This window comes from Suncus etruscus, chromosome 3, assembly GCF_024139225.1.
Source record: "Suncus etruscus isolate mSunEtr1 chromosome 3, mSunEtr1.pri.cur, whole genome shotgun sequence".
NCBI lineage: Eukaryota > Metazoa > Chordata > Mammalia > Eulipotyphla > Soricidae > Suncus > Suncus etruscus.
Genome location: NC_064850.1, coordinates 35,650,504 through 35,794,682, shown reverse-complemented (window position 1 = coordinate 35,794,682; position 144,179 = coordinate 35,650,504). Strand labels below are relative to the sequence as shown.

The following is a 144,179-nucleotide window of genomic DNA, read 5'->3' as shown; positions in this document are numbered from 1 at the left end:
AACCAAATTCAAAATCTAAACATGAAAATTATTATGTCTGTGATAGAAAATGAGGTGGATGTGGTTAACAGATTACATGTTGCAAAAGAAGATATTAATCAACTTAAAGAACAATGGAGGAAATTATCCAAATTGAAACACAAAGGGAAATAAATACAGACAAATTAAGAGCATCAGTAACCTAGGACACAATTTTACAATTTTCAGTAGTCAATACATATGCAACTGAAGTGCAAGAAATGGACAGGAAAATATAGAAGAAATAATATCACAATTTTCCAAATTTTCCAATTTTAAAAATCACAAGCACACACAAGAAATATGAAAAAAATTATACCAAGCCACTTGGCCCAAAATTAGTGAAGAAAAAATGTAAAAAGCAGCCAGCAGTAAAGAATATTGAGATAATAAAGGAAAAGTATGACTATAGCTAGAGCTAGAGTCCACCAGGTAGGACACCTGCCTTGCATGTGAATGATGCAGGTTCAATACCTTATGGTCTCCTGAGCACTGCCAAGAGTAATTCCTGAGTGTCGAGCCAGGAGTAACCCCTGATCATTGTCAGATGTGGCCCAAGAAATAAAAACAGAAAGTATGAAGTGGAGCAAAGAAAACCCCTTCAACAAATTGTGCTGGGAAAACAAGTTGCTCACAAGGGGAAATAAAAACACCTCATACCACTTTCAAACATCATACACAAAAGTTATCAAAATGACCTTGATATCAGACTGGAAATTTTCAATTATGTTGAGGAAAACATAGGTAAAACACTATGTGATATAGAATTGAGCTATATCTTTAATGATTGTATGTCATTGACCAAGCAAACAGACGTAAAGATAAACAAATAGGACTATATAAAACAAAGAAGCTTCTCTACTGCATAAGAAACAATGAACAGAATAAAGACCCTATAGACTGGGAGAAAATATTTGCCTACCACTCATCTGATAAAGGGTTAAAATTCAAGATATATACAGGTATGATAGATATTATATATATGTATATACATATATATTTCACTGCTGATAGAAATGTTGACTGGCTCAGTCTTTTGGAAAACAATATGAACAGTTCTTAATAGGAAAAAAATGCCCAGCCCCACCAAAATATGGGAAAAGAGATGAATAAAAATCTTGTTCAAAGAAGTTGGCCATAGTATATATGAAAAAATGTTCTGTATCACTTATCATCAAGGAAATACAAATCAAAACAGTATGAAATATCTCATACCAATAGACTGGCACACATCACAAAGAACAAAAACTATCAATGCTAAAGTGATTGTGAGGGAAAAAAAGCAACTGTGTTCACTGCTGTTGGGAATGTGAGTGGCCCAGCTATTTGGAAAACAATATAGATACTTCTCAATAAACAACAAAAACAACTAAAAAATTAGGAACTGAGCATCCATATGACTCAACAATTCTACTTCTTGGCATCTACCCCAAGAGCCCAAAATTTGTACTCATAAAATATATTTGGACCTCTCTGTTCATTGCAGCACTATTTATAACAGTCAAAATCTGGAAACTACCCAAAGGCCCAAGAATACATGATTGGTACACATTCACAGTGGAATTCTTACTACTCCGCTATAAGGAAAGATGAAACCATACATGGATGAATCTGGAGCATATCATGCTGAATGGAGTTAGAAGGAGAGAGAAAGAATGATCAATCCTATGTGCGATATAAAGAAACAGTAGGGAATAACCAGTACACAAAGGAAACAGTAACTGAGACCAGGTTTCTAAGAGGAAGCTGACAATAGGGATGGATGGGAGTGGAGGAGACACTGGGACAATGTGAAGGGACCTGGACCCTTTGAAGGAGAATGTGGTCTGGAATAAAACCACACCAGTAACAGTTTTATAAACCACAGTGTGTGTGTGTGTGTGTGTGTGTGAGAGAGAGAGAGAGAGAGAGAGAGAGAGAGAGAGAGAGAGAGAGAGAGAGAGAGGAGAGAAAGAGTGAGAGATCAGTGAGAAGGAAAACAAGAAAGACTTCTGAACAAAGATAGCAGTAGCAGAGTTTTCATTGGAAACAAAACAAGCAAAAATAAAACTGGAGCAAAATATTTAAAGTACTAAAAAGAAAAGACTGCCGATGCAGAATTTTATACTTACTTTAATAGATTTATTTCTGATTATTATTTCTGTCCATTCTGGATTAGATGACCTTATTCCCTTATGCATTTAGTTATCTTTGACAACAAGTAATTCAATAAATAATCTTGAAACTTTATTGATAGGCCTTTATTTTATGGCAATAATGAGGATAACCTTCTACAGGAAATACTTGCATTGTTTACAGTATCATTTAAAATTCATACCTTGACAAATAACCCAAAACAAAAGTGGGGAAAATATATGAGTAAACACTTTTCCAAAGATAGTCAATAAATACACAAAAAGATATTCATCTTTGGGTGTTATGGAAATGCAAATCTAAGCCACGTAGAAAGATCTGGAGAGAGTTCACTGGTTGAATGCATGCTTTCATGTGAAAGATCAGGATTTGACCTTCAGCACCACATATGATTTCCCAAGCCAGTGGTAACTCCTGAGCACAGAGCCAGCAGCAGCACCTGAGCACCACTGGTAATGGTTTCCCAAATAAAACCAACCAAACCAGGCCGGAGTGGTGGCACTAGAGGTAAGGCGTCTGCCTTGCAAGTGCTAGCCTAGGATGGACCACGGTTTGATCACCCAGTGTCCCATATGGTCCACCCAAGCCAGGAGCGATTTGAGTGCATAGCCAGGAGTAATCCCTGAGTGTCAAAACGGGTGTGACCCCAAAAACCAAAACAAAACAAAACAAAACAAAAAAAAAAAACCACCAAACAAAATCTAAAACAAAAAATATCTGCAAATGGGGTCAAAGTGATAGCACAGTGGATAAGGCATTTGCTTTGCTTGTGGCTGACTCTGGTTTGATCCCAGGTGCCTTAGATGGTCCCTTCGATCTGCCAGGAGTAATTTCTGAGTACATAGCCAGGAGTAATCCCTGAGCATCAGTGGGAATGATCAAAAACCAACCAGCCAGACAAACAAACAAAAAACCATACAGATGCAAACAAAACAAAATTTAAAAAACTACAGACATACTATATTATTTCATACATAACAGCATCACTATCACCAAAATGACAAACACAAGTATTGACAAGAGGTGAGGAAACTGTAACTTCCTGCCTTAATGGTGGGAATAAAAATGGTGTTTTGGAAATTCACATGGCAGTCTCATGACAATTTACATAAAAAACTACCATATCACTCAGGAATTCATAAGGTTCTCTGTACCTAACAAGTTAAAAATATCTATTCCCAGTCAATAAAAAACCTCCACATAACTTTAATATACAGCCATATTCAAATCTATCAATTAATGAATGCAAAGACAAAAGTGTATATCATGCATTCTAGAATATATAACGATGCTCTGCTGTGGGCTATGTGAATAAATCTTTAAGACAATAATGCAGAATGAAAGGCATTGAGATGAAATTAGATGATTTCATTTAGATAAAATGCCAGAACAAGCAAATGCATACAGACAGAAAGTACATTCGTGTTTGCCTGGGGTCAAAGAAGGAGGAAATGACTGCTAATGGACATATTTCTTTGGGGGTGATGAAAATATTTTGGAATGACATAGTGATACTGCTCGCACAACTTGGAGAATATACAAAAAAAAATCCCTCTGAACTGTATATTTGAAAAGAATGAATTTTATGCTGTATGAATTATCACTCAAAAAATTCTTGTTTAATTTACATCTTGAAAAAAAAATTGCTAAACCACAATCGTTTACAACTTACCAAAGACAGGCTTTCCCCCTTCTGCTTTATTTGGCATCAAAAAAGTTTCCATGCAGATCCTTGAAGGAGGGAAAATCATTTTTCATCCTTTCCATGACATCACAGACCTTTGGGATCGCAGAATTACCAGCAGAAAGTTTCTTGTTAGTTTACCTTGAAAGAGTATTGGGCTGACTTAAAACTGCCTCCTTTTGATGCAAATCCACCCACTTCTTATTCAAACTAAGAGCTCCCCCTCCCTTTAGCAAATACACTCAAAGTAGATAAAGCTTCAAGGTTCCTGAAATCTCTTTAATTTTCAGCTTTCTCTTATATTTTGACATCTCAAATTTCTAACCACCTTCAATTTTTTTCCTAACAAAAGTATTTTCAGTCATTTTCAGTGTGAAGCTTTTTCCATGTATCTTAACTATACATTTAACATGAATATTATACCTTTCCATTTCAAGTTAAAATTAACTCTGGACAACTAGACAGACAAAGATAACCTCAAATAGTTCACTTACTTTAAAGTAATTTCAGAATTACTTGTAACTTAGAGTGATCAAAACAGATATTAAAGGTCTAAACAGCACATTCAACTCCAATTAAAACTTTATTTCAAAAAATAAATAATCATTTGGGGGAGGGAGTCTGATTTTAAAAAATTTGGGGTGGATAACTTGTTCTTAGGTATCAAAGCTCTTTATAAACTAAAGCAAGGGGCAGAAGCGATAGCACAGAGGGTAGGGCATTTTCCCTGCATGTGACCAACCAGGGTTTGATCCCCAGCATCCCTTATGGTCCCCTGAACCTGCCAGGAGTGATTTCTGAAGCAGAGCCAGGAGTAATCCTTGAGTGCTGCTGGGTGTGACCCAAAATCAAAAATAAAAATATAAAACTAAAGTGAATAACAAGCACAAAGTAATCTTTATTACTCTAAGGAAAGATGCAGAAATCAATAAAAGTATAGCCCAGAAACATATGGAAACATATATAAAAACTTGATTTATAAAACTTAAAGATCACTGAAAGGAAAAAAACAGCATCAATAAATGATATTAAGGGAAAATGATCCATATGGAAAAAAAAGGTAAGACTAGATCTCCACTGTTCACCCACAAAAATAAATTTCATGCAGATTAAGAAAAATGTTTATGAAAGACAGTTTTAAACCTTTCACAGGAAAATACTGGACTCTAGTCTTTGGGCAAAATTTTAACAAGATGCTTAAAAAGAATAAGGAACAGACTGTCACATACAATTCTATTAAACTAATGGATGTGTCATTCTAAAACTCTAATAAAGAAAGTAAAACAACACTCTACTTACTGATAAAAACGTAGCTGCCACACGCATAATTGACATAGGATTTGCTCACAGGATATATTTATTGAGAAACATCTACAAATCAATTTAAAAAATACAAAAAATTTCAAAAAACAGACAAAAGTTATAAACATCCTACTATGAAAACTATACGGAGCTCAATATCATAAGGACTTAGGAAAGGTCAAAGGAAATCTCAATGAAGTACGATTGTTCAAAAGAAAAGGAGCCCAGAAAACTAGAAATGTTGAACAAATGTCCAACTGAGGAAGGGAACACTGAGGAAGGGAACACTACAAGCCCTCAACACCCTGACAGAACCATTTTATAAAATAGTTATTTAGAAAAATACAGAAGTACCACCTGCAAAAAGCACAGGAAATTCTGGACACAGAACACACAGAGACATGATCAGAGGATCAGAAAAAGAAAGAAAAAAAAACACTGCCCCCCCCCCCGCTAAAAAGAAACAAAACAAAAAAAAAACCAGTTTCTAATGGCTTAAAGATAAAAAATTAAATTAGAAAATAAAAAGGACTGAAAACACTTCAGATAGCCATTGATACAAGAGTGCTGGTAAACAGTAGTTAAATCATAGGAGGAAATAACAAACAGCTATAAAAGGAAACAACCAATCCACTGAGATGAATCGCACAAATATAATGTGCTGTTGTGACACACACACACACACACACACATGCCACATAACAAAATTCATGGAATAGATAAAACTAAACAATATAATAACTAGGAATAATTGTTACATACTGTCAAACTAGACAGAAAATCAAGGCATACATATGGAAAGAGAAAGTGAACATCTCAGAGAAAGTCATAATCAGGGCTGCAAAAACACTATTATGTTCGATATCTAAAATATTATTTAAGTACACGGGGATTCATTTTTATTGATGCAGTAAAAGTATCATGTGAAGATATCAAAATACTATTTTTACACACATAAAATCATTTCTAATTTAAAAATTAAGTAAGGGCCAGAAAAGGACAGATACATACAAAGATTTTTAGAAAAATAAAAGACAAAATAAAATAAATAATAAAAAGGAAACAGAAAGTTAGTACAGCAGGTAGGGAGGGTGTTTGTCTTGCAGGCCAGTTTCCAGCCCCCTTTGTGGTTCCCTGAGCACTTCAGGAGTGATCCCTGAGTGCAAACCAAAAGAAAGTTCAGAGCATAGCCAGGTATGTCCCCAAAACTCAAAAAATAAATAAGCAATTGAGAGGTGGTAGAAAATATGACCACTACAAAAAATTATAAAGAAAATAAAAAATATTAATGCCCTACACCCACACTGTGAAATGACAGGACTTATACGATATATATATATGTAAGATATAAATATGTTTAATAGTGTGTTTTCATCTAAATTTTTTATAGGATTTACACCTAACATTACTGACTTAGGGACCACTTCAATACTAGCTTGACAAAGTCAGAGTCACTGGAGTCACCTTGGCAATGCTCAGGGGCCACAGGGTCAAAACTGGGGATGTTAAGGGAAGAGATGGCAAATTAAACTTGGAGCCTCCCACATGTTAGGCATGTGCTCTACCACTAAGCCATATCTCTGCCTCCAAGCTATTCACTATTTTTTATAGCTTTATTGAGGTATAATTGACTTACAGTAAACTGCATATATTTAAAATAAACTATTTAAGTGAGTCATACATATTTATACATTGGTGAAGGCATCATCACAATCCAGAAACCAAATATAGCCATCACCCCCAACCATTTCCTTATACCCCTTTTTAGTTCATCTCTCCTTGATTTCCTTTGCTCCCATTCATTTAACTACGGTCTGTGTTCTGTTAGACAACTTTGCATTTTCTACAGTTTTCTCCATTACACTTTGGGAACTATTTTTTGCGGTTAATTTAGCAGGAACTTTAGCAGAAACTACCAACAAGTTTTCCCAAGCAGCTGCTCCAAGATACAAGTCAACCGGTAAAGTATGAAACTTAGTTACTTCATCTCCTTATCAGCCCTGAACTGTGGGCCATTTCCATTTCAGCCATTTTTTTCTTAACCCTATGAAAAATACCCAGAAAACCAGTGGTCTGAACAACTAAGAAAAATAAACCTTCCAGTGAAGAGTAAAATAAAAACTCAATTTAGTCTATCATAGCATTTCCCCCTGAAAGCATAATAATTGTCCGTTTTAACTGCAGTCAAAATATCTGATTTCTGCATAATATTTTTAGAAGACTCACTGAGAATATACATGGAGGAAAAACACCCACAGCTTAAACCAAACTGGCAGTATCACAACTAAAGTTTTCTGAAGAAATTCGATCTAACACAGCTTATTAACATTGAGAAAACCTGAACCCAGTAGTCCAAATTACCACTAAAATAGTGTCCGTAGATGGCAAAAAGTGAAATCCTTTCTTCAGGATAGTATTCAACATGCTAAGCTATTTGCTTTCAGTCTCTGTTGCTAACAAAGATATTCCAGGTCCTCGCAGTCTCTTCAATCTCTCCCCTTAACTCTTCCCTTGCCTTTTCCAAGCATTGTTTCTTTTTTCTTTTTTTTCTCCAAGCATTGTTTCTTAAAAGAAGAATTCTTGATTCCATCATCTCGGCCTACTCCCCAAACTCCTTCAAATGGGGCTCAGATCTGAGTCTTTTTTCTAAATGATGTTGAGGTCCATGACCCCTCCTCGCCCTCCTAACCAACTAACAAAACCCTTGGGGCCTTTATTCAGTTGCTATCTCCATGGGATTCAGCTAGACTTTTCTCCTCAGTAAAGCCCTTTCTGCTCCTGCTTTCTGTGGCCCCACCGTCTGCCAGCTTTCTTCCTTCCTCCTTGAAAGTGTTTCCTCCCTCTCCTTGCATGCCAGTTTGAAGAAGAGGACCTTCCACTTGAGTGATTTCTCCACCCTCACAGGACTCACGACCCCAAATTCCTGACGCTTTCAACATGGACAATTCCTTCCCAGCTCCAAAAAGACCCAGGTCTGCTCTAAATACTATATGTCTAACAGGAACCACAAATTCATCTCTCTCACTGTTGAGTTTTATGCAGTACATGATTATCATTTAAGTGGATCCAATTAAATAGCATCATTTTTTTCTTAAGGAGTTTAAAAAAAAGGAGAGAGATTTTTAAAGATATGGGGCAATTTCCAGCAGTTCTGGGCGGGCCATCTTGCCAGGGATGGAACTCGGGGCGGACACGTGCCAGGCATGTACTCTGCTACTTGAGTAATATTCTGGCCCTGTAAGAAAACCAAAGCTTTTCTTCCAACCATTAGGAAGGGAGCTACTACTCACTAGCAAAACAAAACCCAAACTCACACACAGACAAACTCCAAATGCAATAACGACCTCACCCCCAAAAGCCAAGATCCTGGAATCCCAGCTCTCAAATGCAATATTAACATTTCCTTTCAGGAAAAAAAAAAAAAAAAGAGGCTGTTTTCCTACAGCAAAATAGCAAATGCATATGTCAAACATAAACAAGAGTTTTCTGTGGTTGTTAATTCACCCTATTTCTCCAGCAATTTCTCTGAGTATCACCCCAAAATTACACTATTAACTGCCTGCGAAGCGTGAGCAGCCAAACAATCTTCTAAGTGGGGAAAAAAATAACAACTTTTAACGTGCTGATTTTCATTCTCCCCGAGGAATCAACCTGTTCCAGGCCTCTATCTGCAAGTCTCTGGGGGAGCGGGGGAGCTCCCTTTACTTCTAACTGATCCATGAAGCTCCGGGGAGCAGAAACAGCAGCCTGCGAAGCGCAAAACACAATTCCAATTTCCCCGAGAAGCAGAGGAAAGCAGGGAAACACTTTGCCACCCCTTGGACATAAGGTGGTGGTGATGTGGGAGAAGTGGCAAATACTGCACAGATCACAACTAATCCATCAGCCCTAACCCATTGAGGTTTCTCTGCTCGGCGGTGGGCAGCAAGAGGGGGTACGCAGCAGGCCTGCCCGGGGGGATTCGGGGCTCCCTTCCTTGGCCCCCAGGATACTTGCCAAGCGCCCCCCATTCATTGCATCCCCGAGAACCCTGCTTGGAGACCAGCCTCGTCCCCCCTCCTCCAGCAGCACACTCAGCCTGTTCCCTTAGGGCCACTCACTGCCCTCCAGGCTCCAGCGATCGCGGCCGTCGAGGCTCCCCAAAATCTTCCTGCGGCCGCTGGGGACTAAATAGTTTGGAAAGAACCTGCCGGATCCACAATCTCGGTGGCATGGACAACAGCATCATCATGATCATCATTTTAAAGTCAAAGACAGAGAGAGTCGTGCATCCCATACAAGACAGGATCTCCGGTGCCCAGCCCCGCTCTAAAGGGTCCAGGGGGGTTACGTGGATCGCCCCACCCCGCGACTTCCCACACCACGGTACCCCAAAAACCCTCCTGGACCTCCACCTGCAAAGAGAGAGCGGGATGCAAGAAGCGCTCGCGACAGCACACCTGAGCCCCTTGCTCCCTTCCCGTCGCGGCTCCAGGGGGAGTCGTGTCGCGTCGTTTACGGGGTGCCCGGTGACCCCAGCCGGTTACCTGCCAGCACCGGGGCAGCGGGCCCTGCGCCCGGCTCGACTCACCTCCAGCCGCGCCGAGGCCACGCCCCCTGGTGGGCACGCCCCGGGAGGTGAGCCCCGAGGGGCGGGGCGGCCGTGACGTCAGCCGCGCACCTGTGCGCATTGCCCCTGCGCACTCCTTTCCCCCTCTCTCGTCTAGGGTTCCCTGGGAAAGTCTGAAACTGCATGGAAACAATGTCGCTGCGGGATGTTGAGATTAGTAAAGGAGCTAGGGGCCGGAGAGGTGGCGCAAGCAGTGGGCCTCAAACTATGGCCCGCGGGCCACATATTGTATTTGTATCTGTTTTGTTTCTACATTGCAAAATAAGATATATGCAGTGTGCATAAGAATTCCTTCATAAGTTTTGTTTTTACTATAGTCAGACCCTCCAATGGGCTGAGGGACAGTGAACTGGCCCCCTGTTTAAAAAGTTTGAGGACCCCTGGAGGCCTTGCAAGCGTTAGCCTTGGAAGGATCGCGGTTCCATTTCCCGGACACCCATATGGTTCCCCCAAGCCAGGAGCGATTTCCTAGTGCAGAGCCAGGAGTAACCCCTGAGCATCACTGGGTGTGGCCCAAAAAAACAAAAAAAAGGAAAGGAAGGAAAGGAAAAAAAGGAAAAAGGGAAAGAAAGAAAGAAAGAAAGAAAGAAAGAAAGAAAGAAAGAAAGAAAGAAAGAAAGAAAGAAAGAAAGAAAGAAAGAAAGAAAGAAAGAAAGAAAGAAAGAAAGAGAGAAAGAGAGAGAGAAAGAAAGAAAGAAAGAAAGAAAGAAAGAAAGAAAGAAAGAAAGAAAGAAAGAAAGAAAGAAAGAAAGAAAGAGAGAGAGAGAGAGAGAGAAAGAAAGAAAGAAAGAAAGAAAGAAAGAGAGAGAGAAAGAAAAAGAAAGAAAGAAAGAAAGAAAAAAAAAGAAAAGAAAGAAAGAAAGAAAGAAAGAAAGAAAGAAGAAAGGAAAGAAAGGAGGAAGGAAGGAAAGAAAGAAGATAACAGGTAGAACTAGGGTAAAGGGCCTAATGAACCTCTCTTTAATAGAAAAAAGCTGCCTTTTTTTTTTAGCACGGATAGATATAGGGGTTATGCTCCTACCTTGCTGCCCACCGACCCTGGTTGGACCCCCGAGCACCAGCTTTGCACCCCCCCCCAAGTATTGCCAGGAGTGAGCACTGCTCCGTTTGGTCCTTAAACAAACAAAAGATGCCATTCTTGCCAGAGAACTCTCTGCACCCTTTTCTTGGAAATGGAGACTTTTTCTGTATTACCTGTAAGTTTATCTGCTAATGATGAATTCTGAGAATCAGCCCCATCTTTTCTTCCCTTTTGTGTTCGACTTCTACAGTGGCTTGGCTAGCAAGTAGGTATGTTGGACAGGATCTTACAGGCGCCCGCCACAACGCTGGCTGGAAGTCCCTTCAGTGCCCTGGCAGCGGCTTGTCTGACCCTTTTTCTTTTATGCGTCCGGAGTTGGGACTCTCAACACAATTGTGCTTAAAATTCTTAGATGACCCATTGGTGAATTGCTCTGCTTTTGAACGACTGGTGGGTTGCAAATGAAAATAAATCTCTTTCTAGAGAACGAGATGGTTTCTTTTTATTGCCAGGCTCTAGACTAGAGGTACTGGAGTGCTGGTGGGGGTGTGGATCCCCCAAACCAAATCAGTCGTGGGAAAGAGACCCAATACCGTTGCTCTCTGTGAGACTGCAGGTATAGGGACAATCACTCCATGAGATAGAGCTCCTGCCTTGCATGGTGTGTGTGTGTGTGTGTGTGTGTGTGTGTGTGTGTGTGTGTGTGTGTGTGAGAGAGAGAGAGAGAGAGAGAGAGAGACAGAGACAGAGACAGAGAGAGACAGAGAGAGACAGAGACAGAGAGAGACAGAGAGAGAACACTACTCTTTTCTGGAAGAAATACTGGTTACCTCCTGCTTAAACATACACTTTGATAAACACTGCTTTAAAGTCCTAGGACATTTACCTTCCATAATTTGCTACTTTACAAATGTTTGCACAGTTCTGTACTGTTTGCACAAAGCTTTCATATGAGTCACTTCATTTCATTTAATCCTCAATGGCAATGTAGCTATTATCATTTTACTGTTAAAGTTATTGAAGACCGAGCAAACAGTGGCTACCCAAGTATAGAACCAAGATTGACAGTGGACTTCAGACTCCACATATATATATATATAATATATATAATGTCGATATATTTAAATATATGGTGTCCTCTCTAGTGACCCTCATGATTGATAAATAAAATGCCATATGTGATCTAGATAGAGCTAGAGGTAGAAATGAAAATCTTTCTCATTGACCAGTAAATAGGGTTTATCTCTGGTTAGAAACCTCTAAATTCACTCCATTAGTTTTTCAAGCACAAAGACACTTGCGTCTTCCCCTGTATATCTGACATCATAGAGCCAGCACAAAATGTCACTTAAATTAAGTGAAAGTCACTTACATAATTAGAAGAAAGATTAGATAAATATGTAAATGCTCAAGAACATTTTTTTGGGGGGGGAGGCTATACCTGGTAGTGCTCAGAGTCACTCCTGGCTTTGTGCTCAGAAATCACTTCAAGGGACCATATGGGGATTAAACCCAGCTAGGTCACATACAAAACATTCACCTACCTACTGTGCTATCACTCCAGATCCTCAAGAAGACTCTTTAAATTGAACTGAATGCATGATTTTCTTAAGTTCCTGAATGACCTCAACTTCCCCACCAATGACTAAATCCCAGGAACAAAAGATCTTTGAAAAAAAAAAGTGAAGCCATGTCCCTGATTTTCCTTGAAATGAATCTCCTTTGAATTCTGCTCTCAGAGGCAGGGCTACTTAGGGCCTGGAGGATTTTGTACACTTTTCTTCGCACCCCATTATTTAATCTTATTCCATAAAATGACAGTGACTGCAACATTCTTGTTGCTTTTTTTTTTAAGTTTAACATTCACATGATTATTATGTTATTTGGGGCAGATCAGAGGAGAAAATTAGTTTTTCCTTGGGTTGGATATAGGTAACACTTGTTGAAATTTTTCTCTGTGCATTAATTCTTTCGTTTGATAGAAGTCGGTCATCACCTGATCACTTTCATTCTTTCTTCAGTTAGTGTTGTTTATCATTGTTCTGTGACTCAGGCTAGCTTGACTTTTCCAGTTTCACTTGCCCCAATCCCCTGCCCTATATTTTTGACCTTCTGAACTAGTGTCAGTTCCTAGAATGCCAGCCTGGCTCTGCTTTTCCTTTTTCTCAAGAGTAACAATTGTAACTGTCAAGTTCATTCTGCTGAAGAAACTGTCCTCTGGAAGATGAAAGACCACAACACTTGCTGTAATGGGTGTTTGCTTAATCATAACATACCCATACTGGAGTGAGCTAGGCATCTTTCCTCAGCATTCTCCCCATAATTGTCATAATACTTATGACTATCAATCTCTTCTTTCACCTCCTGAATGTTTTCCAGGCACATTACCTATGGATGGAAGCATGACTTCCACTGGCATAGCTGTCCACACACATAGAAATAAAGTAAATATTTTCTGCATAAATGGAAAAAAATTTAAAAATATAAACCCCTGGGGATGGAGTGATAGCACAGTGGAAAAGGCATTTACCTTGCACATGGCCAACTTGGGTTCAATCCCTGGCATCCCCCAAGCTGAGCCTGCCAGAATTATTTCTGAATGCAGAGGCAGGAGTAGCCACTGAATGTTGCTGGGTTATTTTATATCTATATGAATTGTATAATTCACATATTATATATAATTTATAATATATTTATATATTATAATATAAATAAATGTATAATAAATATATATTATTGTATATAAATGTATATAATTGTATATATCTTATAAATTTTATATCTATATAAATTCCTAGCGTGTTGGTAAAAAATACTCTCCCAAATATAAATATCTGAGGAGGGCAATGCAGGTGCAGCCATGTTTCTACCCCCTTCAAGTAACCTCCTTCCCATTTTGTGCCTTAGAAAAACCATAACAAGGGGCCGGGCGGTGGCGCTAGAGGTAAGGTGCATGCCTAGCCTGTGCTTGCCTTGGACGGACCACGGACCACGGTTCGATCCCCCGGTGTCCCATATGGTCCCCCAAGCCAGGAGCGACTTCTGAGCACATAGTCAGGAGTAACCCCTGAGCGTCACCGGGTGTGGCCCAAAAACAAAAAAACAAAAAACAAAAAACCAAAAAAAAAAAAAAAAAAAGAAAAAGGAAAAGAAAAACCATAACAAAAGCCTTTACATAGTTCCTTATTAGCCCCTTTATTTCCATGTCTAACAAACATTTCAAGTGCCTATAGTGAAATACTAGGCCAGGTATAGCCTAAAGCACTTGGTAATTCACAAAATCTAGCTTGCTTTTCTGGGGCACAAAGCTCAACTATGTTGACTCTTCCCATTGCATTGAGCTAAGGCTGTTTGACCTGTTCTTTCCAATGGCATCTGAGCAGAAGTTGAGTGTTACTTCTGAACCTAGGCAATTCAGCTTTGCTGAACTTTCTCCCTTTTGTCATCCCTGACTACTTGGGTCATTGCCAAACCACTGCAAATGCTGATGATAAGAGCAGAGGAAAGGACTGATTCCATTGACTTCATGGAACCAAGCTCTCCATCCTGCTTGATAATCTTGATGGGACTGTAATATGAGGGAAAAAAATAAACATTCATGGGTGAATTGCCTCTAACTGGTTTTCTTCTTCTCCCACCTCTGGATCTAAGCTTTCTTGGTCTTTGTTAATTATATTCTGAATTATAACACATAGGTTACATTATTAATTAGAAAATAATGTCCCCTCTTTAGATATTACTCAGAGAACATGAAAATCTATTTAAAAGAGTGACTAATAGCATCAAAACTTCTCATGTATTCCAAGTGGACAAAAAGAAATCATTCAAGAGAGACAGCTCTATGTTCTCTCTCTCTCAGACCAGAATCCTCATATTTTAGGTTTTCTTGTTTGTTTTTGTTTTGTTTTGTTTTGGGGTGCTCAAAGCTTGCTCCTGGCTCTGTGCTCAAGGAACACTCTTGGTGGGCTTGGGAGACCATATAGAATACTGCACATCAAGCCCACTTGGCCACCTGCAATGCAAATGACTTACTTTCTGTATTATGACTCTGGCCCCTGTTTTTTTTTTATATATCTTTTAATTTTTGGCATATATAACTCAGGGCGTATTCTTGGTGGGCTTGGGGAATTATATGGGAGGTTATGAAGAATTAATCCTGAGTTGGACATGTGCAAAGAATGTGTCTTATTGCTGTACTATCTCTTTGGCCTGAGCATCATATGTTTTATGAGGTTTCAATCTCAGGAGAGCTGATTTCTACTCATAACTGGACTGGTTTTCATAAAAAAAACTCAAACCGAATGCATACAATTATTATTTTGTCACATTATGTAGAGTCCATATGACAAAATATAAGGGGACAACTCAAGTAGCAGTCAAATGTGGATGGGTTATGAGCCACTAGGATAGACACTGTGTGGAAAGACTCACTGACATACAAGAGTAGAGATTCTGAGAGTTCCCAACTGTGTATTGGTTTGGGTAGAAAGGTAGTAATATCTTATTTCCCTCTAAGTAAAGATGCCCAGGGGTGTTCTCTCAAGAAGGCCTCAGAACCATGGGTGTAGAATACAGAGGGCATCTCAAATAAGACTCAGTGTGAAGCTTAACTATAGACCATATTATGAAGGTGTGATATTAAGACCACCTGTGAAGAGCAGTTTAGAGAGCACAACTCATCCAGCCTTTCTGCACTCTTGTCTTTCACATCTCTTTTGAAAGAGCCACTTTTGGAGGGAGATGGAAAAGTTGGATTATATTCAGCAGTACTCAGGAGCTATTCCTGGCTCTGTACTCTGGAATGATCTGGAGGACACTCAGGGGACAGTACATAGTATTGGAGATTTGAACAGGATTGACAGTATGAAAAGGCAATCACCTTTGTCCCTGTCCTATCACTCTGGTCTGATGAATGGCTTCTTTTGATTGATACTATAAGTGACTCTGTTGATTGCTTCTACTTAGCAGGAGTGGGGGCCTCTCAATCTCAGTGGTCCTCATCTTTTCATTAACCAGGGTCATTATAATGGAATATCTTCATCTATTAGGATCATTGTTGATTAATATTGATTAATCTTGATTAATGTAAAATATTGACATAGTTAACATTATGCCTATCTTCCAACCTGCTGACTCAGCCTATCACTGGAAGCCCCAGGTCCACTTTCAGAGTTTGTACAAAGAACTTGATTATAGAAGTCACCTACAGACTTTTCTAGGAGCCCTGTGCTCCTAGGAGCTCAGGGCATTTGTTTTACATGTTTGGGACCCTGGGTTTGATTCCTAGCTCCGCAAAAGCAAAACCCCAAGGTTTTTTGTTTGTTTTTTTTTTTTTTTTTTTAGACACACAGAATCATTTTATTAATAAGTGGACTAAATTATTTCTTTTTCATATACTTCTTTTTTTTTTTTTTTAATATATATAATTTTTATTTTGATCATAGTGTCTTACATATTGTTGACAATAACATTTTAGGTACATATTTACATAAAATCAGGGGGGATTCCCATCACCAATTTGTCCTCCCTACACCTCCGTTTTTGTCCTACCTCCCATTTCCTCTTCCCTCACCTCCAGGGCGGCTAGAATATGTGGTCCCCTCTGTATCCAACCCACTACTTAGTAGTCTTGCCCCTGTTTGGTCTTAATGCCTCCCTTATCTCCCCCTCTAATTGTAGGCAGGACTAGCTAATTCAAGTTGCATGATTTTGCCTGAAAAAGAGAAGATAAATAAACTGGGGTAAGAGTCTGATACTCCAAAAATGGATGGAATCCTTCTAGAGGCTCTCATCATCGATTTGGGAGATGAAGGAGAAAAAGAAGTTGAAACACTCCACCAGTACCAAAAAAAAGAGTCAATTATCCAGTGGGGACTCCATCTATATCGGTAAGCACCACAAAAAAAAAAAAAAAAAAAAAAAAAAACAGATGAAAAACAAAGCAAAACAAAACAAAACAAACAACCAAAAACCAAACAAACAAACCAAAAACACGCCATGGTCTTGAAATAAGAAACATGGCATAGCACATAACGAAAGAAGAGAAAAGAAGAGAAAAAAAAAATAAGTATAATTGGGGACCACGATTTCAGTAGTCACACCCAAACAGAGAAATCGACCAAAATAGATAGGTATATAAAAATAATAATAACAATAATAAATGAAGGGAAAATTATATGTATATATGAAATAACCAAGGGTTTGTGGTTTTTGTATTTTTGTTTTTTCCCCTCCTGCCCTGGCACAGTAAATATTGGGGTCATTCTAAAAGGAATTCACTTGGCCTAAGAAATATGGGGTTTCTCCGTCCTTGGAGTATACTGTCATGGGATCAGCTCTAGACTTTGCTCAGGATCATTTATTCTCCCGGTGGTGTTTTTTTTTGTGTGTGTGGAAGACTTCTGCTCTGTCCAGGGTGATACAATCAGAGCTCTGTGTGTAGAGGTCTCCGTATCTGCACAGATCCTGAGGTGGGACTTATGATGAAGTCAGTCTTTGTGGTTCTAGAGGTTCTGTTGCCTCAGTGTCGTTTTAATCCATCTTCTGTGGTTGGTGATCTTGGTCTTTGCACTGAACCTAGGATGGCTCCTAGGATAGCATCTTTCTTTGTGCTTCCAGAAGCCCCATTCTGTTGCAGTTGTCTCTGTCAGACCTTTGGGACTAGGGATCATGATTATTGTGCAAGTCATAGTGCAAACCCTGAACTAGGGCTTTTATATTGGGCCCAAGGTGTATACTGTCTGGTCGTGGTTCTAGTAGCCAGTCATCTGTAAGTCACGATCTTGGCTTTTGGGCCTACCGAATGGTGCCGCGTCTTCTGGTTTTGTCTTGTCGTTAGCTGGTAAGGTATGCTAATCTGCTCTCAGGACAAGTTGTTCGCATTTTCCTCATTGTCAGGATATCATGTTAGAGCTGGCCCTTGTTGTTGACCCCGCAGTATTAAGGCTGGCTCAGATGGAGTTTGTTTCCTGTAGCTGTTGTGAAGAGCTGTGCCAATCCTTTGACTGGGATCCAGATTTCAAGGCTGGATGAATGGTATCTAATCACCTGAGGTCTAAGCTGATTCCACATGACATATTTTCAAGGTAGGAGATATCCCTGTATTGTAAACAACTATGAGTTCCTATCTCTAGTAGATAAGAGCTCTTTTTGTTTTATATATATATATATATATATATATATATATATATATATATATATATATATATATATGTAAGATTTCCCCTTTATTTAGTGTGTCTTTGCAGGGGGAAGTGGTGCTACATTATATTGTCGGTGTAGCTGGGGGTGGACAGAGGGTATAACAGACACAGGTCACATACCCAAAAATGATAAAAATAAAAATTAAAATTAAAATTAAAAAAAAAAGAAAGAAGAAATAAATAAAAATGTATGTGCTCGCAAATGTATATGTAGGACCAACATTTAAAAAAAATAAATAAATTTAAGAAAAGAAGAAAAATGAGTTCGCGAAGGTTTTAAAGGGCCAAAGTGGTGCAAAAGACTACCTTACATTTGGGGGAGAGCAGGTAACGAGGTGGTGTATTACAGGTCCTATGCCTATGTTGGAAGTACAGTTTTTCCCATTGTCTTTTGGGTTTTTGTTGTAATGTGTGGGTTCTCAGGCATCTTCCTATCCCACCCCCTGACCTTCTTCAGGTTGGTAAAAATTTGCGGCAGGGAGGTCTTGGAAGAGTTCTTGCATTGGGGATACTTTTGGACCTAGGTCCGGATTCAAGTAACAGTCCACATTAGGGGGAGTAGGTAGGGAGGGCCTCGCAGCATGAGTCCGCAGGGGAGTTGGCTGTCTTTTCTTGTCCGGGACGAGGTGTGGGTTTGACTGGGTGTCCCTTCTCTTGGGTGCTGGGTACTGGTTCGTTGGGGTAGGAGGTCGATCTTGTTGCCTAATAGATTAGGAACTGAGGGTGAAGTGTTTTAATATAGAGGGAGGTCTGGATGGGATTGAGGGGTGGAGGGATAGTTGGGTTTCCAGAGGGGGGAAAGGGTAAGGTGTATGGAAGGGGTAGGGAGGGAGAAAAGAGAAAAATACATTAGAAAGAAAGGGAGAAAAGAAAAGATAGAAAGTAAAGAAAAGAATAGAAGAGAAAAAAATCAAAAAGCAAGTGGTGAGAAGAGAGGAGAGAATAACAAGGGAATGCTAGTTCGCTTGAATGTGTTCAGTGAATAGAGTATGTAGTTTGAGTCTGTTCGTTGCTGTTACTGCTTTGGTGGTTTGACTGGTCACGTGCTTGAAACCCTAAAAGAAGGTAAACCTAGAGATAAAGTGTATGTTAAAGAGATTTCTCAAAAAAAAAAATAAATAAATAAAAAAATAAAGAGTTTTCTCGGGGTCATCTCGTAGTGCAAACTAGGAATGGTATCCCGTGTGGTATCCCGAGCTGCCATCTTAGCTTGTCCGCCCTTTGTATCCAAGAACGCCTGGTCGATTCCGCGCCTCCCGGGTTCACCGGTTTTTTGTTTTTTGTTGTTTTTTTTTTAAATAGGATCCATAGACTTTTCCAGTCTCCTGCTGGATACTACTCAGCTAGTTGGGCCCCACTTCCTAGATTCCTTTCAATATTTACCCCACAAGTTCACCTGCCACAATGATTTTTAGGATCTGGTTAACCACTTTTCTGGATCCCCCTTCCACACCTTAATCTCCTCAGTTTTGTTAACCCTCCCCCCATTTCCTGCCTATTTTACCTGGATGGCCAGACCCTCCCATAGCTGGGAGGGGTCTGTGGTTGGTAATTAAGGAGTTGCCTGTGGGGAGGGAAGAAAGGGAGAAGCACAAGGAGGGAGAGCAGACACAGGATGGATGCAGATCAACAGGAAAAAGGCTGCTTAGCTTAGAGGCCATGTGAAAAAAGCACATGGCGATTAGGGCTTTGTAATAAAGCTGGATGTCTCCTGAAACTGTAACTGACTACCTGTGGATCATTTCTTCACCATCACCCTGCATCTACAGACCCGCCAGCCAAAAGGGCTGCAGGCGCCAGGCTGAGCTGAGAACGGCCCATCCATCCACACCTCTAGGACTTTATGATTAATAATTAATACAACAAGTTTCCCCTATGGTTCTATAAAACTTATGACATAATCAATTGTCTTGTGGTTACCTGTTATGTATTAAAGCCCCTGCCCCACCATCCTTGTGCTTGGCTACATGGCTGCACCTCTCTTCTCTTCCACTGTTGGAAACAAAGTGCTGGACTTCTTTTTTTTTTTTTTTTTTTTTGGTTTTTGGGTCACACCAGGCAGTGCTCAGGGGTTATTCCTGGCTCCAGGCTCAGAAATTGCTCCTGGCAGGCACGGGGGACCATATGGGAAGCCGGGATTCGAACCGATGACCTCCTGCATGAAAGGCAAACGCTTTACCTCCATGCTATCTCTCCGGCCCTCTTTAGAAGAGCGCTGGACTTCTTTAGAAGAGCTGCAGAAGGGCCCGGAGAGATAGCACAGCGGCGTTTGCCTAGCAAGCAACCGATTCAGGACCAAAGGTGGTTGGTTCAAATCCCGGTGTCCCATATGGTCCCCCGTGCCTGCCAGGAGCTATTTCAGAGCAGACAGCCAGGAGTAACCCCTGAGCAGTGCCGGGTGTGACCCAAAAACCAAAAACCAAAAAAAAAAAAAAAAAAAAAAAAAAAGAAGAGCTGCAGAAATCTGGGTGCAAACCACACCACAATAGAGGTTCTTTCCAAGAGAAGGCAGTTAGTTTGCTCTTCACTGACTCATACCACATGCACTAGAGTTGGGCAATTGAATTTCAAGTTTTCAAGCTTTGAAATTGCCTTCTTAACATTGTTGCATTAAAATGAAACCTCATATAGCTGGAGTTGTGGCTCAGCACGAGAGCTGTTGCCTCATGTGTAGAAGTTCTGGGTTCAATCCCTAGCAAAGGAGGGAAAGAAGGAAGGAAGATGATGGGGCTGATAATACAGTGAATTTTATCTTACTTGTTTCAAACTTGGTTTCAAACCTTGGCACCCCAAGTGTGAATCTTAGTGCAGAGTTTGTCTGGAGTAAGTCCTGAACACATCTGGGTGAAGAAAGAAAGAAAGAAAGAAAGAAAGAAAGAAAGAAAGAAAGAAAGAAAGATAAGAAAGAAAGAAAGATAAGAAAGAAAGAAAGAAAGAAAGAAAGAAAAAAGAAGAGAAAGAAAGAAGAAGAAAGAAGAAAGAAAGAAAGAAAAGAAAGAAGAAAGAAAGAAAGAAAGAAAGAAAGAAAGAAAGAAAAAGAAAGAAAAGAAAGAAAGAAAGAAAAGAAAGAAAGAAAGAAAGAAAGAAAGAAAGAAAGAGAAGAAGAGAGAAAGAAAGAAAGAAGAAAGAAAGAAAGAAAGAGAAAGAAGAGAAAGAGAAAGAGAGAAAGAAAGAAAGAAAGAGAGAAAGAGAAAGAGAGAAAGAAAGAAAGAAAGAAAGAAAGAAAGAAAGAAAGAAAGAAAGAAAGAAAGAAAGAAAGAAAGAAAGAAAGAAAGAAAGAAAGAAGAACAAAAATGAGAGGAGGTAAGTAAAATATAGAGTGAATTGTAGTGATTAAGGATTGTCACTATTAATGCCTCTAAAGAGAATGGCATGTCTCTGTAGCAGAAAAGTTGTGTGGTCCCCGTCACCAAAGTTACAGCCATAGTCATGGATTTCTTCTCTGCCAGAAGTTGTCTGATTAGTCCTGATTCTATATTCATGCCCTTTCCTTTGATCTTAAAGGTCTTTTCTTTTTTGTTGTCTTCATTTTTGGGCTATACCTAGCAATGCTCAGGAGTTACTCCTAGTTCTGCACTGAAGAATCACTCTTGGTGGTGCTTAGGGAACCATATGGGATGCCAGTGATCAAACCTATGTCAGCTGCCTACAGGCAAGTGCCTACCCACTGTACTCCACTACTAGGGTCTTTCCACTTAAGCAGTGGATTCTAATGGAACCTTTAGTTAAGGGTTCAGTCATATGCCTTTCTTTAGTCAATAGAATAAACAGAAGTAGCAGTGTTGAAGTTCTGAATTCTGAAGAGGTCTTGTATTTTCTTGAGTTCTTTTGCTCCAGTCAATGGCATTAAGATTCTGCTTGACCCAGCCAGCTTGTCCAAAGGTGATAAGAGACATAGAGATCATCCTAAACTATACCCCAGGGACTAATACCTAGAGATAGAGAATTAATAGATGGTTGCTTTTGACAACCACTTTTGTCAGGGTCTATTTGTTACACAGCAATATTTATCCAATATATCCTCCAAGCATGGGGTAGATTGGGCGAGGTACTCAAAGTTCCAGACAAGTCTGCCTAGACACCCCCCCTCCTCACCTCAAGATATAGGAGGGCAACCAATAGACTCTAAAATTGAGAGTCACTCTTTCAGTAAAATTTTGACATTTTTTTCTCCTTTTGGTTAGCTGTATTTGCCATGAAGAGGAAAGGAAGATTTCAAAACTCTTCCGAAAGGCTATTCCTGAAGATGAATGGTTGTTTATAAATGCAACTCAAAAAAATCACGAAAATAAAATGTGAAGCCTATCATTTGTGTGATTTTTCCTTTCATCAAAGCTTTAGGAAAGCTCATATGGCAGCAAAGCCTCCAGGCAGTGGAGGGTGCCAAGACTTTCTTCCCCTCCCTTTAAATCTGCTCCAAGTCCATATGGAGTATTCATGAATAAATGTGGTTGGCAGATGAAACAAATAGCCAAAGACATATTTTATGACTGTTGCATCTTAATTTGTGAGTTTGAAGTTCCCATTGGTCTTTATATGAACTAGAAGGGGAAGATGAGGATGTGAGGGAAGGGTTCCTAAAAAAACACGACAATTTTTGCTTTTCTGACATTTCTTCTTTCCTTACCCCTCCCTGCCTTTCACTAGCTTCCCCCACCCTTGTAGTTTATGAGAGAACTGATGATGTTGGGATATTTTTTGAGAAAATGTGGGAGGTCTGCTATCCATTTCCTACTTGATGTGGGCTGCGTTTACCAGAAGGAAAAAGCCTAACAATGCAAACACGCTTCCAGCACAGCTGGACGGCAGCTCTAGGCACTGGCTTGAAAAGACTGTGAGCTCCCCTGCGAGGTGACAGTGCTCCAGAGAGCGGACAGGGGCTGGGAAGGCCATCCCTTCTATTCCTGAAAAACATCCCCTTAGGAAATAATTTGGCATTTCCTGCAAAACATGAACTTGCTTGGCAGCCGGACCAACTCATCACCGCTGTTCATCTCATGCTGCATGGCTGATTAATAACAAGAACCCGTACCAAAAAATCCAGAGACTACAACTTCGACAGGAAAAAGGGTCAGGGGACACAAATATTCTGGCCACAAAAGCATGCAAGTACACACGCCCACATACCCTGCCCACAGATATATAAATTCACTTCCCAAATGTTGAGAAATATCAAGTGCCTCCTTTAAAATCAGTTTTTCAAGACTAGAAACCAGGTGGAAAAGTAACTTCCTTTCTCTGTAACTATATTGGGAGTGATAATAGTTGCCATTCTCCAGTGACCCATCACATGCCAAGCACTGCCTGATGGCCTGTATGTGGGCATATTTCTTGCAACTTTTGCACCAACCTGCTGAGTCAATAGTATTCTCTTAGCTGATTTCATTAACATTTCCAAGACTTTCCCTCACAACCTACCCCCAAATTCTAGAAGCCAAAATTTGAACCCAACGCTGTGCATGACTCTAAAAATGAAGTGATCCTTTAAGAAGCAGAGTTATATAGTCCATGAAGAGGGTGTGTGCCTTGCATGTGGCAGGTCCCTTTTCAATTCCTGGCTTTTCGTATGGCCTCTTGAGCCCCATCAAGAGTGATCTCTGAGTGTGAGCCAGGAGTAAGCCCTGAGCATCCAAAAATTAATTAACTGATTAATTTTTTTTAAAAAAACGAACAAAACATTCTTTTCCTCAAATTGCATGCTTTGTGAGAGCCCTGATAATGGACATAGGAGCTATTTTTACACACACCCCACTCATTCATTATTCAGTATTCAATGAAATCTCCGCCTTTCTATGAATTCTTGACATGTTCCAAACAAGAGTTCTGATGATTCCAAGTACCAGTCTTCTTGGAGAGTTCAAGTAAATGGTAGAGTATAATGTTCCCATCCCAGCCCTAGCAAGAGTAAAGAAACAATGAGAACAGAGAGGAATTCAGAGCACTCCAGCAGCTTGTCCCAACCAGTTTCTCTGGCCTCCAGCCTTTCAAAGCTGCAGGCAGCCCTAATCCACAATGATTCTTTTGATGAAAATTCAATCAGCCCTGAAGTTCAGGTCCTCAAAGAAGTAACAGATTCTTCCTTTCCAGTTTCTAGGGAGAGAAATCTGATGAGCTCCATCCACAACTCCTATATTTCAGATAGGCCCCACATAAGGCACAGCCTGCTGACTGGACATTCCTGGATCAGATGCTTAACCCGGCCCAGAGGTGGAAGGAAAGGAGAAAGTCATGTAATCTCCCACTAGATTTCCTGATTTGGGAAGAATCCTGAAATCCAGGAAATTCTCAGCTCCTTTACAGGGCTGGTTTGCACACCTGCTTTTACACCTAATTTTATGTAACCTCCAGTCACTCAATGCTATTTATTTCTTAGACTCTAGAAAACCACATTGATTAACTACCATATTTGCAAAGACTAACAGAGTGTGATGCATACAGCGGACACTTAAAAATAGGTTGCTTTATAAAAGCTCATTGTCAGACAGGACAATGGCAAAGATAGAGAAGAACTTCTCTTTTCTTTACCTTACCTACAGAAATAGAATTAAGCTAAAGGAATACCAGATCACAAGGCTTTAACTAGGTTCAATCTAGTTGATCAGTTGATCTAACTGAGCTTCAGTCGAGAAGGAATTTGACCATGATCAGACAAATTCTAAAATGTCCAAATTATACTAAAGAGATATTTAGGCCTGTAGTTCTCAATCTGAAGTAATGTTCCTATGTTCCACAATCTTTGTTCTGGCTTCATTCTTTTATTATTGAGTAACTAGAATGAAAATATAGGACTCTTAGACTATCACAGTGATACATTTACTTCTGTTCTGAATTGCTAAAGAAAAACAGTCAAAACCTTGGTATAGTTTACCAGTTATACCTTGCTGCCTTGAATACTATGACTAATAGCTGTTAGTGTAGGACATTCTGCTGTCTACAGCTGAGAGGATACACTATCAGTAAGGATACTCAATCACAAATAGCAGAATCCTAACTTAAATGTTCATAGAAAATTAAAAAAAAAAACACATTAGCTGAGATAGTAGATCAAAGTACACGACTAAATATTTGACTCTCCTTCCCTCAAAGGTTAGGCTCTAGAATGGGCCACTATTGTTGTATTAAGCCCTTAGGATGGACTTGGATGGTGGATGGAGGCCTTTGTCCTTGGGCTCAGGACCACGTGGCTCCATCCTCCATTAACCGTCAGGTCATCATCTTCAGGTGGTCGTGGTGGGTATTGAACTCACAGGCAGGCTTCATGAGAGATAACATTTTTATTCAGCCCTAGCCAACAGATGTGGCTGCTAACCATTTACGCATGCCATTCTTAGCTTGCCCTGCTTCTTAACTCCTTTCAGCCATCTTCCCTCTGACCTCCATGCTGGCAAAGACCCAAAAGTCTCATCCCCTGGGTCAAAGCCCTTATCTAACCTCTCCAAGACCCCTCCCAGGAAATGGGAGGGTTCTAGCAGGTAAAGATAGTAATATCTGCTTCCCAAGACCCCTCCCAGAAATGGACGGGTCTCAGGTAGATACACCTAAATCCAGGGTGGAGTTACACACTATGATGATAATAGTTGGAAATGATCACTCTGGACAAGAACTGCATGTGTGCTCAAAGTAGGTAAAGTGATATTCATGATACCCTTCAATAACAATATTGCAAACCACAATGTCTAAAAGGAAAAAAAGGGAGAGAGAGAAAGAAGAATGGAGAGAGAAAGAAGAAAAATGTCTGCGTAAGGCAGGAGGAAGGCAGGAGGAAAACTAGGGACATTGTGGCATGGAAAATGTGCACTGATGAAGGGATGGATGTTAGACATTATATGACTGAAATTCAATCATGAATAACTTTAGGACTCTGTATCTCATGGTGACGCAATTAAAAATTATGGAAAAAGAGTTAGGTAGGTTCTATGTCCCTTCTCTCATAGCTGGAATAACCCTATTGATTACTGAATACGAGAGCACTATGGAAATAAGGTAGAATTTCTTAGTGAGGTCCTAAAAAGCAACATAAGTTGTTCTTGGTTCTCTTTGTTCTTTTCCTTACCTTACCTATAGAAATGAACTTATCTATAAGCAACACCTATCAGATCCCAAGGCTTTAACTTGATTGATCTAACTGAAACTTGCTTTTGACTTAGATTACAATACTCTGTGGAAGCCCAAGGAATTCATGAAGAGGCCCTTGTGAAAAGAACTGAGGACCTTGATACTCAAGTCTGATAGACTCAGCATCAACTTCCCAGCTCTGCGGGTGGGCCATCTTGGAGGGGGCTCCTCCATTTCAACAGTCCTCCTCCTTCAAGTTGAGCTGTCCCAAATGTGGAGCAATTGTGGAGTCTTCCTCCACCCAGCCCTGCCTATATTGAACTGTATAATAACAAAATGTCATTGTTTTAAGTCATTAAGTTTCTGGATGGTTTGTTACCCAACAATAGTTCATTGATATGATTAACTTATAAAGGAAGTCCAAAGGTAGATGGACCTCAGAGCAAATCATTCAACAATTAGGCCATTTATCATAGACTGTTTTCCTTCCTTTTGCTCTGGGCTGGATTATGTAAGCATCTTCCTAAGTCTAGTTTCCTCGTGTTTATAGAAAAATTGCCAGAAACAATTAGACCTTCCTCTTTCAATGCAGGGTTGGGAGAGAATGACTCCACTGGATAATTTTTGAGAAATAAATGTTTGTAGAAATCTGCAAATCTCTTCTCCTATGGGGTCATTGCTAGTTTTTAAGTCAATATCTGAGGAAGAGAAAGAAATCATTTTGATTCATCAGTGCTGCCTCTCAAGTTAAGCTCAGTGCTCCAAACCACATTGCTGGCACTTCAGGAAGATATTGAATGTTGAAAATGTCACTTTAGGGCCTGGAGAGATAGCACAGCGGCATTTGCCTTGCAAGCAGCCGATCCAGGACCAAAGGTGGTTGGTTCGAATCCCGGTGTCCCATATGGTCCCCCGTGCCTGCCAGGAGCTATTTCTGAGCAGACAGCCAGGAGTAACCCCTGAGCACTGCCGGGTGTGACCCAAAAACCAAAAAAAAAAAAAAGAAAGAAAATGTCACTTTACTGGTTTAAGACATTTGAAAAGGGCCAGATAAATAAGTAAGAAAAACCTTGGGCCATGACCATTGTAATATACCAGTAACACTGGCCAGATAGGGTCTAAGCACTACTTTTAAAACCATAAATTTGGGACCTTTCCTTTATACCCCCTCTGGCATATCTTTTTTTTTTTTTTTTTTTTTTTTTTGCAATTTGTCCCATCATCAGTTATCTTTATATTCATGCCCATTTTCTGGCAAAAATCAATCCCAGGGAAGTTGTATCATTCAATTTCTGTTAAATTTATTTTCCCTAAAAAAAAAATAATAACCATTTGGCTGTACCTAGGTTTGAGGCAACTGTTTTCCTCACTGTTGCTGATTAAATATTGAAGTCTTTGGGAAAATTGTTCTTGGATTAATTGACTCATATGAAAAAGGAAAGGAGTAGATGAGAAGATGAATAGCTGGTCTAGCACTGGGAGTTCCTGCATTCTGTTTTCTCTCTGTTTCAAATAGACTACATCTATGACAGATGCTTAGTAACAGCTTTGGGTACCATAATGCTCTTACTTCATCTTATTCATAGTTGCCATGTCCCCACATTTCTTAACTTGTTTTACTGCTTTTGTTTTTTGTTTTTTATTTTTCACATTCTGCCTGTTTACCACCCCTCCTGGCTAAAACCGATGAAAACTTTATATTTTCTATATGAAATGTTCTTGCTAATTTCTTTTGGCATTGTGCCAATCCTTTAAAAACTCCTTTATTTTATGTTTGGTTATGGAATTCATCCAGAAGTGCCCACGGGCTACTCCTGGCTCTAGGTTCCATGGTCCCTCTTAGGTACTTGGAAGAACATATGCAGTGCCTGACTCAGCTGTATCCAAGGCAAGTTCTTTAACTTTAAATCTTTTAATCCCACCCGCCCCCCCCCCCACAGTCCTAAACATTCTTTTAAACACATCCCAGTTGTGATAGGATTCAGCAAATGTTTTATTTGAAAATTTAAAGAGGATGCTTCTTGAAAAGATTTGTTTGTTTGTTTTGGGAAGGCACTCAGGGGTTATTCCTGGCTATGTGCTCAGAAATTGCTCTTGGCTTGGGGGACCATATGGGATGCTAGGGGATCAAACCGTGGTCCATCCTAGGTTAGCACGTGCAAGGCAAGCACGGTACTGATTGCACCACCACTTTGGCCCCTTGAAAAGATGTTTTTGTAAAATAAGTTTAGGATGTTTAAAGTAGACATTGATTTATAATCTGATCACCAGAACCACACCTTCCTCCACTCCTAATTTGCACGTTAACAGTTGCTACTATATTTCTCCTTAATTTTATTCCAAGAGTTCATTGGTTTATGAAAAGGCCATCTGACCCAAGATGGGCCAATAAGAATCTTCCAAAGATAAGAAAACAAAATAGTCTGACTTCTAGCAATAGAAGACATTTGAGTAGCCAGTGTCTCAAGTAGCAATTAAAAATCAATATATAACAAAGGGAGATGAAATGATATATTGAAAGGAGATAAGACAAGAGATGATAGAAGGGATTTTAAAGGCATATTTATTTCTCACTTCCAATGGGGTTGCAGGGCTAGGGGAAGACACATCTCTGTTTTTCTCATTATACTAAGCTACACCAGTTATAAATCCAAATGACATCATTTGTCTAAATTAATGCTAGCTTAGTTTCTACTGTTTAAACATAAGAGACAGACTGAGGATTCAAATAGGCTGGTTCCTACAACATTCTTGAACTGGGTTGTTTGTGAGCATTTCATTTGAATGTGACTTGATTTTCTTCTCATTTGGTTCAAGCACTTACTTCCTAGTATTTCTTCTAATAGATCTAGAAAAAAGAAAAGAGCAGGGCAGGTAATTTAGAAGCAAAAGCCTGCATTTAAATTATGACATTTTTGTGTCAGTGCAAGAGCCTCCATGCAACTTTTAAAAGAAGTAAGATAATAACAATTTTTGTTCTTTCAATCTCTTAGCTTATGAAGATTCATTCAAATAAGATAATAGTTCTTATTTTTGTTAAGTTTATTTTGGTGGAAGGGATAGACCGAAGTCACCTTTGCTCTCGTAATACCGATTCCAGACCTAGGATACTAGGGTAGACATTAAACACTGACTTAATGACTTGACAATGCTTAATAAAGTAAAGAAGAAAGCATCAGGGCATTTTTTACACTTTAAAACACTCCTACATGTGACCTAATAGGAATAAGGTCATTTCACACTGGTGATATGTCTAAATAAAGATTTATATTGGGAGGATAAGCTTCAATTGGCAATTTCAGTATCATGAACCAAAATTCCACTGAACAAAATACAAAATGAAGGGGGAGTATGTTCCTGAGACCCTTCCATCCTATATTTAATTACTCTAGCTCTAGACTAGACTGCAAGTGATCTTGTTTCTCAAGCTTGTGTTCTCCCTTGAACATAAATCTTTCTTGTTTGTCTCAATATCTTTTTACTTACTCTTGAAGATCATGTACTCCCTTGAACACTACTTGATCCTTTTTCTTACCCCCCCCCCACATCTTTCTAAGCAAGTTGAGTTCAGTATTAGCTATCTTGCTTCCCTACCAAGAAAACTATTGTGTGTGTCAAACCATCTCTTGTCCCAAGTTCTAAAATGGGCCAAAATTCTGGAATTGATTGATAGTGCTTCAGATAGATAGAAACAATATTTACTCTGAAGCTGAAAATTGCTCTTTATGACTTCTTTTCTTTTCTCAAGTGTCCTTGAGAATGATGCAAAACTCCCAGTGGCTTTGAAATAGTCAGTGTGTGACCAACAGTTTTACATGTGATATTACAATGCAACAGAGTAGAACCATTCTTATTTGTAAAAAATTTTGTGTTACCACCAAGTACAACTCCACACGTGTCATAAGCCAGCTATCAAGACAGGACAATGATCAATCCTTTGTTTCTGATATCCATCAAAGTTACTATAATAATTTTAAATGTCTCACATTTCAAAATAAAAATTTTAAATGGTCTCAAGTATATTCTCAATATGATTCATTTTCTAACTATTCAAGAGTTTGGTTTCCAGATGTTATTACTCATTTCATAGTTCAGCAAATTAATTGTGTTTATAAGATGCCCATAAAGATCACAACTCTTCCTATTGGATGGAGGTAATAATGAACAAATTCTCAGCAACATGTATTTTCCAGTAGGATAAAACTATGGTTTGGGGCCAAAGAGATATATATTGGGTGGGGCACTTGCCTTTAACTTGGCCAACTTGGGTTTCATTTCTGGCTTCCCATATAGTCCTTGGAGCAATACTAAGTGTGCTTCTTGAGCACAGAGCCAGGAGTGACCCCTGAGCATTGCTGGGTGTGGCCCAAAAACTCAAAGACAAAACTAAAATCAAAGGAATCTGGTTTTATGGGTCAGAAAGATAGCCCACTGCACTGGAGCCCATACTTTACATCTGGGAAGCCTGAGGCTGAATTTCAAGCAAATTGCCATGGACCACCACTGAATATGGTTCAGCATCATCAGTTCCCAAGTGCTTTGTTCTCAATAACCTTAATTTTTTCTGTGTGGAAGGGATGCCTGTATTTCCAAAGGTCCTACAGCAAAGATGATTTGGAAAAAAATGATCCATTTTTTAATTGATACCAACAGAAGACATGTTATTAATTGTCCCAAACAAATTAGTTCCCACTTTTCTACCTTAATAGATAATGTATGTGCTTTATTGGGTCACAAACTCATCTGAAGACATTTACCCAATGTGTTTGAAGATCTGTAAGGGAGCAAGAATAATTAGAAAAAGTAAAAGAGGAGATTAGAAATTAGAAGAAGAGCATGGGGTACGTTCAGGGCATAGAAATAGTGTGGTCCATAGTAAAGACATCCGTTTTTTACTTAGTATAGGCTGAGAGAGCATTGCGAGGTTTGGAAAAAATGAATGACGTGACTTAATTTCATATTTATTTGTATCCCTAAGCTGTTGGGTTGAGCATAGACTCAGAAAGTAGGAGCTAAAATAAAAACAGAGAGACTGGTTAGCTATTAATAGAAGCAAGAGAGAAGGAAGGCTTGGACCAATAAGGTAGCAGTGAAGGGATGAGTGAGGGTAAATTTATGCAAAAGAAACAGCATAACCATGAACACTCTCTCCAGTGAATGCTGCCTATTATTGGTATTATGTTACTTTGAGTCCACAACTTGTCAATATGTGACTGTTTGATTTAATGATAGACCCAGATGAATGCTGACAATTTAGGGTATCCACATCAGGAACATTTTGGATATTTTTCATAGACAACTCAGATGAAATGAAATAAAATGAAAACCAAAGAATTTGTACCCCCCCCTTTCCATCAAACTCTACTTGGACAAAAACACACACACACACACACACACACAGCTATGGTCAGAAATATTGTTGAAATATTTAATTGCCCAGAATCCAGCCTGACCTCATAGCTCCAAGATATTAAAATTCATTTCTTTGGCCTTAACATATTTTGTTTTAATAAGCACAAGAGGCCATGAACTCCAATATCTGAAGCAAACGTGCTAAGCATTTGGGATCTGGCATTAGTTTCTCCTGTGGGCTGCGTTGTTTGTGCAAACTTTTATTGAATAAAAAAAAAAACACGAGTTTCAAAATTTTCAAGTAACCCAATAAGAATATTTCTCTAAAGCCAAAGACAAAATACAGAATTCTTCAAACCAATCAATATTTGTTTAAAATCAGGTTCTTAGTTTAAATAAAAACAAAGTAGTATATTAATGGCATCTAGTTAAAATACCTGAACTCTCCACTAACAAGATAGTCTAAATGAAGTGGATATTTTGATGCAGTTAAAGTCTGCAACTCATTCCCACACCACCCTAAGAAAGAAAAGATTATTGCAAAAATGGCATCATCTCACATACAGGTGAAAGGATCTTGGGTAACTGACTTCTCTCGTAGGCTTGAGTTTTCCTTATTTACACACACACACACACACACACACACACACACACACACACACACACACACACACACAAACACACACACACACACGTGTAAATAAAGACATGCCCGAAAAGAGAAAATACAGGGAAGAAGGAGGGAGAAGATTATCAGAGAATGCAACTAAAAGATGGCAAAGGCCAGCTGAACAAAACTTTTTTTTTTTTGCATTTGCATTTTTTTTCTTGTTTTGTTTTTGTTTGGGGATCATATGGGATGCCAGGGATCAAACCAAACCAGCTGTGTGCAAGGCAAGTACCCTGCCCACTATGCTCTGGCCTCCTGAACAAAACTTTTGAAATAAGAAAGCTCAGGATGGTGGTCTTGGAAAATGTTCCCCAGGAACTGTAAGGACCTCTTGGACAACTTGATGACTCCACAAAGCACTGACAGAAGCACCTATGGATTGATTGATGCTAATTGTGACCCCCCCCCCTTCACAATCCATTCCCTAAGCGTTCCAAAGACTGTGGTGTGGAGTGGAAGGGGAGGACAAAAGGGCTTATCACCACTGTCCTTGGCAGACTGAAATATAGAAAGTAGAGGAGAAATCTGTCTGTTTGAAAGGGGGAGAAGGATAGTTTCTGTAGTGCTTATCACCCTTCTGGGTTGAGTTGCTCCTTCCTGCAATGTATTTTTGTGAAGTTGAGCAACTGGAGAGCTTTAGTGATACACAGGGAGCTGAGGCTGAGCTGGAGTTCTGCAAGAAATGAATTTGAAGTCTGGGGACTCTGTGGGAGAAATGAGGAAGAAAGTTGAGCACAGAAGATGAAGTCAGAGAAACAGCAGGGACTGAAAGCCAAAATGCCCACTCTTTCTGGCCACCTTCCACTCAAGTACATTTGTCTAGAGTCATGTGAAAAATGGCTTTGGTGTGGTTTCTTTAAGGTCGTGATTTCATAGTACCATAAATTTGGTGACTAAAACAACAAAATTTTATTCTTTTTCAAAGGAAGGAGAAGGTTAAAAACCCTACACTAGAGTGAAAGGGGACCAGTCACTTCTGAAGCTCTAGGGAAGAATCCATCCATAGCTCTTCCAACTTCTGGTGGTTTCTGGAAATTTCTGTTGTTCTTTGGTTTAGCTGCCTCACTCCAACTTCACCTCCACCTTCCCACAGCCTTTTTGTGGGCCTAAAGGTGAGCACCCTCACTTCTCTCTAAAGGTCATCACTCACCCATTGATAGTTCTGAGCTCCACCTATTCCCATATGGACTCATCTTAACTTGATTCGGTCTAAGTATAAACATCCTATTCCTGAATAGGATCAATTTAAGCGTCAAGCAGACATGGAGAGAAGGCAATGGTTCAATTCATTAAAGTGTTACTGCATGTTGTTTTTGTGGAAATCAAGGGAGAGGCTAAGTTATATGTGAGGGTCAACTGGAAAGGGAGGCAAGGGCGGGGATAAGAGTGGGTGTGGGGAAAGACGCCTCTGAGAGCAAATTCAAGAGAAGTTCCAACTTTGGAGTCAAAGGTGACCATGAAAACAACAGCCCCCCCCCCCTTCACTCCCCAGAGGAATTCTCAGAAATCTGGAAGAAAGGGCTCTGGCATTTCACAAGTGCATGGAATGAGTTCAAGATAATAGCATAAGGAATTTAGGATCCCACAGACTTCGACTAACTTTTGGGTTACCTGGAAGACAGGGACATATAAAGATGGAATAGAAGGAAGAATAACGGGGGAAATTTGGGGAGGTGTAAGAGAAAAAGATGTGTGGGTCTTGAAAGGAAACCAAAGGAAATGGAAATACATGCTTTATAGAGTTGGGAGAGTTAAGAACCTAGCATCCATTCTGATTTGCAAAAAGTGCTCCAGGTAATTTGGAGGGAAAAAAGGCAGAAGAGAGGAGAGAGAGAGAAAGGGGGGGGGGGTGGTGTGTGTCTGGTAGAACTAACAAGGTATCACCAAACATGGCCTCCTCTGTCACCTAGAGCCATTGTCACCATAGCAACTCTCTCAGGCCCCTCAGTAACTTGGAAGCCAGAGTGCTAGAGGGCATTCTTTCTGCTTCCTCTGTTTCCTTGTTCTTTTGAAGCAACAGTCTATTTTCGGGTCACACCCTCTAAAGACTTCCCTTTCCTGAGGCTGCACATCCCATCTCCATTCTGAAGTGGTTACATCCTTTGGACTTCTGTGGTTTTGGCTGTCCCTCAGAGTTATAGTTTATCTGATTATTGAATTTTCATGCAAGGACATTGTGACTCCACCCCGGATTTACATGTAACTAACCTGCAAGACCCTTCCATTCCTGGGAGGGGTCTTGGGGAGCTTATAAAAGGTTTGGCCTCAGAGGCAAAAGGGATTTTGCTGGCATGGAGAGGTAGCAGGAGCAGAGATGGCTGAGAGACAAGTACAATGCAGGGCTGAATAGGAAACCAGCGTAAATTGTTATGATAGACCACACATTTGGTGGATAGGGCATGAATAAAGCTGATACTTCCTGAAGCCTGTTTGAGTGGATTTTCTCCTCACTGCCACCCCAACAGCTGAAGGGGGTTGCAGAGCCACTTGGTCCCAGGCTGGAGAAGAAAAGCTTCCATTACCATCGACCTCCATCTGGCTCCATCCTAAGGGCCTTCTTTATTATTTTAATCAACAGGACATAAAAGTAGCCTATGTGCTACTTTCAACACTCTACATTCAACATGAAACTAGCCTATATTCTCCTTCAACACAAAAATGCAAGGAGAAATCTGTGGAAGAGTTAGTATTCTAATCACTGAAGATAAAAGTAAATAAAACGGCTTGGGTTTGGAAAGATTCTGGGATTTAAGAGAGTTGGTTCAGGTACTTTATGTCTCTGTACCAACCCACCACCAGGCTATCTCCAGAGCAAGTCAGTTCTCCTTACCCAGCTCATTGTTAACAAGGACACTGGAACTTGATATAATTTCTGTCTTTTCAGAGGCTACAATCATTGCGGAAGCTTATGGGTAGGGTGTTTGTTTTGTACTCGGCTGATCATGGTTCAATCCCTGGCATCCCATACAGTTCCCAAGCACCACAAGGAATGACCCCTGAAAGAAGAGCCAGGAATAACCCCTGAGCACTATCTAGATGTGACCCAAAACAAAACAAAACTAAAGGTCTTGTTGGTATATTGGCATAGTGTATTGAAAAAGTAAAAATTTACCATAAACTACCCTCCAATTTGAAGGAAATGGACCCCATTTTAATTCTCTGAAATTATGTGACGTGAGATGAGATGAGATAAAGTAAAATGAGGTAAAGTGAGTGAGATGAAATGAGGTAGCATGAGGTAAGGTGAGGTGAGATGGTGAGATGAAGTGGTATAAGATGAGGTGAGGTGAGATGAGATGAAGTGAAGTGATATGAAAGGAGATGAGATATGGTAGATGAGGTGTAAATAAAATTGTTGAGGGAGGAGTGAGGAAAGAAGAGCCACTTTGCTCCTTCACATTCTGAAAAATGAATTATGGTTCAGATGAAAGACTTGGATATTTGGAATACAAGGGTTGAGAAAAGCACAAGAGAACTGATACTTGCTGGAATAGTAGGAGAATAAATTACTCCAACATATTGCAACATGTATTGTAATTCTAAAAGTAACAAGGAATTATGATCATTTAACATGAGGAAAATGAGACTCAGAGAACCCAAGATACTTGAGATCACAGACTCAGTGGCAAAATCAGACATCAACTTCTAATCAACATCTTCAACTCTAATCCCAGAGTTTCTTCTGTATCAATGTGGGGACATTGGCATCACTAGACAGAGTGATCTAAGTCAGAACACAATCCAAATAACTGAAGGGCCAAGTGGTGTGGGGGTCTCATTCTCTGGGATCTGAACATGAGTTCACTTTTGAATTGAGGGTTGTCTGACCAGGGGTTAGAGGAAAGTCTTATCAGAGCAGGAATTCTGGACTATACTAGTGCCATATCAGCAACAGAGTAAGAATATGAAAAAATATTTCTTGAGGAGTTGAGTAAATATAGAATTTAGGGTTAAAACTATACGCAGATTATAAAAGAAAGATCTCAGACTCAAGTCATGTGAGTTGGTCAAATAAAGCCCGAAAACTTCAGAGAGTTCTAGAAAACAAACCAAAAGAGCCTAGACTTTAGACTATAGCTCACTCCACACCATCACTCTTACTTCTAAAGCCAGTCGACCTTTCCCTATACCTTTAATGGCATGCAATATACTTTGTGAGAGAACAAACGTTATCCTGCAACCAAGAGTTCTTGTTTGCCTACTGTGCTCATTAGGAGACCACTCTGCAGCTTCAGGAAGCTATTAGATAGCACAGTTAATGCAATTTTCAGTTTTCATATTAGATTATGAGTCATATTTGTTTATCTTAGAATTATTTCCTCATGTGCTGTGTGTGGTAACCATAAACCCAGGGGACAGAGACTGTCCCACTCAAGATTCACTCAGGAAGTCATCAGCTGACTTGGTGAGTTCATGATTGCCTCCCTGAATGTATTTGATTAGTCAGACTGAAAAAGAGGCCCTCAGATTTCTCAGCCCAAAGGAGCCACCTCATTTATGTACCAAGGGAGTTCAAACTCTAGCACCAAACTCATGGAGTGTGTGGAGGGGGGTAGGAATCACACCTAATCTCATACATGCAAGAAAGACACTTTCCCACTGGGTCACATTCCTGATCCCCAATTCTCATCTTTCACACAGACTTCTGACTCTCTTCAGAATATCTCTTCTAATGACTCATCATTGCAAATTCAATGAAACCAGTAAGACCTAATAACATAACTAAAATCCATGTGTTTTAAGGTACATAATGCATGATACCTCAACAAAAGATTATTTTTTTTAAAAAAGAATTGATTCTAAAATGGGAGTCTGTCTCAGACTACCTGAATTCCCCTTTATGGTTTTCTTTAGCTCAATACTGGGCATCCCTCAACATCCTAATCTTCTGTACAATAAATCACCAAGATGCAAGTAATTCTCTATTTTAGTGTTTGCCCATCTATGCTAATCTCTCCACTCGTGACCACATTCACTCAGTGACTCTTCTCAGTGACTATGCCATGACTACCTGATTCATTGACTTTCCCAAAGAACCATTCTAGCCCTTAAGTTCATGCTAATGACAGCACATGACTGTTTCAGGAACCTGCATTTCAGAACTTCAGAAGCACTGGGGACACTGGAGCGCATTGCTATTCGAGGGAGTAGAAAGCATTCCAGGGGGAGGCAGTGCCATTGGAAGTGTCAAGGCTGAAACAGGGAAGCTTTTAGAGGAGCCGACTGCTGAGGATAATTTTACAGTTCCCCTTCAAAAAGAAATTGCGGGGCCGATGAGGTGGCGCTAGAGGTAAGGTGTCTGCCTTGCAAGCGCTAGCCAAGGAAGGACCACGGTTCGATCTCCCGGCATCCCATATGGTCCCCCCAAGCCAGGGGCAATTTCTGAGCGCTTAGCCAGGAGTAACCCCTGAGCATCAAACGGGTGTGGCCCCCCCCCAAAAAAAAAACAAAAAATAAAATAAAAATAAAAAGACAAAAAGAAATTGCATTAACTAGGCAAGTGGAAAAAATAAAGAATGGCAATTGAAAAGAGCTATCTAGAGCAAATGGGAGGTCAGTATATGAAGGAAAGTTTGTTTTTTGTTTGAGAATTTGTTACAAAAGAAAGAAAATTATAAGAAGTAGGGTAAAGGAGAGGGTAGCAGGAACCAGATCATAAAAGCTGTGCCAATCATGTTAGGGAGGCTTTTGGTTTTAGGGGGATCACACCCTGTTGTGTTCAGGGGCTAATGGTTTTGTGTTTAGGAATCAGTTTCAAAGATGCCTTGGGGACTATATATCCAGGGTTGGGGCATGCAAGACAGCCAAACTTATTCCTTTTTACTAGCTCTTTGGCTATCTTCAGAGCCTTTATAATTAAAATCAATAGTGAATCTTTGGGAGTGAAAAAAAGCATACAGAAATAATACAGTAGGTAGGGCATTTGCTTTGTATGCAGTCAACCCAGGTTTGAACTCTGGCACTCCATTTGATCTCCCAGGCCTGCCAGGAGTGAGCTCAGGGGAGCTCAGAGCAAAAAAGTAAGCCTTGATCACTGCTGACGTGTCCCTGAATCGAAGAAATAAAAGAAAGAGAATTTGAGTGGTGGCGCAGTGTTAGGGCATTTGCCTTGCACATGGCTGACCTAGGGTGGACCGTGATTATATCCCTCGGCGTTCCATATGGTTCCCCAAGCCAGGAGTGATTTCTGAGCGCAAAGCCAGGAGTAACCCCTGAGTGTCACTTGGTGTGGCCCAAAAACTAAAAAAAAAAAAAAGAGGATTCAACATTCATATTGCTCTTTCTATCCAATAAATGTGCTCTTTTACCCCCAAAAAACTGGTCAGCATCTGCGGGAAGTAGTGCTGAGTGAAATTCTGGTTTTCACGATAAAGTCCACACTTAAATGATCAGAAATAGAAACACTCTGGTCTAGGGTTGGGAGGTAACTCAAAGGGCAGAAGTAGGTGCATGGATGCACAGAACACAATGATGGCATGTACAACGAGTGAATGAATCTCAGCTGGGAGTGACCTCTGAGCTCAGAGCAGAGAATAACCCCTGAACATTGCTAGGTGTGACTCACCCCAGGGAAACAAATAACAAACAAAAATCTTTGGTGGGGAGGGGAGCTTGGGACATACCTCCAAGGATTTTCAGGGGCTTTTCCTCTCTCTGCTTGGCAATGGCCCAGGGCCCTCCTTATGTCACCCAGGGTTAAATTGGTGTCACATACAGTGCAAGTCAACTTACCTCCTGTATTATCTTTCCAACCTTCAAACAAAAATCTCTGAGATAATCTAGGCACTGACTTCTGTTAATTTCTGCCACCCACTCATCCTAGCATCTCCCTCTCCTATGATCTTCTCCCTTTGCTTCTAATTTCTACTTGAAGAATTCTTGGCTACTTCTTAAGTCACACTTAAATCACTGTTCCACTGTGTACAAGTGGCATATAGGAAGTTTTCAGAGATCATCACTGATATGAACAAAGTCCAGAAGATATTGCCACAAGATTTTGGTAATAGCTTAAATATTTCCACTTATTTGTGAATTTATGGAGAGTTATAAGGTATGTTTTACACAAAAAGTTGAGGGATCAGCAGAGATTCCTTGGTCTGTGAAGACTACACTATGCTGTAAGGATTCCAGTTTATCCCAGTCTCTCTGTTCCAGGTATGAAGATTACAGGCACCATGTCTGATTTTGAGATGTCATGATAAGTGAACTAGGGACAAAGGGCATCTGGGCAGATCTTTTTATGTGTTTCTTGGATATCCTGACTCCTAGATGAGAAGATTGGGAAGAAGGATGTCATTGTTAGAATGGAGGCACTGTTCACCAAAATTACCCTTTATCTTGGAGACCCTGGAATGAAGCTACATAAAGAATGGGCAAAAGAAAGACCTAGGGTAAGCTTATTAGGTCAAGAGCCTTTCTTGGGGGCCTGAGAGATAGCATGGAGAAAAGGCATCTGCCTTTCATGCAGAAGGACAGTGGTTTGAATCCCAGCTTTCCATATGGTCCCCTGAGCCTGCCAGGAGCAATTTCTGAGCATAGAGCTAGAAGTAACCCCTGAGAGCTGCCGGATGTGACCCAAAAACAAACAAACAAACAAAAAAATGGAGCCTTTCTCTTTTTGTGTAAAGATAACAGGAGAAGGAGAGAAAGAAAGTTGTGGCTTTACTGGGTGAAGGGCCCTGTGAACTTAGGAGAGAAGGAAAGGTGACAAGAATGAGAGAAGAACAAAATCTATCAAGAACTTCATTGCAGACTCCTTAATACCATCCCTATTTCCCCCTAGATAAGACCTAGTGCTGCCCACCTCCTTCTAATTTTAGATTTGGACCAAGAGGATGAGTGGGTTCAGAGAAGAAAAGGAAAAAGGAGAGAGAAGCAAAGAGAAGGAAGCAATAAGAAGAACATTTCTTTAGAACTCCCAGTTTCCTTGGAAATAAAGTCAAGAAGCACAGTCCAACCTCAGCAGGAGAAATAACCACACCAGGGCCCAGAGAGATAGCACAGCGGTGTTTGCCTTGCAATCAGCCGATCCAGGACCTAAGGTGGTTGGTTCGAATTCCCGTGTTCCAAATGGTCCCCTGTGCCTGCCAGGAGCTATTTCTGAGTAGACAGCCAGGAGTAACTCCTGAGCATCACCGGGTGTGGCCCAAAAACCAAAAGAAAAAAAAAAAAAAGAAAGAAAGAAAGAAATAACCACACCAGCTCTATCTCCATTCTCTTTCTCTTCTATCCCATTTTGGCCTTCCACCCAGGAGAAAACTGAGTGAAATCTGGTGAAAATTAAGAACAAGAACAGCCTTGAGGCGAGGTCCCAAGATGTATGCATGCAGCTGGAGAGAGTGAGTGTGAAAAGCAAAATATTCATTAGCTGAGCATTAGCAGTGTTGGCTTGGTGTGTGCTGGAAGGCATGACTTCCTCCCCTTCCAATTGCTACAATCCCCCAGATGAGACAATCCATTTCTCTTCCCTGTGCCTTCTTGTCACTGCACTCCTTAAACATGACAAGGAGCCCTTCATCATTGTTTTACTCAAAGACCTGGCCTTTTTCATGACCAATGATGCCATGGAGTTCTTAAAAATGGCACCAAGACCCTAAGAAGAGAATAGATTTTTACACACAGGCAAGAAGATAGGAAGCTGGGAGAAGGGAGAGAGAGGGTGGTGGAATCTAGATCTCAGCAAATATACCTCAATTCTAAGCTCAAAGATTCTTCCTGACTAATGAAGATTTTGCTGAAAACAAGCAATTGGGGATTTCAGTGCTGTCCTCATATGAAACTGCAGTGGGGTTATTGCCCCATGAGGCTGTGTTTTACATAGACTGACAAGTTGCAGAGTGGAAATGCCAGGTCTGGGTGGAAATCTCTGGGGGAGTGTCTTTATTTATTTATATTTATTTGGGGGTCTTTAAAATATAGAAGTGAAAAGCCAACTAAGACCAATAAAAACTTGAGACTGCAGGGTCACTTTGAAGAGCTAAATTATTTGCAACTAGCATAGTTTGATTCTAATAATGGTTCTTTTACTAAAAATAAAAGGGAGGGAGAAATTTACAACTATGACAATGATACTCAGTCTTGTTTTAGGCTAAATTGTAATTCTTGTGACTAAATACAGTGGGTAGAGAATGTACCTTGCATGCAGTTGACTTAGTTTGATTCCCTGGTACCATGTCTGGTTCTCTAAGCTCTATCAGGAGTGACTCCTAATCACAGTCAGGAGTAGGCTCTGAGCATTGCCAGGTGTAGCTCCAAAACCAAAACACACAAACATACAACATAAAACAGAACAGGAGTGATAACGGAGTGGGTAGGGCACTGGCTTTATACTCAGCCAACCTAGATTCTATGACATCCCATCTGGCATCCCATATGGTCCCCTGAGCTAGGAGTGAATCCTGAAAACAGAACCAGGAGTAAACATTAGCATCAACAAGTGTTGCCCTACCTCCCAGTAAAAGTAAACAAAAACAAACACTTGCTTGCTGCAGACACAGGTTTGATCTCCAGAACCACATAACCCTTCCCCACCCTCAGTACTGCACAGAAGTGATCCCATGAGTATTTTTGGGTGTGACCCCAAAACAAGTATAAAAATCTAAAAAAAGGTGAGGTTATAACCAAGATAATCCTTCACCCTCCTCCTAAAAAAGCTATTTCTATCTTTATTTTTTAAATTTTGGTCACACCCTGCAGCGCTCAGGGGTTACTCCTGGCTCTATGCTCAGAAATCGCTCCTGGCAGGCTTGGGGGACCATATGGAATGCTAGGATTCGAATCACCATCCTTTTGCATGCAAGACAAACGCCCTATCTCCATGCTATCTCTTTGGCCCCTATTTCTAGCTTTTAAGGTATGGGGGAGAAGGAAGCTCCTAAGCTACATTCAGGGGATTGTGGCTATTCATGGTGACACAATCTGGCTCAATGCCAGGATGTGATGATTGGGGTCATGGGTACTGCTCAGAAGGAAAACACCTTACAATGGCATCAAGTTATCCCACCAGTTCTTTCTGGTTCAGTATAAAGAAATGACTAATTTAGCAAATATTGATGAACAGGTATCCTAAAGACCCGGGCATTTATTTATATCTAGGTGAAATTTATCCTGGCCTTCCTGTTACAGTGGTACTTCTCTTTACATATCTGCATTTTATGTGGGATTTTTTTTTTTTATCCCAAGAAAGTCCATATTCTTGAAAAGTCTATCCATCATTTGTCAACATGTACTGTCATCTTCTGGGAGAGAGTAGAAACTAGGAGATTTTACTGACACCCCTGTTACTTGTCCTAAGGGCTTAGTTCTTGGAAGATTTCTTAATAAGAAGCAATTAGTAGTGAAAGATGCTGGAAACACCTGAGCATTGTCGGTGTGACCCCCCACCAAAATAAACAACAAAGAAACAAGTGAAACATTTGAAATGGAAACCTTCTCACCAAAAACCTGCCTAAGTCATCACTATTAGACCTGAGAGATCCTATAGGGTAAGGAGTTGTCAGGCACAAAACCAATCAGGTTGGATTCCAGAAGCCCTCAAGGAGAGATATTGGACACAACATGGAGCCCTGAGCCTGCCTGGGAGCAGCCCCCAAACAAGCAAACAAAATGGCCTTTACTCTTGCTACTCTGCAATCTGCTATCCTGGCGCCTGCTGGTGATTCTGTTTGTTTTCATTTTCAAGCCACACCCTGTGATGCTCAGGGCTTGTCTGGCTCAGTGCTCAGGGTTTACTCCTAAGGGGGTTCAGAAAACCATATGTGGTGCCAGTGATCCAACAGGGTTGACCACTTTGCCAGGCAAGTGGTTTTTATCCAACCACTCTGGCCAGTGACTTTCCTTTAACATTATCAGAACACTCAGGAATTCTACTTCTTTCTTTTAATTTTATTTTTCACTCAGTGGTTTTAAGGGAGGAGCTATCAGTCATTTTTAAGTGAGAAACACTAGGAAAATTGAAAACAAAAACATCAACAAGCAGTGACCTCTGTACTGGTTTGTTTGAGGAGTAAATGAAGTTATAAGGCACTTCTGTAAATGCTGTACCCCCTGACTAGAAAAATACTATCAAAGGACATATACATTGTATAAAGAAGTTTTCAACTAACTTGGGCTTTGATGTTTCCTTTCAATGTTTTTAAAAATAAGTCTATTCTTCTTAATTCTAAACCGGAGTCCATCTTATTCTAAATCTCACATTGTCTCTGGACAAGTTAGAAGAATTTTGTTACCTAAAATAGGTATTTTTAAATTTTGTTTTTGTTTTGGTGTCACATCCTTAGTGCTCAGGGCTTAATCCTGTCTATGAATTTAGGAGATCACTCTGTCAGGATTTGGGAAAGTGCCGGGATTATATCCTAGTCTACTGTGTGCAAGATAAGTGGCCCTACCCTACAGTCTGATCACTCTGGTTCTAAAATAGGTATATCTTAACAATTATTAGAATCTATATAAAGGGCATCTGTTTTTACACTGCTATTACACTAATCATGTGGTATTCATTAAATTTCAGAAATCACATGTATAACATCCCTGGATAAATATCAGTAGATTGCAACCTTCTTGTTCATCTCCTAAAATGAGCTCAACCAGAGTTGGGTGGGCAGGTCCTTAACTATAGCCTGTTCTTCTTCAGACAAAAGCAAAAACAAAAACAGTCTCAAGAAGCTTCAGGTTCTGAAATTGACCTGGTGGGTGCCAGGGTCCAATACTCCACACTAAGTGGCTTCTGAGCAGCAGCTGGCAGGCACATCACCCCTAGGATAAGTATTGCTAGGAGTGGACCCCAGTCCCTGAGCACTAATCCGGGTTCCCCTGTAAAGAAAGGAGTTGCCACTTGGTATTATAATCTTTCCTGGTGACATTCTCCTGGCTCAGGATGAAGCATTTGTGCACAAGACAGCAAATAGGTCACAAAAGTACAGTGAGCCACTGAAAATGATGTCATCAGCCCCACTCCCACATTATCACCATATGGGCAAAGAACCCACCACAGGCTTAGCCTGGTATTTCAAAAACCTCAAAAGCTCCAGATGTTGCATCACCAGACCCGGAAGACACAGACAGATGGTCTTGGTGATGACTGACAAGTCCCTCTAAAATGCTGATTGTGCCCCCCAAAGTTCCTGGTAAGAACTCATAACTCTTTAGAATTAGAGGTGGCTGAACAGAAGTTCCCCCTGTAGGACCTCAGAGATGATGAGGCCTTGGGCAGGGGAGTTCCAGATTCTCATCCTCACGGTACCTTTTATGCTCCATCCTGATGGTTCAGGATATAGTGGAGCAGGACTTCTGTGACTGAGATGGCCACATGGATAGGAGGAGGTTTGGCGAGCTAGAATCTGACATGCTCAGTGTCTCAGAACAGTTCCACAACTCCCCATCAGGTGCAGACAGTGACTCCAATTATTCCCAGGGGGTGGGTGAAGCTTTGTGGGTTTTGGAGACTCTGGAATTAACTTCCAAACTCTTGGGGTTTGGCCTTCCAGGACACATTACCCCAGGGCATCTTTCCTTCTTTGTTTTTTGGCTAAAGTGCATTTGAGGGAAATTGATCCCATATGCTCTGATTCATACCCCATACATAGCTCATGAAATGGGATTTGAGAAAGGCAACCTGAGATCCCAGAAGGCCCCCGGGCTGCTTTTATGGCTCTCTTGGGCTTTTTTACTTTAAAGCAGGAAGTTTCTATTGACACAGAGATTGGTTCTGGATCCAAATGTGGCACCCCTGATACCAGCCATTCCTCAGATCTCCCAACCAAACCAATTGCTATTTCTCAGCCCACCTTTTTCAGAAGCAGAAGGAAGCAGATCATGGAGCCTAATCCAGGGATTCTGAGTCATGGGGAGGCTCACACTCTAATTCCTGAGACCTAAGAACCCCTCTCAGGGAAGTTCCAGATGTAAGAGTCTGCTACTCTTTGCAGAAAGCTGGGGCAGGAGGCAGCACACACCCTGAAAGGTCTGTGAGGAACTGTCTTCTTTCATCCTGAGCTATGACAGGGACACAGCAAACCCTGGGATAGGACAAAATTGGGCAAAGGTGGGGGTGTGATTCCTTCCAAAGGCACTTGGGGTTGATAGAACAGCAGTAGTGCATTTGACTTGGATGTGGCCAACCCATATTTGACCCCTGAGCACAGAATCCAGAGTAATTCTTGAACACTGTTGAATGTGGCTCACTCTCCAATAAAAATAATAGTAATTATTTTCATCTTTAAAAATTATTTTATTTGTTTTTAGTCCATAACTAGTAGTACTCCTGACTCATGCTCAGGGATCACACCTGAGCAACTTGGTTTGCCTGTATGCAAGGCAAATGCCCTACTCACAGTACTGTTAACATATTAAAGGGAATTACTGTCAATGTATCTTTAAGGGGTGATGACACCCCCTCCTGTAACAGCAATTGGACTGGGACACACAACCCTGTAACGGACACCAGGTTTGATAAACAGCATTGGAAAGATGCAACTTGCTCTCCCTTTCTCTCTTTCCCTCTATATGAAATAGAGCAGATTGGCTCTGGAACTACTGGCCTCCTCCTCCCTGCTTGCTGCTCTCTCTCAAACCTCCTAGGCAAACTTCAGGAGATGCATCTCTCTCTTCTCTCTCTCTCTCTCTCTCTCTCTCTCTCTCTCTCTCTCTCTCTCTCTGTCTCTCTCTCTCTCTCTTTCTCTCTCTCTCTCTCTCTCTCTCTCTCTCTCTCTCTCTCTCTCTGTTTATGCTACTGTTTTGGTTTGCTACACTGTACTATGGCTCCGAGCTCAAATTATTTTCAAAGCTACATTAAAATGGCAGTCCAAGCATCTCTCAGGGGTTGAAGAAAGTTGCTTGAATATATCCAGTTCTGGAAAGTGTCAGATGTGCCCAGACAGTTGTGCATTATTTCCTAAAGGAATGGAACGGCATCAGGCTAGATACTTCCTTTTAGAGATTCCCACCCAACAACAACACACACACCCCATTCTCTGGTCCTCATCCCCCATCACTCAAAAACAACCCAGCTCTCCTTAGAACTTTTCCAGCCAGGACAAAACCAATGAGTTTCCCAAATTCAAACTTGTCCCGGATGCCGAATCATCTGTCATGCCCCCCCCCCTCCAATGAACCACACTGAGGCTCTCTTCAATTATTTAATCAGTTTGGAGATCTCTGCCCTCCAACTCAGGTGGGGCACACTTGAAATTGCAGTGAAGGTGCTTCAGAGAAAAAATATCTCGCTGGCATGGTGGGGGAAGAGCCTGGATCAGAGAGAGACACACTTTCGAGTGTCTCTTGTGCCTCTTGGAGAAACCTTATCACTTAAATTTATTGATTTATTTTTTTAAAGAAACTCAAAAACGAACAAGAAAAGGTTAAACAGTTATATAGATTTAAGGACAACAAAAACTTCTTTTATGGCTGAAAAGACCAGAGTTTTGAAATGGACTCTTGAAACCACGCCCTTCCCTCCTGCCAGGGTTTCTTTCCACCCCCTTTCTCAGGACAGATAAGAAGCAGAGTAGCTAGGCCCAGCACTCCCCAGCTCAGGGGGCCTCGGCAAAGCAAGAGAGAGGGAAGCGGCATGAAGGAAGATGAGCAGCCACCTCCCCACCTTGGAACTCGCACCCCAGCAAAGCTAAGCTACTTGCTTGGACCATCTTGGAGATGAACACAAGCCTGACACCAGGGCTATGAGGCATGAACGCCCTAGGGTGCCCAGGGCAAGACTTTGTTGATGGCTTCCTTGGAGGAACTAGGGGCAAGTGGACGTCAAGTGGTGGGTCAGCATGAAAATGGGCTGGCCAGGCCCTGGGCCACCTGGGACTCCTCGGGAAACATTCAGCAGGAAAGGCTCGGTTCCCGTGGCTCTCTGCTCCTCTCCTGTCCCCGCGAGCTATGACAGGTGCTGTCAGCTATGTGACGGCTGGAGCTCAGAACGGGTACTGTGACACGTATACCCGCAGCCGGATCACGGAGCTACCCCTGAAGTTGATGACGGTGTTCACGGTGATCATTTCCAAGTCCAGCTCCATCTCCCGGGGCCCTTTGATGGGGCGTGTCATCACCAGGGTGGCGCTGATAGGGCCTGTTTGCTACGGGGGGGGGGGGGGGACAGAAGTGAGAGACCAGTGAGAATAGATTTGACACCCCCCCCCACCCCAAACTCCCAACAGCCCAGAGGTTGAGGTGAGCATGCGGCCATCATCTGGGCATATGCAGCTTCCTGGACCTTCCCCAAAGCACCAAGGTGGGTGGTCTGGCTACCGCCTCATCTCTGCAGCCTCCATCTGGCTACTGTTCCTTTCCCACAGGGGTCTGGCTGGCATCCTCTCTGGGTTTGCCTACCAAGTGTCCTCTTGCTCTTCTTGTCAGCTCTACTAGTCCTACCTGAAACATTACTTCCTCCTTGAGTCTCCCAATCTGATGGGAAAAGCAGCCCCTAGGACCCTTAGCCATTGCATAGGATAAATGTATCCATTCCCGTAAGTTTTTACCCACCCTGCTGGCTTCCCACTTCCTCTAGTATGCAGTCAGATGTGAGTCTAAGTCCACAGGTCTATGTCTGATGCTTTGTTCCCCCTAGAGATTGAGAGACTGAACATTTATTGGAAGAGCTATGACTGGGGCAGGTGTACCAGCCTGATGGCTGACATTTAGTAGGTACTTAGTAAGCACCTGTGGGCTTACTCCCAGCAGTGGGAACTACACAGCACTAGGGATCATACCATAAATCCTATGTGAAGAAGGTACATGCCAACCCTTTGCACTAACTATCAGAAAGTTTGTCTTAGGGGGCCAGAGCCATAGACAGCATAGTGGGGAGGGTGTTTGCCTTGCATGTGGCTGACCTAACCCATGTGCGATCCTTGGCATTCCATATGGTAGCCCGAGCCTTCCAGGTGTAATTTCTGAGCACAGAACCAGGAGTAATCCCTGAGTGCTGCTGTTTGTGGTCCCCAGGCCCCCCAAACCAGTCATCTTAAATGATGACTTAATAACTACAATTCACATGGTCATTTCCCCTAAGTTTTCCCCAAATGGGGAGTTTCCTAGTAAACAGCTTCCAAAGTACCTAGAACACTTCTAGGGTTGGGGCAAACACCCAGCAGCACTTACAGGCTACCCCCAGCTCCATGACTGGGGATCATTCCTGGCAGTCTCAGGACATGATACAGTGTCAGAGACTTGAACCTTCAATATATATAGTGGCTGCTCCAGTGAGACCTTGAGCCTGGCCTGAGCTCAGTCTAGACTAGACATAGAAGCCCCCCTCCAACTTTGCCCCTCTCTGACCCTGTCTATGCAGTTCTAATAACTTGTTTTCTCCTCCCCTGAAGCTTCCATCCAGCTTTCCAGGAAGTTTGACATCCAGCATGGCCCCTTGAAATTGCAGCTCTCTTCCAAGCCCTTTCAAGCTCAGCATGCAAGACCCTGAATTCCATCCCCAGCACTGTTGACTGCCCCTTTCCCAAGAAAGGCTGAGTGTGATCTTGCAGCCTCTTAGGCCACCAACCCAAGCACCTAAGGCCATGCAGGCCAGCTCTGCCGGGAGTGAGAAAACAGAATAAAACAAAGATCCTGAGCAGCATGGTGACATCAAGCTTGGGCCTTAGAGCAGCAGGAAGCCAGGACTTTAGACCCTAACTACATCTACACAATGAGAATTGGGAACTTCTCATGGTCCCTGGCAAAGCCCGGACAAGAGAACAAAGGAAGGGCACCCATATTTCAAACAGCAGATCCTGGCAGTGCCCCAAAAGGGGTCTGAGGAGCTCCTGCACTCCCATGCCTCACTCCTTCCTCTGTCACATCAAGGATCAGATGAGACTGGGTTGTTTCCCATTCCCCTGGCACTACCCTTCTAGACAGGTCCCATGAGCAGACTCTGAGCACTGGTTGAGGGAGCTCAGTTGCCTCTCTGCTTCCCAGAACTGGGAAATTCCACTAAGGCTAGGAAAAGAGATTACCTAAAGCCATACCAGGTGCTTTATCTGTCCCTACAATGGGAGGGCTCCCCATAAAGATCTGCTCAGGCCCCAGAGGAGCCACACATATGTCAAGGGCGGGGCTGGCAGCCAAGTTGCTTGGCACGAACCTGCCCTGCAAGCTGGGTCAGCTGCAGCTTCCTCTTGGCACCAGCCCCCTCCATTCCCGTCAGCATGAGAGAAAGTGTGGCCTCCTAGGCCAGGGGACCATTGGGACTTCCTGGTCACCTCTTGCAAAACCTCAGCACCCAAGGGCTGGGCCTGCAGAGAACTGGGGCACAGAGGAAAGTGCCCAGGGCATTTACATATGCAAACACTTCACCAGCTTTCCTGTTTGCAAGAGCAAAGGCCACGGACTGAAGACTAAGCTGTGGGTTCTTGCCAAGGAGGGGAATCAATGCTTTGGCTTCTATGTGTTTGTCTTGGTTGGAGGACACACCCAGCAGTACTTGAGGGCTACTCTTAGTTCTGTGCTCTGAGTGTTATTCCCAGTGTGCTCATGGGACCATGCAGAGCTCGAATCCAGGCCGCGTGCATGTAAAGCCTGTACTCAGACCAGGATCTGTTTTCTCCAACCAGCATGGAAAAGTTTGTAAACTTCCAAGTCACCAGGAAGAAAACGGTCTTTCCTTCCTCTTGAGGTTACCTTGGAGAACAGGCTTGTATCCTCCAGGGATCCTTTGGGGTCAGCACTATTGCCCCTGGGCTTAGGGGAAGGTACATTTGGCAGCCCAGGAAGTTGAAGGCAGCTACCTCCTTCCACACTGGCTTTCATTTATTCATTCTGCTGTATGTTTTTATATCAGATAGTGGAGTTTCGTGGTCTATGCCTGGGGGGTCACTCAGCAGTGCTCATGAATGCTGCAGTACGAGAGCCTTCTGCATGTGAAGTGTGTGCTTATTCCACTGAGCAATCTCCACCAGCCCTCACTAGGTTTTTAGATCAGAATCATAGTACTAATGAAATAAGCCTCTGAGAGTCTCTAGTTGGTGGTGGTGGTGGTAAAGGTGATGATGACAATAGTGATAGAGATTGTGCTAGGGATGGTGATAGTGGTGATGATGATCAAGGTTAGGATCAAGGTTAAGATGGTAATAATGGTGACTATGGTGGCAGTGATGATGGTGGATGGTGGTATGGTGGTATGGTATGGTGGCTATGGTGGTAGCGGTAATGGTGGTTATGATGATGGTGTTGGGGTGATAATGAGGACAATGGTGATAATGGTGATGGTGATAATAGTGATGGTGTTCATTGTGGTGTTGGTGACCACAGTTATGGTGGTGGTGGTATGGTGATAGAGGTGACTGTGGTGATGATGACAATGGTATTGGTGGTTATGATGGTGGCTATGGTGGTGATGATGGTGATAACAGTGATGGTGGTGTTGGTGATGACACTTGGTGTTTTGCTATGACTTTTCGTCTGTCTCTTATTCAATCCTCATAAGCAGGTCAAGGACTAGCATCGGGTCTTGGCATGACTCCTGAACCATGTTTCCAACCACTCTCTCTGCAGGCTTTTATTATTTCATTAGGTTTAAGGTTGGGGTTTCCCAACTATCCGGCCACACTAGCTAGACGCCAGAATCACTAGAGACACTGAAAATGGTTCGTTGTGTCCTTTCCCACTAAAGATTTCTCAAGGGCAGAAGTACATTCCTTTGCTTCTGAACTCATTGTGCTGAACTCAAAGCCACTTAGTTCATGGAATCATGAGAGTAGCTGAGGCCAGAACACCTCTCCCCACTACCACCCTGGGTCTTGCTGGCCCTGTTCCCACACATGCTCTGCTCTGAATCAGCCATGGGATGGTGTGGTCTGACGTGTGGCCATTAGCTAAGCTCTAGCCAGTCAGCTCTTATTCACCTTGTCACCTGATCCCTGCGGGTTACCGGGTTAGTGTACTTTGGCACAGTTCAAACCCCATGACCCAACTTCTCCTTCTGGCCCTCGATGTGTTCTGAGTCATCCAACTAAAGCCAATCAGTGGCCCTTAGTCTGGGATTCAGTGTGAGACAGACCTGGTGTGTATGTGTATACATGTACAGATGTGTGCCATGCATGTGTTTACTCATGTATATGCATTAGTATATGTGTATTCATGCATGTGTATTTGTGGGCTATTCACATGTGGATGTACATGTGTTTGTGTGCATGTGTGGCATATACATGGGGCTTGTAAGACATGTGTCATGCATGTGTAGGCATGCGTGTGCTTTCACACAGGGGTACATGCATTTGTTTGTGTATCTCTGCATGGCTAGGTGAGCATGAGGTGGCTGTGTGCAACGGGGAGATGAGATGAAGCCCTGCCCACTGGTTCATATGACAATCAGGACTCTTGGAGGCCCATGAAGCCCACAGAGCTTTCTATACTTGCCCCAGAATGTCCAGGGCTGCGGACAGAACTGTCAAGATCTTCAGAGCCCAGGATTTGGCTTCCTCCTGGCAGCAGTAGAAGTGGCAATAGTAGCTGAACCAACACACTCAGTACAGAGACAGCTAAGCTCAAGGACACATGCTTTGCTAATAGGAGGGTAAAGCAGGCAGCTGCTGAGACCCCAAAGCTTGGAAAATTGGGGGAATACTCCACCTGAAAGAGACATGTGAGGCATGTGCCTGCCCTGGGACTGCTCATTGCTCCTTGTCTCAGTGCTCCCCCTGATAAGTCTGGGCTGGACTTGGGGAGGCTGTTATGAGGGGAGCACAGGGGAGGGACCCATAGGATTCATTGTGTCTGCTCTCTGTGACATGCTGCTGCTTGCCACATGTACTTGTGACATGCACTGGCAAAGCAGCAGCTCATAGACAGCTTTCCTTTGCCCACAACAGGGAATGACCCATGCATAGTCATCTGGGACATCTCCAAAAAGCCCACCAGGGCTCATGAAACAGCAAGAGTACCTGGGGTTGTGCCCCCAGAAACAGCCTCAATATCTGCTTTAGAATGGCATAAACAAGTAAGACTCATGCCCTCCTGCTCCTCCATTGCAACTTCTATACTGCAACCTCTACAGAGGCAGCAGAATGGAGGGATGGTGGTAGCAATAGAGGAGGCAGGGGGGCCAGGCCTGAGCATGGGAGAGGGGAAGGCACTATGCTGAAGGAGTTACTGAAGTTTCCTTTTCAACAAGCTCAGCCTCTGCTATGAAAGGAGACAGTTGAAAGGTAACTCCAGGAGCTCTGTGGGCGCCACTAGTGGGGTGTCCAGCATTGTAGGGTTCCCTGATGTGTTTCCCTTGAGGTGCAGTTTAGAGCCAGCAGGAAGAGAAAAAAGAAAGTTAATCAAATGCTTTAACCCTGAAATCCCACTTTATTTATGATTAAAAAAAAAAAAAAAGGCCAAACACAGAAAGTCATTCTGTATTCCAGGCACTGTGCTAAGTAGATGATCCCCTATAATCCTCACATCAGAACTATTTTTATCCCCTATTTGAAGATAAGAAAGTCAAAGAAGTAAGGTCACTTGCTCAGTCACTTGCCCAGAGTTGCAAGCAGACTATATAAGCAACCCCCAAGCCTGGCTCCAGGGCCTTTCTCAGAGGGACTGTGTTTATAATCTTTGGAGGCCTCCCCCAAAGGCTAAACCAGAGTTTACATAAATAGGAAGCAGGGGTAGAAAGCTGAGATATATAACTCATTCAGAGTTCCACCAAGTGACTATACTTTCCCTTGACAGGGAAAGTATAGATGGGACTGCTATTGAGTCCCATCATGGCCCTAGTGAATCACTTTCTGAAGATTCTGAAGTTAGATACAAATATATTCAGACTCCTGAAGGGCATTGGGCTGGATTGTAGCTCCCAAGATAGCAGAGATTCCCCATCTGGACCTTGTGATTGTTGCTGGGTAAAGAAACTGGCTTTCTGCAGTGAGGTTGAATGGGAGAGATTATTCTGGATTGCTTGGGTGGGGCCTCAGTCCAAACCCTAATGTCATGGCAAGGAAGAGGAATTTGATACACACAGGGAGGGGATGGCCGTGGCTGGAGGGATGTGGCCGAAAGTCAAGAAATGCTGGCAGCCACCAGAAGCTGGAAGGAGGGAAGAGAAGATTTTCCCCAAGAGGCTTTGGGGGAGTGCAGCTTTGCCAACACCTTGATTTCAGCTCAGAGAAAATGGCTCCAGACTTTTGGCTTCAGACCTGTGCAGAGTAAATTCTGGTTGTCTTAAGCCACCAGCACGCTGTGTAATTCCTTACAGTGGTCACAGGAAATTGATACTACCTCCATTTTCTGAAATAGATTCTCTGTAGAGGAAGCTCTTGGAATCCACTTTTTGGACAAGGGACTGAAATGCGAAAAATTGAGACTGAAATGTGAAAAACATTCCTCTGAAGACAGCCAGTCTCTAAAGAGGTGTAAGTACCCTGGAGGTGTCTGGGATGCAACTCAGGAACAGAAACAAAGCATGTGTGAAACTGACAAACAAGCAAATAGATTTTAGGGTGTAGTGTTAGGATTATTTGCTAATCCAGCAAGCCTGGACTCTCCAATTGGGCTTTTTATGCAGATGGAATTGTTCTCTGAGCTAATACAGCCACCACGTGCAGCGATGAAGCTGACAGTTTGGGCTGTGGACACACAATTTTGAATCTTACTTCATTTTCATTAGTTAGGAATTTAAAGGGTTACAATAGCCAATGGATGGGATGAGGCAGGTTAGGTGCAGACCTCAGTCTCCCTCCACCTTCCTGCAGCATCAGAAAAATGAGACCAGGGATCCTGCTTTGCTCTCTAGCATAGTCATTTCTAGAAGAACATAGGAGCTAGTTGTAAGTTGTGCTATCATAAGTAGATGGATGCCTAGCTAGGTCCTCACAGTGTTGTTGGGGAACTAGACCCACATTCCACTTGTCATAAGGTCTTTGGGCTCAGGTGATGGCCTGATACCTACAGAGAAGCAGTTTTCCCAAGGCCAACCTGAAAGCAATAGAATCCAGGAGTTTGGACACCAGACTCCCTTCCACCCATACTTCCCTAACTCTCGCTTCATTCCTGCCCTTCCTGGAGGGGCTCTCATAATCTCCCATCCCCCCCACCCCGTTTCTTACCCGCATGTAGAACTCTCTGCCCTCATTCCCAGACTTAATCTGGAAAATGTAATAGGCCCCAGGATAGCGGGTTGTGGCTTGCATCTGGAAGATGTCAGCAGGGACAGAGCGAGTGGACACCACATCCATATCCCGGTACAAGATGGTAAAGGGTTGGTCTCTGCAGCCAGGGTTCTCAGCTGGACACATACAGCGGCTGTGGGAAAAGGATATCTGGTGAGATCCTAGTCAACCCTTCCAAGAGACTAGCTGTACATACTCTAAAAATTCCCTAAAGAATGTCATCCCATTGCACCATGTCACCCGTGGAAGTGTTTGTTTATAGCCCAGCACCTGCCCTCCAAAAGGTACAGCCTTTGTAGCATCCAAATGCTAGATCTGTGGGCCTGCTTTGTTTCTGGTGCTCTAAAAACTCCAGTATGTAGATAAGAGCATTGTTTCCTAAAGAATGGCTTCTTCATGCCAATCAGTTAGGAGATATCTTGAATGTTGGGTTTTCAGAACCCTCAAACATTCATGAAGACAATTGCATTCATCCTGTATTCAGTAATAAAAGGTGCCAGTCTGTTTCTGGCTAGACATGCTTCATGAATAGATACTGAAAGTGAGAAATTAAAGTTGATGGACAGACAGGGCTTGATATTCTTGACTGCATTTAGCCCGGCCCAGCTGGTGCATAATTGAACTTTTCCATTGACAAATCAGAACTCAGAATTCACTCTCAAAGCATGACATTTAGAATGGCAATGATCAATGAAACTCTGACCTCTACAGTTCATCATATTGGGGGGCACACCCAGCAGTACTCAAGGGTTACTTCTGGTGCTGCACTCAGGAATTACTCTTGGTGGTATAGGGGACCATATGGGATGCAAGGGATGAAACCTGGGTTGCCTGTGTGCAAGACAAGCACCTTACTCCCTATACTCTCTCTCCAACTCTCAGTCGTTCATTTTCTAATCACAGAAACAAATCATGAACGCAGATATCTTTGATTTTGAGTGGCTCACTGGAAACGCTGACAAGAGAATTGTCATAATATAAAACCTGTGATTCTTTTTATTATGATGGCCTGAGGTGCCTCTTGATTTATACCCCATTCACCCCAGCTATGTTTGGTCCCTAAGAACACCACTTTGGGTCAGAGTTCACAGCAGGATGAAAAATTCTGTTGATTTTTGCCTGAGTGGCTGGAACTGGGAGCCAGCCATGCCTACTTGCGTTTCAAAGTATTTGTTCTCTGACCCCAGTCTCTCCTTGCCCTCTCCATTTGGGCTGCATTGTCCAAGATCTCTGAGAAAGCCCCTGAAGCCTGTGCACCCCAATTCAGGACTCAGAGCGAGAGTGCCCTCTCAAACATAGATCAGTCTCTCCTGCTTAAAGATGCTCCTGGCAATGAGAACCTGAGACATGAGACATGAGAACCTGAATAGAAATGAAACATCTGGGAGCCTCCAAGATGTTCCAGGAGTGTGATCAATTTCTCTAACTCCTCCCCCAAAACAAAGGGGGGTGTGGTTTCTGTCAATTCCTCCAATTCCTCCCCAAACCCCAGGGGACGTGGCCTCTACCAATTTCTTTAACTCCTCCCAGACCTCACAGGCCTTGGACCCTGTCCATTTCTCTTCTGCTCCATCATAAGTTGCTTCTGCTTACAGCCTTCATCTACATGGTTTTCCTTGCTCTTCCAGAAACTGCCAGCATCCTCCCATTCCATTCCAGCCCCCAGTGATCTTGTCTTGGAGCCATTTTCACACACCCCCATCAATCTAGACCCGGTTCAGTTTATTCTCCTGCTTTGTGAGTATCTGAGCTTCCTCTCATGAGCTATGACTGTGTATTCACTTAGGTGACCACAAGTGCACAAGAACTTGTGCACAAGAACTTGACTACAAGAGCATGAACTACAGCACCTAGCCCAACATCTGGCACACAATGAAGCTCAGCTGTTACCAAATAAGCAAATGTGTAAACTGATTTTAAATATATATATATATATATCTGGCTGCATCAAAAGAGCCAAATCAAATGGCTCCAGTGCCAAAATGACCTCAGAAAAGGTCACATACCACAGAGAATTGCTCCAAAGTATATTTGCAGGAGGAAATGATGGTTCCCTGCTAAAGAGGATCACAAGCAGTGGGGAGAGGTGGTACTGCACTGAGTCTGAGCCAGTGACACAGTGTGGAAGATGGTTTCCCTGTGACAGGAAATGTGCAATGCACATTTATGCAATGCACAGAGAAGCTCTGAGGCTAGCACCGGGGCAAGTGTCAAGATTAGAGCAAATCCCTATAGGATTTGCAGGTGTATAGGACACCTGAGCAAGGTCATTCAATTTGCAAATATGTATTAAGTGGAGTGAGTCAATAGAAAACACTACAACTGTATCTTCAACCACCATAGAGCAAGCTAGTCCCCAGGGGGAGGGAGGGATTGTGAGGAGGGACTAGACTTCCAGAGCATCCTCTGCAACCCCAGGTTGCTCATAGTTGGGTTCAGAATGATTGGTGGCACCATAGCAACTGGGAGCTTGTCAGAAAGGTAGGATATGACACTGCCCCGGGCCCATGGAACCAGCGTTTGCCAGGGCAGAGGTGAAGTGTGGTGATAATATACTTCACAACATATGAGAAGGTCAGCTTTAGGTCCCTGAGTGTCCATGGCAAATGCAGGAAGGCGAAAAGGTTTGTGGTTGCTTCTCCTTCTGATTAACTGGCAAGAGACTTTCTTAGCACTCTGGCCAGAGGGGGGGGGGGGAGAGAGAGAGAGAGAGAGAGAGAGAGAGAGAGAGAGAGAGAGAGAGAGAGAGAAGAGAAAGAGAGAGAGGAGAGAGAGGAGAAAGAGAGAGGAGAGAGAGGAGAAAGAGAGAGAGGAGAAAGAGAGAGGAGAGAGAGGAGAAAGAGAGAGAGGGGAAAAGAGAGGGAGGAGAAAGAGAGAGAAGAGAGAGAGAGAGTCTGGCTGGTAGAATCTTCCCATCCCTAGCAGGAATCCCCTTGGGATTTCTTGATGGGGCTGGATGAAGGTGGGATGGAGGATAAGGTCTTTCTCCTCCAGCTCGGATCATGCGTCTGCCACCCTGTTCAGCTGGCAGTTCTGAGGTAATAGCTGTGTGTAGAAAACTCACAGGCAGTCAGGCTTCAGGAGAGATCAGCTTTATTCAGTGGGTAAGGCTTAAGCCAAAGCCCCAGCATCAGCCCCAGAAAAAGCCCCAGCCTTCCACAGACTCTTGGTTTTATATACAAGAATCAGGTACCAAGTAAAAATAATCCAATATATTATTAACAGGTCACACCCTAGGGTAGGGCACAATTATAGGTTATGGTAGGATCAGTAATATAATAATCTTATGGAAATGTTTTCATATATAACAACTTCCCACAATTTATTCTCTTGATCCCACAATATAGCCCCCAGTCACAACCCCCCTCCAGTTCTCACTTACTTATCACTGATAAGCAGATATGGCTCTTCACAACGAATGGGGTCAATGCATTTGAAGCCCCCCTGCAGGTTGTAGCAAGTCTGCTGCAGGTTGCAGGTGTGGTTCCTGTGTTCACACTCATTGATGTCTGAAACACAGTGGGAGAGGCAGGAGACTGAGGTAGGGGGACTGGGCCAGGTCAGGGTGTGTGTGCAGGTGCTGATGACTCCAGGCCTGAGCCAGCCAGCATGGCACCCACAGACCACAGACCATGGTGCCTGTCTACCTGGCACTGGACCTTAGCTGACAGAGACTGACCTCCTAGTGCCAAAACAAAAGCAGATGGTCTTCGGAAGTGGCTTGAGATTAAGAATCTGCTGGAATGAGAGATGGTACTTTGGGACTTGCCTTCCTAAAGGATATAATCTGTTTCCTTTGCCTCTGTGATGAAAGAGACCCTTAGAAAACTTAAAGTTGTGGCTGGGCTGTGGAGTTGCAGACTGTGAGGCCTAGATGGGTCAATGGAACTTATTGCTAAAGCAGATGTGGCTGTGATCTCTCTGGAACCAAGAGATGGTTTTGCGGGGCTGGAAGATACCCACAGATCATCCAATCCTGGGTTGATTATTCTGACATCACCAGCACCCACATAAACCCCACCTCTGCCACTGTACCAAAGCACTCAGGATCTCCCAGGGGAGGCCAGCTAGGGTCCCCCAGAGCCAGTCTTTCTCCCCACTCCCTCATTCAGAACCCCCTGAATGGCCTTACCCTGGCAGCTTCGGTTGTCTTCCAGCAGGATGTAGCCAGGGGGGCAGGAGCAGAAGTAGGTGCCAGGCTGGTTAACACACTCATGCTGGCAGAGGAACTCAGAGAAGCTGCACTCGTCCATATCTGGGGGTCACAAGTCACATGTCATTGAGCATCACAGACTGCCTGATGGGAGAAGACCAGGGGGTCACCTTCCTGTCCCTTTACTCTCCCTATGATGGTATTATAGGCCAGAATTTGCCCATTTGCTTCTTGAATGCTTCTGATCAGGAGAAGATCACTATTTCTGAGGGCAACTCTTCTCTCTCTCTCTCTCTCTCTCTCTCTCTCTCTCTCTCTCTCTCTCTCTCTCTCTCTCTCTCTCTCTCTCTCTCTCTCTCTCTCTCTCTCTCCCTCCCCCTAGACCTAGACCTAGCCTCTGGCTTGGGTCCATCACTACAGTCTTACAAGGCTCCTAAGGCTGAGGTGGTCTTGGTCACTGGAATTTTGATCTCTTCTCTAGCATTCCCCCCCCCCCCCACACACACACCAAAGTTACTAGCTTTCAAACACACAACCAAGACAGTTGTGAATACTAACTGTCCTGGTATGCCCCCAGAATTATTCCCTCAATTATAACTAAGCACGACATATAGATAGACAAGTTCAGAAGGTCAGACTATGAAGTAATTATGTCCAACCCTCCCAGAGAGAGGAAACTCTGGAGAGGCCTGAGGGAGTGGGTTGTTAGTCTGACAGCCTTAGGTTCCCAGGGGCATGAGGAGCAGAAGAGGGAGCCTATTCTGGCAGCTCGGGTGGGAACACAAAGTAGGGGGCAGCAGAGCATGGCCACTATGCAAAAGCAGGCGTTCCCCAAACCCCTAAATCTCATCACACATAGGGCTTGGCAACGGCGCCTCTCTGTGAGCCTCGTCCCATCTGCTCGCCAAAAACAACATGTTTTTCTTTCATTTGTTGTTTCCCAAAAACTCGCTCTCACTTGCTTTCCCCTTGTGACCTGTCCTCGGATTACACTCGCGCTGACAGCATGGGTGGCTGGACTCCCCCAAGAAAAGGACCTTGCAAGCTTCAGGCTCTGTACCAGACATAAAATTCCAAGTGCTCCATGTATCACTTCCCTCCCTGTTATTTCTGCAGCGGGATGCAGGAACCTACAGAATGGGGGTACGGCTTAAAAAGGTCAGTCAAATTCAGCCAAGGATTTTGTCCATGTCCTGCCCCATATTGCTTCCGGGTCATCTCTCCACCCCTCCAACCCATCTTTACAGAGCAAGCCTGTGTCAATGCCAGTGTAGGGAGGAATGTGTGTCCAGACATCCAGAAGAATCAGGAAAAATCAAGCTCTCGAGAGAACTCCCTGTACCAAGCCCAGTACCACATACTGTAGGTACTGGGTCCTTATCCAGCTAAAGAGGTTCAGTGACTCTGCCCTTCACAGAGAGACTGTGGAGGCTTAGAGGCCAGGGAGCTTGACTCTGTCTCGGGATCACAAGGAGAAAGGAGAGCCCAGTAAGTTTCCAATCCTACCATATCCTTATAAAGGCTCTGAGAACCCCTCACAGATGTGGAAATGGTGAATGCAGGTATGGATGAAGTGCAGATGCAGGGTAGAGGTGAATGTACCCACTGAGCAAAATTAAAAGGGCAGACCTCCCATATGAGTGGCCCTCTTTGAACCCCCATCTCCACCATGGCTTCTCACCCTCCTCTTCCTAAAGACTAAACTACAATCCTATGAGAAGCCTCTTAGCTCAGCTTTGCAACTCCATGAGGAAAGGAGGATTGGGGGAGGTAGACTGGCTATGTGCCAAGGTCACAACATTGGTGAAAACACAATGAAGAATTCCTGGGGGAAGGAGCAACAGAGGCTGGGGTGTGTGTGTGTGGCTTGAGTGGGGTCCAGCACCTGCCTCCTGTGTAAGGTCCTGGGTTTAATCCCTGGCATTGGGGAAGAAAGAGAGATGACAGAAAACCAACTCTCCTGGGTTGACACTGTGAGCCTAGAACCTCCTAAAGTCCACATCAATTAGAAGTCACTCTAAGCATTAGGAAAGTGAGAATAAAAATGAACACAAAGGATGTGGGGGCAGGGCAGTGAGCTCTTTGTGGTAAACTGAGTCCAGAGAAAACTCCTTGCCAAACCACCAAGGATGTATTAAACTCAGCAAAAACCAAAAGTGCTGCTGAATATTTCTTTTTTGAGAAAGAAAGTACCCTGTGATGACCCTTTGGGGCACTAATTTGTTATACTTTTGGAGACCAGTCTATGAGGATCATTTTCATTTGTTTCTAAGTGAGGAAATTGAGGTTCTAGAACTGAGCCCACGAAAGCCTGAGGAGGAACCAATATGTACTGACATAAGCAGACTCACTATGTTGGTCACCTTTGCAGCATGGCCTCTAGATCTTTAAGGAGCCTGGAAATCCTGGGACAAAGCCCATCTCCAACTTGCTGATTCCCTGGCCCAAGGCTTCCCTGGGAGTCAGGGGCTGGAATCTGGGGGAAAAGTAGCTTTTCATGTTTGAGACTCTTTTATAAACTGATTTTGAGACTGACATTTAATCTCTCTGAGATTATCAGTCATGGATTGCTGTCCTGCAAGGTTTCCTGGCCCAGCGGAGCCCCAGGTGATGGTTGCATGGTCCCTTCACCACCTGGTTCAGTTTGCAGTACAGTGGAGTCAGGATAAGGCTTGGAGGTGCCATTCTGCAAAGCAGAATGAGCCTCATGACCCATGGGGAGATCCACTTACTTTGAAAACTACAGGCCCCTTCCAGTAAATCAGACCATGTTCATGTATGACTGTGGATGGTGCACAAAGTGGATAGGATGGCTGGTGTCATCACTTATGAGAGAGTGAGAGAGACAGAAAGAGAAAAAGGAAGAAAAAGAAAGAAGGAAAGAAAGAAAAAAGAAAATAAAGATGAAAGGGAATGAAAGAAAAAAGGAAGGAAGAAAAAGAGAAAGGAAAGAGAGAAAAGAAAGACAGGAAAGGAAGAAGAGAGAAAAAAGAAAAGAAAGAAAGGAAAAGAAAAACAAAAAGGAAGAAAGAAGGAAAAAAGAAAGAAAAAGAAGAAAGAGGAAGACAACAGAAGAAAAGACAGAAAGAAGCAAGAAGCAAAGAAAGAGCCATGGCTGACTTTGCAGGGAGCCTGAGGAGTAAAGGTGACTATCCCACTCAAAGAGTGCCAGATCAGAGGTCCAAGAAAAACAAGAGATCCCCAAGCTTGCAAAGGGGACAGATCAGAGTTTCTTGGGTTTGGGAGGACTTTCTGAAAGCTCAGTTTGGCCACCCTCTCTGATGTTCTGATGACAGGCCACTAGCATTTTATTCATTCAACGATTCCTCACTCTTTCTGCCATGGAGAAGGGGAACTTTTTTGTTTGCTTGTTTTGGGGCTACATCCAGCAGCGCTCAGGGTTTATTCCTGGCTCTGTGCTCAGAAATCTCTCCTGGCAGGCAGGCTTGGGGACCATATGGAATGCCCAGGGTCAAACCTGGGTCTGTCTTGGGTCGGCAGCCTACAAGGCAAATGCCCTACTGCTGTGTTGTCATTCTGGCCCTCATGGGGGAACTACTGAGCCTTCATCTTATGAGGTGTCAGACACAGGGGCGTGTACTTGTTCCTGAACCCGCCCCTCCATGCACCATTTGAGCTGTGCCCTCACATCTATTGGGCAGAGTAGAAGCCACACCCTCAGGCAGAATGAAGGGATGGCTGGCTTCCCTCTTCCACTCCATCCCCACTCAGACCCCAGAAAGTAGCTCTCTGGGTTTTTCCATGGAGTCCACTGACCAGGGAAAGGGCCCCCCTTTCAGGAAGTGATTTGTCTGGGCCCAGGCTATGGTTGTCTTCATAGTGTTGGGGTTATGTGTCTGGGAATAGGGAGGAAGCACCTGTGAAGGAAGCCTGCTCCCTGCCTCCACCCACCCTCGTGTTCAACTTCCCAAGCCAAGGTCATTACCACTGCAACGAACACCGTCATCTTCGAGTTCATATCCTGGATCACAGCGGCAGATGAAAGAGCCGTAGGTATTGACGCAGGTCTGCACGCAGGGATTCTCAGCCTCACATTCGTTCACATCTGTGGTAAGTCAAGACATGTCACTGACCATTCCCATAGAGACCGCTTCAGGCACTGGGCAAGACCAAACAGCAGCCAGAGCAAAGCTGTGACAGGTCCCAGGGACCCACCAGAGTGAGAGCTCAGACCCCAAAGGGCTTACCAAAGGGCCAGGAGTCCATCTGGACTTTCCTTCTGAGAGTGCACAAGCCACACCTACCGAGGGTGGAGGGAAACTGGGGACATTAGTGGTAGGAAATGTACACTGGTGACGGGATGGGTGTAGGACATGGTATGACTACAATTCAATCATGAACAACTTTGTAACTGTGCATCCTAGTGATTCAATTAAAAAATATTAAATTAAAATAATACAACTGCTTTAAAGGAAAAAATCAAATCATACAACTATACCCCCTCTTTGCTTCCCAGATTCCTTCCAGCCTCTATATCGGGATTTGCTATACATTTGCTCTGTTCCATCCCTGGAAGCAGTGGTCTTCAAGTGCCAGTTTATAGGTGCAGAAAGGGTGAAAAACAGTGGCCTACTGCCTGTAGGTTAGAGGCAAGAAACCAAGCACCAGTCTTCAGGTATTAAGCAAGAGAGATAGTATAGAGTGAAGGCACTTGTCTTACAAGTGGCTAACTCCAGTTCAATCCTTGGCATGCATATGTTCCCCCAAATATTGCCAGGGGTAATCCCTAAGCATAGAACCAGGAGTAAACTGGGTATGGAGTAAGCTGAATACAGCCTTATATGGTCAAACATTATGCCCCCTCCCCCCAAAAAATAAGAAAAATAAAAGAAAGATTGAAGGTCACTGGTTTCTTGTCATGGTTCTGACTGTGAACCTATATGCAGGTCAGGCGACCTTCTACAGGTACAGAGATTGAATGCTGCTTTCTAACTGTATTCCACTACCTAGTCTGTGGCTTTTTGCTCATCTCTATAAATTTTAAAGTCTTTATTTTATTTATTTGATTTAAATAAATTTCTAATGAAATCTGTGAGTACAGATACAATGTTGTTCATGATTGTATGAGTTTCAAGTCATACAATGTCCAACGCCCATCCCTTAGCAGTGCATGTTTCCTGCCACCAATGTCCCCAATTTCCCTCCCACCCTCCTTCCAATCTTAAAGTTTTATTCAAAGAGAAAACGCATCATGACCATGCTAATGACACTTCTATTTGCTATTGCACTAAACTGAATTGTTCCCAGTTCCAAACACTTTCCTATGTCCTAATCTCACCCCATGGGATGTTATTTGGTTGGTAGTCCATTTGGTTGGTAGACCATCACAGCAGAGTACTTAGGAAGTGATGGGGGTGCATTTAAGAGGAATGGACATTTTGCTCTTCTGTCCAATGAGAACACAGTGATGAGAACCGCCACTAGCACCCCCACTGAGCTTGCACTTGATTCTGCACTTCTCTGGAATTGTGAGGAACAGTCCTGTTGTTGAAACTGCACCCCCCCCCATGTTAGTGACAAAGGCCCCTTCCCCAGTGAGCTGTGGGCCCAGCGTTCACCCCGTAGGGTCAGCAGGAGAAGTAGGAACCACACAGGGTTAGGGGAGCTTCCAGAGGGACAGTATATTGGTTTTTTGTGTGATTGATGGTTTTCTGTGGGAATACTCATGTGAACGTTCCTGAGGCTGTAGAGTTGAGATTCAATCAAGAGTTGTGGTTCCTTCCTTATCCACCAACAAAGACATCTGCATTTGTTTTAAGGTTGGGAGATATGTCCAAGCCCCCACGTTGACAAAGGCATGATTGGAGCTAAAATACAAATTAGCATCTTGCCGCAATGCTCAAGAATTCAGAAGGGGAAAGAAGGGGAGGGGGAGTTCCCAGTCAGTGCTCAGAGGCCCAGGGGACACTCCTGGTGATATCTGGCCAACTGGGTTGGCAGATCCATATGAGAGCCTGAGGATGCCATATTGCACCCAGTGAGCTCAGGGACCTTGTGGTGCTGGGAGAAGCAGGCCAGTTGCATCCTTCATGCCCCTGAGCTACCCTTGCATTCTTTTTTTTCTCAGTCATAAAAAGAACATCCCCCACCAATGCCCCTCATCTCCTTCCTCCACCACCCCCTGCCTATATTTGAGACAGGCTTTGTACTTCTCTCACTCATTACAATTAATATAATATATCCTTGCATTTTTATTCTGTGCTAATTCCAGCTCTTCAAGGCCTCAGGACTTCTCTGCATAGTTCATGGGGTCTGGGGGGGGGGGGAGGAAGGAGTACTTTGACTTCCACAAATCAGTGACCAAAGTTGTAGCGGAAAGAAAGTATGCCCCTTCAAAAGTCCAGATAAACCAGACTCAGAAGAAAACGTGAGTGTTACAGAATAAAAGGTTTTCTCTTGAGAAGCTCTGCCAGAAGGAAAGAGCAAACTCTCACCTCATGACGGTCCTACCCTCTGGGATGCTTTCTTGCCAGGTCTGGTAGCCACCAGACCCCTCTGTCCTTTTGGGTCCTTTGGCAACAAGACTGCATTTCCCCTCTCATCCCCAACTTTTGCTAGACAAGAAAAAGGCTCTTGGGCCTTACATGGGCCAAATTGCTTAACTTTCTTTTTGTTTCTGCTTTTGGGCCACACACACCCAGCAGTGCTCAGGGCTTACTTACTCCTGGCTCTACTTTCAGAGATCATTCCTGGTGGGCTTAGGTGACCATATGGGATGCCAGGAATTGAGCTTGCCCAGAGGCAATAGAGATGAAGCCAGAAGGACCGGCTCCGAATATGAAGCTCACCACAAAGAGTGGTGAGTGCAGTTAGGGAAATAACTACACTAACAAGTATCATGACAATATTAATGAGTGAGAGAAGTAAAATGCCTGTCTTGAATACAGCCAGGGGTTGGGAAGGAGGGAGACGGGCATTGATGGCGGGAAGGTTGCACTGGTGAAGGGGAATGTTCTACTTATGACTGAAATCCAACTACAATCATGCTTGTAATCACGGTGCTTAAATAAAGATTTTATTAAAAAAAATGTCCTCTCTGCTGTACTAATAATTTCAGTCCCTGCTTAACTTTACTGAGCCTCTTTATCTTTTATCTGGGAAACTAAGCCCTGCTAAAACCACCTTCCCTCTTAAGGCTCTTGTCAGGGTTCAAGATGAACAGAGGTTGGGGTGCTATTCATCCCCTCTAGCTCCTGAGAGCTTTGCTGATGCAACCCTGGTGTGGCCCATGTGCTGGGGCACCTGGCCTGTGGCAGGAACTGGCACCGTCAGGCGTATTATCTGCTCCCACTGGCGCTGAAAGACATGGGGCCTCTTTGGCTGTGCTACTGATGGCTGATCCTTAGAAGGTGCTGGGTGCACTCAGCCAGTAGCAGCTGGGAAGTACCGGACTGGCACGGAGAAGCCCAAATTGGCCTGAAGCTGCCCAGTGAGAGGGCCTGGCGCCTGTTCACAGCAACAGGCAGCCAGGAAGGGCCTGATCTTATCAACCCCTAATCTCCCTGCCTGACCTCCTGGTTCCTGAGCCAAGGAGAATGCTGGGCCTGGGTGCAGGACGCAGGGTACAGGTCTGAGACTTCTTGGAACAATGAGCAGAACCAGCTTGGGAGCAGAGACTTAGAAAGCAGCCAGGAAGGAGCAAACTCCCGAATGCGGATGGCTTCCTGTTTACCTAATGATCCCTTCTGATTAGACCAATGGAGATAGCATATGCTTTCAGAGACTGGGGCCGCCCGCCAGACTGAATGGTGTGACAAGGAAGCAAACACCGTGAGGAAGGCAGGACCCAGACAAAGGCCTCATTCTGAGATCTGGAGGCCCTGGGCAGGGGGGCTGCAGGCCAGGAACCAGGGTGGGGCAGGATTTGTCCTAATTCCTAAACTCTTTAGGTCACTTTGTAGACAGAGGAAACCTTCTCATGAAAATCAACAAGAAACATGGAGCTCTTTTCTCTGGCTTATCTTTTCTCTCTCTTTCTTTTATATTTTCTTAGTTAGAGAGATAGAAAGCTTATTGGAAAGGAGACAAGAAAGAAGCATCCTCATGGGGAACAACTTAGCAAAGAATGAAGGCATCTTCAAGTTCTTGGCAAGGAGGATGTCAAAACTACAAAGTGCCTCAGGCCCAGGTATTGGAAACCTGTGGACAGGTAGGGGGCGCTATGACCAACATTTGATTTTGCTAAGGCACTTCCTAGTACAGGTACCTGAGAACTGCCCCAGACACCCCAGCTGGAGCCTTCCCAGGAACCCTTCTCTAGACCTCAGGAACTGGAGCTGGGCTACAGGAAAGGGTAGACTCTGTGTCGCCTAGAAGATCAGCAAAGCTGCTTCTGAGTAGTAGACATGAGGAGACCTCTCCCTAGCACTGCTATAACTAGATAGAGAAGATGGGGAATAGAAGATATCCATCCTATCCTGGGGTTCCGGTGGATGTAGTTGTGGGTTTCTGGAAGCCAGAGAGGCAGGTACCTAGCGACAAAGTGTCAGAATCCACACTTACAGCTCATTTCTCACCACTCATGGTACCTACCTTGACAAGACCGCCCGTCCTCATTGAGGGTGAACCCAGGGTTGCAGGTACAGGAATAGGACCCGGGGACATTTGCACACAGCTGCTGGCAGTAGCCGTAGCGACATTCATCAATGTCTAGTGGACAGAGAAGAAGCAAGGTAATACATGTTGTGCCCATCATTAAAGTCACCCCCCCCCAAACTCCTTACCACCCAGCTCTTCTGGACCGAGACCATGCAAGGACACAGAAATTAAAATTGAAATTGAAGCTGAGTGGCCAGCAAGACCTCCCTGAGAGTTGCCCCTGAGATCTTACTAGTGTGATCAGAGTCTCAAAGACTGTCATTTTATTGCATGCACACAGGGTTTCTTTCTTCCCTGTCTGTGTTAAAAGGACACCATGGCGAATGGAATCTTGTGTCTTGAGCTCTGTTGTGACTGGGAAGGACCAGCAGTGATGACACCTGACAACTTCTGAGCCTCAGCCCCTTTAATAATATTGCCCAACCCAGCTTCATCCTGTGAGCCTTAGAATGTGTCTTGAAAGTCAAAGAGGACATCCCCACTGAGACTGTATACAATGATCTCGAAGATTAGATTCAAGATTAAGATTCATCCAACAGTGAGATTCAACTCAGATTCTAGGAAAATGTTTCTGTACGTTTGTTTGGGGACCATACCTGGTGATGCTTAAGGCTTACTCCTGGCTCTGAGCTCAGGAATCACTCCTGGTGGTGTTCAGGGGACCATATGGGATGCTGGGGATTTATTCTTGGTCAGCTGCATGCAGGGTATGTACCTAACATGCTGTGTTATTGCTCAGGCACCTCTAATTAAGTGTTTTAACACCCAGGAAGGGATGAGTTAGTCCAAAGTACAAGAATTACTGACATTATTCCAGAAGGCCACTAGCCTGTCTTTTTGACCACCAGGACGCCCAGTTAGCCATTTGAGGAAGAGGTGGGGTAAAGCCTAATCTAGGATCTCTCAGTCAAGTCCCATGTGTTTGCTTTGGATCTGAGTTGTTCTTATGTCTCTGTGGATAAACATGCCACTTCCAGGTTGGGGCAGCTTTTTAAGAGAAGACATGGCTCGAAGGCCAGCCACCTTTCTGCAGACTGTCTACAGGGCCTCTCTTTTTATACATGCTGGTCCTTGGGGAGTCTGGTGTTAAGGAGAAAGTACTTGAAAACACCCCAGGTGGAGGAGCTGAAAATTTCACTGCTTTAAGTGGGTGAGCAAGTCCTGAATAAAGCTTGTAGGAGACTTACCTTGCATCAGTACCACATCTAGGCCAGTGACCTGCCTCTGGCTGACTCTGCTCCTGAGATCCTCCCTTGCTCCTCTATACTAGCCACATTCTTTCTGGCACCCCACTTACTCCAGAGTTCCCCAAACTAGAACCTCAGGGCTCTGTGCCTGGAGTCTACTCTCTAGCCTGGACACCTGCATGAAGCTTCTTCCCAGAGCCTGAGCCTCTCCTTCTCATTCTGCCAGTCCTAATTACCAGCTACTTCCAAGCTGGGCAGCTCACTGTTCTCAGGGACAAGCAGATGTGCCTGGAAAGAACATTGGCTTGTGTCTTGGCTGGTCCTGACCACCCAAGGCTAGAGGTGCAGGAGGAAGGAGAGGCTACTCTCCGATGGAGGTGTCCTGGAAGAAAGGCAGTCCTCACAACCTTCTTCTACAAAAGCAATGGCCCTAGACATGACAGACATCTAGTGTACGGCTGTAGAACTTGCATTGTTTATATATTTTGCTTTATTGGCCCCATTTGTAAGTAAGGACTTACTCTTAATTCTGTGCTCAAAAAATAACTCCTGGTGATGTTTTGGGTACTATTTGGGCTGTGGGAGATCAAAGCAGGGTCAAGTATTGTGTAAGGCAAGTACTTAACCTCTCTGTTATCCCTCTGGACCCGAAGCTTGCATTTTGAAAGAGAAAAAAAGAGTTTGACCAGGGGCTAGGCAGAAGGGGTCTTTCTTTTGGATATGGTATGTGTGACTATCTGGTGGTGGTGGTGCCACATTGGGCCTCCAGAACCTACTCACCAAAGCTTGCCAGAAGACACCCAGGTAGAGAGGAAACCCCCTGAGCAAATGGGGAGCAAGGAGGGTCACCTTGAGTCTCTCCAGCGCCCTCTAGTGGTGGAAAAACTGCCCCACGGTACAGAGGTCTAGAGGTCTATCAGTCCCAGTGCCTGCAGGCTTTGGCCATAAAGTTCCTGCCTTCAGGTCTCTGTTTCCAACTCTATAAAAGTTGGATGACATCATATCGAGCATCTCTTCCAGCTCTGAGATTTTACATATTAAGTTCCCCGCAAATAACTCGCTCACAGCAATCTGCTTGTGTTCAAATCAATGGGCATCACATTTTCCGTAAGAGCAGAGGTTGGTTAAAAAATGAGCAGCGAATGGCACATTTATAAATGCTCACAAGCAGCCAGCTCCTGGGGGCATGGCTGGGAAAGAGAACCGAGCCAAGTCTGGGCTGGTTTATCAGAATTGGAGGATGCTTCAGACAAAATTCTCTAGAGGACCCAACTCAGCCGCCATCAAGAGAGGCTTAGAGAGAAGAACCTTTTTTGAAATGTTTGCTTGGTTTGTTTCCAAGATGTTGTTGAGACTTGTTTCTCAGCCACACACCCCCAGCCTGGCTCGAAGGCCACACAACTGTGTCAAAGAGAATTCATCTCAATGACTGACTGAGCTTTTATCAGGCAAGCCCAGGGCAGACATCACACCTTAGAACTAGAAATTGAAGTGACAGCTACAGATTGCCATGAATTCATTCACTTGGCTACAGGGGGAAAGAAGGAAATAACCCTCCCCTAAAAATAAACAGAAAGATCCCATTGCCCGTGCTAAGTGCCAGGGACAAACTTCTGGAAGATGTCCTGGAATGTGGGCAGAATCGAGCTGGGGGCCAGAGTGGGAAAGGGAGGTTCTGATGTGATTTGAGAAGAGGCAAGGTTAGCTCAGCATCTGTTGATCCACATATGAGACCGCGGACACCTCTATAGATACTAATGCTTTCTTCTTTTCTTTTCTGCTTTCTACTTAGGACAGAATGCCTCCCTGTCATCACTTCTTGCCTTGAACAAAAACTCCCTGAAGACAGGCAGCTGTAGGCAAGATCCAACATATATCCTTAAAATCACATCTGGAGGGCTGGAGAGATAGCACAATGGTAGGGCATTTGCCTTGCACACAGCTGATCCAGGATGGACAGTGGTTCAAATCCTGGCATCCCATATGGACCCCCATGCCTGCCAGGAGCGATTTCTAAGCGCAGAGCCAGGAGTAACCCTGAGCACCACTGGGTGTGACTCAAAAACCAAAAAAAAAAAAATTGCATCTGGAAAAATGCTGATGATGACCTGATTATGGTGGGGATAACTAATTTGAAAGGAACAGAGATGTTCCTTGCAAGCACCATCTCCTTTCACCCATTGTCCCACTCTGTCTACCCACTGTCCTAAGACCTCTGGCTTCCAAATGGCCCCAGAAATTGGTACCTAAGCACTGTCCTTCCAGCAGCCAATAGCCATCCGTGCAGGAACAAGTGTAACCGCCCTCTGTGTTGATGCAGATCTGGGTGGGGTTGCATTGGTGGGAATCTGTTGCACACTCGTCCACATCTGGAAGACAGAAGCCACAGAAAGTCATTTACCTCTCCAGAGCTCTGGATCTCTCAGTCAGGCCAGTTGCTTGCTTGGCTGGCTGGGAGGCAGCCGAGGATCTATCTGGCTTGTATTAAAGGCCATGGAAGCCCCCAGAAAAGACTGACCTTTCCCTAAAAGCCTGATCCCCAGAAATATGTCAAGGAAATTGGCCTTGATAAGAACAACCTTATGTTAGAGTTTCTCTTCTGCAACCTTCTCTCTCCCATTCTTCCTGCAAGTGAAGATCTCAACCATAAGTCATGACTTACTTAGAAAAACTGATGCAGGGGACTTATTTATCTGGTTGCCTGCTAAATATGTACCTCCTATGTGCATGGATAGTGCCTGGATGAACACTATTGAGGACATAATGGAAGAAAATCAATCTCTGCAATCAATCCTGCAAAGTGTCAGATAGCTTTCGTCCATGGGACTCTTTCAGCCTGGGTGTTGGGTTTCTTCAGGAAGCCTCAGCATCCTCTCATTCTCCCTCCAATTCCAAAGCTCCTGAGGCTAATCTTGCTCTGCTCTTTCCTCACTTAATGAAGCATGCCCATCGCCTCCTGTCTGATGGTTTTACAGAAGCCCATCCCCAGTTAAACCTCCCTCACTGAGGGCTAGTACAGAGACTGGTTGCATTCATGCTCATCGTACTAAAACATTGGGTGCTAAAGCTGTTTTCTTGTGGAAAAGAATTCCAGATGTGCATCTAGTTCTTCTAGACCATTCCATCCATGTTTAGGGACTTCTTCCTCCTAGGGATCTCATCTCATCTATGATTTCTACTGTCATTTCTTCTTTTGCGTTTCTGATTCTATTGATTAATGTGTTTCTTTTCTCTTCTTAGAAGTCTATCCATCTACTCATAGTATATACATTTCAGTTATCTTTTTTTAGAAAAACACAACAAACTCCTATGGGTTAGAGAGATAGTACAGGGCTTAAAACACTTGCCTTATATAAAAACCCTGGCAATATACCAAGTACCACCAGGAGTGATCCCTGAGCACAGAGATAGAAGTAATTCCCTAGAACTGCCAGGAAGGTCCTCAAATTCCAAAATAAACAAATAAATAAATATCTCTTCATTCCCTTGATTCCAATTGTTGATTAGTTAATTTTTGGGAGGGCAGAGATAGGCTGTTTTTTGATGGGTTAGTTGTTTTGTTTCTATTTTGCTCCTTTCTAGACTGGTTTTTGTTTTTTTCTTTCTACTACTTAAATATTTTTTAAGTTTAAACTAAAACAAATCCTTCCATTTTCCTTGCATAACATTTTATGGGGAGCACTCAGAATCCTAGCTAGGAGTTGGAGTGGCACCCCCACACTCACTTTGATGCAGAGGTAGAGTCTGACCCAAAACATCCATCTAGGAGCTCACTGGTCCCTGTCCCACCTGGCTGGATGTGTTGGCCACCATTCTTCCCATTTGGCCCTTCCCTGCCCACACCCTGGTATCCCCATTCTATGGTATCCCTCAAGACTATAATCTTAGTTCTCTCTATGATCCCCACAAGGGCCAGTGTCAGTATTACCATTGTGCATCAGGAAATAATCTGTAAAGCCACAACTCACCGACCCTGAGCCTTTCCCAGAATTTATCTGTTACCGTCTTTATTCTCATCATTTCCCCTGGCAGCAGTGGACTCCTGATACCCGTTTTGTAGACTGGATCTGCATTCCAAGAACTCTGAGCAGCAAGACCAGAGGCCATGTCAGTCCCCCAAACTCCCACCTGCCTGAGTCCAGGCCCAACTTAACAATGTTAAAGATCCACAGTAGTCTAGGCCAAGTTATGAGGTGGGGACAGCGGGCAGTGTAGAGTGGACAGAGTTCCTGACTCTTACTGCCTTCTTCCTCCTGCTAAGAAACTAGCAACTCTGGAAAATGTATATTGTACCTAGAAGTGTGGGAATTACTGGGGTTTCCAGAGCCCCAGACTATAAGATCCTTGACCACCAGGCATTTGTTTTTGTTTTTGTTTTTGTTTTTTTGTTTTTGTTTTTTTGGGTCACACCCGGCGGTGCTCAGGGGTTACTCCTGGCTGTCTGCTCAGAAATCGCTCCTGGCAGGCACGGGGGACCATATGGGACACCGGGATTCGAACCAACCACCTTTGGTCCTGAATCGGCTGCTTGCAAGGCAAACACCGCTGTGCTATCTCTCCGTGACCACCAGGCATTTGTAATCAGATTTGCCACGGTTGTAGGGGGCACAAGTGATTAAAAACATTTCTTCCGGGGCCGGGAAGGTGGCGCTAGAGGTAAGGTGTCTACCTTGCAAGCGCTAGCGTAGGACGGACCTCGGTTCGATCCCCCGGCGTCCTATATGGTCCCCCCAAGCCAGGGGCGATTTCTGAGCGCATAGCCAGGAGTAACCCCTGAGCGTCAAACGGGTGTGGCCCAAAAACCAAAAAAAACAAACAAACAAAAAAAAAACATTTCTTCCAGGTAAGCCATGATTTCTGAAATACACAACTCTGCATCCACCTACCTTGTTTGATACTAAAGACTCAGATATGTCCTCACTCTGACCCTAAATGACCAGGCGTCTGGGCAAGGGCAGAGCCAGGCTTCCGTCCTCTAAACATGGACATCTTCCAAGACCCTAGGTCTCTGGGGGCCAGTGGCTTTTCTCCACTCAATACCTTGATGCGTCAGGGGCAAAGTTCCCACCCTGTTCCCAGCTGCACCAGCTGCCTTTGCCTTTCACCTACCCCAGTCCCTCCACCCCAGCCCGCCAGCACGACCTCCCAGGGACACTGGCGAATAATGCTTGGCTAGCAGCCGCCTCCGCTTGCAGCCAGATCGAAGCCTGTGATAAATAAATCACGCTGATATCGGTCTGCGCACACGGCCCGGCTTCCGGCAGGCACGAGGGCAGCAATTGTACCCTGGGAACTGTACTGCCTTAGGAATGTGGGTTCTTTTTCCTGCTTGAGAAGAAAGGGAGAGGGAGACCCCCGGGGGAGAAGAACTTTTGGGGAACAGCCGTGACAACTGGTTCCCAAGTCTGTTTGGGCAGCTACCACAGGGGCCAGGAGGCTGATCAAGAAAGCCAGACATTGACCAGGGCAGGCAGCTGGGACTCGCAAGGGCCTTGGGGCCAGAGTATACACCTACAGATCTACATGCTACAGCATGGTCCAACTTGGGAACACAGAGAAGTTGTTTTGTTGCCAAACTTTAGGTCTACTGAGCCATTGCATCTTCAGGATGTGCTTCCCAAAACCTGATCATTCTAAATTTGCCTAATTTTTTGAATGAATTGTCAATACATGTGAGTCCTCAGTAAGCCCCTGAAATTTTGTTTGGTCCTTGTTGGTTTCATCTTTCTAGCCTCAAAACACATCAAGTATGATGCTGTGTCCATAGTTAAGTGTCCAATAGCTATTTGATGAGCCAATGAATGAATGAATGAATGAATGAAGGTGCCAACATCCATTCAAGCCTTTTCAGGCAAGCTTTTCCCAGCCAAATTGCTGACAAGACCAATATAAGTTTTTTTTTCCCCCTTTACCTTAATCTGCCTGCCACCCCGAAAATGCACTGTCAGCTTGCACATCTGCAGGAACTGAAATCATTGGCTCACACTGTGGGTTTTCTCATGGGCCCAAACACTCGTCTTCCATCCTAGCTCTCAGCTGAATTGCTTACATTAAATACCTCATATTTTAAATGACAAGGAAAAATACAGCCAACTACTCCAAGGACATTCTTTGGCAAAGTATCCTTTCTGCCCCTGTGGAAAAGTATATGCTCCAGCAAAGTCCATGGCATCATCCGTGGCCATCTGTAATGCTTCTCTGGGTCAGACCTGTAGAGGAGTATAAAGGGGGTCAGCTGGCCTCTGCCCAATCTCTCCTTTGGTCTGTCTCCTACATAGGTGGTGGCACCATGGAGAGAGGGTTTCCCTGCAGGCTCCCAGCCATAAGTCCCCAGAATTAGGAGATTGACATAGAAGAACACAACTACCACTTCCCTGACTCCTTCTGGGAGCTGTGTCCTCAAGCAACAAACAGGCATCAGGAAGATCCCACCAGTGCCACCACAACTTGGTCCCTCTGTGTCCCTTGGCTACCATGAAGACAACATCCCAGTAACTGGAGGAAGAGCTCACTGTCCTCCCAGAAACGGTGACTCATTCAAGCCCTCATTGCCTCTGCCGGTAAGAAATCAGCTTCCCCAGCATATGACACAGACCAGAAGATATGAACCGTGTCAGCTATCACAGTTCCTTTATCTCAGACAACATCACTAACATTAATGCGCTGTATCCCTCAGAACACCACGGGGAATGGGGACCTCTGGCCTCAGTAAACACTCCATGGAAACATGTTGCGTGTTTGAGATCTTAAACTGGGGTCTATGGTTCCCAAGAGAGAAAAGATTCATGGGGATGAAATGACAGTGTCCAAGAGGGTATCCTGGGATACTTGTGTTGACACAAGCCAATAAGGGATATCCTTCAAGTCCATCTAGGACCACACACAGGCCCTGCAGGATAGAACTGGTATCAAGATACCCACAACAACTGAAGAACAAAACACAAAATATGTGGAATCTTCGATGCTATTGGAAGAACAGCCTATCACAAGGCTGCTATAAATTTCACTTGGGAACTGAATCTGTAACTGTTGAGTTTGGAAATGTTTGATTTTGAAAAAGTTTGGCCTTGAGTCCTGACATTAAGTTTGGGTTTAGTTCTGAGTTCTTGTGTTTTACCTGAGAGCTTGAAATAATAGTATTTAGGAATAGTAAATTTAGACTGTTACCTTGCCTTTAAAGTTGTTTTTTTCTCCAGCAAGTTACTTCAGAACCCCTGACAGGTAGGCAGACCTCACTGACCAAGGGGGCCCCAGGCTAGCTGGTTGACTGGCCCAAGGAGATAAGAAATACTCCTGCTTACTTGATGCATACTGAGGAAAATAAAAGGATCTTTAAGAAAAAGATTAAAAAGACATCTGGGCACTTTAAAACATAACTTCAAGAACATGTTAAATTTTCTTTTGTCATTTGCTTGCTACCAATACTCAAGCTTAGAAAACAGATACCAGGGAGTCAAGAACAGGCTAAATTAGCTTTTGTCACTTGCTGGCTAAAACGTTTTAACAGCTCAGAGTGACATCTCCACCCTAGTGCTTGACTAGTACATGATAAGACACTCAAACATCAAGCAGGCTCTAAAGCAGATTCAAAAGGAAATCAGGGCACTGTGAAATTAACTTCACAACCTCCACCCCTGGCCCACAGCCCAGGGTGACAATTCCACCCTGGCGCAGGGCCCATCACCCCTCACATTCTCCGAACCAAATCAGTACACACCTAGGGACCACCTGGGAGGACTACTCTTATCCAGTAAAACATCAGGCTCAGGGTGGAACACCTGAAGATCATGGAGGGGCAGAATTTTCGCCATTTTCTGAGATTGTCATTGGTAACACACTCATACAATCTGTACAACCTATGAAATGCTTTGACTGTTTGCTAATTAAAAGTCCTTAAAAACCTGTGGGGGGGAAATGCTCAAGGTCTCACTACAGACAGAAATTCCTGCTGTGCCAGGATTCTGCATAGACTTGGAGCATTCTGTGATTGAATAAACCTGCGTGTGATTGCATCCTCCAAGGTTTGTGTCTCCTCAATTGAGCAGTGGGCTTTCCTCGAACCCTTGGGCATACCCAGTTCCTGGGACTCCTCCCCAGACTCAGGCATCTCCAACCCGAGACCCCAACCCCGGTCCAGGCCAGTTTGGTCTGCTTTAACATAACAAGGGCAAGTGGGAGAGAGAAACTTGCAGGACCCCAGGACAGCAAATCCTACCAATTGTTTGTGTCTCATAATTGTCCTTCCCTTTGCTGGCTGGTCTCTGAACACACAATCCTCCTCATTCTCATTCAGATGAACAGTTCCAGGGATGATCTTAGAATTAACTTACAGCCAATGACAGGAAGTCAGCATGGTGAGCATAACAGACTCTGCACTGATAAGAGGCATAGATGCTTGAATATAAATAATATGTATGTTAGGGGGTAGAGAGATAGCGCTGGGGTTTAAGGCACTTGCCTTACATGTGGTGGACACAGGTTAGATCAGATGCCACGTAAGGGTCTCCTGAGTTCCTCTAGGAATGATCATTGAGCACAGAGCCAGGAGTAAGTTCTGCGCACTGCCAAGTGTAATCCCAAACCAAAAATTAAATAAAATAGTGCATATAAATGTATGTATGTAAGTCAGTATTTAAATGCATGTACTAGGCACATACATCCTTACATTCTCGTTATTCATTAACACTAATGGGAAAATACTCTACTATTTTCATCAAATAAAAATATAACAAAACTCATCCATCCTTTAAAAATGCAAAGAATACAACATAAAAGAGAATGGGGCCTAGAACTCTTGTTTCTTGACCATTCTCCCAGAACCAGAGATTAAGAGAGGATGAAAGGCCCCACCAGAAAGGGATAATAGATTAAAAAAAAAAAAAACGAGGAATTTGGGGGAGAGCTGCACTAAGAATTTGGGGAAGGGCTGCACTGGAAATAACCATGCTCCACCCTTCATCAGGGTTTGTTCTTGAGTGAGTACTGACCTCTGGGCCATCTGCACCTTACCTGTCCACCCCTTATCCCCACTGTAAGCACCATGCAGGACCCCAGGGTTCCTTAGTTCCTGTCTCCGGTGAGCAGCTGCCTTCCTGAATCTCCCTTCCCACCTTGGCCAAGGCACCCTGGGGCCTCCACCAAGGCTACAGGGTGCTGTTGTTGTAGAATTCCAAGGTTTGTGTGTCTCCCTATAGCCCACACAGCAGTGGAACCAACTCTCGAATCCCCAGACATTGCACGTCTTCTGTCCTGTGTGATGGGGCCACCATCTCTCGGGAACTAGGAGACCTTGGAAGAAGTGCCCAGAAAACTGAGAAAGTGACTTTCCCAAAGGGTTTCACACTTCCTTTTTTGGACATAGGTAAAATAATTTCCTTGGTAGTAAATTTTTACCCAATGAAACAACGTATTTTCCCAGCCTTTTTTATTTTTTATTTTTTAAATCCCGTTCTTGCTCAGACTAATGGGGCTTGATAAGAAGAAAATAACAATGGAACATTCCTTTCCTGCCTCTGATTCCAGCCAGCTTCAGGCCTGCTGCTGGGCTTGTTCTGGACCACTTCCAGTCAGCCCAGCCTGGCCCAGCCCAGGCTGGGAGCCGCAGGGTCGGTTTTCTGAACACCTGTTTAATGACCCAGGCCTGTGCTAGAAAAGTCCTAGCTTGCTGGATTCCAAGGTCCCTGCATCTGGTGGGATTTATGGGCCCATGACAATGGTTAGGAACCAGATCTTTCTGTTTCTACAGTATTGCTCATAGTTTGATTAAAAACAAAAAAACAGAACAGAGTCCAATATTTATTTCTCACAATCTTCATCTTATTGCCTCGGCTAGTCTCTACTAAAATTCTAGTTTTTTCATAGTCATAATATGCTGACTCCTATATCAATGATTGTGCTTCTGAAGATTCACCAGTAAATATATTTAAGTTTTATGCATTATATATGGGATACACTTTCTGAATTTTTCAAAAGACATTGCACATTTGCCAGTCATCTTCTAAATATTTTCTTTTCTTCATTAATCTATGAAAATAATAAATTACAGTGATAGTTTGCTTGGTGACCAAACATGAATTTCTCAAATAAATCTTAGATGATCAAATTTTTACACCGGCACTAGGATCAGTTCTTTAGTATTTTTAGAATTTTTGCATTTATGTATATAGGTAAGATTGGCCTGTAATTGCTTTTTCTTATATTGGTATCAAGAACAAAACACATTAGAAAAATCAAAAAAAAGAAAGAAATGCAAAGCCTTCTCTTTTGTCTGAGAGGTAAGAAATATATATATATATATGTATATATATATATATGTATATATGCATATGTGTCACAATGTCTTAGGGAAGGTATCATGTACCTTCCCAGGGGACTTCATGCTACTGACCACCGAGGGTTCTCATTTTCTCTGCACAAACTCAGTTCCCTAATTCTTAACTAAGTTCTTGGAAATACTGCACCCCATCCTGACCAGAAAGTACGAAAGAGTCTAGCTAGGGTGGGGGTCACCAGTGAATGATTGAGATCTCTCTTCTATACAGAGTGGTCCCTTTAAAAGGAAATCCACCCTATGCATTATTATTTTGGTTTCTGGGCGATATCCAGAGGAGCCCAGGGGTTAGTCTTAGCTCTGTATTCAGAAATTACTCCTGGCAGGCTCAGGGAAGAAACCATATGGGATGTCGGGGATCAAACCCAGGTCAGCTGCATGCATGGAAAATGCCCTACCCACTGTGCTATTGTTCTAGCCTTCCCCTTCCCACTTTTTTTTTTTTTTTTTGGTTTTTGGGCCACACCCGGTAATGCTCAGGGGTTACTCCTGGCTATGTGCTCAGAAGTTGCTCCTGGCTTGGGGGACCATATGGGACACCGGGGGATCGAACCGAGGTCCATCCAAGGCTAGTGCAGGCAAGGCAGGCACCTTACCTTTAGCGCCACCGCCCGGCCCCCCACTTCCCACTTTTATTGGAAGTCTACTCTTGCACTTGCCCACACAATGCCCCTTCCTCCCCCACACTCTCACTGCAAATACCCAGATTCCTAGGCCCCTTAGGCTGTGGCCTCCTTGTTCCTGAGCCCTCCCCTCCCCTCCTCAAGGATAACTCTGTTCACAACATCACCAACTCCTTCAGGATCTAGCCAGGGACCCATGCTGTCCTCTCTACTTCTATTCCCACACAAGCCTGACTCCAAAAGGCTGACTAAACCCCCTCTTTCTTCATTCCTTTTTTTTTTTTTTCTTCTTTTTTTTTCTTCATTCCTTTTATCCCCAAAGACTGCACAGTCTCAGGGTCTGTTTGCCAAATGATAGCAACAATGTTTGAATCTGTATCCTGAGCACTCAGCACTGAGCCCAGCACTATGTGAGGAATAGAAGGAAGCAAAAATCTGGACAGAAAGAGCCTTTGACCTTAGACATTTAACAGTGGGAAAAGATTGAATTCTGGAGTGTCCCACAAACCTGTGCAACCACCCCACCCCACCCCCATCTCCTCTGTGCTCTGGCTTTTTTTTTTCCTAAAGCCTCAGAAATTTCTGGAGAACAGAGCTGCTCCTCAAACCCTCACATCCAGCCTCCAACACCTCCCTGGGGTGCTCAACCCTGGCATAGTATCTGCTCAGAGTTGGTCTCGCACAGCAGAGACTGGAACACTGAAGGGCAGAAGCCAAGGAGGCAACTCAGGATGTTTCCACCTTCCCCAGGGAGAAGAGTGGGGTGTGGGGAGTGGGGGGCACAGCATGTGGGAGGACCAGGAAATCTGTTCTCAACAATTTGTCCCCAAGAGAGGGAGAAGGCCAACAGAAGCCACTGCCTAGGGGAATTGATCCACTTTGTTGGGCTGGAAACTTAAAAAATCAAATAATTAAAAAAAAAAAAACAAAAAAAAACCTTAAACCCCAACCTGTAGTGCTTGCTGGGAGAACAGGCAGGTGTGCAAATTTGACACCTTGCCATCCTGGAATCTACATGCATGTGTCCTCATCCCCACAGCCAGGCAGATATCCGCCACCACCTCTGGCTGTCCCTTGTGACCCTGTGGGCCACACTGGCCTTGGGGTGGTGCCCCTCATTCATATCCCCTTCTCTGACTCTGAATGTGGGCCCCATGTTCACCTCCTGAAAGATGAGGACCCATATAAGGGAGAGGAGGACAGGGTTGGACACCGACATGGCCCTGGGGCACAGTTCCTTTATGGGGCCCTATTCTGGGAACTCTGGGAACAAGGGAAGGAGTTGAACCACTCAAGTAGTAATTTCAACATAACCAGCTCTAAAAAGTAGGCCAACAGGTATGCAGGGAACGTACATGTTTCACCCACCTCCATGTGGGTTCATGTCTTGTCCCCATCCCCTCAGCAGACAACTAAGTAAATGAGAAATCTCTGCAAAAGTACAACTCAAAAGGATGCCAGATGCTGGTGGTGAGAAGAAGAGATGAAAGGCAGGAGGGAGATAAGGTTTGGGGAACACTGTCTCTTAATGGAGGGCCCACATCTTCTAGAAGTGAGGGCCTCACCCCAAGATCTCAGGGCTCAAATAGCCAAGCCCTGCTCCACACCCGCTTTTGAACTTGGTCAGAGTTCAATCCTATCACTTAAGCTTAAGGTAAATATTTGAACTGGTTAAACACTTGCAGGATTGCGTGTAACTAGTGGAGGGGACATGGCTGCCCATTCTTGTCCCTGCCTGTTGCCAATCAGCAGACCCCTGGAGTGGTCCAGTGGGAGGGACAAGAAGGGGAAAGGCAATGCAGGAAAGCAAGAAACTCACAGGGCCCCTCTCACCTGATCCCCCACCAGGAAGAGCACTGTGCAAACTCCCTTTATGCATCCATGCTCCCCACCAGCCACTACTATCAACAATAATTGCTCAGAAATCAGTGACACTAGTGCCTTGCTAATTTTGGTCTCAGAGGGAACAGACAAGAGATCAGATCATTCCAATTTGGGGTGGAGAGAAGGAAGGAGGCACTTCCGAAAGAAAAGAGCTTCTGGAAATCAGAACTGTATGTAAGCAATAGGTCAGACAGCAGATCTATGTATGTACCTTTCCCATACTATTTTTTAAAGGCAGTATCTGGGAAAGACAGTCTAGTTCAGTATTTTTTGTTGTTGTTATTTTTGGGGGCCATTACCAGCAGTGTTCAGGGGTTACTCCTGGTGGTATTCAGTTGACCATATGCTATGCCAAAAATCGAATCTGAGTTGGTCGCATGCTAAACAAAGGCCCTACCAGCTGTACTATCACTCTGGTCCCAGCCTAGTTCAGTTTTAAAGTGTATCTTAAGTGTTATGAATTGTTCCCAACCTAAAGACATCATGGTTCTGAGGACTGAAACAATAATACTGAGAAGAAGCATCCAGATGTATTTTTGTCTCCAAGAAACTCAACTCAGTCCAATAGTCTAGGCTCCCAAGAGCTCCCTGCTCTACAAAAGAACACTCTGGTATTCCTGAGGGGGTGATTTGAATCAGGGGAGGATGATTAGAAGGGGAGACAGATGAGGCCCAGCAGGATGGGGAAGTTAGAGGAAAGTGGGAGCATAGGGGTTTGGGCAGCTCATGCAATTGTCATGAATGGTCCCAAGGGCATCACAGATCAGAAAGAAAACAGGTTCCAGACCCAGATGAGTTTAAAACTATGTCTCATTTCTTCCTCGGCTGTGTGATTTCAAGCAGGTTCTATCGTTTGTTTGTTTTTTCATTCTTAAAAGCTTAGGCCTCCTTGTAGGCAAGTAAAAATAGCAATGTACTACACAGGTTCTTTAAAGATACCAAGTAGACTGAAAGCCAGTGCACTGCCATTTAGTTCACATTGACTGTTGAGTCTTGTGACAAGAGTAAGAGGAGGAGGAGAGTAGGGGAGAGGACAGGGGGAAAGAATGAGGGCCAGGGAGGAGGGTAAATGGCAGTACACAGGTCTGTCTTGTGCAAGGTCCTGAATTCAGTCCTTGGAATCTGGTATCCCTGAATCACCCTGAGCATTGCCAGAACAGCCCTGGTACCCCCTGAGCACTGCAGTGCACAAGAACTTAATCTTCAGGCCACCAGACCAAGTCTCCAGGTCCAAACACTACTGGGTGTGATACACCACTCCAGGTGATGCTTAGGGGTTGCTCCTGGCTCTGCTATCAGGGGTCATTCCTGGTGACACTCATGGGGCCATGTGGATGCCAGGGATAGAATCAGGTCAGCCGTATGCAAGGCAAATACCTTACCCTCTGTATTATTGCTCTAGTCCTGTGATCCTTATTTTTTTTTTTTTTTAAAGAAATTGAGGTCTGGAGAGATAGAACAATAAAGGATGCACTTGACTCCTGATTGGGATTCCCCAGCACCCCAAAAAGTCCCCCAAGTCTTCTAGAAATAATCCCTGAGTGCAGAGCCAGGACAGGAGTGAGCCTTTAGTACCACCAGTGTGAACCCAAATGAACAAACCATCCAACCTCCCAAACAAGGGAACTTGTAGTTCACCTTCCATGAGGCCAATAGTGATTCTGGAACAAGTCTTTCTCAGTCTATTTCCTCTACTGAAAGAGGACTTTGGGTCACTTCTGTGGAGGAAGGCTGATGGACCTGAACCCTCATCCTTCAGTGAGCACACCACTGGTCTCACCAGCATGCCTTTCTCTGCTGAGACACGGAGGCCCTCTACAGGATGCAAAAGGAAAAGGCAGAAGAACCTTAAGGAATTGCCCTACCACATGCTGTGCAGACAAACTATCAAATCTTAAATCTATCTAAACAAAGCAGGGGAAAAGCTGGAGGAAAGACAGTAAGACTGAGGAAGGCCAGGCAACTTGCTTGATGCACTTTAAGAAGCACTGAGAGGGCAGAATGAGTTTATCTTCTACTTTCTGGTAACCTGTACTGCAGTTATTATACAGAGACATCATTATAAGAAAAGAATAGCTGAGCAGTTTAAGAAGAAGCAATGCTTTTCTTAATTCTGCCCACCCCCTGGGTTTTGGTAGAAAAAAAATAGGAAAGTAGTGATAAAATTCTGCGACATTGAAGGTTGGGCTTGTGCCCTCCCAGAGTTCCAGGTCTGCAGGCGGTTTGTCATTCCTCTTCTCAGTGTCTGCTTCCCAGGCCAGAGGAGGAAGGGAGTGAGCAGGAGAGAAGTGATTTCGGAGGGCTCATTTGCAGAGTTATTTTGGATGAGAATGTAGCTGGCAGGACTGGACGACTTGGCTGAGCAGAGATCACGCCTCTGCTGCCCTGCGCTAGACGGGCATTCATTCTTAGACGGGCAAGCATTTACCAAACAATGTCTACATTCTTGGCTTTAAGCTGGGTACTGCAGATACCAAAGTGAATGACTCATGTTGAAAACCAATTTTACAAAATCAGTATCACGCTGGTCATATTCTCTGATGACAGTGTCATGAAGTGAGAATAAAGAATAAATAAAGAATGCCAATCTCCACAAAAGGGTAGAATTTAAAAACTCATCATGAAGTAAATTCCCAACCACAAGAATTGACCACAACCAATCAGAAAGTTCCCAGAACTTCATGAAAATGATACATATCCAAATTTGTAAGACATGAGGGAAATGGACTATAGTTTTACATGCTAATATTAGAAAAGAAAAAATAAATGAGCTAAGCATCTAGTTTCAAAAAACTGGGAAAGAGGGGCCGGGCGGTGGCGCTCGAGGTAAGGTGCCTGCCTTACCTGCGCTAGCCTAGGAGACGGACCGCGGTTCGATCCCCCGGCGTCCCATATGGTCCCCCAAGCCAGGAGCGACTTCTGAGCGCATAGCCAGGAGTAACCCCTGAGCGTCACCGGGTGTGGCCCAAAAACCAAAAAAAAAAAAAAAAAAAAAAAAACTGGGAAAGACTGAAATGATACCGCAGGTAGGGAGCTTGCCTTGCATGTAGCTGACCTGTTTTCAATCTATGTTCATTCCATATGGTTCCCCAAAGCACTACATTCCTGAGTGTAGAGCCAGGAGTAATCTGTGAATATTGCCAGAGGTGGTCAAAAACAAGGCAAAAGAAACTAGACAAAGAGAATAAGAATGATAGGATAGCAGGTAGGGTCATCCAGTAAACCCACAGTTGATGATCAACACCTCAAACCCTACTAGGAGTGATCCATCAGAGCCAGGAGTGAGCCTTGATGCTGCTAGGTGTGGACCAAAAAGCAAGAAACCAAGAAATTTAGGAACCAACAAAGCCAAATCTTGAGCTTTTGAAAAATGGCTAATAAAAAGGGAGTGACTGGCATGCTTATGTTTTTAAAAAGCTGTAACAGGGGGCGGAGAGATAACATGAAGGTAAGGCATTTGTCTTGCATGCAGAAAAATGGTGGTTCAAATCCCGGCATCCCATTTGGTCCCCTGAGCCTGCCAGGAGTGTATTCCAGGAATAATCCCTGACCACTGCTGGATGTAACCCAAAAACCAAAATAAATAAATAAATAAATAGAAAGCTGTAACAATAATATTAGGAACAAGAAAGCAGCTTATCTGCAGATTCAGCAGGGATTTAAAAGATAAAATGAATAGGTAAGGTGCTTGCCTTGCACAGAGCTCATCCAGTTTTGATCATTGACACCACATATAATCCTGAAAACCACCAGGAATAATCCTGAGCACACAGAGATATGTGTGTATGTGTACATGTGTGCTTTGCTGGTCATTAAATACAGGGCCTTACACACTTAAGGCATGTGCTTGTGTGACCATAAGTCACATTCTCAATTCACTAAGAGCTGCTATTAACAGTGAACCCTGAGCACAGTTGGGTAGGACCCCAAACAAACAATCAAACAAACAAAACCAGAATTATTGTGGAGTCAGGGATGGAGCTCAGTGTAAAGAACTTGGCTTACATGCCTGAGGCCTGGGGTTCAATTCCTGGCACCACAAAAGCAAAAATAAAAAAGGAATAGCAGGTCTGGGTTCAATTTTTTCACTGTATAATAAGAGATAAAGAAGGGGCTGGAAAGCTACATAGAGGATAGGGCATTTGCCTTGCATGTGGTTGACCCAGCTTCAATTCCCCAAAATTCCATGGTATCCCATGGTATCCCTAACACCACCAGGAGTTGATTCCTGAGTTTAGAGCCAGGAGTAACTCCTGAGCATCAAACCAGGTATAGTCTCCAAAACAAAAACAAAACAAAATAATAAGATATGTGACCCACCATTTACTATGTTATAAACACTGATCAATAAACCATAAGTAAAATATTTACTGAACAAAACCCACAATATAGTCTATATAAAGTATTAATTGGCTGTCCTAGGAATATTGTGACTTGGTTGGCTGTTCTAAGAATGAATGAAAGATGTTAATTTTAAAAAATTTATCAAAGTAATTCATTTAAGTCGATTTCGAAAACTAGAAAATAGAGTTGATAAAAATTCAATACCACTAAAGACTTTTTCAAAAATAAAGCTTATAAAAAGGGAAAATAAATAATAAACAAGAATAAACAGAAAGAAAAACATGGGGGGCAGTCAGTGAGATAACATACAAAGTACATTTTTGCATATGGCTGTGTATGTGGCCATTTAGGTCTACCCTGGATTATTGGTAATCCCTAGCACCACATATGATTCCCTGATCTCTGCCAGGAGTAATCCCATCCCTGAGCATAGAGAAAGGAGTAATTCTTGAGTTCTTGGGTGTTTGACTATATAAAAAACAGGTGGGGACATAATAAATAATGCTTGCTGGAAGGGAACATTACTAAGTTATAGGATTAGTAGAATTGTTCAATAAAATGATTTGGAGTAATTGGCTTTGGTCCATATACAGAGAAAACTAGAGCTGATCAATACTTTTAACAGTACATATAAGGGGCCAGAGTGAGTGGGTCCAATGTGTATAGTGTTTGCCTTGTACATGGCTAATTCAGTTTTGATACTTGGGATTCCATATGGTTCCCCAAACCCTCAAGGAGTAATTTCTGAGTGCAGATCTAGGTGAAATCCCTGAACATCACAGGGTGTGGTTCTAAAACAAAAAACATAAACAAATAACCATACACACAAACTCCTTCCAATGGATTTTAGATTCATAAACAAAAAATCAAAGTCTTTAAACTTTAAAAGCCTTATAAGAAAACATATTTATGACCTAAGAGTAAGAAATGAGACCCAAAGCTCCTCCCAAAAGACCACTAAAAGATTAATTAATTCAACTATTCATTAGTTATGTCTGTTACTTACAAAATATCTTGGAAAAATAAGTCACAACTGAAAGATGAGATCTGACATCCACACAATGAAAAGTGACTAATATTTACTTATAGAAGGAATTCAAGCAAATCATAAGTACAAAAAAAGAAAGAAAAGAAAATGCAATAGAAAAAAATGACCAAAAACCATGATCCATCACAACAGAGGAAACAGAAATGGTAATAAATACATTTTAAAATGATCTACCTACATTTATGAGATAAAAAGTAGACAGTATGGTATTAATATCTAGAGACAATAGAGACAAGGACCAGGAGAGCTAATCCATAGTAGGGGTTTCACAAAAATCAGGTGAGTGAAGTTAGGGTAGAAAAGAGACCACTATTACAAGAATAGTTAGAAATGGCCACTCTGAACAAGAATTTGGTGCTGAAAGGAGGTAAACTGATATGCATTATAACCCTTCAGTAACAATATGGCAAACCACAGTATCTAAAATAGGGAAAAAATGAAGAGTGAGAGAAAGAGATGAGAAAACAATTTTTGCCCAGGGGGAAGGTGGGAAGGAAACTTGGGACATTGGTGGCAGAAAATGTGCACTGGTGAAGGGTGTTGGACATTGTATGACTGAAACTCAATCATGAACAACTTTCTAACTGTGTATATTTGGGTGCTTAAATAAAAAATTATTTATAAAATTAAAAATAAATGATTTCAAGGGAGCTGGTGAGATGGCTCAAAGCACTTGCATGCCCAGGGAATTCACATCATTCCCTGATCACCACCAGTCATCACCCTGGTGGTCTTCAGTACTACTAGGTCTGTGCAAGGAACAATAAGATTCAATAACTAGACCGCATTTTTATCAAAGTGTCCTTTGGCTCCCATGCACAGCAGGAGAACAACCCCCCATTCAAAAAGAAAAATGGAAACAAGGGCAGGGAGAAAGAATAGGTATTTAAGCACTTGCTATGCATGTGACTGATGTTGGTTTAAAATCTTTATATGATTCCCTGAAGAATGCCAAAGTCACTCCTGAGCACAGAACCAGGAGTATCCCCTAAGCACCACCGGGTGTGAACCCCAGAACCAAAATAAGCACAACCACAGAAACATAACAACTAAAAAACATCCTCAAAGTCTTTTAACAAAAGAACAAATCAATAAAGTGTGGTCTAGTATAGTTTCTCACAGTGGAAAGGTACACACAAGAGAAAAGTTAATTCTATTTACATATAATTGCACAGGAATCTTAGAAACTATAAGGTGATGGGAATGAGTTTAAGAAGATAGAGATGGAGACATGAGATGACAGGGAAGTGCCTGGAACCTTATGGTGGGGGTTGGCTTCACCTCTAATCATAATTCATGAGTTCCTGGTTCACACTGGAACTCCAGATCATTTTCATACATGCTTAATATTGCATAAAGCTCCACAGTTCAGTTTTGCTAAGAAAGATCAACAGCAGCTACAACATACTCTGATATTATGATGGATGAAGCAATTAACAAAAACCATTCTGGAAACTTTTGCTTTTGTGGGCAGGAAAGGTTCTGTTCTATGAGAACAATCCTGGTAGGGGGTTACACAGTGACTGTGGTCCCTGATCTGAAAATAAATAAAAATAAAATCAGGGTACAGATTTACAACACTTGCCCCAAGTCAGACAATTTCAGAGGGTCCAAGCAAGCCCTGTCATTCTGGCTCTGAGATCTCTTCTCAGATGCTGCACCACAGAACACCTGCAAAAAAGCATTGAGTACATTCCTGACATCCCAGAACTCCTAGAAAAAATTTGCTCAAGTGCTAAGCCTGTCTTTCCCAAATCATAGACAATGGTGTACCCTGAGTTGTAATTCAGAACAAACCCCTCACACACAGTCCTGTGCTGTCTAAGTTAACCCAGGACCTTTTTTTTTTATTTCAAAGGAAGACATGCATCTCAGTGACAAATGCCTCTGGGGTTTTATACAAACATGATCATATTTGTCTCTGCATCTTCCTTTCTGACCCTCCCCAACAGACCATGTAAGGTCTACTTTTCTCTCAATCTTCATAACACAGATGAGGTTGGCACCAATCCTCATTACAAATATGAAAGCCAAGAACTGGCAAAGACCTTACTCTGATAAAGGATCAGGAAATGAGGAAGGAGAAGTGGAGTGCAGGGGGAGTACTTGAGCAAGGGTTCCCATACACAAAGGAAAAACAGGATTGAAGGCCAGAGAGATAGTACAATGGGGAAGGCATTTGCCTTGAATGTGGTTGATGTGTTCTATTTCTGACATCCCATATGATCCCCAGAGCACTACCAGGAGTGATCCTGAGACAGAAGTAAGTCCTTGAGCACCATCGGGTTGGCAATAAGAAAAAAAAGCCAAGAAAATGTAATGAAAATTTAAAGAGGCTTTGCAGAGCATGAGAAGCTCCTGTCAGGTTTTGTGCCATTTTATGTTGATTTCTGAGGCTGAGGGAGAAAAATGGCAGCACAAAAACTCAAACAAAAGCTCAGGTGCTTTTTCTGCACTTGGAGCTCTGTAAGGATCATGTACTTCTGAGGAAACTTTCTCTTCCTTTTTAGTACTTGGATTTTAGGATCCATTTCATTTTGCCCACTGGCCAGTTCTAAGCATGGGCTGTAACATCAATTTGGTAAGTCACAGTCTCACATCTTCCTGCTACTGTGATTTGTTCATGGGTAGAGGACAGGTGATCCATTCTGGCTCCAGACTCCAAGTCTGTCCATTGGATAAATTTCAGAGATTGAGCCTTCCTCTAGAGTTGCTTAACTGGAAAGAGGAAAGTCTGGTGTTACAGGGACTGCCTATAAGACTGTCCCAAGACTAAATAGACAAATGGAGATAGAAGTCTGAGTTGCTGAATCTGGCTGGTCCACACTTGGAATCCAGCCCATCATAGGTAAATTATGTTTATGAGCATTTTGATTGTATATATAAAACAATAAATTAATTACCTGAGCAGACAGGGTTTAAAAAATTATTACTCTGGGGCCAGCGAAGTGGTGCTAGAGCTAAGGTGTCTGCCTTGCAAGCACTAGCCAAGGAAGGACCGAGGTTCGATCCCTTGGCGTCCCATATGGTCCCCCCAAGCCAGTTCTAAGCGCTTAGCCAGGAGTAACCCCTGAGCATCAAATGGGTGTGGCCCAAAAAACCACACACACAAAAAATAAATAAAAAAATTATTACTCTGTTCTCTTTTATTTTTGCTTAAGCCACTCTAAGCAGAGTCTGTAACTCACAACCAGGCAAGGCGAGTGGATTAGTTTGTCCAATGCCATTGATTAACTACTCACCTTTATTGAAACAGAGGTCTGAGGCTGGCATTTACTCTGTCTCAAACCAGAGCACCATTAATCAAGACAAGGATGTGTTTCATTTACGAGGACAAGTATTGGGAAACCTTCTCTTGGTTCCTAGAAATTTCTGCAGAACACATCCGGTTTGAGCAGCCCTTTCCAGCCACATCCAGGCACACTTATGAAATTCTACCAGCATGTCTGGCATACAGAGACCATTGACTGAAGGGCCATTGACCAAAAGCCATTAACTGAAGGGCACAGGTCTGATTTCCAAACATCCTACGCACTAAAGGCATCAGTAATACTGACGCTCCCATCTTGGGGAATAACAACTGGGGAGATCTGTTCCAGAAAAGGTGGCAGAGGTGAGGGATCAGGGTTCAGAAAGGTGCCCTGTCTGAGCAGACTGCACATTCTTCACTCTCCAAACACCATTCCGGAAGAAAGTACTTAAAGACCATTAGCATTTACAAGCCCAGCCTGTCAAAATCCAGCTGTTTCTGCAAAGCTAGGTTTCCTGGGGTGTGTGGTGCTGGATTTATGGGAAGGACACCTTTTGCTCTGCTGAAATGGCCTTTGTGGACTCAGACTTTCAGCCAAGTAACAAGGGGACAGAAGGCCACTGGACTGGGGAGTGGAGGGAGGCGTGACTCCATCTGAGCCAAAAGAATGTTGTTCTTTACCCCTTATATGATTGAAGACTTTCCTCCAGTCTATCCCAAGGAGTCATTCTCTTTGAACTTAGGGGATCAAGAATGCTGAGTGTCCTGTTTGCAGATTCCTCTGCTGACCCGACGTGGTCAGCTGAGGACAGACGGGAAGAGAGACATGTCTTCCTATACCCAGGAACTCTGCTTTGTGGACAAGAGCAAAGAATCCACAGGAAGGCAAGTTGCTGGGCTCTGGTGTGGAGCGTCACAGCTTCCTGTTGATCTAACACTTAGTTCCTGACCCACTAGCCTGCAAAACCTTCAGCCAACAAGTTGGTAAACCTGGGTCCCACAGTGCTGTTGGGTAGGGATGAGTATGAGGGGGAGAAGTGAGGGCATCTTTTCAATGTTGTAAGGGGTGAGGAAGACACATGCCCTATCTAAGGAGGTACAGAAAGGTATTGGTGGAGTCCTAGACAAAGTGGGGAAGGCATTTTAATTGTTTGGAAACGGAAAGAGTGGAGCAAAAGGCCTCCAGGAAGGGCCAACCAAGTGGGAGAGACCACCAAGGTGAAGTCAGGAGAATGGCATTCTGGGTAGTCTCTGGCATCAGAGGGAGTGCTGTAGAAGATTAGGGAGCTCTCAGACTTATAGGCTTAAATCAAACTGTGCTCCCTCAAATTCATATGTTAAAGAACCCCTAGTGCCTCAAAAGGTGATTGCATTTGGAGAATCTTGAAGAAGGTACTTAACTTAGTCCTGTGGGACTGATGTCTGTGTGAGCTGAGGACAGACAGAAATGGGAAGCAGGCCATGATATCCACCTCTAAGCCCTCCGAGAAGGTCCTGCAACAGAGGCCCAAGGCCCCCAGAGTGACCTAATCTATCCACCCCTTCCAGTTTTCAGAAGAACAAAAATGTGTAAGATGAGACACTCAGCTATTAGCTCAAAACAAGGGTGTTCTCCCAACTTCCTCTTTCCTTTAAACCTATCCCTTGGAAATGTAAAAGCCCATCTGGATAGGTAATTTCGTCTCTCTCAACCTTCCCTGGTGACTTGGGACTGGTTTAATAATAATAATAATAATAATAATAACAATAACAATAATAATAAAATAATAATAGCAGTTTGGCTTGGTGAATAGAGAGGCCAAAGGCAAGAAACAAACTGACTCCATGACTGGCGTGGTTATTAATTCTTTGTGGCTACCCTGCTTCTACAGACCCATTCATCTGAAGGTGGAAAAGCATGTGGGATGATTTCACAAAGTGGGGATTTATTTTACAGAAATGTATATGATTGGAACCCCAACTTTGTAGCACTTGTCAAAGCTGCCAGAACAAACCTGCTTTGTGGGGTCCTCTTTGGCACCCCATGTCTCACCCACTAAAGATGGTCCCACCTTGATGTCCCCTTCAACATCTGCAGGGGTTCCTGCTGACTGGCTCTGGAAGTCTGTGTGTGACTTATGGGCAGCTCCAAATGGAGCTGGCTGTGCTGGAAGGAATTCCTGGCATTCTGCCTCAGGAGCGGTGGAGCCAAGTCACTCTCTCCTGGGACTGTCCTTGCTGTCTATCCTGCCACTCCAGCTGAGGTGCGTCTGCCAGCCCAGGTGGCATCTTTGGCATCTTGGGAAGGTGACAAGGCCAGTAGGTGAGTCTGTCTAGGGGTCCTCCCTATTGAGTTGTATGTGGAGAGAGAAAGGCACGAGGACTTTGGACATGATTACTGTGGGCAGGGCCCCTTTGCTGGGTTGAGAGTGAATTCTTGTGAAACCAGACTCCAGAGAAAAGGACCGAGGCCTAGGCTCTGAGCCAATGTTTTTTCTTTTCCCTTTTCTCCTTTTTATTTAATAAAGGCCACACCCAATAGTGCTAAAGGGGCAGCCTCTGGTCAGCGGGGCTCAGAGGCACCTGTGGCTACACTCAGTGGTGCTCAGAATGATGGGGCAGATGTACAAGACCAAACTCAGGTATGTGCCCCAAGCCTGTACTACCTGTACAACCTAAGTCCACTTCTAAAGGACAGTTCTGTTCAGTGTCCATCCCACTGCTCTGGACACTCCTGAGAAAGAAAAGGAAAAAAAATGCCATAGCAAAGTTGATACAGCACCATAAAACTCTCCAATGAAGCTCCATCTTCTACCGGAGCCATCTCAGAGCAGGAATCCAGGGCCTTTGGGCTCTTGGCCAGACTGCAAGTGACCTTCAAGGTGACCTTAGACAAACTGCAACTTTCCTCTCATCTCCAGGCTCTGAGAGAGATTCTAAAACAGTGCTCTCTCTTCAAGGCTCATCAGCTAAACAGCCAGGCTCCCTCAGGGAGAACTGGGGACCATAGAACCCATGATGCTTTACCCAGGATTATAAAAGTTCAGGTGCCAGTTGTAAATTTATCCCATGCACCATATTTCCTACTCCAGATGAATGAATCTGAAGCAGGGTAGCCACAAAGAATGAGTAAACCAAGTCAGGTAGGAGCAAATCATAGAGTCAGTTTGCTTCTTGTCTTATGTTCTCTCTCTCTGTCTCTCTGTCTCTCTCTGTCTCTCTCTGTCTCTCTGTCTCTCTGTCTCTCTCTCTCTCTCTCTCTCTCTCTCACACACACACACACACACACACACATACTGCACCAATCCAAATTTGAAGCCTCTTTATTTCATCAGTACAAATTAAACCAGCAGAGGGAGGGCCTAGTGGGAATCATATCAAAAGGTGAAAAGGAGAGGAAATTAAAGCAATGCCTTTGCTTTGGGTAATAGCTGGGGTCATCTAACACAGGATGGTCATGCAGGGGTCTCCACAGAGCTAGCAGCCCTTACATCTTCTTCACACTGCCTTCCCACACAGCACACACTACACACATTTCATAGTATACACACCATGCACAATATACATACTCTCATGCAAACATACTCTTCACACATTCTCCATACTACCCACACTGAATACCCTCTCCACTCTATATACCCTAAACCTCCTTCCATACTACACACACCTTCATACCTCAATACATAACACAACATAACATAACATACATACAAACTACACACACTTATACCTCATCCACACTACACACAAATCCAAACATACTCCTCCCACATAGCTACAGACACCTCACTCCCCACACACAACCACATATATACAGACAGACACCCCCACATACATCCACACATGCATGCACATGACCTACACAAACATGCACAACCCCAACACAATGCTACATACATACCCCAAGCTTACCCTACATACATACTATATAACCTCCACTCCCTATCACATCTCAATATGCCCCTTGCACACTACACAACCCATACATACATCCCCCCACGCCACATCACCCCTGTCCCCATATGTGCGCACACATGTACATATACATTGAGTCCATCTCCAGTGAGTCCTCGAAAGACTGGAGGGTGAGGTGGGCGGCTTCCCCTCACATTTCCTCTGACCAGAGTCAGCGCTAAGGAATCCAGAATCACCAGAGAACTCTCTTCAGGCCCCTCTCGCCAGAGCAGACTAAAGGCACTGCTGAGAGCCTGAAAACACCTCGTGGGAATAATGAGAAATGCTCTGTGCACCCGTCATCACTGTGGATCGCCCAAAGCTTGCCAAGTTCCAGCTATAGCTCGAAGCTGGGCCACGCTGTGTTCAAAATGATGAGTCCAGCACCAGATGCTTCTACCTCCAGGCCAGCCTATGGGCACCCACACCTCAGCTAACATCCAGTCCTTTGTCCTCTGCTCATCTTCTCTGAATTCCTCCAATGATAGGTGAGGGGGTAACAGGCTAGAGGTTTGATGTGCAGGTGTGGCAGACTTAGGACTCCAGACTTGGCTGCTGTCGATAAATTTCTAACATCCCTTGAACCCAGAGAGTTCTCTGAAATTTTACCAAAAGTATGAAAGGAATCTAAGCTCTACACTGAGAACACCACTAAGGAAACACCCATGTCAAGGAAGTGATCAGGAGATGTGATCAGGAGACACTCTCAGGGGAGAAGAAATCAGATCCTGCAGCTAGCTGGTGGAGTACACACCAAACAATGGGGCGGGGGAGCAACTAGACCTCACTGCCACCACTGGGCCAGGGATGTGAGACATGCAGGAGGCTGAACCCCAGCAGGCAATGGAAACACAGAAAAAACAAGGGTGTCCACCAGAGGTTCTGTAAGACGCAAAGCACTGCTAAGAACAGCTCCGGCCCCAGACTCACCAAGTGAGAAAATCTGGACTGGGGTACTAGTGTGAGGTCCATAGTCATGAAATAATTCTGGGGGAGTGGCTGTAGGGTTGCTAGGGACCAAGATCAGGTCTCATGATGGGATGACATCTGGACTGAGCTGATGTGAGAGTGTCTGGGTAAAGCTGCACAGACAAGCTGTGGCCAAAGGGCAAAGGCTGCAGGATGAAGCAGGGAGGCTGGAGGAAGCCAAGGCAAGGAGGGCAGCCCATGACCCTCAGAATATCTGTGGGGTTGAGGGTTGCTACATCCAAGCCCGCATCTCTGGCACATCCCTGGCTCTCAGCAAGGGGGTCAACTGCCCCTGAGGCTATTGGAGACTCCCTGAATCTCCAAATGGGAGGCATTTACAGAAGTGGGAGTGATGCAATGAGGGAAGTCACTTGGGGTATTACTGGGGCTGCAGCCCATTGAGGGGATAGTCCACAAACCACACAGCCCAGTGCATCCACCCCTGACCAGCACTGCTGAGGGGAGGGACATGATCCCTTCAAAGGGTGCTCTGAATACAGAGGGTACAGAGGCTACAGAAGGTAGTGCAGTTGCCTTGTACTCTGAGACCCTGAATTCCATCCCAACATCCCTTATAGTCCTCTGAGCACCACCAGGAGTGATCCTTGAACACAGAATAAGTCCTGAGCCCAGTTGGTGTATCTCCCAAACCAAACCAAACAAGGAAGTGAAAGGGCCTGCTGAAGACTAGGAAGACAATACAGGGGTTAAAGCACTTGCCTTGCATGAGACTGACCTCAGTTCAACTACGGCACTACACAGCGTTCCCAAAGCACAGAGCAGGGAACAAACATGTCCTGAGCACCAGTGGGTGTGACTCCAAAACCAATGAAATAAGATGAATTTGTAGAAAGGATTCTCCGAGGAGAACTGGGGTGGGGGAGTTCACAGAAAGCAGGTTGAGGAAGCCCCATTTCTAACCTATTGGTCTGTCCCAGAGTTCTCAACTACCTAGGAATGTGCTCGAGAGGTGGCAGCTGTCATTTTCACTGGCATGGCAGAGCAATGCCAGGTTTTCTGGGTACCAGATCTTTACCATAGTCAGGGCAGGACAGCTCAGCCACCCATTGCAACTCCATCTCTGTGTCCCAATCTGGAAATAGACTACATACTGATCCCACCTCACAAGGACAGCCCAAGGAGACACTGGCATGGGTGATGGAGGGGGTTGGAAGCCAGTAGCAGAGTAGAGAACACATGCCAGCCGGGTCAAAGCCTCCAACACAAGTATCCATCTCAGATTCTAAGTGAGCTCAGGGACTGAGCACAGGCGTTGTATGCAGACGATGCCAGATCCCTGAAACTGCTTAAGGTTTTCAAAGTAAGGCCAGGGACACCCCTAGCTCCCAGCCATAGAGCCAGGAGGTCCTGAGCACTGTATCTAGCATTCAGCTTTCTCCTAGAGGGGCACAAAGATTCTCACCGCCAGAGTGGGCAGAGCTGGGGGGAACCTTGAGCCTGGGAAAGAGAAAGGCTCAGAACAATAGCAAACCAGCATGTGGCCACCTCAGGACTGGACCCGGACTTCACCCACTGGGTAAACCAAGAATATTCCTCAGATGGACGCCCACACACCAAGCCACACACACCAATCCCCACATAAATACACACACACACACACACACACACACACACACAGTCTCACATAGCAATCGGATGAGCATAGAATAAAGCCCTGCTGGCAGCCCTATTCCACCACCCAGTGTCTGCCCTCGCTCACCCTTTGCCCTCACTCTGGGTGGGCGTCAAGGCTTGCAGGTGCCCGTGGGGCCCGCGCCGCTCTGTTCCCACATGCCACTGTGAAGCTTCTTGCCTCCATCTGTCTGCACACACTATGGTTCCTTCACTTTCAAATACCCTCCTGGCCTCATCTCCCACTGAAGAAAAAATCCTGTTCATGCCTCCTCCAAGCCCTAGTCCCTAGCCTGTGGCTCCCCAGAGCAGAATCTTGTAGGCAGGAAGATATTCCCCCACCTCAGGAAAGTTTCCCATGAACTGTGTTGGTCCAGTCGAACCTCTCTGCCTGCTCCAATCCCTGATCCCTAGGGTGTGTTGGAGGTGGGGGGACCCAGAGCATTGGACAGAGCCTCATTTGTCTAGAAGAGAGAGTGGGAGCATCCCACGGCAGTGAGAGGGATGTGCAACCCACATTTGTCAATGATATTTGACCTGACAAGTTAGGAAGTTCACACTGGGTACAGAGATGCGAAATCACAAATATCTCTTTGAGGAACAGGTGTGTGTGTGTGTGTGTGTGTGTGTGTGTGTGTGTGTGTGTGTGTGTGTGTGTGTGCATCAAGGATGCTGTGGTCTTCACCAACTTCTCTCTGCCATCACCTCTTGTCCTAGGAACATGGACATTGGCCATGTCCCAATCAGACCTCACTTGGGTCACAGAGTATCCTGCCCTTCCTCCAGTTCAGAGGCTGAGAGCAAAGGCCTTGTTTCTCCTGCTGGTGGTGAAGACTGAGCTTTGCATTGTTTAATAAAACCCCCGCTTATATGGTCCCCACCCTTCCCAAGGGAACTGTCCAAGATGCCAATTTCCTCCTGCTTCCGAATGCAAAATCTGTTCTGTCTGACCTCATGGGTTCCTGGGGGATGTGTTAAGACCTGTGAAATATGTAGCACTCATAAATCAACTCTGGCTGCATTTCTGCAAATGTTGGAGTTGAAAGGGAAGTCGGACCGTGCAGAGGAGGCCCTGCCTCCCGCCTTCTTTCCCCAGCCCTGGCCTGCCCGCTCCCTGTCCCTGGAGTCTGGCCGCTGGCTGTCCCTATCTCCCCTCTGGCCTGACTCCCACCAGCGGGAAGGAAAGGGGAGGTCAGTCCATCCTGTCTGCTGTCTGGGACCCTCCGGAGAGAAGGAATCCTGTGAATGTCCTCTCCCTGCCAGCCCCTTAGGAGGTGGCCCCAGCACGCGCCTCTGTTTCCAAGACAAACAGGAGCCTCAAGCTGGACGGTGGGCTCTGAGGGGGGTGGTGCAAATGACATGTCAGGGAATGGCATAGCACCCCCTGGAGTTGCTCAAGGAGTTGGCTGCCCTGTCTGGGTGTGGGTGGCACAGAAATAAACCCTTAGTTTTATGACCTAGCTCCCCTCTCAGCCCTCCCTTGGGAGAAGCCAGGAAGATCCCAGAGAGGCCCCCAACAGAAGAAAGGTCTTTATGGCTTGTTAGTCAGCCTGCCACAAACATGTACATTCAATACTCTACGTGATGGGGTGCCAGGAACCACACATGGGGCTACATACCCACAGGGCACTGAGGAGCAAGGAGACTGTGAGCATACAATGGGCATGAGAAGTGAGGTGTAAATCAGAGATAAGTGTGAGCAGGATTAGAGCTTGTCTAGGAAGAGACCCATAGCATCCTTCTCCCTCTCTGTACTCCTTCCTTCCATCCTTCCTTCCTTCATTCCTTCCTTCTTTTCTTTCTTCCTTCTTTCTTCCTTCTTCTTTCCTTTCTTCCTTCTTCCTTCCTTTCTTCCTTCTTTCTTCCTTCCTTCTTTCTTTCCCTCCTTCCATCCCTTTCCACTTTTCTCCTTCCTCCTTGCCCTCCTCTCTGCTTTCCTCCTTCCTTCTTTCTCTTCTTCTCTCTCCATTCCTTCCTTCTCCTCCTCTTCCTTGTTCCCTCCCTCCTTCCTTCCTTTTTCCATTCCTCCCTCCTTTCCGTCCTTCCCTCCTTCCATTCCTTCCTCCCTCCATCCCTTTCTCCTGTTTATCTACTTTCTTCTTTCCCTCTCCTTTATCCCTTTTCCCCCTCTTTCACAATTTCTTTTGCCATCTCCTTTCCCCCCCTCTTCTTTTCTTCCTCTATCTTTTTACTTTCATCCCTCATTTCTCTTCTTTCCCTGAAAATTCCTGCTTCCAGATGCTATGGAGAAACAGCATGTCCAGGTACTTCCCACCAGACAGTCCAGCCCCTACACCAAGCCAGTCTCCAGATATGGTCCTGCACCCCTCACCCCAGGAGCTATGGCTGTCTGCCTCTGAGCAGGAGAAAGATTCAGGTACTGCTCTGATGAGGGGTGAGCTTAGCAGGGTCACTGAAAGGAAATTTCCTCTTTCCTCTGACCCCCCCAATCTTTCAGGTGCTATCTTTCTGGGCTAAACATTGCTTGTGCCCTAGAAACTAGAGGATGGACACAGGAATTGCTGCTTCTTCAAGGAGTGTGTGTGTGACAGCCCTGCTGTTCAGGGTATAGACCAAAGACCAGATACCCACAAACCCTTGGTTATGCTGAACAACCTGCAGCTGAGAGCTTCCATCCACCTGGTAGAGGGGGTGATTTGAGGCCAGCAGCAGTACATGATGGGGCTTGAACTCCCACAGCTCCAAAGTGAAAGATCTAAATTTTTCCACAGCGTCCAGCTACCTCCCTAGCTCCACTCCCATTCTTTGTTGGGTCTTTGAGCTAAGAAATAATCCCCAGGTGTCAGAGAGGCAATACAATGGTTAGAGCATGTGCTTAGCAGGTGCCCCACATTGTCTCCTGAGTGCAGCCCCAGAGCTCCTCAGGAGCACCAGACATGATGCTGTGGGTCCCTAATACTGCAGGACCCAGGCAACACCACATCTCAGACCTGCACCTTCAACCACCAACTCAGTTGGCCAAGTATGCTGAGTCCCCAGGTACCCTGAGCACCTCTAAGAAAGATACCCATAATAATAGATATTAATCTGAAACTTTCACTGATGATACTAGCTAGAAGTCTCCATTTGCTATTTTCATCACATTCTCTCTCTGTCTCTGTCTCTCTCTGTCTCTGTCTGTCTCTCTCTCGCTCTCTCTCTCTTACACACACACACATACACACAAACACACACACAGAGTCTATAAAATGGACGCTGCACTCATGGGAGATCTTTACTTCTTTCTCTCATTGATTTGTAACAAATATCACAGAAAGCTCAGATAATCATTTCTAATAGCTCCAGAAAGTGCCTGATAGGTGAAGAGCAGAAAGTATATTACCTGTGTGTCCAACACTGGAGAAACTGCCCCAGTCTCAGGAGTATAGACAAGATACAGACAAGATGCACATACCAGAGCCAGAGATAATACAGTGGGTAGGACATTTGCCTGTATGCGCTGACCTGAATTCTATCTTTGGCATCCCATATGGTTCCTTGAGCCCTGTCTGGAGTGATTCCTGAGTGCGGGGCCAGGAGTAATCCTTGAGCACTGCCTGGTGTGGCCCACAAACAAACAAACAAGATGCAACCACCTTGCTTTCATTTAACCTTCTCAACCATCAAAGAAGCACCAACATAGGTGTCTCCATCTCCTTTAAAATGCACGTGGCTGGCAGATCAGTCCCAGCTCTGGGTAGTGGGTAAGCTCTTGGCCATGTACATGTCCCTGCAGTCTTTGCCCTTGAGTGGACTCCTGGTCACCCGCCCATCCACAGCAAGGTTCAAGTCCTTCAGCTTCTAAAAGTCAATCCTTTCCCCATCCACTTGCAACCTCTCTTGCTTTGCTCACTCACTCCAGAAAGTAGCATGAGTAAGAAAAACACAAACAGACCAAGGACCATACAGTAAGAGCCAAAAACAAGAGAACTGCCGAGCTAAGCTCTGGGGCGGTGCCTACTATACCAAGGGCATGAAGCATGGGTGTGCCAATACGGTACTTTCTTGCAGCTCAGGTCACTTCTCAAAGCCATGCCAGCTGAGGCAGCCTGGAGTAGGGTGGAAAGAGCATAATCTCTCCTGGAGAATGATTCAGTCCAGGCAGAAGACACCATTGAGCATGCATGATAGCTAACCCCAACAAGGAGTGGGACCCAGAGAGATGGGACAGCAAGTAGGGGATTTGCCTTGTACACGAGTGACCTGGATTAGATCCCCAACATCCCATATGGTCTCCTGGTGCCCCCAATAGGAATGAGTCCAGAGCACAGGGCTAAGAGTAATCTCTGAGCTCCACCAGGTGTAGCCAAAACAAAAACCAAACAAAACAAAACAAAACCAAAAAAGGACAGACAAGGTATAAAAGGTTGCATGTCTGAGCAACCTGGACCAGAAAGGGTTAACATAAAATTCAGGTCAAGGAGTACAGACATCTATCTTCCCTCAAGAGTGGGGAGATTTGAGAAAGTAGACCATTCTTGAATTGGAGAGAGATGACAGTTCCTCAGTTCCCTGAAATGTAAGCACATGTATACACGGGTTGAATTTGTTTTGGAGACTGAAGAAGATTAGGACCTGTCTGCTCTCCAACCCCCATCCCCCAATTACTTCTCAGGTTACATAATGTTCCATTCAGTTATTAAGGAAAGAATTCATTCTATTGGAAGAAAGTCATCAAAATCCCCTAGAAACAAACTTGACAGCAGTGCAGCACATAGCAAGAGCAGGGCTCAAATCATCTGCATCTTTGAAGTAGTGAGTGTAAGCATAAATAATATTCCAAAATCATGTTTCAAAACATGGCAACTACTTACAAATATTTTTAAATTACTACTATATATATGATTATATTTGCTTCTATAGTTAGGACAATCACAAGAGCAGCTAAGGGTACTGTGGTTTTATTGTGAACATAATAGGAAATATGGTTAAATTTCATTAAAAATTAGATGAGGCAAAAAAAGCTAAAATAGCTCATTGGAATTTTAGCCACAGACCCAAATATTCTAGTATCTCTTCTGTTTACAGATAAGAAACTTAGAACACAGAGATCAAGTGAATTTCTTTTTTTGCTTTTGGGTCACATTCAGCAATGCTCAGGGGCTACACCCAGCAGTGCTCAAGAGACTGTATGGTGCCAGGAATCAAACGCAGGCCTTCTGCATACAGAGCATGCGCTCCACCTCTTTAAACCATCTCATTGCTCCCAATCCAACTGACTTTATTTGTTTGTTTAGTTTGGGGGCCACACCCGGGGCTTAATCCTGGCTGTATACTCAGGGCTCACTCCTGTTGTTGCTCAAGGGTCCAAAAGGGATGCTGGGGATTGAGCCCAGGTTGGCCCCCTGCAAAGCAAGCACCCTACCCTCGGTATTATCTTTCTGGCCCCAAAGTGACTTTCTTGTTTTTATTTTTTTTTTTTAATTTCTGACTATATGGTGATGCTCAGGGGTTACTCCTGACTCTGCACTTGGGAATTACTTCTGGAGGTGTTCAGGGAACTATATTAGATGCTGGAGATCTAACCTGAATAGACCCCATGCAGAGCAAGCACCCTACTTGCTGTACTATGGCTCTAGCTCTCCAAAGTGACTTTCTTAATGTCACATATCCAATAACAATCCTTTTTCTTTAACCTTTCTAAGCACAGCACTCCCCAACTGTGTAGACGGGACAGTTCAGTGCTCAGAGGACTCTAGGTAGAGGACATGCTGGGGGACTAGATGCATGGCCTCCACATGCCAGGCATGTGTTCCAGTCCTATGAGCCATAGCTGTGCTTCTGGTCCTAAGTCCACTTCTCTAATTAGTTATTGTGACTTTTTGGCTTCTTTTGAGGTTTTGGACCACACCCAGCAGTGTTCTGGGGCTACTTCTGGCTCTATGCTCAGGGGTCATTTCTGGTTCAGTGCTCAGGGGACCATGCAGTGCCAGGGAGCAAAGCCAAAATCCTGATACGCAAAGCATGTTCTCAGCCTGTTCCCCTCTCTCTGAGCCCTACATCAAGTTCTAGCATAGGTTACATCCATGTAATCTGTAAAATCATTTTGTTCAATTTTTCTTTTATTTCCAGAGGAATCTCTCAAGCACTGCTCAAGAGATCCAGCATCCCTCCTGGTGATTTTTGGCCTCTGGGCCAGAATTTTTTTTATAATATTATGTCTTTTAATATATATATATATATACATATATATGTATGTATATATTAACACCATGGTTGCAAAGTTGTTCATCTATTAGATTTTTTCCCACATATATATAGTTGTTCATGAGTAAGTTACAGTCATACAATGTACAACAACCTACACCGGTTTGCATTTCCCACCACCAATGCCAACAGTTTTCCTTTCACCCTAGGCCAGAGATTTAATGCAATGACTCAGGAACACACAGTTGCTTGAGAGTGTCTTGGATCATCCTAGAAGTCACACCCAGCAGTGACTGGGGATCCCAGTGGTGTCAGAGACTGAACCTCAGCTGCATCCCAGACATCAACCTTCAGCCCAGTTTTTGTTTTCAAATAGACCACAGGAATAATGCAGAGGTTAAAGTACTTGCCATGCATGTGACTGCCTGTGGGTTGGGTCCTCAATACCTTACGGTTCCGCAAGCATAGAATGAGGAGTAGCCCTCATGCAGTTGTGACCCTCCAAACCCAAAATAAATGAGGAAATAGCTTTAGTCCAGCCAGTGAAGGGAAAGAGGACACAGGTGGGACATGGGGGGTAGGGGGCTACAGAGCTCAGGTTACTGTGAGGACTACCAGGGGGTAGTTGGGCATCCCCAGAAGTGGGCCTCACATCCATGGCTCAGCCCTGTCAGCTCCAGATTCTGCTGTGCCCAGCTTTTAAAGACCTTGACTTCGACCCATTTATTTGCCTTCTGTCTCATCTGGGGTCTTGATCTCAACTCACAACCCTGAGCTGTAGGGAAAAGTAAGAAGGGGGCCAAAGAAGACGGTTTGATCCCCTGTACCTCATAATGTCCCCAAGTTTCACCAGGAGTGATCCCAAAGTATAAAGCCAGAAATAAGCCCTGAGCATAACCAGGTATAGCTCCAAAACCAAAAAAGGAAAAATAGGTAGAGAAGCAAAGGGACTGAAGTTTCTCTGTGGGTTTGTCCTTGTTTTAGCCACAGGACTGGTACAAAGAACTAACTTCCCAATGTTTAACAGCAGAATTTATCCTATGACTTTGCAGGCAACTCAACAAACTTGATCAGTCTCAAGGATGAAGCTAGGCAGAGCCATGAGAAGGCTGCAGGGGGAGCGTGTGTCATACTCCATAGTAGGGAAGAGAAAGAATAAAATGATGATCATTCCAGAGGTAGGATGCCTGTTTTACATGTAGGTAATCTGGGTTCAATCCTCACTACCCCATAAGGTCCCCGGAGCAATCACTGAAGACAGAGTCAGGAGTAATCACCACTGGGTGAAGCCCTCAAACCAAACCAAAAACAAAATAAAAGATGAGGCTGCTGACACTCATTGTCAGACAGTAAGAAGCTTTCAGCTTCTAACAGAATAGCATTCCATTGTGTAGGTATGTCCCAAAGTTTCTGTGTCCAATCGTGCATGGTCAGATCTAGAGAGGATTGTGTGAAGTGAAGTTAGTCAGAAGAAGAGGGACTGATGCAGAGTGATCTCCCTCAGATGTGGGATCTAACAAAATGCAGTAAAAAAAAAAAAAAAAAAACAAATACCCAAAGGCAACAGAAAAGGAAAAACAGTTGGTTTCAGCAGGAAGCATTTCACCCGAAGAGGGTATGACTGGGTAGAAAACTGGGAAAGGGACGTGGGACAGTGGTGGAGAAAAGTTGAAATTGAAAGTTGAAATTGATGTTGGCTATTGTGCCGGCATATTTTACACATGAAACCTTGCTATGATCATTGTAAGTCAGAGTGCATAAAATAAAGTAAAAATAAAGTAAAAAAATAAGATAACATTGGGGCTGGAGTGATAGCACAGTGGAGAGGATGTTTGCCTTGTGCCAGGCCAACCTAGGCTCAATGCCCGGCATCCCAATGGTTCCTGGATCCTGCCAGGAATGATTCTTGAGCTCAGAGTTAGGAGTAAACCCTGAGCACTGTTGGCCCCAAAACAAGCAAGCAAGAAAGAAAAGGAAGACGGCCTGGAGAGATAGCACAGTGACATTTGCCTTCCAAGCAGCCGATCCAGGACCAAAGGAGGTTGGTTCGAATCCCGGTGTCCCATATGGTCCCTCGTGCCTGCCAGGAGCTATTTCTGAGCAGACAGACAGGAGTAACCCCTGAGCACTGCCGGGTGTGGCCCAAAAACCAAAAAAAAAAAAGAAAAAAAAGAAAAAAAAAGAAAGAAAGAAAGAAAGAAAAGAAAAGGAAGACAAAGAAAGACAGACAAGAAGGAAGGAAGGAAGGAAGGAAGGAAGGAAGGAAGGAAGGAAGGAAGGAAGGAAGGAAGGAAGGAAGGAAGGAAGGAAGGAAGGAAGGAAGGAAGGAAGGAAGGAAGGAAGGAAGGAAGGAAGGAAGGAAGGAAGAACCTTTCTTTGCATCATCACCTCCAGTCTCTAGCTGCTTTCTCTCTGAGTTTTCTTGTGTGAAGCTCCACATAATTGTGGATAGGACATTTCTGCATCATCTGTAAAATAGGCATTGCTGTGCCTATTCAACAAATGGGAAAACCGAGCCCCAGTCTCACAGCTAGAAAGTGGTCTGGCCAAGTAAGAATTAAGCTTTCTCTGGCCTTCAAGTACCAGTCTTCTCCATGCCTGGCATTCCATCTTCCCACCTCTGCCTTCTTTTCAAACATTGGCAGGACTTACCAGAAGTTAACTAGTACTGTAGTACTTTTGTCTGTGTCTTATCTCCCTACTTGGTTGTATGGTCTGGAGAGAACCTCGGGTCTTTGCCCATACCCCCTACCCTCTAAGCAAGCCTCAGACAGAGTTGGCATCAAAAGCTGGCACCAAAAACATGAATTGAATTAATATTGGCTGATTTTCAGGGGGAGGAAAAAAAAACCCTCAAGAGAAAGTCTCAGTTCAATATAATCTATTTTCCAAAAGATCTGTTTGCATTCCTTTCTGCCCAGACAGGCCCTCTGGTCAATGAGAAAGATCAGAGCCAGGGTGAGAATTAGGACTTGAAATCCCTGCAGTCTCAGATAAGACATAGCTCTAGAAAATGGGGTGCTCCAAAAGATGGCATAAAGGACTGGAGCCATAGCACAGTGGGTAGGGTATTTGCCTTACATGCGATTGACCTGGGTTCAATCCCTGGCATCCCATATGGTCTTCCAAAACTTGATTTCTTAGCAGAGAGCCAGGAGTAACCTCTGATCACTGGGTGTGGCCCCCAAACAAACAAAAATCCCAAAACAGTGGCCTAGGCGTGTTATTAGGGAGCCCCACAATTTGTCACAGAACCACTAGCAAAATCAGAATCTAAAAGGCCTCCCCAGAGAGAAGACAGGATCCCCTCAAAGGGACAGACACACAGACATCTTCCACATTCAGGAACCCAGTGCCAAATGTCCTGTCCTCAAAGGTGCCATGCTATTCTAGGAAGATTCTATAATGGGATTCTAAATCTGGGTGCCAAGCCCCTCAGTTCTGACCCCCCTTTTCCCCAAGCCTTCAGCAACAGCACTCTTCACCTCACACCAACCTCATCTTCAAGCATCTCTCAGCCAGTTCTGCACCCTCTGAATGCAGTTGCCTGTACCCATTTTTTAAGCAGCCCTCTTGCCAGTAGCTTTTTCCTCTTGGCCTAACTAATTCATCCCCTGAGAAATCAGAACCTCAAGGACCCAGGATTCAGGGGCACATTCTAACTGGCTACTAGCCCAGATCTTGCTTGGACCCAGCACCAGTTTTCTCTGTGACTCAAATTCTCTTGGCTTCATGAGCTGCCATTCCTTGGTCCCTGCTCACCCCTTCTGTCAATGCCCCCAGGGGACCAGATGGAAAAGCCAGCAGCTTGTAGGCGCCAACCTGAAACCAAACTTTGTTCCAGAAGGAGCAGCCATAGGCAATGACAGCCAACTTATAAACCAAAACAGAGAGATCGAGAAAGTCTGGCACGAGAGAGCCAGCTCCAAGCTTGTAGGAACAAGGCACCATCTAAACTGAGCATAAAGAACTACTTCCTAGGAAGTGGGTCCAAGACCCAGAAAACGTAAGTCACAGGGAAAGGGGGTATGCAATGGCATCTCCTTCCCTCACAATTTCCCCCTCTCCTGCTGCAGGCGCCTTCCTTCTCTGGGGCCTGTTCCAGGCTCATCTCTTTCATCCCAGCTCCTGGAGGCAATGGTGGAAGAAATAAGGTTCCCTTCCCTTGGTCCCTGCCCCATGACGACACCTCTCACAATGCCCAGAGGGCCTCTGTAAATCAGGAAGCAGCAGTGGGGTGGAGTTGGGGGAAGTCAAGCCCTCTGAATGCAGAATGCTGAACTTTTTGGAAAAGGACAGGCCCTGTGCCAGGCCTCACTAGGGTTCCTAGATTATCAACTTCTTACAAAAAGGCTACTATGAAGGCTCTGCAAACTCCCTTGGGACAGGTTTGAAGCCATGAGGCTATATGTTGTCACAGGGACCCTGAGATGAATCGGTTTTCCAGCCATGTTTCTTTTCTCCAGGTCTTGGATCCCCATTATGGGGTCAGTGGGAGGAAAAGCCAGAGTGTCTGAGGCTCCCTCCACACCAGGTAGACAGAGCTGCACCAGGTAGTGAAGACCCGAGCTCAAACCTTAAGCTGCCTTCACCTCCAGAACAGCTCAGGCACATCCAGCTCCAGACCTCCCAGCTGCCCAGGGAACCCTGGAGGAAAACATACTCCGACTTTTTTTTTTCTGCTTCAAAAATAGGAGAATTGCTTTTTTCTATCTGATGCCAAAGGACAAGAGCTACACTAAGTAAGTTAAGTAAGTAAACCTGGGTAGTGGGGATGGCCCAATTTCTTCCAACCACCTCCTGCTGGACGCCATACTCCTTTTCCTATGAAAATTAAGAGGTTGAGGGTCTCTGTCCAAGTGCCTCAGTCCTGCAGGATCTGCTCTCACTAGTAGGGAGTAGACATTGGGCTCCCACCAAAGCCTCAGGGCCCAGTTGGACAGACTCCATTGCCCTGCACTTGTCCATAGCAAAGGACACACCCCTACTTGACCTTGATCCCTACCTCAGTACTCATGCACTTGTGCACACACAATGGCCCTGACATAAGTCAGCATGGAGTGGGTCAAGTTCAGTTAGGGAACCATTTGTCCTGGTCCCTCTGGGTGGCGCTTGTCTGCATGTTATTTGCATATTTTTGGATGGAAGCAAACACTCACCTGTGTGAGCAAACATCGAAACTACTAAGCTTCTCTGACAGCTGGCAACAGCACCCCCACTTGGGAACCCTGACATGGGACCCCCAAAGATCCCACAATGCAAGACCAACAGGCTCTCAAATGTTTAGGCTCAAAAACGACATATTGATTCCAATGAATCTTTCCATCCATATTTATTTTCTTCACATCCTTCAGTCATTGCTAATTTTTCTGCAGGCCTTTTATGTCTGGTACCAATGAGCATAGCAGGATAAACACGAAATTTATAAAGATGCATATCACAGAGGTCTGGGACAAAAGCTCTTGCCAGCTGTGAGTACAATTGGACTAGCTTGGCACCATCCCTCCAGGCCACTTCCAGAGGCTGGAGACAGTTCTAAGACTTTAGTCTGAGCTGGAGAGATAGGATGGCAGATAAGGCACTTTGCTTGCAAGTGAAGTTAGCATTGGTTCAGTTCCTGGTACCCCTTATGATGCCCTGAGCCCCTCCAGGAATGATCCCTGAATGCAGAGCCAGGAGTAAGCCCTGAGTACCATTGAGAAGTGGCCCCCCAAAGAAAGAAAAGACAATTTTGTCTTTGGTCAGATCATAGCCAAAGGGACTGGGGGTAGGGTGTGGGTAGACCCAGGAAACTCTCCACCAGGCAACCCCAGGGCCAAGAGAAACCAGAGCTGGCAGCAAGGACATGTTCAGACCTCCTACATGGGCCTTCATGGAACCTAAGGCCTCTGGCATCCAGAGATCTACTCACACCACTGGCTGCCTTTGATCCAGTCCCTGATTTCCACCCAGAAAGTTCACCTCCTTTCCAGAACAGCTGGCCTTGGCCCTCCAGCTCCTTTAGGATGAAGGAACACTGTTGTGTTGTGTGCAGGTGGAGAGGATACGAAATGAGAGCTTGGGGCTCCCCTGTCCCTGGGACTTGTCTTCTGTACATGCCTTTGCTATTGAGAAAAAAATGTGTCTTGTACTTAAATAGTGGATAAATATCATCTTCAGATGAGTCAAAAAAGAGATGGAAATAAAGGAGACGGGCTCAAACGAGAAGCACAGTGGGGAGAGCACGTGCCTTGAAACCAGCTCATACTGGTTCAGTCCCTGATATCTCATATGGTCCCCAAAGCACTACCAAGAGTATTTCCTGAGCACAGAGCCAGGAATAACCTCTGAGTTTGTAACCACTGCCAGGTTGGCCCAAACACCCCTCCCAGTAAATAAATGAGACAGTGCCTGAGATAGCCAGTGACAACCCCAGGGGCAGGGTTCCCTGAGACTCATACTGAGAAAAGATTCAGGAGGAAGTAGATGGTTGACGGGGGTTGGCCACTGATGTCCCATTATGGGGGACCCGCTGCATGAAGGGCAAAAACATCACCCTTCACGAAATGGGAAGGTAACCGAAATAAGGGTAACTCACCCACACACTGGCTGCCTTCGTCCATCTGGTAGCCAAAGCGACACATGGCGGGCCTGGAGATGGTAGGGTAGTTGGAGGGTGGCAGCGGCGGGGCAGCAGCGGGGTAGGGACCCGAGTAGGGCGTGGAGAAGGAAGAAGAGGAAGAGGAGGAGGAAGAGCCGCCTGCAGAGGAGCCAGCCCCGGCACTCCCGTAGGGCCCACGGTACACGGGGTTGGTGCGGGGAATGCACAGGTAACCCCCGTTTTGGTTCACACACATCATGTCTCCGCGGCAGGCCTCAGGGATGGTCCGACATTCATCCACATCTGGGAGGTGGGAGAAAAAAAGGGGGGGTGAGCGCACAGCTATGGCCCAAAGGCTCCTATGCACAGTCCCGACCCCAGGCACCAGGGATCAGCTGACCACCTGCGGCTTGTCCCAGAGGCCACTGCACTCCATGCATTGGACCCAAACAGCAGTCCTTCCTTCCTTCCTTCCTTCCTTCCTTCCTTCCTTCCTTCCTTCCTTCCTTCCTTCCTTCCTTCCTTCCATCCTTCCTTTTTTTTTTTTTTTTTTTTTTTTTTTTTTTGGTTTTTGGGCCACACCCAGCGGTGCTCAGGGGTTACTCCTGGCTGTCTGCTCAGAAATAGCTCCTGGCAGGCACGGGGGACCATATGGGACACCGGGATTCGAACCAACCACCTTTGGTCCTGGATCGGCTGCTTGCAAGGCAAACACCGCTGTGCTATCTCTCTGGGCCCTCCTTCCTTCCTTCTTTCCTTCCTTCCTTCCATTCTTCCTTCCTTCCTTCCATTCTTCCTTCCTTCTTTCTTCCCTTCCTTCTTTCCTTCTTCCTTCCTTCCTTCTTTCTTCCTTCCTTTCTCTCTCTTTCTTTTCTTTCTTTCTTTCTTTCTTTCCTTCCTTCCTTCCTTCCTGTCTGTCTTCCTTCCTTCCTTCCTTCTTTCTTTCTTTCTTTCTTTCTTTCTTTCTTTCTTTCTTTCTTTCTTTCTTTCTTTCTTTCTTTCTTTCTTTCTTTCTTTCTTTCTTTCTTTCTCTTTCTTTTCTTCCTCCCTCCCTCCCTCCCTCCCTCCTTCCTTCCTTCCTTCCTTCCTTCCTTCCTTCCTTCCTTCCTTCCTTCCTTTCTTTCTTTCTTTCTTTCTTTCTTTCTTTCTTTCTTTCTTTCTTTCTTTCTTTCTTTCTTTCTTTCTTTCTTTCTTTCCTTCTTTCTTTCTTTCTTTTTCTTTTCTACTCTGGGCTCTATGCTCAGGGGACCATGTGGGATGCCAGGGACAGAACCCAGTTTGATGTTCCAGGCAAAAGCCCTACTCAATGCACTATCACTTTGGCCCCAACTGATGGGTATTTTTCACTTGTGTCTTCCACCATCTTCAAACTCACTGAGTATAAGTAGAAAGCAGCAGTAACATCTGGTCTGCCAGCAACAATAAAAGTTACTCATCTGGGGCCAGGGCAATAGCACATTGAAGAAAGTGTTTCCCTTGCATACGACCAACCTGGGTTCCATCCCTGACATTCCCCATGGTCCCTCAGCCTGTCAAAAGTGATTTCTATGTGAAGAGTCAGGAGTAATGCATGAGCACTGCCCCCATCCTGAAAAAAAGTTGCTCATCTGTGGGCACAGCAGCTCGAAGAACCCATGGCACTGATACCCTCCTCCTCCAGGGTCAAGACCCTGGGATGGAATTCAGGACTGTTCCTGCTTCTACTCAGGAGGTGTGTGTGTGTGTGTGTGTGTGTGTGTGTGTGTGTAATAGGTGTTCTGGCAGGTCCCATCCATCCAGAGTCTTGTCCAGAGTCTATTTCTTGTTTGGGAGATTATGGTGGTTTGATTGGGTCACATTGAGGATTGTTCCTAGCTCAGGCTCAGGGATTGCTCCCAACAGAGCTCAGGGAACAAGTGGTGCTGGGACCCGAATCTGGAATCTGAGCCTCCTGCATGCAAACCAGTGCTCCAATTTCTGATCCATATGTTGACCCCAAGAACGTGCTCCCTGTGGAGAAGACAGAGCTGCTTTTGTAATTCAACCCATGGTGCCTGTACTCAGGGACTTCCCCAGTCAGGCTGGAAATCTGCTGGGCAAAGCTGGAGAGGGCCAGGCCCCTTTGTGGGAAGGCAGTGTAGGCAGGCCATGCATGGAGCAGAACTCATTTGTGGCCCCCAGTGACCCACAAACCTAATCCCACCTTGGGGCCGCCTCAGCCTGAGGGTCTGCTCTGAAATTCATCTGCTCCTGCCAAAACTCACTTCCTTTGGCTGGAACCTGAAAATGTCACTCACACCTGTGGGCCAGGTGAGGATGGAGCTCATGTGTGTGAGTTCTGGGATCTATCCCAGTCACCCACAAAATTGGTTAGGTTAGATAAAAAGCCTGATGGTGGCTCCTGCATGTGAGGCACATCCTCTTCCCTGGCCTTAGATCTAAGTGTAGCCTCGATTCTTCCTGGTAGGGCTGTGTTCCACACTGTTCTGAACCTCCTGTTTCCTCCCGGCTTTTGCTGCTCTCGTAAGTGCTGTCATCTGTGCTCTGTCATATGTTCTGCTTGGTCATGGATTTTGGTTTCCTTTTCATTTGCTGAGGAGCCCTTTCTAGCATGAAATGCTGCTGCTTCCCAGCCCTGCCAACTGCCCCAAAATGCTAAACAAAGAAATGCCCAAGGACCATTTACATTCATAGTGGCCTCACCCCCATCCCTCTCCCTCCACATAAAAGGCTGCAGGTCACCAAGGGTCCCCGCCTTGAGCAGGAGCAGAGGCATGGAATGTTATAAACCCAGCAATGTCCTTGGAGTGACACTCCCAGACTTTTCCTAGTCAAGCTCTTTATGGGCCCCTTGGCTCAGAGAAATCAAATGAATATGCCAAGTCTAGCTTGATCATGTAATTCTGCTATGTCTAGAACAAGAGCCCATGAGCTGAGAAATGATGTCATAGAGCATGTGTGCTCAGGGGAAACAAGTGACTGGACCTAATGAAAAATCCAAAGATGCCCTGAGCTGAGAGTACCATCTAACCCACATCAAGTCATCTCCAACAGGCCCTGGAGCCCAACAGGGACTTTCTGCTAGCCCAGATGGGAAGTGGTTCCATATTGAGGTTCATCCAAGGATAAGAACTACCCAATGCATGTTTCTCTGAGTGCACCTCAGATGTACCTTCAGGGGTACATTATTCAGCTCTGAGCAAGAAACAAGTCCTGAAGGGAGTTAACTAGGTGATTGGACTAGAGATACAGGACAGGAGTAGGATGCTTGTCTTGCATAAGGCCAACTCAGATTCAAGTCACCTTTGCTACATATGGTCCTCAGAGCACCACCAGGGGTCAATCCTGAGTGAAATAGTTCCAGAGCATCCTCAGGTGTGACCCCAAACCAAAAAAGTAAAAACAAAAAAGAAATTTTGAGCTAAGTGAGACAGAAAAGTCAAAAAGTTGATGATCCCACTTACAAGGGACTTTTTAAAAAAATACAAACATCTCAGGCCAGAGTGATGGTATTCGTCACACAGCCAAATTGGGTTCAAATCAGCACTCTCTATGGTTTCCTGAACCATGCCAGGAGTGATCCAGGAGCACAGAGCCAGAAAGAAGCCCCTAACACAGTCAGGTTTAGCCCCTAAATAAGCAAACAAAAATGCTGAATGTCTAGAGAGAGCAGAAAGAGGTATGGAGGATGGAGAGAGACTGGTCCATCATCGTGACAAGTTTCCAGTTAGGAAGGTAGAAAATGTGTGTGGGTTGGAATACTGAGTGGCACTTTGGGGATGGCTTGAAGAGAACCTCGAGGTTTCAACTCAGAGAAATGGGAATCATGGATGTGATGGAGATATTGACAGAGACTTGCTGCAGAGATGATGGCAGGAAGTGACTGAAACCATCTTGGGCACTTGGGTGTCCACCAACCATGACACATGTCAGCTCGATTTTAGTCCCTTTTTACAACTTTCAATTCTGCTTTCTTTAGGGTCATTCCCAGCAGTGCTCAGGATTACTTCTGGCTCTGTGTTCAGGAATCACTCCCTGGTCATGCTCAGGGAACCATACGTGATACTAGGGATCTAACCAAAGTTGGCTACACTTAAGGCAAGTGCCTTAACCCCTAGACTATCTCTCTAGCTCTGCCATATCTTTTACTTCTCATATTAAAATTATGTTTTGGCTCCACTTAGCACCACTCAGGGGTTACTCCTGGATCTGTGCTTAAAAATTACTCCTGGCAAGCTCAGGGAACCATATGGGATACCAGGGATCACACCCAGGTTTACCATGTTCAAGGCAAATGCACTCCCTGCTGTGGTATCGCTCCAGCTCATGTCTTTCTATATATTTTATTTATTCCTTTTGGTTTTTAGTCTATAGTTGGCAGTGCTCAGGGCTTGCTCCTGGCTCCACATTCCGAGATCACTCACTGGTGTAGCTCTAGCGACCATATGAGGTGCCAAAGAATCTAACCTGAAGCACCTTTTCTAGCTCCAGCCCGGCTTTAATGTCTTTTTAAAAGAAGGAGAGGCACCTGGAGAGAGAATTCAAATATTTGAGCATATGCTTTGAATATAAGAGCCCTGAATTCAATCTCAGCCCTACGTGGTCCCCTGAGTACCACACTAGGCTTAACCCATAAATACTATAGGATGGGGCCAAAATGAAAACTTACTGAAGCAGATAGAAAGAAATGAATTCTGCCAATGCTTTTGGATGGAGATAGGTATTTCCCTCTGAGCCTCCATAGAGGGTGAACCTTTCCAGCACCTTATTTTCACTTGGCAGATGAGCTTTGACTTCTGACTGGTGGGAGAAGAAATATGTGTGGTTCAAGCCCTTGTGAGTGTCAACATGTCCTGGGATGCCATTGTGTCATAGCACTTACTGACCCAGAGATTCATTCAGAGTCACCTTTCACCCCTCACCATCCTCAGCCCAATTTGAGGTACAAAAAGGTGATCAGGGCTGAGATGTGATTCAGGGGTAAGCACTTGCCTAGCACATGTAAGACCCTGGGTTTGATCCCCAGAACCACTGCTAGAAAAAAGACCAAACAGAAATGCACAACCTAGAGGGCCTGAGTGTAAGCATAGTAGGTAGCCTTGCATATGGCCGATCTGAGTCCGATCTGAGTCCGATCCTTGGCATCCTATATGGTCCCCCAAGCCTGCCAGAGTGATTTCTGAGCATAGAGACAAGAGTAATTCTTGAACATCATTGGGTATGGCCAAAAAAAAAAGGAAAGAAAAGAAATGCACACCCTGAACCCACCCTATCACGACCCTGGTTTTCCACCCCTGGTCAGTGGACAGAAATTTGAAAAGAGGGTTAAGTGGGTGAGAGATAAATGTCCCCATAGAGGGAGAGCAGATGACAGCGCCTACCTAAGCATTGTCCTGTGGTACGATCCATGCCGAAGCCATTTGTGCACCGTTGCTGTGGGAAAGAAGGGATATGGGTCATTCCTCATCCTTCCCCTGTCCCCCATGAAAGCTTCCTAATCAGATCCCAGGAAGTCTGTAAAATGGGGTGAAGTTAAAAGTGCATGACACTAATACTAACTTGTATGAGAATCTCCATACACTTCTCTTTTATTCTGGTATCTTCTTACAGTGATTTTACATTTGGCATTCCTCAGTTTCCAGGCCTATAAAACATGTATACTAGCTCTTCCTATCAGCTCAGTGGAATAGGAGAGAGATTGAAAGGGAGGCTCTCATTTTTGAGCTGGACTCACTCTGAGCTCTCAGGGTACTGGATCATAACATTCTTTCAAAGTGGGGGATACTGCAGGCTCAGACCCAGGGCCTGAGTCCACCCTTCCACCTGCTCAGGATCTGGGTCCAGAGGAGTTCTCCTGGCTGACAGTTGCTTCACCCCACTCTTCAGGCTTTCTCCTTCTTGCTCCCCTCATCTCCTCCCTCTCACAGCAAAGGTGAGACTGTGGACACCCCTCTCCCAAGCCCTCCTACCTAGGAAGACCCCACACAGGGACAGTGATACCTAGACCTACGGAACCCTCTGAGACTTGGAAACTGTTTGATATAAAGATATCAAAATTCTCCCACCCCTGGCCATAGGACACAGAGGAGGTAGCAGCTGGAAACAAGAGGCAAGATGGGGTTGCAGCTGGCACAGAGACTGAGGCATTGGTTGTGCAGAGACAGACCTTGACTCTAAACCCCACCCACAATACCACCAGGAGGAGCTCCTGAGCACAGAGCCAGAAATAGTCCCCAGCAAGGCTGGATGTGGTCCAATTGCCCCTATTACCTGTTCCAAACCAAAGTGACTCTAGTATTTGGAACCCCAGATCAATACCCTTATGTTCCCTTATGGACTGTTACCTAGGCAATAGGTAACAGTTAACTGGGGTAACAAGTCTTACCCCTGTCTCACAGGAAATGCTCCCTTTAGGCCAATGTTCCCACCATCCTTGGCTTCTTCATGCATGGACACCCCTCACCCTGGTTTCTAACAGGATTCTAGAAAAATCTTACCTGTGCATTTCCAGGCCTTGGAAGACATAGAGCCAGAATGGCGGCAGTCAGTAGCCTGCAGAGAATGAGAAGCCACAATAAATACTGACATTTTCTAAGCTTTGGGCCATAGCTAATATGGATCTCACATGACCCACAACATGCTACAGCCTCACCTCCCCTCTTGCTGGGGGAGAGGGTAGACAAGTGGAGGAGGGCAGGATGCAAGCAGGAGAGGCCAAGAGAGACTCTAGACACCCCAAAGAGAATGGCACTCCTTCTACCTGCTCTCTGATTTGGACATGTGTTAGGTGGTGATTTCAAGAAAAGGTTTTTTGTCATTTTATAAAGGAAGAATCTTGGAGTTGGAGAGATTGCACAGTGGGTAGACTAGCACTTGCCTTGCATGTGGCTGAACCAGGTACGATCCCTGCCATCCCAGATGGTCCCCTGAGCTCACAAGGAGTCATTCCTGAGTGTACAGCTAGGATTAACTCCTGAGCGCTGCTAGTGTAGCCCCAAGACAATATACAAGCAAATAAACAAATAAATAAAAACAAACAAAAATTTTAAAAAAGGAAAACTCGGGCTGGAGCTCAGGACTGACAGGCAGTTCAAGCCCAGCTCTCCCTTGGCTCCCCAAACCATGGGACAGATCATCAAATTGTTGGTTCTGCACAGCGTTGGGCCCAGTATTCTAGGAGGTGCTCAGAGATCCTACAGGGCAGGCCCATTCCATGGGAAAAAGAAAAGGAAAAAAACCAAAGGCCCCCCTATGGGATCAGCAGCACATGGAGCAATTGTCTGGACTTGCCTGTGCAGGAGACACGCTGGAGCAGAGCTGTGCAAAGACTGTTCTGGGAGCACTGCTGGTGCCTGCCACCAGGCACTTTGAGTGGGGAACACAGCACAACACAGACTGAGCTACTGGGTACCAAGGAAGAAAGTCTCAGCAGCCAGCCCCGAGTTCACTCAAAACAAGCCCTAATGAAGATATGGTCTCCAGGGTCTTGGGGAGCCCAGTGAACCAGGAAACTTGGGTGGGGAGCAGGAAGATGGTACAGGAGTCTGGAGCACATGTCTGGCATGCAGGAGGCTGGTTCAATCCCCAACACCACTCAGTCTACTGAGCACTATAGGGAGCAATTGCTTTTGGAGCACAGAGCCAGGAGCAGCCCCTGAGCTGCTGGTGAACTATTAGGTGGGACTCTAAAACCAAACCAAGGAGGAAGAATTCAGAGACCAAGTCATCCACTCAGAGTCTGCACCTCTGTGGGTCACCTAGCCTACCAACTCACACATGCTCTGCCCAGCACCATGGCACAATTAACACACTCCAGAAATAGGGGTCATCTGGGCTGAAGCAATAGCACAACAGGGAGGGTATTTGCTTTGTACTTGGCTGAGCCGGGTTCGATCCCCAGCATCCCATATCCAAGCTCACAGGAGTGATTTCTGAGTGCAGAGCCAGGAGTGACCTCTGAGCACCACCAGGTGTAGCCACGAGAACCCTCTATTCTGCCTCCCTAGTCAGACCCTTCTCAAAGGTAAAGGCAGAAGCAAACATCAGCTATGCCAAACCCTGGACCTCATTATCAACAACTGGGCAGCCCAGCAACAGTCTGCTGTGTGCAGTGTTCCTTGCTCCAAGGAACCAGTGCAGGAGACCCAGGACCTGACAGGGTCTGGATGGAGGCTTTGATGAGACACCAGACAGCCATGAGAGCTGGGCAGGAAGAATCAGGCAGGTTTTCTGGAAGAGGTACTTTCAAAGGTTTCATGGGCAGCACAGCAGACGTGGGGACTCCATTGGATTCAGAAACCAGTTACTGGCCTGGCACCTTCACTCCACTCTCTGGGACTCCTTCCAAGATGGTACTCAAGCATAAGCTGGCTCTCCCTGAAACACCAGGCTCTCCGAAATGAAGGGGACCACCAGAGACACAGAACCACCCTGGGGCTGGGAAGGATGGATGGACCCACCTTCCTTATCCTCCAGAAGGAGACCTCACAATGCTCAGGTTCACCCTTTTAAGCAGGAGCAGGGCCCAAAGGACAGACACCAATGAAGGGCTCTAAGAAGAGTCACTGCCAGATCTAGGTCTGGAAGCTGTGAAGGAGCAATCAGCTGTTTATCTACCAGGCAGCAAGTAACAAGTGTCAATGTTTGCCTGTAACTTCTTTGCGGGGTTCTGGAGCCCTATCCTGAGGAGAGATCCTAACAGGTTGCAGTGCCCAGAAATCTAAGGGCTGTTGCAAAAGGCAGCAACCCCCGAGCCTCTTCCCAGTTCCTTCTGTCTTCACTCCACCCCCAAGTCTCTTGGGAAAGATCCAGTCTCCTGGGAAAGACACAGTGGGGTCTGGGGCTTCCAAACTAATTGCGGGGGGGGGGGGGTTCCACCCGGGAAATAATAGCTACACTGCCACCCTCAGTTTATCACAGAGAATTTCTCCTGGTCATGAAAATGTAGAAAAAAAAATAAATCCTAGAAAACTCCAAGAATCAACAGTTTGCAGGAATCCTGGGGCAGAATCCTGGTGCTCCTCGCTGGGGTCCGCCTGGAAGGCAGGAGGGACCACTGGAGTGCACATTGCTCCCAAACTGAGCATCCCAGGCAGCCCCACAGCATCTGGGGCCGGTGTGTCAGAAAAGCAGCAGCCCCTGTGCGGATGTCCCGGCTAGAGCTCAGTTTTCAGTGCACAAATACAGAGAGAGAGAGAGAGAGAATTTAATGCACGGAAAGCATCTATGTCTGCAAGAGTCTGGCTGGCTAAGGACCCTGCAGATGAAATCTAGATAAAGTCCTTTCAAAGCTTAAGGATGGCTTGAGCAAAACTGCAATTTCCTCCAAGAAGAGCAAAACATTCGCTTCCATGAACTTGCATCTGCAAGTCCCCGCTTTTCATTGGCTCCAAACTTCTGGGTCTCATGCGCTGCGCGACCCCACACACACACACACACAGACATAGAGAGCAAAGGCAGCCCCAGAGGCGTAGCGAGCCCACGCGCGGGTCCGACAAGCTGGTGCAGGACCAGAGCTGCGAGGGAACGTGGGGCTGGTCTCCCCGATTAACTTTTGCAATCATAGCTCGAAAGGGGTTTTGTTTCGTGGAAAACCCCGACACTCCACTCCGCAGCCCTTGCAAAAAAGCAAGAAGACGCCAGCTCCGAGGCTGCCCCGGCCCGCAGCTCCTTCTCCGGGGAAAGTGCCTCGTCGAGACCCGATCCCCAAAGAGGACTTAGAGATGCGCATTCCAGGGCGCAGCGTTTTTGTCCTTAGCGGTCCCGTTGCATCACGCGCGGACGCCTCTTGCAAGATCTCCCCGACCTAGCCAGAGCCTAGCCCACCCAACAGGGGGCTCGGGGAAGTTTCCAGACCCCGGAGGAGGTGGGGATGGGGATGGGGATGGGGTTGGGGATGGATGGGGACCCACCTCTGGAATCCGGGCATGTCGGAGGTGCGGCGCGGGCGAAGAACCAAGGCACGGGGCGTTTTTTGGGGTGCGGGACCTCGCAGCACGGGGGCCTCCGGGGGGCCGCGGGCGCGCGACGTCTCTGCTCCAGCGGGGGGCGAGCGCGGGGTGCAGAGGCCGCGGGCAGAGAGAGCCTGGGTGCCGGCCACTGGCGCGCCCACGGAACGGCACCTGGTTCTCCTTAGTCCTCGTCAGTAACTCAGCATCAGACCAATTGGAGGAGGAATGTCAGAAATGAACACTTCATTTTCCAAGTATGTTAAACAATGCAAATGGGGGCCCTCGGTCCGGACACAGCTGGTTCAGATTACGGCGCTCACCCACTGGCGAGACTCCCCACAACAATCTCGGGGCGTCTGCCAGCACCAAGTGCGCCGAGCCCGGCCCCGCACTGGAGGCGATTGGAGGGCAGGAGCAGGGGGCGGGAAGTGGGGGGGCTGTTGACCCTTTACTGCCCACCCTGGAGGACCGGCCTGGGACCCCTTGGGTGGAGGCGGAGGAGGCCAGGGAGGGCCCAGCGCTTGGCGGCCTGGGATCCCTTCTTGGGGATACTTGTCCCGCTGCCCCCATTCAGAGGGACGGTTCCCTTAAACGCACAGCAGGAGGGACCCGAGTGAGTCCGAGGATTTCCTAGGAACTCCGGAGGAGAGGTTTGGGGTGGTGGAGTTGGAGGGGACAGGCTGGAGGACAGGGGAAGGAGGAGGCAGGGATGCAGTTCTGAGGAGCAAGTGAAGGGGGACCCTCCCTGGGCCCTTCCTCTCCAGAGGAAGGATCCCGCCTATGTCTGTCTGTCAAAAGGCACCTTGTCCGCAGGGGGTGACAAGGAAATAATTGTAAAGATGGGACATTCTCTGGTGAAGAGTCTCTTGGGGCTCAAAGATGGTTTTAACAAGTGAGAAGGTGGTTTGATAAGAGGAAAGGATGGTCCGAAGATCAGGAAGAGCAAAGACGCAGGTCCTTTATGGAACATCTTTATTTCTCTTTCTTGTTCACGGTTTTCTTTCTTTTTCTTTTTCTTCCTTTCCTTTCTTACTTCTTTCTTTCTTCTTCCTTCCTTTCTTTTCTTTCCTTGATTCCTTTTTTCTTCCTTTCTCCCTTTCTTTCCTTCTTTCTATCTTTCCTTTCTTTTCTTTCTTCTCTTTTTTCTTCTTTCTTCTTCCTTCCTTCCTCCCTTCCTCCCTTCCTCCCTCCCTTCCTTCCTTCCTTCCTCCCTCCCTCCCTCCCTCCCTTCCTTCCTTCCTTCCTTCCTTCCTTCCTTCCTTCCTTCCTTCCTTCCTTCCTTCCTTCCTTCCTTACTTTCTCTCTCTCTCTCTCTCTCTCTCTCTCTCTCTCTCTCTCTCTCTCTCTCTCTCTCTCTCTCTCTCTCTCTCTCCTTTTCTTAATTTTGGGCTGCACCTGGCATGCCCAGGGATTACTCTAGGTTCTGTACCCAGGGAACCATTTGCAGTTCTAGGGATCAAACCAGGACTTTTCTTTGTTTTGTTCCACACCCAGAGATGCTCAGGGGTTACTCCTGGCTCTGTGCTCAGAAATCACTCTTGGCAGACTTGGAGGGCCATATGGGATGCTAAAGAGCAAACTCGGGTTGGCTGCATGCAAGGCAAATGCCCTCCAATGCCTTTCCAACGGTCACAGAGCTATTAACTAATCCTGCTACACATTTCACCTTCTTTGAGCACTGTTTATTTAGGAGATGGAATCATATTTGAAAGTCACATTGGAGGCCAGAGAGAATATAGTGGGTAAGGCATTTTCCTTGCATGTGGTAGAATTGATTTAGATCCCTGGCACCACACAATGGTTTCCTGAGCACCACCAAGATAAGCCCTGAGCACCGTCAGTTTTGGTCCAAAGAAAGACAAAAAGAATGAAAGACAATAAGAATGGCAAAAGAGTTCATAGTTCTAAAACTGAGTGTCTACTATACTATTCCATGGTACGAGAAATTTTCTGAAATAAAATATTTATGGAGGTATTGTAGGCCACATCCAGTCTTGGCAGGGTTTGGGGAATCCTGGAGTTCTGGGGATCAAATATGGGTTGACTGCACACAAGGAAAATGCCGAAATATACTCGCTCTTTGGCTCATGAAACTTTAAAAAAATATACATGAACTGTAGAGACAGTACATTGGGTAGGGCACTTGCCTTCTACAGGCTGATCCCAGACACCTCATAGGATCCCCAAGCACCACCAGGTCTTATCTGTGAGTAAATAGCCAGGAATAAGTCCTAAGCACAGCTGGTATGATCCAAATAACAATAAAAAAAATTAAAAAAAAAACATATTTAGAAGATTCTTCCTCACTTACATTGCTTGCTATTAAGAGTAGTAATAGCTTTAATAATATTAAATATTATTTAATAATAATAAATAAGCATGATCTTATAATAGTTATTTTATTTTATAATAATCACAATAATTTATATGATTATATATTAATAACATATTGTGTTAATATAATATATAAATTAGTATTCATGGTTAATCATTAATAATATTATAATTATGATAAATAATATAATGGCATTGTGATTTTTAATATTATTAATTATTAATATAATATATCACTATAATTGACATATACTATAATATTTATTATATATAATAATTGTAAACATATGAGAAATATTTTTATTTATATTAATAAATAATTATTATTGAGTACTCTGTAAACTTAGACTTTCAAAAACAAATGACTGTGTAACTCATCAATAAACAAACAAGGACTAGAGTTACAGTACAGCAGGTAGGGTGCTTGTTTTGCGAGCAGCTGACCTAGCCTCAATTCCCAGCACACCATATGATCCCCCAAGCACCTCCAGGAATAATTTCTGAGTGCAAAGCCAGGACTATCCCCTGAGCACTGCCAGTATGCCCCCCACAAACCTAAACAAACAATAAAACTAGACATCTGGGGACAGTTCAACAGACTGAGCAGAGACTTTGCATACAAGAGGCGTGGGTTCAATATATGGCACAACAAGGTCCCCTGAGTACCACCAGAGCAATGTCTGAGCTAGGAGTAGGTCTGAGTATCACTAGGTATGACCCAAGTGGCACCCCAAATATAGACATTTAATAAAACATATTAGACAGCTCCATTATATTCAAGTTAAAATGAGATAGATGAGATATTGTTTGGTGGTAGTGTGAACCAGAATCTTCAGAGCCAGGAGCTAACTCAGAGGGCAGCAAGACCTGGTTTTTCATACAAAAGCTACACTTTCTATTCCAGTTGCACATGAGCACCACTGGGGGAGCTCTCTGGTGTTTGTCAAATTCTAGCACCCAGAAGGCTCCTTAGCATTTTCCCCAGAGTTAACCCTGAGCACCTCTGGATATGACCTCCTAGGACCTAGACCCCCAAAATAAGAAATTAAAATATAAAAAATTAACATTAGGTTTATTGAGAATGAACTCCTAAGGGACCGCAGCTGGGTCTAGAAATTAAAGCTACCATTTCTTAATGGTTCTATTTTAGATGCAAAATAGGTTTCTTATACCCACTGCTGCATGCAGTCTGGGCTCAGTACCTTGCACCACAAGGTCCCCTGAGTACCATCAGCAGCAATCTCTTAGCATGATCCTTCACCCCCTGGATTAGCATCCAGTCCCACCATAATACAGGACATGTGACCTCATGTGACATTTCCCAGCATGTCTTGCAGCTAGGTCTGGCTATTTCACTTCCTCAAATATGGATGCACCCTTCGAAGCCATATAAAGGAGGTCCAGCACTGCGGAGACCACAATACAAAACAAGTTCCCTCCGAGATGCTGGCTTAAATATAGGGTGGGTCACCATTGCACAGAACCTTCCAGACTTCACAAAAAACTGGGTTTCCTTTCAAGTTGGGGAAAGTCCATGCTCACAAATGATGCAGGTGATGATATGTTCTAACTACTATTATCCATTGGAACTGCCCTTTTGAGAGTATCATGAATGCCTTCCCGGGAGCCAGCACAAGGCAGGGAAGAGGCTAATCATGTCTCTGGTGGGCTCAGCCCACATCCGGTCCCCACAGCAATTCTGCAAGAGGAAACCACTGTTCACAGTGTAGGTGTGGACAGACCTGAGAGAACAGGGCCCTAGAGTTAGTGCTGCAAAAGCCAGCCTGGCCATCTCATAGGCTTAGGTCAGCACATTCCCTCGAACTTTGCTTTCTTCACTCAATGGTCACACACCAGGAATACTCCAGAGTTTCTGGGCCCTTCCATCATGACCTTTCTTAAGCACTCAGGAAGCCTTTGACTTCTCCTCCCATCTGGACTGGACCCCAAATGATCAGAAGAACTAAGAAATGACCAGCTAGGGCCAGAGTGAGGTTCAAAGGGCTGGAGTACAGGTGTGATATGGGGTGTCCCTAAATAGTCATCCCAGAATCACCCAAATAAGCTAAAATAATAGCCATGGCCTTATAGGGAGGGGGTCTAGGCCACCTTTCCTCCTCCTAGAATGTTGCTATTGACCCAAAGACTTCCATACACATGAACCCTTTGTCAGTCTTTTCCAAAGTTCCACCCTGCCAGCTTCTTACCACCAGCCTCTCACAGAGACCTCTCAAATCTGGCCCTGCCTCCTCCATTGTCAGGAAAGGTGTTCCCTCAATCACCCATGATCTTAGGATTCTCTTCTTCACCCTTAACTGCTTCCCCTTCTCTATGAAGGGTGCACTGAGATTCTATCTCCCCTTGACTGAGCCCACATCTTTAACTCCTTGAGTTTCTTTCCTTCCAGATGTATCTAGCTGCTTTTCTCTCCAGCCCCATTTCTTCTGCCTTTCTAAGAGAAACACAGCCTCTCTCCCCTTTCTTTTTTATTGTCATGGAAATAGTGTGGATCTTATAGCTAAGAGGGAACACAGGTCCTATAGCATCTCACAGACCCCACAAATAGTATTCACATCCATTCCCTCTCTACAGAACCCCCAATGCTTCTGTCCTCAGGAGACTATTCCCAACATGCTTTATTTTTTCTGGCATATCAAGTCCCCAATGAGGAAAACTAGTGCTGTGCACGAGTTTCCTGAGAGAGGTCCTGCCCCTCACAGAAACCCCACTGCAATTATCAGTGTGGGGCTTCGTAGGCATTGGTAGTGGGGAGGTAAAGCTCAATGGTATGTTCTGTGCTGGTCTCAACTGACCCCCAAATCTCACATCTCACTTGATCAGGAGATGCTCCTGTGAAGGCAATAGATCCTAACCCTAACCCTATCTCTGAAACATACAATCTCTGGGGTGCTGGCTTCCTTTATATGGTTTCCAAAGGTTCAGTCATATTTGAGGAAGTGAAATAGCCAGACCTAGCTGCAAAGAATGCTGGGAGATGTCCCATGAGGTGACATGTCCTTAATCCAGGAGTTCTCCAAGAGCAAAGAGAGCAGATAAAAGAGAACAAGCAACCCCTGGTGCTGACTGAGGGAGCCCCAGTTCTCTCTTCCTAGACCATCACTTCTCTGTGGCTCCATTGTCAATCACAAGGTAGTTGCTTTTTCTCAGCCTGTCTCTTGCCTCATCATCTTGTTCTGACATCTTTGTAAACTTGTTCATTTGATATTATTGTCCATTTTAACATCTCAATCCAGCAACCTGTAATAAAAAACACAACAGGGTTTAGAACCTGGTTTTTTTTTTTTTTTTTTTTTTGGGTTTTTTTTTTTGGTTTTTTTTTTTTGGTTTTTTTTTTTTTTGGCTCCTATTACAGGATTTATTGCCCTTTTATTGACTTAAAGTTTTTAGGTTTGAACTTATTTCTGCCCTTTTCTTATGTGTGTTACTGTTCTGATTGTTAAGTGGTGACACAAGGGACATTGACAACGAGATGGAGCTCAGGGATACAGGGTGGTGCCTGAAGTGGAGCCCCCATTTCCTGCCCACTTATTCCCTTATTTGGACTCTTCCACACTCTGGAACATAACCCACTGTCTAGAAGATATTGGGATTTCTTGCACATATTAGGAATTCTTCGGAAATTCAGAGGATTATGGAACACCTGGGATTTTCTCAGGGCTTGTGTGAGTAGATGTGGAACAACCATAATACATGGAAAATGTGGGTTTCTGACTCTCTGAGTCTCTGGGCAGCAGCCTCTGTGTGGATTCAGGCACTACAGCAGGAAGGAGCTGCTGAATTTCCTCTCTAGTGCTGTTTTCTCAATATAAATTGAGTTTTGAAGCAAACGATCTATTTAATATAATTTGAAACTGACTTTGAATGATATGGTCACAGTTCTGGGGTACTTTGTGTATATGTTTTGTTATTGGTGGTGGTGGTGGTTTGTTGTTATTGCCAGTTTTTAGAATCCAACCAAGGCCCTCACATATGCAAGGCATGTGTCTTAGCACTGAGCCCCTCCTTGGCCCAGAATAATATGCACAAAGACCTCATTTCTACTTGCAATTCACAAAATATGGTCCATATTAGAAAACCTCTGGGATTCCAGACTGACCTGTAAAATTGGCTCCTCCAAACATTAATTGGGCCATATGATGTTGCCCACTTTTAACTGTGGTGAATAAAATTCTAAAATACACCAAGATGGACCTGGGTTTGATTCCTGGCATCCCATATGGTCCTCCGAGCCTACCAGGGGTGATTTCTGAGCACAGAGCCAGGAGTAACCCCTGAGTGCCACTGGGTGTAGCCCCAAAACAAAAAAAAATTCTAAAATACAAACATATCTCATATCAATTCATCAGATATTTCTGTTCCCCTTGAGGGACCACCCAAGCAGTGCTCAGGAGGCTGGAGTCACATCCAGTGGCTTTAATGTAATGTTCTAAGGAGATCATACTGCTGGGACCTGGCCAGGGATCAGGTGAGTCAACCAGAGGTGCTTGAACCAAACCAAACACTCATGCTATGCCCAGTCAAAGCCCCTTTGGTGTTCAAGGACTTCCAACACCTTACCCAGAGACCCTGGGTGGGGAGGGCATGGGCAAATGAGTACCCAAGTAATGGGTACCCAAGTTTTATAGTAATCCATATTTGAAACCATTTAATGACTTCTAGGAAAATAAAAACTCAGAGAGGGGCTGGAGACCTAGTACAGTGGGCAGGGAGCAAGCCTCGCATTGGCTGTCTGCACCACATTTTGGTCCCTTAGCACCACCAGAAGTAATCCCTGAGCATAGAGCCAGGAGGAAGACCTGAGCAGAGCCAGGTGTACCACCACACCTCAAACATCCCCCAAAGTTAAAAACAACAACAAAATTATCAGCTAGATCCCAGTCAATTCTGGATACTTTCAAGAAATTATGTCACAACATTGAAACAGACCTTCTCACCATTTTCTTTATAATAAGATTTTTTTTTGTTTTGGGCCACACCCAGTGGTGCTCGGGGGTTACTACTGCCTATCTGCTCAGAAATAGCTGCTGGCAGACATGGGGTGCCAGGATTCGAACCAACCACCTTAGGTCCTGGGTTGGCTGCTTGCAAGGCAAACGCGACTGTGCTATATCTTCGTCCCCATAATAAGATCTTTTAAGTGAGCCAATGATAGAATTGTTCTAATATCTTGTTTTCAGGGAAGTTTTTTGGAAGACTGAAAGATTCTCTAAGATACATTATTTTTTAGATAAATTGCAGTATTTATGAAAAACTAGTTGTTTAAATCTTCAGAAGATTGAGATTTTTCTACCTGGGACTGAATAGACTATTGATAATCAACATAATATTGACCTATAAATCTCTCTTTTTTTTTTTTTTTTGTGGTTTTCGGGTCACACCCGGCAGTGCTCAGGGGTTTTTTCCTGGCTCCGTGCTCAGAAATTGCTCCTGGCAGGCACGGGGGACCATATGGGACGCCGGGATTCGAACCAATGACCTTCTGCATGAAAGATAAACGCCTTACCTCCATGCTATCTCTCCAGCCCCTTTTTTGTGGTTTTTGGGTCACACCCAGCAGGGGTTATTTCTGGCTCCAGGCTCAGAAATTGCTCCTGGCAGACACAGGGGACCATATGGGGCTCCGGGATTCGAACCAATGACCTCCTGCATGAAAGGCAAATGCCTTACCTCCATGCTATCTCTCCGGCCCCGACCTATAGATCTCTTCATTTATTATCTTATAATTAATAAAACTGAAAATTTTTTCTTAGTATTTTTAATCCAAAAGTCCATTATTTTCAGTGCCATATTTGTATAAACATGAAGAGAAATACTTTCTCTTTGTAATGGAAACTTTGAGAGCTCTTTATATTTCTAAGACTATGATATATTGGGAAGAATAGGAATTCAGATTAACCTCAATAATGAAGAGAAGCTCAATGCCTTATTCAAAGGGTTCTAGTCTACTAGTGGTGACAAAGTAGCCCCTTGAAAGGACCAAGAACCCCAGGACATTGGGAGGACCTCAGAAAAACAAGTGTTGCAGGTGGATCCTGCAACAAAAAAGAAATCCTGGGCCGGAGAGATAGCACATTGGTGTTTGCCTTGCAAGCAGCCAATCCAGGACCTAAGGTGGTTAGTTCGAATCTCGGTGTCCCATATGGTCCCCCCCCCCCCCCCCGTGCCTGCCAGGAGCTATTTCTGAGCAGATAGCTAGGAGTAACCCCTGAGCACTGCCGGGTGTGGCCCAAAAACACACAAACAACAACAAAAAATTCTGGGTCTCACATAGCATAAAATTGACTATCTCGGAAGAAAGGGGCAGTCCATGCCCCTGCCCTTCCAAAATCATGCCTCCATCACCCAGAATCACCTTTTTTCCAGATGGCCCTACCTCATCACTGACCCTCTACAATTTCCTTTGGGAATCTGACCAAATCTCAGATAAGTCGGTTTTGGAGCTGCTATCTCCAGGGCTTTCTGGAGCAAGTGTGAGCACCCTTCCTCCATAATATACTTCATCCAGGAGGCCTGGCAGCTGAGTACATGCCCTTAAGAGTCATAGTATCGGGGCCAGCGAGGTGGCGCTAGAGGTAAGGTGTCTGCCTTGCAAGGGCTAGCCAAGGATCAGGTCTGAGGTTCGATCCCCGGAGTTCCATATGGTCCCCCCAAGCCAGGGGCAATTTCTGAGCACTTAACCAGGAGTAACACCTGAGCATCAAACGGGGGTGGCCCAAAAAAACAAAAACAAAAACAAAAAAAAAAAGAGTCATAGTATCAGTAACAGTGCTTTGAATTTCTGGACAAATTCATTTGTTTGAAACTGTCATCCCTAAAGGAACACCCCACTTTAACAAAATGGACAGCTAACAATAAGAGATTACTAACTCTTCTGCCATTGTATTACTGACTTTATTGGAATACATTAATTTTCACAAATGTGCTTGCTACTGGACTTTTTATTTTTTACTTCTTTTATTTTCAACTTTCTTCTTTTTCTTTTAATTTTTTCTTTCTACTTTATTTTATACCTTTGCTTTTAATTATCTGGAAACAAATGTATTATGACAAACTATGTCAACTAGGTAATGCATTTTCTCTAAATAAATTAAAAAGTAATCTTGGGCCTTGTTCACCTTAGCTTGACTTAAGCTTCAATTAAGTCAGCCTTAAGACTGACTTTACTTCCTAACATTTAAAATTGAGGCCCACTAAGGGATTAGGTAGACCTGGAATAGACCATGCAACTTTGGCTTTGATGTGGAAGAGTTTTAGCCCCACCCCCAAATAGAGCTATCCTTGCTCAACAGCACCATTGTGAGACAAAGTCTCCCCCAAAGGGGAAATGTCAAACCCGTTTCCAACTTGGCCTTTCTTCTTTCTCCCTGGAAAGTCAGGATTTTCCAGGGTTGGGAAAAGTTCAAACTGGCCTGAGATTTATAATTTGGAAAATGTGACTGCCAATTCTGCTATTAGTCTTCTTAATAATAATTGTTTAATAATTGTGGTTTGTTTGTTTATTTGTTTATTTATTTAGTTAGTTAGTTAGTTAGTTAGTTCATTGATTATTCTGAATCTAAAGTTCAAGGATTGGTACAAGCAATCTGCATAATTACATCTGTTCTTATTGTTCTTGTGCAAAAAGCAACAAACCCCCCAAGGCCCCCTGAAAAACCCAAACAAAAAACAATAACAACAACAAAAAAACCTGACCATGTTGATCAAAATGAACATAATTTGTTACTGCAATGTTTCAAAAGATTATGGGGTTCAGAACCCTGTCTTTTAATGGAGATCAGCTTATGGTTCTCTTCTTCATGTTGTACAAATTCTTACCTATCAACTAAAGGCCATCCTGAGTTATTCTATCCTTTGACTGCGACTTTCTGAACAATTTTTTTTATTTTCTAGTTGATTTTCAGGCATGAAGAATTCTCAGTCCTATTCTAAAGATTGCATGCTGGGATGTTGAGTATACACGTAAGGTCTGATTCCCACACAGATCTAACTCAACTTCCAGAGAAATGGAAGGAAAAACTGACTGTTGCGGGGGCCTGCGAGGTGGCACTAGAGGTAAGGTGTCTGCCTTGCAAGCGCTAGCTAAGGAAGGACTGCAGTTCGATCCCCCAGCGTCTCATATGGTTCACCCAAGCCAGGGGCAATTTTTGAGCACTTAGCCAGGAGTAACCCCTGAGCATCAAACTGGTGTGGCCCGAAAAACCAAAAAAAAAAAAAAAAAACTGACTGTTGGTATTGAAGTTAACCCAAGGAAATTAAGAGTTGAATTCAAGGGAGTAGGGAGATAGTACAAATCCAAGATACCTGTTTATATGGTCTCCCCTGATTCAGACCCCAAACGAGGCGCATGTGTGACCCCTTGAATATTTCATTAGTAACAACTGAGCATAGAGACATGAGCAACCCCTGAGCATTGCCAGTGTGGCCCCAAAGCCAAACCAAACCGAAACAAACCTACTTCTTAAGATGGTGACCAGGAGATGGTTTGGGGGATGAGCATTAGCCTGGCATCTTTTAAAGTTGCTAACTTCTGATCACATCTGTTCTTCTCTCACCAACTCTTGTCACTTGACCACTAACCAAACTTAGTCAACAAACTCTGACATTTGCATCTGGTAACAACTAGATCTTCTGTCACCTACAAACTCTACAAGATGCAACTCATTCAAGATTAAGATGTGCTATTGAAAACTACTTTCAAATAATAAAAATAAAATTGGCAGTATGAGAGAAAACAAGAGCCCCTCTAGAAATGCCAGCCTGGCAGTGTAGGCTAGGCATTTTCTCCCAGCAATGCCCCCAAGCACTGAGCACAGTCTCAGGATTCCAGTAGCTCTGCTGCCTTGGACAAGCCCAGTCAAACCCCTGATCCCCATCAGCATGTGTGATCCTAAGGAGAGGCACCACAAAGGGGTGTGTGCCCAGAGGGGGAGTGTGACACCGATGACCCCATAACCAGAATGTGATCAACATCACTAGTAAAACATATGACCCCAACAAGCATGTGGCATGTGGAATCCCTGGTCCTCACAACAGCAGAAAGAAAGCAGTGGGGGAGACTGGGGCCACAGGTATTATTATTGTTTAAACTGGGTTCACAGATTCATTGTATTTCTCAGTGGCAGGTTTTAAAGTTGAATAAGGTTTTAAAGATACATCAGAAAACATGGCATACTTTTTATTTTTTGCTTTGGTTTTGCTTGGGGTGCATCCAGCAATGCTTGAGGGGCACCCCTGATAATATTCAGGGACCATGTTGTGTCAGAAATGGAACCTAGACCTTCAGCAGCCCAAACTATGGCCTAATGCTAAGATTTGTTAACCCTGGGTATTGTGTATCAGAGTTTGCTGTCTTGCTCTGTATCCTTTGTAAGACTTCATTTATTTATTTTGTGGGCCTCTCCTTAATGTTTGTAGAAACAGTCCCTGCTTTTCCTCAGTGAGCATGACTGGGTAATGTTAAAATTAGGTAAATCTTGGAAAAGCTTATGCGAATTCATTATTTTCTGGACTTTCCTTTAATGTCTGTATTTATAATTGCCACTTTGAAGTGTGTGTGTGTGTGTGTGTGTGTGTGTGTGTGTGTGTGTGTATGTGTGTGTACAAAACCCAGCATTGATACCCAGAGTTCTTTTTTCCTTTTTGGGGCTGCTTTTGTTCTAAGTATTGGTCACCATTCTTTTTGTGTTACTTTAATTTTTGGTTGAAAACTGGGCAATTCATATTGAAACAACTCAAGGTTCTCATGGAAGTTATTTTCTTTTTTTTTTTTTTTCCATAAGAACTTGAAGTGAGGGTCCGGAGAGATAGCACAGCAGCATTTGCCTTGCAAGCAGCCGATCCAGGACCAAAGGTGATTGGTTCGAATCCCGGTGTCACATATGGTTCCCCGTGCCTGCCAGGAGCTATTTCTGAGCAGACTCTCAGAGTAACCCCTAAGCACTGCCGGGTGTGACCCAAAAACCAAAAAAAAAAAAAAAAAAAAAAAAAAGAACTTGAAGTGAAATGGACAGTTCTGTCTTCTCTTACTGAACAGAGAACCCCTTGGCTCTATTTCTGCAGGACTGTGTTTCCCTCATCCATTGTCTGGTACCAAAGCTGGTACCAATACCACAGTCTGGTAGCAGAGCTGAGCTCCTTTGTGTAACCAACTCACTTTTGAGAGTGCTGCATGTGGTGACCAGGAGGCCCAGAATCCCCACTGGAAACTTTTGGCAAATCAATGCAAGACTCTAAACAGGGCTTCCGGTCAGACTCTGCAGTCCCTGAAGCCTTCAAGGTTGCACTTAGAGAAGTTCAGGGAACCATGTGGTGCCAGTATTCCAAGCTCAGGTAGGTGTATGCCAGACATGTGTCCTCAGTACTATACTATCTTCCAGCCCCCCAGTTTACTCATAACTGCCCAACTCATGTTTGTTGCCCAGCCCTTCAGTTGCTCTGAGAACATGGGGCAGTTTGAGCAATAAGCTAGAGTCCTTAATGGTTCTTCATGGATGTTCCATATGCTTTTCAAACATCCTGTTTTAACCATGTGTCTCTGGACCCTCCTCATCGTTGTCTCATGTGGCGGCCAAATTCTTGGGGAAATGACTCTGAAAACGTTCAAGATATTTTCAGAATCAATGTAAGCTTTCAAAATTAAAAAATCACCTCACTCATCTAGTACTCATTTTGTTGTTAGGTTGGGGCTGGGAATCAAATGCAGGACTTCACACATGTAAAGTGAGTGCTATCCCACCAGTTATATTCCAGCCTCTAGAATTTGTAACCTTGATCATTACTATTCTTTTATATTTATGGAGTGTGGCTGAAAATGCCTTTCACAAACGGCTGTCACCTTAACCTACAAATAACATCATCCTATTTAAAATACCCCTATGATGGGGACAGAGGGAGCACAGTAGGCAGGGCACTTGCTATACACAAGCCAATTTAGGCTTGATCCCTGACACCCAGTATGGTCCCATGAGAACTGCCAATAGTGATTCCTGAGCCAGGACTAAGTCACGAGCACTGCTGAGTATGGCCCACAAACAGCAGAATAAAATAAACACCCTTGACAAGGCTGAAGACACAGCCCCTTGTAGAGCAGCATGCCTCTGATGTAGAAGGTCTGAAGCTGTTTCTGGTACCATAATAAAAACCATTTCTCGTACCCAGTTGCAAACTGACATTATTTTGTTCCTACTTCTTTTCTTTAAATAAATGCTTCCCTTCCTATCAGAGATAGACAAAGTTCTGTGGTAAATCGGTGCATTGGGAAAATATATTGCAGGGACCCAGGATATAGTGCAAAAGTCTAGAGTGCTACAAAGCCCTGGTGGAACTTTATAAGAAATAAACACCCAACCTCATTATAAAAAGGGAGAAGAAATTAACAGAAACTTCCTCAAAAGAGACACGCATCATGAATTTGAGTGTCATCCTTGAGCAGGGGCCATGCTAATCTTCTCTGTATTGTTCCAATTTTAGTATATGTGCTACCAAAGCGATGATGATGATGATGATGAGAGAGATAGATGATGAGGGAGAGAGATAGACACAGAATAGTCATACTCATCTATGGGTTTTAAGAAAATTAAGGACATTATTGTTTATATATATGTATCTTTATTTAAACACCTTGATTACAAATATGATTGTAATTGGGTTTCAGTCATGCAAAGAACACCACCCTTCACCAGTGCAACATTCCCATCACCAATGTCCCAGATATCCCTCCTCCCCACTCCACCCCTGCCTGTACTCTAGACAGGCTTCTACTTCCCTCGTTCATTCACATTGTTAGGATAGTTCTTAATGTAGTTATTTCTCTAACAACACTCATCACTCTTTGTGGTGAGCTTCATGTAGTGAGCTGGACCTTCCAGTCCTCCTCTCTTTTGTCTCTGAGAATTACTGCAAAAATGTCTTTTATTTTTCTTAAACCCATAGATGAGTGAGTCTATTCTGTGTTTTTCTCTCTCCCTCTGACTTATTTCACTCAGAATAATAGATTTCATGTACATCATGTATAGGAAAATTTCATGCCTTCATCTCTCCTGATAGCTGCATAATATTCCATTGTGTATATGTACCACAGTTTCTTTAGCCATTCATCTGTTAAAGGGCATCTTGGCTGTTTCCAGAGTCTGGCTATTGTAAATAGCACTGCAATGAATATAGGTGTGAGGAAGGGATTTTTGTATTGTATTTGTATGTTCCTAGGGTATATCCCTAGGAGTGGTATAGCTGGATCGTATGGGAGCTCAATTTCCAGGTTTTGGAGGAATCTCCATATCGCTTTCCATAAAGGTTGGACTAGACAGCATTCCCACCAGCAGTGAATTAGAGTTCCTTTCTCTCCACATCCCCACCAGCACTGCTTATTGTCATTCTTTGTGATGTGCACCAATCTCTGTGACGTGAGGTGGGACTTCATAGTTGTTTTGATTTGCATCTCCCTGATGATTAATGATGTGGAGCATTTTTTCATGTGCCTTTTTGGCCATTTGTATTTCTTCTTTGACAAAGTGTCTGTTCATTTATTCTCCCATTTTTTGATGGGGTTAGATGTTTTTTTCTTGTAAAGTTCTGTCAGTGCCCTGTATATTTTGGATATTAGCCTCTTATCTGATGGGCATTGAGTAAATAGTTTCTCCCACTCAGTGGGTGGCTCTTGAATCCTGGGCACTATTTCCTTTGAAGTGCAGAAGCTTCTCAGCTTAATATTGTCCCGTGTGTTTATCTCTGCTCCCACTTGTTTGTAGAGTGCTGTTTCCTCCTTAAAGATGCCTTTAGACTAAATGTCATGGAGTGTTTTACCTACGTGTTGTTCTATATGCTTTATGGTTTCAGGTCTGATATCAAAGTCTTTAATCCATTTGGATTTTACCTTCGTACATGGTGTTAGCTGGAGGTCTGAGTTCGCTTTTTTGCAAGTGTCTAACCAGTTGTGCCAACAACACTTGTTGAAGAGGCTTTCCTTGCTCCATTTAGGATTTCTTGCTCCTTTATCAAAAATTAAGTGATTGTATGTCTGGGGAACATTCTCTGAGTACTCTAGCCTATTCCAGTGGCCTGGGAATCTGTCTTTATTCCAATATCGTGCTGTTTTGATAACTATTGCTTTGTAATACAGTTTAAAATTGGGGAAAGTAAAGCCTTCCATATTCCTTTTTCCAAGGATTGCTTTAGTTATTCGAGAGTGTTTATTGTTGCAAATGAATTTCAGAAGTGTTTGATCCACTTCTTTGAAGAATGGCATGGGTATCTTCAGTAGGAACACATTAAATCTGTACAATGCTTTGGGGAGTATTGCCATTTTAATGATGTTAATCCTGCCAATCCATGAGAGGGTATGTGTTTCCATTTCTGTGTGTAAGGATATTATTCTAATAATGCCCAGAGACAATAGAGATGAGGGCTAGAAGGACCGGTTCACAAAATGAGGCTCACCACAAAGGATGATGAGTGCAATTAGGGAAATAACTACACTAACAGCTATCATGACAATCTAGATCAGTGAGAGAATTAGAATGCCTGTCTCGAATACAGGCAGGGGTTGTGAAGGGGTGGGTATTTGTGGTGGGAATGTTTCACTGGTGAAGGGGGTGCTCTGTTTATGGCTAAAACCCAACTACAATCATGCTTGCAATCATGGTGCTTAAATAAAGATTTTATAAAAAAAAAAAGAGAGAGAGACATGCAAATGGCCAACAGGCACATGAAAAATGCTGTGTATCACTAATCAACAGGGTAATGCAAAACAAAGCAAACTTGAGATATTACTTCACACCACAGAAACTGGCACTCACCAAAATAGAACAAAAATGACTAGTGTAGGTGTGGATATGAGGAAAGGGGACTCTTTATTGCTGGTACACTGGACCAGCCTTTTTGGAAAACAGTATAGACATGCCTCAAAATGCTAGGTAAGGTATTTGGCTCATGACCTAGTAATTCCATTCCTTGGAATATATTTTAAGGGCTCCAGATCACAATGTAGAAAAGACATCTGCAGTCCTATGTTCACTGCAGGGCTATTCACAATAGTCAAGTTCTGAAACAACCTAAATGCCTAATAACAGTTGAATGGATAAAGAAACTCTTTATACACACACACACACACACACAATGGTTATTAGTTGGCCCTAAGAAAGAATGAAGTCTTGCATCTTGTCACTACCTGGGTGGTTCTGGAGAGAATCGTGCTGAGGGAAGTTAAGTCAGAGAGACGGACATACACAAAATTACCTCTTTCCATTGTGGAATATAAAGAAACATTGTAGGGAATAACAATTGCCCCCAAAGTAATGGGAAAGAGCCTAAGAACTGATCTTCAGGAAAAAGTTTGCCACTGGGATGGAGATTGGAAGAATCCCTGAGGGAAGGGAACACTGAGACAATGATGGGGGCAGGATTTCTGTCAGAGAGGCAGGTTTGGGGGTAGAAGGGAAACTGGGGGCATTGGTGGAAGAAAGTGGACACTATTGAAGGAAGGGGTTAGTGCTAGATTATTATATATTCATGAAATTTAATCATGAATAACTTTATAAAGTTGTAATTCATGGTGACTTGATTACAAAAAGGCTAGAGAACTTGTTTGTGATGCACAAAGACCAGTTTGGTCCCAGTTTCACATACCCCTGCCCAAAAACCCCCAGGTATGACCCTCATGCTCCCCAAGTGCTACTGAAGAGAATATCCATTCACTTATACCTGGGTCTGATCCATCAGTGTGAGAGATAACCTCAGCATTTCAACATCTCAATTTCTTGTGCTCTATAAAAAAAAGAAAAATAATCGAATGAAGAGGATGGGCAGTACTGAGCAAAGAAAAACATTTTGTAAAGAATACAGAAGTAAGTCCCAAACAGGGGGGATGGGTGCAGGGAAGCAGGCAGAAGGTGGAAGACAAAATCATGGGAATGGGATGGGGAATTGTGGGTTCTTTGGTATGGTGGTGGTGGTGGTGATGGGTAGGACGATTATCTGTCAATACTATAAACTTTAGTACTATTGAAAAACATAAACTACTATAAAAAAGGGGGGAGAATAATACAACTGTCATTTTTTAAGAGAGCCAGAGTTTAGTTAAAGAACAACTTGACCAAAGTTTCAGAAGTTCACAAATAGTTTCCATAACCAAAATGTGATTTTGGAAGCTCAGAAATAGTTTACTGAGGTGAAAGAATGTTAGAGCTGGAGAGTACTATTGTATAAACAGTCACAGCTAAAAACAATCCCAGAGAAATATCACCATAGCACAAAATGTTCATTTTTTTTCTTTTTTTTTTCTTTTGGTTTTTGGGTCACACCCAGCAGTGCTCAGGGTTTACTCCTGGCTTTATGTTCAGAAATTGCTCCTGGCAGGCCTGGGGGACCATATGGGATGCCGGGATTTGACCCCTGACCTTTTGCATGGAAGGCAAACACTTTATCTCCATGCTATCTCTCTGGCCCTAAACTGTTCATTTCTTAACTACAGAAGAGTTAAAAGACCCTACAATACGCAAGGCTGATACCCAATCCCAATAAAGGTTCAAATGTAGACCTAAGGGATTAATGAAACAGCATTGTTGATCTTCTCATCATCTCTAAGACATAAATACGGTGCAATGATAAGGGATTAACTTACTGGATGCATTAAATCATGATAACAGTTTACAAAGCTCTTATAAATATTATAGAGAAACCAGAGTGATAGGACAATGAGGCTTACCTGGGCTCAATGTGAGTTCACCTGATGACAACCAGGATAGATTCCTCAGCACAGAGTCAGGAAAAGCCGTGACAATTAAGTGTGTCTCCTCAAAACAAAAATAAGTAAAAACCAAGAAAAGTCAGTCACATATCCTCATTCCCAAGGAAGGGTCGAGGCCCAGGTTAGTGAGTTTGGTTCCACCAAGAGGGCTCAGGGGCAGAACCTCTGTACTCATTCAATTGGGGCTTGTTCTGTGGTGCTTGAGGTGGCTTGGGGTCACTCCTGGCCATGCTCAGGCTCCATGCTCAGACTTATGCCAGAGTCCCAGGGGCACAGGTAGTGGTTCTGGATTGGGTTGGGACTGGCAGGAACCAAACCTGGGGCCTCTTCACACACACCAAGCAGGCGCCGTGCACTGGGCAATCCCGCAAAACATTCTGATCTTAAGTCTGGGATCCATAAACTGTGCTCTGGCCCTTCCCTCCTCAGTGGGTCTGCCAGGTCCAGGGAAGGACCCTGAGCCCTTGGCAGGAACCCCCTGAGCACAGTCCCAGTGCTTAGGACCAGGATGTTCCGTGGTCTCCCCTACTTGCCTGCATCTCTTAAGACTGACACCACATTGCCAAAGTCAGCAGATTCTTCCTGCCTACCCCCTCCCAAAGGAAAATTTCAGTTCCCGTGATCAATGACACCTGCATCTCCCTCTTTAAGCTTAGCTCGAGGACTTCCTCTCTCAGGATACCCTCTTCCAGTCAGCCCTTCTCAGGACTCAACTCTCCCCTCAGCCTCTCCATCTACACATAGGCTACCTGCTTGACTGGCTGAGGACCTGGGTTTGACTCGGCACTAAGGCAAAGGGCCTGACCCAGAAGCAATTCTACATGCTCAAACCTCCAACCTGGGAATCCTTATAGGGTCCAGAATTATGACCCAGTTGAAGAAGTTATGGCTGTCAGTAAGACCGATTTCTATTCCCTAGACTGCCTATCCTTTCCTGGGGTGGTTCTGGTGGTCCCCAACTACCTCTGGATCAAGCACTCATCAAGATTGGTCTCCATCCTTACCAGAGCACTTCTGGGTGGGGCCCTCATTTGGATAAGTCTCTCCCTCTCTCCAACTTCCTCACCTTAAAGCCTCTCTGCCCCCCATGATCTTGTGTCTGGAGAGTCACCTGTTCCCAGGCTCTCCCGTCCTCCTCTCAGCTCACTGCATGTGGCTCTAGAGTTTTTCCTCAAAGTGAGCATCGCACAGAGGGGAGATTGGACAGACCCAGGGGAAGCACAACACCATCAGGGGCAATGGGGGTGGTTCCTGTTTATTATTTGACATGTAAATTTTCAGGTTATTACTGATAATTTTTTTTCTAAAAAGGGAGAGCTTGGGCTCAGCTGCTCTTGTTAAAATTCCCAACAACAGATGAGTGGCTGAAGAAACTGTGGTACATGTACACAATGGAATACTATGCAGCTGTTAGGAAAAATGAAATTATGAAATTTTACTACACATGGATGGACATGGAAACTATTATACTGAGTGAAATAAGTCAGAGGAAGAGAGACACACACAGAATAGTCTCACTCATCTGTGGAATTTAAAAAAAAAAAAGACAGTAAGGTAATAATACCCAGAGACAATAGACATAGGGCTGAAGGACCAGCCCAAGATATGAAGCTTACCACAAAGAGTGGTGAGTGTAGTTAGAGAAATAACTACACTAACAACTTTCATGACAATGGTAGTGAGTGAGAGAAATTGAATGCCTGTTCTGAAGACAGGCAGGGTAGGGTAAAAGGGAGATGGAGGGCATTGGTGGTGGGAAGGTTGCACTGGTGAAGGGGGAGTATACTTTTTTATAACTGAACCCCAACTACAAACATGTTTGTAATCATGATACTTAAAGATATTATATAAAAATAAATTTTTTTAAATTTTAAAAAGAAATGTTATAATTGAAAAAAATGGCAACTTCCTGGCCCCTAAATCCAAAAGATTCTTCTTAAAACATGGACTAGTCAGTGGTCCTCAAACTATGGCCTGCGGGCCACATATTGTATTTGTATCTGTTTTGTTTCTTCATTGCAAAATAAGATATATGCAGTGTGCATAAGAATTCGTTCAAGGGGCCGGGTGGTGGCGCTAGAGGTAAGGTGCCTGCCTTGCCTGCGCTAGCCTTGGATGGACCGCGGTTCGCTCCCCCAGCATCCCATATGGTCCCCCAAGCCAGGAGTGACTTCTGAGCACATAGCCAGGAGTAACCCCTGAGCGTCACCGGGTGTGGCCCAAAAACCAAAAAAAAAAAAAAAAAAAGAATTCGTTCATAAGTTTTGTTTTTACTATAGTCAGATCCTCCAATGGTCTGAGGGACAGTGAACTGGGCCCCTATTTAAAATGTTTGAGGACTCTTGGCACTAGATCTTCAAGCACTTGAGACTTTGGGTTTCTCACCTTAGAACCTTTTGGCTTCATTAGACCCTCTACCCCCAGCCGAGATTCTCATCCACTTTCTGTCTATAATCACTACAGCTCTAGCATCTGCGTAGAACTATGTACTTTATAAAGCATTCCCATAAATGGTACATTTAATACATGTTATGAATTAATGTTATTTGATTCTTACAACCCTTTAAGGCAAAATACAAATTGATTTTCTTGCAAAGACGCTAAAACACCTCTAAAAAGAATAAAGGCTGCTGAAACCCCTTAATGTTTCTTTCTATCCATGATCTGGGGCACCCACAAAACTTTTGTCTAAAATACTTGGTTCCTAAGACCTAAAGGATATTCAGAAACAGACAAGGAGAGCTGAGACTTCTGCTGTAGTAGTGGTTCATCAAACAACATGTGCAAGTCATTTCTTCCCCTTTCTAAAAAAAAATGGCAGCAGCTGTTTGCTTTAATAATTTTTTATTAAGGATGACAACATTGCCAACCTATATATGTCATTTTTATTTGGAATATAGATTTCTGTTTTTGCCTTGTAGCACTCCTGAGAAATTCAGAAATGCACAGACTTGAACTCTATGAAACATAACCCCGTGTAAAAGCTGGGCTGCAAATGACCCACATTTAGCTATTTCCCTAAAATCCAAAGACAATTTATTGAATTTTAACTAGAGAAAACTTTCATAAATTAAAACATGGAAAATACAAAACAACAAAGCATGGAGACTGACAATAACAAATATCAAACATTAATAGTTTTATTATTTTTTCATAGAAATACATAAAATGATCATCATTTACAGTAATTACTTAACATATGAAGATACACTTTTGATAAAAGATTATTTAAATGCCGATGTGTGAGAAACAGTTCCTTTAAGTTAAATTTCAGGACCTTCTGCTTGGTGTTTCAACGTTCTAGTGAAGACTGCCTAGAGCTGACATCACTGGACCTACCCAGGAGGTAGAGTCTCTCCTTTCTGGTTAAATCCCTGCAGCCTCCACAACCAACCTGCACTTGCATATTAACAGGCCCACAGTTCTAATTAAAAAATTACGTGCTGCTCACAGTTATATACCCAGCCATTCACTGAGGATGAGCAGAGAAGAAAGAAAGAGAGCAACCCCTAGCCTAATTTCTCAGCATCTTCCATAGGGGTGCGGGGGTGGGGAGGGGGGTCTAACTACAAAGACTTACCCCAAGCACAAAAAGAACACCTAAAAAGCCAATGGGGAAACCACATAGAAGTTTTCCAAGTTCAATGGATGAAAACAACATCACTGAAGACATAGATGACACCAACATGGTCAATAAATCTTCTTACACTGACTTAAGTGACACCATGATGAGGTTGCTTGATGAATTCAAAGAAACCATGGTATATACAGTCAGCAAAGTACAAATATTAATAGTAAAAATGAAAAAAATTACCACAATCAGAAATGTTGAAAATGAAAAGCATGGAAAGTCATAAAAAAACAAACAAACTCAATAGAAGCTCTAAATAGCAGAATAATAGCAGCTGAGCAAAAGATCATAAGGCGTTCCAAGCTGATGATGAGGAAACTTCTAGGAAACAGCAGATGGTGAAAAAATAGTCTGAAAAGAAATGAAGGCATACCAAAGAACTATTGGATGAACTTAAGAGGTGTCAGAGACGAGCTGCTGGAGATGGGCCACGCTGCTGGTATCCACAGAGTCTTGCAGGCAAGACTCTGACAAATATCTCAGTCTATTTTATTAGAGAAGCCCAGGGACCTCTGGAAAACTTCTAGGCCGGGAGAGAGAGATGGGTTTGGGACCAGGGTAAGGTCCAGATAAAAGGAACAGGGGCCGGGCGGTGGCGCTAAAGGTAAGGTGCCTGCCTTGCCTGCGCTAGCCTTGGACGGACCGCGGTTCGATCCCCCGGTGTCCCATATGGTCCCCCAAGCCAGGAGCAACTTCTGAGCACATAGCCAGGAGTAACCCCTGAGCATTACCGGGTGTGGCCCAAAAACCAAAAAAAAAAAAGGAACAGGTATATGATGTAAAGTTAAAAGGATATAGCCAAAAGTAGCCAAAGCCCTGTCCAGGGAAAAAAGCTGTAGCCAGGGGTAGAAACAGTTTAATTTGATTGTTCTTTCAACTGTCTCTTCTAACTGCCAACAACTCTCCAACTCCAGATATGTATATCTCCTTTGTATATTTCTTTAGCTGTATTTCCTTAATAAGTATAATTCTTATTGTCTATTTCTGTAAGTAGAGGCAGTTTTCCCCATTCCTTTTTATAGATGTTTAGTAGGAAATTCTAGTAGATAAGTTTCTCTTAGGTTCTGAGTTCATGTTAGAATCAGGTTATCAGGATTTTTTAGCTTGTTATTTTTACCCCTATATGCACTAATGGCATTGTTCCTTTTTGCACAGGCACATTAAAATGGGAAATCTTATGTGTGGAAACAAGTTCTTATCTACTAGGGATAGGAACACATACATTTTATATTGCAGTGGGGCCTTACACCCTGAACATAGTGTCTTGGCTTAGGCTTCAGAAGATGGGACATTGGTCATTCACCCTGAACCTTGGATCCCATCTATGGAACCAGCAGTTTTCTGCACAATCACCAGGAATCAGACTTCTACCAAGGAAAACACCAAATTGCTCCAGAATGATTTCATATGACACCCTGACAACTTGATAACAACAACAACTTGCTTTCAGGCAGGGTTCCCTGCATTGACATGTAATGGTGAGATAAAACCAGAAGACATTCTTTGTCACCCTGACTTCAACATAGGTACAAAATCCAGGATCTCTAACTACAGAAACCTAACTGCAACAACCTTCACTGAGAAGAACTTTTACTGGGACCACAAAGAAAGACTTAGGAGTTAGACAATTTAGTATGTATAGAGCCTGTAAGTTGGTCTTGTGGCAGAATGCTTCATTGGTAGGTAGGATCTCCCTGTTTTATTTTGTTTTTGGTTTTTTGGTTTTTGGGTCACACCCAGCAGTGCTCAGGGCTTACTCCTGGTTCTATGCTCAAAATTGCTCCTGGCAGGCTCGGAGGACCATATGGGATGCCGGGATTTGAATCACCATCCTTCTACATGCAAGGTAAATGCCCAACCTCCATGCTATCTCTCCAGTTCCTCTCCCTGATTTCAGTCCAAAGATTTTCTTTTATATTTTCCCCATCTTTTGTTGTTCCTATTTAAACAAAACAAAACAACAACAAAACAACTGCCACACACACACACACACACACACACTTTTTCTCTTATTTTCTCTTATTTTTTTATTTATCCTTTTAAATAGGGGCTCCTGTCCTTTTTCATAGAACCCTGGAACATGTATTACTTTGTTTTACCACATATTCCCTTATTTTTCTATAAAATTAAGAAGAAAGGAATAAACAAAGGCTGAGAAACAGGGGCCAAGCAGTCTCAGATGCATAGGTGGGGAAAAATAAGGACATAACTAAATATCGAAGCTAAAGTCAAGGACAAGAGGCCTAAACTTTAACAATCTAAACTTAAATGGGCCTGTTATACTGGCAGACCAGGGAGAAAACAGTGGTGGTATAGGAAGTACTCTGGGTTCATTCTTGGAGGGAGGTTGTTACTGGTGGTAGGAATGGTCCTGGCTCACTGTAAATCTGAAATTCAACTATGAAGGACTCTGTAGATCACAATTGTTTCAATAAAATAAAATTTAAAAAAATCCCCCCAAAAACAAAAAAATCATTAGAGTCCCTAAAGAACATGAAGGCAAATGTGATAAAGAAGCGATAGTTAAAGAAATCCTCAAAAAATTTTCCAAAAGTTGAAGAATAAGGCGCCAACATACAAGAGGCCTAAAGGTCCCAGCAAAAGTAGACATGATTAGGAAAACTTCAAGACACATTGTATGTCAAAATAAAAATACCAAGAGACAGAGACAAAATATTGGGCAGCAAAATCAAAAGAGGAACTTATATACAAAAGAAAGCCTATAAAATACATCACAGATTTATATCAAATGCAATTCTGTGAGTCATAAGGGAATGCGGATGGGAGTAGTACAAAACTCAACAAAATGAACATATCACCAAAAAGACTCTATCCAGATAGATCTGAAGAAAAAATACAGAGTTTTATGAATAGATGACAGCAGAGGAAATTCAGAGCATTAATACTAGTTTAGCTGGAAGAGTTAAAAGTCTCTTTAAAGAGCAAGACAGACTTCCGAACAGGTATCATTAATATTGAGACTCGCTAATGGTGCATATGGTGGCCCTCTACTAGATTAAGAGAGATATGGCCACCCCTTGCTCGCTAAGAGATTTTATACATTTAATAATGAATTATCTAATTAATATTGATTGTTTTAATAAGTTTTTTTAATATACAGTTTTTATTATAATCATTTACTTAGAAATGCAAACATAGACTCTTAAGCAGTATCTATTATATTTTTGGTATAAAACTAATATTCTCTTTCATAGGATAAAACACTATACTCTTGGGGCCCGTGAGGTGGAGCTAGAGGTAAGGTGTCTGCCTTGCAAGCGCTAGCCAAGGAAGGACCGCGGTTTGATCCCCCGGCGTACCATATGGTCCCCCCCAAGCCAGGGGCGATTTCTGAGTGCTTAGCCAGGAGTAACCCCTGAGCATCAAACGGTGTGGCCAAAAAAAAAAAAACTATACTCTTATAGGCCTATATATATATATATATATATATATATATTATATATATATATATATATATATGTCCAGTTAAAGCTTAAAGTTCCTTCACTCTTACTAACATTTACATTTATAGGTTTTGACTATTTCATGGAAACTCTAATATATATCACCAGAATATTTTTTAAAAGCTTTATTTAAGACAAAGTTAGATATGTTACCACACTAAGATTCAGGTACAAAATAAAATTTAATGCAAAATACTTTAGATTCCAGAGTCGAACACTTAGTTA

General features: G+C 44.1%; 1 protein-coding gene, 1 long non-coding RNA gene and 1 other non-coding gene across 3 annotated transcripts; all 3 read right to left on the bottom strand.

The window, feature by feature from the left end:
• Positions 1-3,865: 3,865 nt before the first annotated feature.
• Positions 3,866-9,692, bottom strand: LOC126003654 (uncharacterized). Its single transcript, XR_007493823.1, has 3 exons — positions 9,664-9,692; positions 5,135-5,206; positions 3,866-3,930 (listed from the first exon to the last, which is right to left on the bottom strand). It is a non-coding gene; the product is annotated as an uncharacterized LOC126003654 (long non-coding RNA).
• Positions 9,693-46,350: 36,658 nt separating this feature from the next.
• Positions 46,351-118,752, bottom strand: FBLN5 (fibulin 5). The gene is made up of 11 exons (XM_049769845.1): positions 118,724-118,752; positions 115,310-115,364; positions 114,194-114,245; positions 108,831-109,136; positions 70,340-70,462; positions 66,841-66,957; positions 62,234-62,353; positions 58,267-58,389; positions 57,517-57,643; positions 54,072-54,267; positions 46,351-47,123 (listed from the first exon to the last, which is right to left on the bottom strand). The coding sequence occupies exons 1-11, from the start codon at positions 118,738-118,740 to the stop codon at positions 46,962-46,964; spliced, it is 1,398 nt and encodes a 465-aa protein (XP_049625802.1). The 5' UTR covers positions 118,741-118,752; the 3' UTR covers positions 46,351-46,961.
• Positions 118,753-132,503: 13,751 nt separating this feature from the next.
• Positions 132,504-132,606, bottom strand: LOC126004678 (U6 spliceosomal RNA). Its single transcript, XR_007493943.1, has one exon. It is a non-coding gene; the product is annotated as a U6 spliceosomal RNA (small nuclear RNA).
• Between the last annotated feature and the right edge of the window lie 11,573 nt (positions 132,607-144,179).

Excerpts from the sequence above, each read along its gene's own strand:
- FBLN5 (XM_049769845.1), bottom strand. Across the intron at positions 54,268-57,516 it reads TATCTGCTTATCAGTGATAA|CCGCTGTATGTGTCCAGCTG; the intron begins GTAAGTGAGAAC and ends CTTTTCCCACAG. Across the intron at positions 47,124-54,071 it reads GCAGAGAGTTCTACATGCGG|CAAACAGGCCCTATCAGCGC; the intron begins GTAAGAAACGGG and ends CCCCCCCCGTAG.